The following is a 121,585-nucleotide window of genomic DNA, read 5'->3' as shown; positions in this document are numbered from 1 at the left end:
GAGTCATCCCTTTTACAGCAACAACGACTATGATGCATGGACATGTATAAGGACTCGATAATGCGACAACAATTCACAATCTCAACTCAATATATAGGACGACACCCAATTATATTGATTATCTCCACAACATTGCATTATCAAGAAAACATGCCCATACACAAATAAATCATAATATTCACCATCACCCATCAACATGATTATCAATAATCAACAATGTCATTCAACATCAACTATCACATATAGTTCACCAATTCAAGCATTCTCATATTCCAAGTAATAGGGAAAACAACATCTCATGATAAATATCATATCCAATACAATCATTCATTCATACATTCACTTAGCCATATAAGAATAGTCACCACAATTCATAAGACAATTAGTTCAAGAAACATTTCCGACCAAAGAACGTGTCAAGTGGCAAACGGCCAACATTGACAATTCCCAAGACAAAACAACATAGACAAGTTGAGAGTTCTCAAACAACCTTAACCAATCATGTATTTATGAATTTAAGTTGCCTCCTGACCATTAAACATTAATCCAAGAACAACTTAAGTTCGTATGAAAAACCCCATTTCACAACTTTTCACATTCCCACCCGAAATATCACCTTTTACATGATTATAACAAATGAACTAAAACCAAATAAATAAACTCTAGGACCTCAACCATCTATATACACAAATCACATATGAGTGCAGTAGTGTATACATCAACGTTTCATAGGCCAACTCACTTAAATTCAAGTTTTGCAAAGATTCATATCATAATGTTTCATTAAAGTCAAGAAAACAAAAGGACTCACTAAGCCCTTAATACGAAGCTATTTCTTCCATAAAAACATCCCTAGATGATTAGGATAAAGTCCCTATACATAGAAATAAGTTTGGAAACAATTGGATCAAAGAAAATTGCATTTTTAAGGTTTCTAGGCTGCCAAATCGCTTCATGACTCGTAAGATCGCTTCATGATTTTGACAGCATCAGACTGGGTAGAAAAATTTGATGTTGCTGTCAAAATCGCCTCATGATTTGCGAAATCGCTTCATGATTCGACAACATCAGGCTATGCAGAAAATTTATTGTTTCTGTCAAAATCACCTCACAATTTGTAAGATCGCTTCATGATTTTGACAGTAGCAGACTATGCAAAAATTCAACTTCTACTTTTTCGTGCATAAAAATCAAACCGTTAATCCGTTTTCGATGCCGTTTTCGCCTACATGCTCCTAACACTTGACACTATCATAATCTACAAAAATTTCATGTTTCAACCATCCCAAAAGTCATTTTCCAAAACCTCACACAATCACTTATTGGCGAAAATGCTTAAACATCAACATTTCACACGAAAAATCCGTTTTCTCCCAAACAACTCAACTAACATAACCACAACATGAAAACAGAAATTCTCCTAGGTTCAATTCATCCAACAATAACAAAATTTCAATCAACAACCATATATATCAAAAGTTCATTTTGGTCCTTCACATGAACACTTAACTCAACTTCACCAATTTCACAAAACCACCAACAACATCTTATTTCTCACAAACAATCATGATATATGAACACCCAAGCCATAAATCATAAACAACAACATGTCTCAGCAACAACAACATCAATCGAAACTTGATTCTCACCTTAATTCAACAACAACATGTCATAAGTCATCAATTAAGCATAATTTCACAACAACTCATTTTCATACATTATGAACATGTTATTTCATCACCAACAATTCATTTATCATTCAATTAACATACTCAATCTTATCACCAAAACAAGAGCACGAAAATTAGAGATTGGGTTCATATGAATTCTCACTCAATTAAGCACTTTTTCATACAAACCAAGAAAAATTGCAAACAAACAATTATGATTATGATGAAGACTAACCCCCTTACCTTAGGTTATGATCAATCCAAACTTGGGCTTCACTTTAGCTCCTAATTGCTTCAATCTTCAAGTTTCTCCCTTTCTCTAACCCTTGTTCTTCCTTCACCTCTCACTTCTCTCTCTACCTCTCTCTAACTTAGTGAAATGAAAAGGAATGAATGAATTTGCTCTCACAACCCTAATGTTATATCCCCCTAGTGGACTTAACTTAATTTTAGTGGGCTTAACCCGTTTCTATTCAAACCACAATTCTAGAAAGTTTCTATACACTCAACGGTAATTACTAACAACGGTAAAATATAACCAACGGTCACTAACGCTAAAAACTAATCACTACACTAGTAACTTAGTAAAATAAAGGTTCTCACTAACTATTAAAATAATTCTCACCAAAATTACCATTTTACCCTTACCCGCCAAATGACCAAAATACCCTTCTAATACGGTAATCCACGTAAATGCACCTGACGACAATTAATACACACAAGCATAAATAATCACACACAAACACAATTAAAAGTAATTAAAATAAATCTAGCTAAAAATCGAGCTGTTACAATAAGCTATGCCTGCCCTTTCTTCCTAAAAAATATTACATATTAGATAGCTTATTCAAGGGACTATTGACTATTCTGGTTCATGCATAAACATTCTCCCACTCTCTTTGCAAATTGCAAGTCTTGTAAAGTTTTTTTTTGTTTGGCTTTGGTAATGCCTCATTCTTCTTCACAATAAGTGATGGCTCCATCTTCACATTAGGACATGCTTGCACTTCCACTTTAGGCGATGTCACTGTTTTTACATTTGGTGATAGTAACACTTCCTCTGCTTGTAATAACTCCATTTTTGCATCAATAAATCCATGCCCAAAAGCTACAAAATTCTCCACATTGTCACCAACTCCTAAATTTGATACTACACACTTTGCCAATCTTCATCATTGAACGACCTTACGGTGTCTTGCTTGTAAATCTGGATGGTGAATTTTGTGTAATTAATGATCAAGACACTAGGGAGACATTCAATCAGTTGCCAGGTTTTCAGGTGTTGATGAATAAACAACACATAAACTTATTCCCTTCATGATACAATCACTATCCTCAGGTATAGGCTAACCAAGAAGGATAATTGCTGCCCGGAAGGAAAAAATCTCTAGAATCACGGGTTGTCAATCCCTGGATCATCAACATACGCTTATTTATTTATGCAATTCTAATTATGCTATGCAGACGCATTCTTGAGCCGTGTATAGTGAACTACGCAGAAAAATATAAACAAGGAAATTGATTCAAAGAAAACAGGTTGTGAAGTAATTGCTTTCATATAATTCCTTTTCACTTTCCTACAAAAAAAAAGAAGATATAATAATTATCTAAAAAGGGAAGTAATTTTATTTTCTCTTAATTAAAGATAAATATCAGTAAAGTTGAGATGGAAGATAGAGAAGGAACCTGTGATAAACTCTTGCCAAGAGTATCAATGACTATATATGTGGCAACTTCCCATTCCAATCATAAGAGATCTCAAGAAAAGATTCGACATTTCTGATGCATGTGATGTTCCGAATTCATTAAGATCTGCATCACATAGACCACGAAGAAACCTTCTTAATTCTTGCTTTAGTTGCATCTCTGAATGACAGTGTATCCAAATTATGCATTTAATTTGTAAATTTGGAAGAAGTGTTAGACTTCCTGCTTATGGTGTAATGGAGTTTCATGTTACATAAGTTGAATGGTGCGACGGTGTTTCATGTTACTCATGTGTCAATTATGCATTTAATTTGTAAACATGAAACACCATTGTACCATTCAACTTATGTAAACCTCCAGGTGGTTCAAACGCAAGAGTTAAATGGGTCCTCTAGGCTCTAAGCATGGAAGGAGTGTTAGACTTGACAGAGACTTGAGCCTAAATTGTGGAAAACAAAGATGTAAACAAACACAAAGGGGCGTTTGTTTCAGGGATTCATAAATTAATCCCAGGAATAATTTACCTGGGAATAAAGTAGTGGGAAGTTTATTCCTGGGTATTTTAAAAAAAAGTGTTTGGTTAGTATTTTAATTTTTCAGGAATATTTTCAAAAAATGTTTCCATAAATAGCTAATTGTTGTTTAGTTTAGAATATATATTCCTAGAAAAAACATGATACAGTTACAAAAATACCTCTACCTTGTTTCTAAATCAATTTGAATTTATTTTACTACATTTTATTTTCATTATAACTTGAAGCATTTGAAAATACACCATGAAATAAAATTATGTTTTCATATAGTTGATTGATAGAATATAGTTGATTGTTATAATAGAACAATATTGTTGAAAACTTGAATAGACACATAAATATTTTTTTGCACAAACCAAAAAGAACATAAAGAAATAATAGATGAATTACATATAATAACATGCATTATAACAATGTCTTGATGTAGAGCATGTAAAAGAAAAAAATAGAAATTAATTGGTAGTTGAAAAAACATGGTGGTAGTGGGGTTTTCATGTAGCAAGGCAAATGTCATTCCTAGGAATAAAACATTCCAACTCCTTTTTCATGGGAATAAAAATAGGGAGATCATAGGTTAAAAATTTTCCTGGGTATAATTTGTTCCCAGGTATATTTTTCTTTTACCTTCTACCAAACATGGGAAAGTGCATTCCCATCCTCATATTTCCAGGAATAAATTTTATAACCTGGAAACAAACACCCCAAAAGTAAAAATAGGTATAGTAATGGCACTAGAAAAGGTTTCCTTACATGATATACATAACTGTTCTAGAAAAATAGAAAATATAGGGAAAGTTAGGAGATCAAGGAGCAAAAACATTCCTTAATTGGTTTCTGCAAGAGCTTTTTGAGTAAGACATTTGAAGTTTTTCTACACAAAATTAGTCATCAGTGAGACCAAGTTTATTCATAGCCTTTGTAACGCATATTATCAGTTCAACAAAAAATATCGGATTCAACAACTGCAATATGATTAAACATACTTTGTCTATTTGGATCTAATGGAGTGGCAAATGTGTGAGCTAGGGTATGAACTGCTGACACTTGAATGGTGTTTAGAATGTAATAATAAAAGTCCCACATCGGAAGATTTATAGTGAATAATGTGGAGCATGAGTTATAAAATAGAAGTGTGTGACACATTGCAGCATACTTACCTGGCAGGTGTTGTGATCAAGAAGGCCCATCGTCTAGGCGTGTGACCTCCATTGCACCTTGGAGGGGTGCTAGCTTAAGGTCTGCCCAAGTGGTGGAGTTTACATCGTAATTTGTTGCAGTAGGGGCATGCTAATATATTGTGCTCATCTTCTCCTTTTGATGCAATTGTTGAAGGTTGAAATTTGCGGGCTGATTAGGTTGGGTAAATATCCGATGGAAGCTACTACTTAGGGTCTATTTGATAAGACACCACAATGAGCTTATAGCTTATAGGTTATAAGCTCGTCTGACAAAAAAAGCTCTGTTTGGTAATGCTTTTTCACCATGACCTTATAGCTTATTTCACGAGCTTATAAGCTATTTTTTAGAAGCTATTCCAAGTAGCGTTTGAGCTTATAGCTTCTCAATATTTCTTCCATTTTTACCCTTAATATTTTATCTAAAATTCATTTTTATCCTTTATAATTTAACTAATAGATAGAATTACCTTATAAATATCCATTGCCTTCCTTTGTTGTAATAATAGATATAATTAATTATGTTTTTATGCAACTGCAGTATACCTACATCATAATATATATAAAAAAATGTAGAGACGTTTAAATTCTTTTGGTTAGGCTTAACATTATTTTTATTACTTAAATTCACTAAACTCGTTATATTTTATTTCCATACTTTTTTTTTACGTCCAAATCTTTTACTCTTTATATTTTGTTTTTTCAGTAGATACTCTTTATATTTTTCTAAAGATAATGCATAAAAAATATATTAAATTAATAAATTATAAATACTTAAATATTAATGAATATAAATTTTAATATGAAATAAGAATGTCCTTTTATGTTATTTTACATTTATAAGTCAGTTGAACCGCTAATTTTACCAAACACTTCAACTAGCTGAATAAGTCATCAGCTATAAGCTATAAGCTATAAGCTAGCTTATAAGCTATCCGCTATTTTTACCAAACAGAACCTTACTAATTTGTAATATAGTGTAATAGGAAGAAGGTATTAATGTTGAATGTACGCGATATAAATTTTGGTGTCTACTACAGAAAATTAGGCTGTCAATTTCTAGAGTTTAAATAAACTCATTTTGTCTACGTGAAATCAACTTGTAAACTCGACTTATGGATTCTCACAAGTTTATTTCATATTAAAATAATATATATGAGACATACTTATATAATACAATAACTCAAAATTTCAACAAAACTAACATGAACAATATCAAGTTAATAAAGTAGTAGATAAACAGAATGTGAAATCCAAGATGAAAAAAAAAAGTAAAAAAATATTTTAAAAATTTCCTACAAGTTTATTTTAGTTTACTGAGTTCACCGTGAGTCCAACAATGTAAAGTCGGTTTCACTTTTGAGTTTACTAAAATTCGAATTAACAACTAAGTCATATTGAAAGCGATACCTAAATTGTATTGAATCTTTAACCTGTACAATTTGCTCATGTTATGCTTATTCTTTTGCTCATTATTCATTTACAACAACAATGTCTTTCTTTTGTTCTATGAAGATGATCTTCTTTTGACATGTATTCAAAGTGAATTCTTAAAGCAGTAAATGGAACAACTGTCAAATAGGTTCTCACTTAAATATCTTGGCCATCCTCATTAATTCCTGAGAATTGAACTCATTCCCACAAAGGAGGGTATCCTTTTATCTCAACATGATTATATTCAAGAATTGTTGGATAAATTTAATATGACTAATGCAAAGCCTCCTACCAGACTCCATTAAAACTGGTGTAGATTCATAACAGTTCAGAAGTCTTATTGTTTCATTACAATACATCACTTTCACTACACCATATTTATCATTTGCTATCAACAAATTAGCTCTATTTGTCTTGCACTTCAAGAAACCGCCTTGCGTCTCAACAGACTTGCTGAGCAAGAAAACCGCCTTGTATTTCCACTTTCTTGAGAAACAAGTAGCTTCAGATTAAAATGATTTTGAATCACACACAACAAGACTAGTTGCAAATACAACATCTAAGGTCATGTGTTTACTCAATCTATTAGGTGAACTGTGTATACCATTTTAAATTCCTTCCCTATTCTGTGATAACATTGGAACAACCACTCAAATCCAGTGTTCGACTCCTACAATTTCATGACTAACTTGGGGATTGCTTCAATAATAAAGTAGCATAATGGTCAATAGGTTAAAAGAGTGAATCACTTATATTCATTAAAAAATTTGAGAGCCATCAATTTAGTCTCTGAAATTCTTTGTTGTCAAAAACATAAATTAAACATAAATTCCAAAAACAAACATAACAATGCAAAAACATAAAGGAAGGAGAAGAACGAAACCAGAAACGAACCAAAAAAGAACTCGAGCAGAAATAGAAAGGATGGACAGTGCAAACTTTTGCACAGAAATAGAGCAAGGATGGAGAACAATGATGACATAACCAGGCTCTCATAAGTCATACCATATTTGTCTTATAGGACACAAGAGTGTGTATGATAGCTATTGTAGATACGCTATACAAGATTCTAGCTATGACAGTTAATTATGGATAACTAACAAGATAACTTGCTACACAAGTTATCTCTGTGAATGACACTAACTTCCTTATTTTCATGGTCAATACAAGGCAACAATGACAGAACTCAAACTCAAAGATACGGTAACAGGATTTTTGAGAATTTTTCCCTAAAATTGCAATAGCAGATATCAAATCACAACGGTACCGGGATAGCACCAGCGCCGCAATGGCGCTGCTTTTTAACCACTAATATAGGCCGCTAGTGATGATACTCTCAATGGCGCTTTTCGGGCCTATGGTGCGGAAGTGGAGGGCAGCGCTGCCAAACTACACCGCTATAGCGTGCTATTGGCAACATAGCTGAAATAAAAATTCCTGAAATTTTCAAATTGATTGCGGATTAAACAATCCCTTTGGCTCTTAAACGTTGTGGTGTTGCGACAATAGGTTTTGAATATATCAAAACTTACAGAAATATATACATCTTTCATAAGCCAGTTTGGTTGTGTCTTTTGTTAATTAGTTTGTCAATTGAATGTGTCTTCCGCTAGTCAATTTGATCACTAAAATTACTAACATAAGACACATTTAGGAAACAAAATAAGTGTTTACCCTTTGATTTCATGCTATGGGGTTGGATAGCTCCACTTATTTGAGTCAAGGTTAAGGAGTGTGAGGTCCTGGTTCAAACTCAAACAAAGGAGTATATTATATTAATTTAACAACTAAAATAGTAATCTACAAAACACTAGCACAATACGAACACTAGTAGTATTTGAAAAAAATGATATAATTAAATGTAATCACATGTGTCGATCTTGTTGGACATAAACGCACGTCAGACACTCTTAGATCATAAACAAGGTTTTAAATACGGGTCCATTACCTGTTTTCAGGATGAGAAATCACAGCAAAACATTTGTTACCATCATCACAAAACCTTGATATGGCCATAAAAACTCTGTTACGAATGTGACACACCATCATGGAAGCGAAAAACATTCATTTTCCTTCCTGCCTCTATTTTTGTGTTGTGCAATATCGTAAAGTTTTAATTATTATATTTATTTTAAACCATCTTATAGAATATAAATAAAAAATCCTTCAAAATAGTTTTATTTGTTGACAAATTGTTCAATTTAAGTTATTATACATTATATGATAGTATAAATAATTTTTATAATATTGTGCATTGTTGTGATTAATTGATACAACGATGACCGCCGCACTCTATAAAGCAGGATCCAAGTGTCAACCATCAGTCCCATGGTGAATTAATTGAACCAAATAAATATATAATAATTTCAGTTTTATCTAAAGTAAATGAAAAAACGGTTGGCCTTCTTTTATATTGACTAAACCATACAATTTCAACAATTACATAATACCAATAGAGGAGCTATTCCAAACTAGTGCTCAAAGTTAGAACTTAGAACATACGTCCTTCATTTCCACAAAATATTGTCCTCCTAACAGTTATATAGCACTATACATTGTCTAGTTAAGCAATCATGTGGCTAACAATAGCAAGACATAGAACTTGTTGAATGGGAGAAAACAAGCATTATTTGTGAAATTGTGGGTCTTAATTATACCGCAAGAGTTAGTTTTTTTTTCTTTTTTTTTTCTTCTAATCAGTGCCTTAAGGGTAATGGTTAAGAAATTCATTAGTAGAAATTATGTTTTAGAAATGCAAGTTTTTATTTTTGTCTTAGCAATAATTACACAAGTTTTAGTTACAAAATTACTTATTTTAGTACTTTAACCGATACCTCAACGACACTAGTTAGCATTTTTTTTTTTGGAACAAAATTTGAGATATTATCCCGATTTACGTGATATTGTTGGAACAAGTTATTTAGAAGAAGAAGGATCAGAGAGAAGAGAGAATTACACTCATTTAGCTTGCTTGTATAGCAAGTATATCAACTAATAAGTCTTAACCAACCTGTTACTTGAAATCCACATAACAGTTAGAAACTAACTCAACTAACTCTCCAAGTTAGTTAACTAATAAACTTTAACCAAGATTGAATTATCACATAACAAATATGATACGATATCCTATGCAATTTTATCTAGCACTAGCATTCGATCCATGATATAGCTTTCATGGAAGTTAAAATTTCATTATGTATAACGTGAAGGTAAAAAACATACTGACCTTAAAACCAGATAAGTAAATAATGTAAGACACTTGAGTTTGAATTGAATAAATTTTCTAAGGAAAAAAAGGTTTGAATTGAATAATAGAATGACATGTTTTTTCTTTTTATCTTATTATTTATTGAGTTTTTTTTCCTATTACTTGTTTTTCTCATATATATAATATAAAATTTTGGAATTCTGAAATCATCCTGTAAGTGAAAGAAAATTCATTCACTGGCAAATATCAATCCACTATGTTCACATAGTGCCAACAACTCTTTATTTTATTTTATTTTAGAATTACACATAGTGTCAACATTATCGATAGAGCTAGAACGTGTACATTTTTGACATCCAAATCACAATAATTGATATGTACATGTAGTTCTTTCTAAAAAAAATTAGTGTAAATGGAAAATAAATTTTAATCAAATTATTGCAAGTAGATCATAAATGCTCAAAAGAGTACCCACATTTGCTTGAGATTTTGGGTGTGATCAAAACCTATTCAAACAATTGTGTTGATGTGGTTAACGAGTTTTCACTAATCATTTAGAAAAACATAAATTTGATTTTTGGATATCATAATCAGCTATATTTACCTTACAATTGAACTCGAGATTATCAGAGTGTTCTTTTCCATATTACAAAGTTTGAACATACGAAATGTAGGTACTCTAAAGTTATTTATTTCACATAAAATAAAGTTTTGAAAGTGGTCTCAACAACATAACACGTTTTGTTTTGCTCAATATTTTTTTCAGAGATGATTAATGGTGAAATTTTAGATAAAATTAATAACACATGGATCTCTATGCATTTTTTTTCGGTGACAAATGTAATCTAAAGATAACTTCAACGTTACTTTCATAAGTTAATTGGTGACTCTCCTTCATTGGTATGGTTATGGACATTGGAAAATATCCATCGAATACCAAAATGTCGTAACTTTTTTTAATTTTAGTAAACTCCAAACATTTTATTTGACTACGTATATACCCTTCTTCTAGCTTCATATCCAAAACTTGTTAATAAATAAACAAACAATATTAACATTCAACAATCCTCATCCAAACAGCATATTCCTGTTAAAACATTCATCAATCTATCATCAAACTTATCCTTATCTAACATTAACTAATTAATTCATACAATTATCAACAAGCAAACCAAATTCTTTTGACTTGGGCCCTCCAAAAAATAATTATCCACAATGTAACATTCACCCATAATTAAACGACCTTCCATGATCACTAAACGGCAACCTCTATCCCCCAAAACGTCCCCACATTTTCCTTACTTTATTTGTTATGAAAATAAATTATCCAAACGCATAATTGTAAAGACTAATTTTGCACATCATCTTTTTGAAGAATCTTTTTGAAGAATTGTCGGTTTTGGATATAAATCATTCACTATTTTGTTCAAATATTGTTTATAAACTATCATCGACATTTACTCTGACATAGTAGGGTTTTTTGAGTGAAGAATAATACGACTTTTAAATGTAGCAGAACACTAATAATACGAAATAACTTAGATTCATATAAAAGGTTAATCATTTGTAATAATTAATTTTTGCCTTATGAATCAAGGATGAATTTCGAATCAAATGGTTTAGAGACTCAAACATCTGCGATTATCTTATTGGTCTCACTTCCTTACTTCCTTATCCAACTTTTCTGTCTTATTCCACACGTGCCAATTTCGTGCAAACTAACCCTTCCCTTACACACACATGTTTAAATCACACTCTCACACATGTCATAGCATAACCCAAAAAAGGAAATGAATATGCCAAAGCATCTATATAATTAGTACATGCAAATTCTATATCCCGTTTCGAACCTACCTAGCATATCCTTGTTCAACACTTTATCTTAGTCAAATTATTAAATTAGATAAGAATTGAATCAAAGTTACATCATTATTACAAGTTTAAACTCCATAATTTCCCTCGAATATTCTCTAGAAAATTCCAACTATTATCATCATCTATATAACCAAAAAAAACCACACACTTTAATTCATCAACAAAAAAAACTCACATTTTCTTCCTCAAACAAATTATCCAAATCCATAACACGAACCCGTTTTCTCTTACAGTGATGATGAATTTTGCTAGAAAGAAACGAGTCACTGATCCGTTCAACGACGAAGCCAAAGCACGACTCGTCGGAGCTGATCTCCGGCGACTAAGCGACGTCAGTAGCGGTAGCGAACATTCTGGCACCGGCGAATGCGATTCTTCACCGTCTCTCTCTGAGCTCGTGCATGGTTTTCTTGAAGAAGATGACGGAAACGTGTGTGATTCAACTGGAAACGATTTTGACTCAGAGCGAGTTGACTCGGTTTCTGATTCCATGGATTCGGTGGAGGATCTACTGAGATTAAGTGCTGAAAATGCTAATGCAGATTCTTACCTGAACATGCTTCGATTGCATGTTTCTGAAGCTGCGGTGAAATTCGATTTTCTGAAGAAACAAAGCGTTTCGGTTTATAACCGTAACGTGATGTCATTTTTGCGTGAGAAAGGACACAATGCGGCGATTTGCAAGACGCGGTGGGATTCCTCCGGTGGACTCACCGCTGGGAACCACGAGTTTATTGATGTGGTGCGAATGCGATCTGGATCGTCCACGTGGCAGAATAGGTACTTCGTGGAGCTTGATTTCGCCGTACAATTTGAAATTGCTCGGCCGACGAGCCGTTACTCGGAGATTATGAGTTACGTTCCCGGAATATTTGTCGGGAATTCGGAGGAGCTGAAACGCACCGTTTTGGCTTTGTGTGGTGCTGTGAAGCTCTGTTTGAGGAGTAGAGGGTTGAGTATTCCTCCTTGGAGGAAGAACCGGTACATGCAAAACAAGTGGTTTGGACCTTATCGTAGGACCACGAACCCGGTTCATGGAAATCCGGTTCCAGATGTTGTTTCTTCTTTCAGTGGCGTTAAATGCAGATTAGTCGGGTTCGACAACGCCATGTCCGAGATCAAACATGGCGTCGCCTTTGTCAGAATCAAATGATTGATAGTAGTATCCTCTACACACAACTGCAACAATTAATATTTCTGGCTTGTGAATTCAAAGTGGACTGCAAAGTCTCTTTTAAGGGTTTTAAGTTGTCGTATGTCCAAATTTTGGTTCGAATTCACGGCCTTAGTCAAGTTAAAATAAATAATTGTGTTCGTATCATTTCATTTCATCTGAACGTTCTCATGTTACTTATTTTGTTGAACAAGAACGTTCTCTAAGTTATTGATGATAAAGTTTGAAATTTTGTTAATATTTTTTATTTTATTTTAATTTGATTATTATAGTAGTAATTTCTGGAAAGAAATGGATTTGATTTGAGACACCGTGTAACTTTAATTATTAGATTAAAGAAAGTTGAATGAAAATGATGGAACTGGGAGAAAGATGATTTAATATGCGGCAATTGTACATCGTCTATTCTCTGCATCGAACAGGAGATTATTACATTTACAATGCAGGCTGCTGAACCATTAGAAATATGGTGGGACCTGAACATTAAATTTTGTCTGATTGAAAAATCCAAATGGTTCATTCAATTATTTGATGTAACATAAAAGTATAGGACCACTGAGGGAATTTAAATAAAAAATGTTAGAAAAGTATAGGGTGTTGCGGTCTTTTTTATTTAATTAAGTAACGTAACCAAAATAATCAATTTTTTTTTGAGAGAATAACCAAAATAATCAAGTAAATGCCATTTATATTAATAATAATAAGAATGCAGATAATGTGGTCCCCAATTATGACAACGACAATGAGATGTGTTTTCTGGTGCGACAAGTGCCAGCAACAATGAATTCTTGCTAAATTGTGAGGACAGTTGGCTTGAAAACAAAAATTGTTGGAGCATTACACAATTTGTTGTAGCCATTCAATTAAACGAGCACGAATGGACATGGGGTTTCTGTTGGTGAGGTTATCAATTTTGTTGTTTTGACAAGAGGTTACCCAGAAACTAGGATAGATCATAAAGAAGGAAGATAAAATTAAAACTCTTTCCATTTATAAATACAATTATATTCTTTGAATATCTAAATATTTAGATCTTATATATTTATCTCTATTTCTCCTATTTTATATTTTGCCAAATTCAATTTAAGTGATATCATTAATCAAATCATATAGTACTCAACACAAGGAGGGATAATTTCGAAGATTAGAGAGTATCTCAAGAAATGACCGCACTCTCCTAGTATTTATCGTTCTGAAATTGTAAGTTTCGTCAATTACTTCATCTGAAATTAACAAAATTTTAATTACCCCTTCTGAAATTGCACAACGTTAATCAATTTATTTCCTCCGTCAAATTTTTCTGTTAGTCAACATGACGTTTTGCAAATACCCCTCCATGAAGTTTTGCACTTATGTCCAAAATGCCCCCGAACTTAAAAATTTATATTTTTTTTTATATGTCATTACTTTAGCTTCTTATCTCTGTTTCAGTAATTGTTTGTTGTATGAAATGTTTCAAGAAGCTGCCATGGAGATGGAGCAGCTCGTGAAGCAGTAAGCTGCTTCTAAAAAAAAAAGTAAATATAGCTTCTTAATATACACAGCACAGATAGGTGTTTCAATGGAAAATGCATTTGGTGCAATAACGGCATGATATAACATTAATTTTGATATGCTATAAGGAAAATAAGGCATAAATAAACCAAGTTGTTTGGACTCCCGTGGCAAGGAGCTCCTTCCAAGGACGTATCTGGGGAATATCGGGTTCGATTTTTAGGAGGAACAACACTTGGCCAGTGCGCATGCGTCTACGCATGAGTCAGATTAGTCGTCCACCTTTAGTGGGTCAGAAACCGGTGCGAAAGCAAAAAAAAAACTAAAAAAATAAAATAAGGCATATATATATATATAGACAGGATCCGTTGACACCAGGCAGATTCGTTGACACCAAACTTCAACCGTTGATTTTATTTAATCAAAGGCCAATAATAATGCCACATTTCTATTTATTATGTATCATTTCTTTCAATCTTCTTCTTAATTATAGAAACAGAATCGCCGTTATTAATATCCAAAAGAACAAATCTCGATTTTTCTGTAAGCAATTCAATCTAGGTTACAGGGTTCAATTTTATCAAAACTCATAAGTTTGATATGAACATGTTTCCAATTTTCTAGAAATCACGATGCCGCTGAAAGAATAAATTCATAAATCAATCAAGATAGGGCTGATTTTGCTTTTCTAAATACATGTGCCTACCTCCGTTTCATCTTAATAATCCATTCGTATCAACACATATATATTTGTGACTAAAATTCCCCAACGTGTATTCAACTACTGAGATAATTACTCCATTAAAATTCAATATTTGGGAGCTTTTCTTGTAAGATCTATTGACCAATCAATCAATGTATATATATAAAGTTTAAAAGTTTTTTTTTTTACATCAATTTTGGATTACGGATTCACATCTATTCTGGATTTGTTGTTCACATAGAATAAACTACCAATTCAATTAACTTTTAAAGGGTTTTCATTCTATTCACAAAAAGAAGGGTGGTTTTCAATCTATCAAAACAATTAGATTGATTATATGTATCCTTATCCATATATACCTTGCACCCTTCGTCAACATTTTCAAATCATGCAATTTCAATAACGCATCAAACCGACATTTTAGAAACTCCATTTGCACTCATGAAATTCCACCGTAAAAAACAAACTCTTCCAAAATATCTCCAAATTCACTATTATACTCCTATTGCGATCAATTTAATAAATTTGACATAAATAAGAAATATCTTGGTGAGGAGCTGCGATCGAAACAAATATACTGTTGGGTTGGTGTGAAGAAGAACGTCAAATTTTGCAGAAGAAAAGAAATAGTACAATAATGCTTTGTTTTCAATTTAATTTTATTCGGTGAACCAACGATTATAGACCTTTAATTGAATAAAATGGATGGTTAAGATTTGGTGTCAACGAATTCGTTAACACCAGATGTCAACAGATCCTGACTCATATATATATATATATATATATATATATATATATATATATATATGCAAGTAATGATTCCCTAAAAAAAAAGTAATTGTGAGTAATGGCTTTTGTATGTAGCAAGTCTTTTTATATTATTCAGCCTTGGATGTCCACAGGTTATCATTTGATTATTTTTCTTTCATTTTCTTGGATATTCAACGTATATATATTTGCATCTATACAAATATGTATTTTTTATTAATTTAAGAAATGACAAGAACTATGCTACTTGGTTTCCTCTACCTGCGTCAAAACTAACGCAGATGATTTTCATTTTGGTACTCACCTGATTTTCATTTTGGTTCTCAGCAGATGATTTTTCTTGCATCATTAAGACCTTTTTGCGAATTTTAAGTGTGAATTTTGGATTGCAATATTGTAGAGTTTAAAATATTAAAGTTAACCGTTAATTGTTTGTCTTTAATATCTTTTGAGTTAAATATAAGAAAAAAAATATAAATTTTCAAGTTCGGGGAACATTTTGCACATAAGTGCAAAACTTCAGGGGGTATTTGCAAAACGTGATGTTGACTAACATAAGAATTTGAAGGAGAGGGTAAATTGATTAACGCTGTGCAATTTCAGAAGGTAATTAAAGTTTTGTTAACGTCAGGGAGTAATTGACGAAACTTACAATTTTAAAAGATAATTACATATTTACTCAATCATATTTGTTTGTCTCCTTAAAAAAAAAAACTTGACTTCAAAATTAGAATGTAAAGAAAACCAGCAACAATACTAGAAACTGAAATATTCAATTTAGAAACATTTGAGGAACAAGAAATAAGTAGACTTCTTTGGTATATAAATTGCTTGCCATATATATTGCTTTGCTGACAAGTAACTATTATTCCACAACCATTTTTTCTTACTACTTCATGGAGCTTGGATTTGCCATACACTTTTCTGGTCTCATGAAGACGTGAAATCTATCACTACACAAAATATCCCTCGTCATTCTATTGTATTCAAGCTTAACTACATAACAATCAATTTGATCTTCAACATAATTTAGCTTATCAACTCTTTCTGACTCAAAAAGAGGCACGATCTAGAATACTTCTACAATCTCTCATCAAGAAACAAATAATGAATTTTATTAGTATCACATATTCTCTCTCCATCCAACATCATATACACTTTGGTTTTGAGGAGATTACACCCATGTATCAGCCATCACTTTTATTATAATTTCATCACCAATCGTTCATCTACAACAACCATGTAAAAGCACATGTCTAGAATTCTAAATACCACACCTAGCATGACTAGGATTATATAACAAGGATTAGCTTCAAGTAAAGAGGAGCAAGGAAGCTACCTAGGTTTTAAAATTTTAGCAACTAAGAATTTTTGTTTATGCATAAAATTCCATCATTTCTTTGCAACCATGACCAAATTGAAGGCTTGAAAATTCTAGAAGACCAATCATGTGTTCAACCGAGTGGTCGTCCTCTTTGCCCTGCCTTAGATACGGCCGTGTATTTGAAACCGAACGGAGTATAATTGTTTTTCTTCCTTGAACATGAAATCCATATCTAAGTATGTGTTTGAACTTGATTTCTTGACCAAAAGCTTCTTCACAGGTCCTTAAATCCAGTAACATATTGTTCACCTTAATAACATTTGCCCTGCAAAAATAAAATATAACAATTTCACATTTTAGATTAATTTTTTAAAATCGAACCAAACCACATACATATATCTAAATATGTATTTATATTTTTATTAGTATAATACGTTATATTAATAATTAATATATTATTTCTTGATTTTTAATTTTTCAATATTTACTCTTTATTAAATTTCTAATCGTATTTTTATATCAGTTGAACTTTTTTCTTATCGAAATCGATATAAACTGCACCACAAACTAGGTCAAAGGTAAGGCAATAATTTGCATTCAGTTTATGATTTATTCACAAAACCTTTGATTAGAGAAAAGACTAGTCTCTTCGTAATAACGATTTGGGAATGTGAAATATCCCCCTTTTCCTTCCTTAGCTTATTCATTCGAACTTCGAAGAAACTTGTCTGTGTCATCAAGCTTTTTCGTTGGAATTACTGAATCTCGTTCCAAATTTTCAACTTGATTACAACATTCACTCATGCTTCGGTTTCTTTCAATTGGGTCAAAAAAAATTCACCATTTGACATTCACCACAGCAGTTATAAAAGTTTTCCCAGTTTTTACGCCTGCCACCTATTCGACGAAAGTCCCAGCTCAAAATGAGGTTGAACTGCAAAATGTTAAAGATGAATGGAAGGATGCTACTGAAGTTTTGAGTAAATGGGGATGTGGTGATGATGATTTGACGAGAATATTCACTCGTTGCCCGTCTTTGCGCAATGCAGATCCTTCTCAGGTTCAGTCGAAACTTCGCTTGCTCAGTGATTTGGGTTTAGGGTCAGCTGAGCTTGTAAAGATTATCAATTGTAGGCCTCGATTTTTCAGGACTCGGCTTAACCATAATTTCGACGAGAGGCTTGACTCTCTTATGTCAGTGTTTGACTCAAAGGCAATGCTTCATAAGGCCATTGCAAGAAACCCTTCATTGCTGTGTGAAAATAGCTATGACATTGAACGTATTGTTAAACAATATGAAGAGTTAGGTGTACCGAAAAGGGACTTGGTTCAAATGATGATTCTGCGACCGACTGTTATTTCGAGAACTTCCTTTGACGACGAGAAGATGGAATATATAAGTAGGATTGGACTTTCGAAGGATTCGAAATTGTACAAATATGTGGTGACATTAATAGGCATCTCTCGTGTGGAAACAATTCGCGAAAAGGTGTTGAATTTTACAAAGTATGGTTTTTCGGATGATGAAATATTCTGTCTTTTTGGGAAGTCTCCTAATATTTTGACATTGTCAATTGATAAGGTTCAAAGGAACATGACTTTCATTTTAGGCACAATGAAGCTTGAAGCTAACATAATCTTTACGTACCCATATCTGTTGTTTTCAAATATGGAGACTGTTTTGAAGCCAAGAGTGCTTCTAGCAATGAAGGTACAAAATATGGATTCTAATATGAAAACACCCTCAATACTTAGAGCATTGAGGATGTCCGAGGAGAGGTTTTTCAATACGTTTGTCAGATGCCATGATAAGGAAATTGCTGATGAGTTAATGGAATTTTATAAAAGGACAAAACAGGTCAAGAGATTAGCAGTTTCATCAAGGAATTGGACTACTAGAGGATTCCCTTTCTGAACTACTTTTATATGCTTTGAAATAAGTTTAGAGCTGAATTTGATTTCTATTTTGTGGTAATTATTTTTCTGACTCTTGGTGTTAGTTTCTTCTCTGCCTATCTAATTCTTAATGAAGATTTTTCTGATTAGTTTTATGTTACAGATGTGCTGCTAAGTTTTGAAGTGAGGAAATAATGTAGGATTGAGATGTTTGTTCATCGTACATAGCCCTCTCTTTACACCATTGAAGTTGTGGGATTAGTCCTTTAGGTACAGAGATGAAAATAAATTCTTAGAATAATAAAATTTTATAATTTATATTGATATCATGATATGGATGTAATGTTGGTTGGTATTACAAATGACAATGAACTAATCCTTATTTATGCTTATATCAGTCTCATTTCCCAAATTAAATTAGGAAGCAAATAGAACTATGAAATCGAATTGTGAATGTTTAGGTAACTTTTGATCATTCAATGGGGTTGGCTTAGATGAAGCATGTTAGGCATGAAAGTGAGAACAGTATGTACAAATATACTATTTGGTGATAGGTTCTTGGTTTGATCTTTTGCTAAAAATATTCTCTCAGAGCGGAGTTAACTTGTTGTTCTGTTGATCTCGATCATGATTATCTCTTGTAGGAGCATACATCATTCATGTGGATTTTATCCAAAAAAGAGATAACTTAATACTCTTACATGATTTATGACTGAATAATGATGAGCTGATATATTTTTCAGACATTGTAGCATTCACAATCAAATTAAATTTCAGTACATGGAAGCAAAATGGGTTGTTACATTATGATCAAGTCGAAAGTGATCTTCTAGAAAGGAGTGTCTTAGGGGTTGGGAAAGTACACATATGTAATAGAGAAATATATTTGTGCAACCATTTCCTAACAATTTTATCTCTCTCATACTCACATTATATTTTTACTTTCTTTTTCTATTGCTTTGGTTTTTGTGCCAATACATGATTTTCTTTGTAAAAATATGACTGTCAATGTTGTTGTCAACCAAATTGATGTTCAAATAACATTGTTCTATGTAATACTATCCATTAACTGTCCTTTTGTACTTGACAACAATGTCACAGTAAAAACATTCGTCTTTTTCCCAATTTGCTGTTATCTATGAGATTGTTTTCTCCTTTCTAAAACACATCTAGTGTTAGGAAGGTTGACTTCTGTTATTTTACTTTTTCTCTGTGTTTTATTTACCTATTTGTAATTTTCTTTTATGAACCACATTACTCTTTTTAGTAACCACAATTTTTTCGATCATTTACGTTAATTCATTTTTGATAAAATAGATTTATGATTTTATTTGGTCAAATTATCTTCGAATATGACCCTTGTTAAAAAGTAGTCACCATAGGAATTGGTTAGATGCATTCAAAGATATGTGTATGAAGGTGTTTTAGAACCATACGATTAAGGTAGAACGACTTTGATTGTAAGACAATTTTTAAACTTTATTTAATATAAAATTTAGAGGTTTTAATTTAAACTGTCTGATCTTAATTGGACGTTCTCAAATTCTAGTGGCTTAATTTGATATTTGATAAGTTAAATAACTCTAATATAAGTGTTAATTTTTAACCACATAACAATTACAAGTGAGTCCATTTATTTTCATCATCAAGTCATTTTTTTCTTAATAGTAAAAACTGATAATGGACATGACACCGACTTCACAATACTCATCAACAACTTAAGAACCAATTTGGTTAAATAGTCATTTTGGTTTTGGTTCCGAAAGTATGATGCACTGTCATTATAGTCATGTTTCAAAATTATAAACACATTTTCAAATCTCCTATTTTGTTAATGATTTTATGAACTAAATTAACCGATAAAAACAACATGGGTTGGATTAAGCAGAGTAGACTAGACTTTTAAAAATATGATGAATCAATATTCAAATTTTAACTTATAGAGGTATTCACATACAATGTCCAACACACCTCAAATATAATTATCTCAACACATTTGAACGTTACATAGGCTAAATTGACCAACTCAAAATACATTTGAAGATTACACTAACTAACTAACTCAAAGCACATTTGAGAATCAAAATGACATATTTAGATATGTGTTTATAATTTTGATTCATATTGACAATGTCTTACACTAAAATGACTGTTTACTCAACCATCAATTTTAAATGTAATAAATAAGTTGTCCCTGTGAACTTACCTCAGTTGATAAGGATAATGCATAACAATATATGCAAGGTCCGAGTTCGAACCCAAACACCTAACAAAAAATGTAACAAATGAGTGTGAGTTTATATATTTGATGCATGTTTGAATCTGCGGTATTTATCTTCTTCATAGGGTGTGAGTTTAACTTAGTTTATTTAAAACTAAAAATAAAATAAAATAAAATACAATAAAATAAAGGCTTAATTGCACTTTTGGACCCCTATCTTTCCAAAAGTTGCGGTTATGGACCCCTAACTAATTTAAATACAAAACAGCCCCTTATGTTTTGATTCTTTAGCAGTTTTGGACCCCCAAGACAAAAAATAAAAATAAAAATTGACACGTGGCACCTCACTTAGGGTGTCACGTCAGCGTTGACCGAGTCAACAATGGACTGGGGGTCCAAAACTGCCAAAGAATCAAAACATAGGGGGCTGTTTTGTATTTAAATTAGTTAGGGGTCCATAACCGCAACTTTTGGAAAGATAGGGGTTTGCAATTAAGCCTAAAATAAATTTAAAAAATACTAGTGTTTCTATAAAAAAGATTGAGAGCACTTATCTTTGTTCAATGACCCTCACCTTCTTCACACACACCACATATCTTTTTTGTTCATATATATATATATATATATATATATACATTCTTGCTTAGTCTTCTTGCAAGCGTTGACTCCATCAAAAAACTCATCCTCCATCAAAATCATAACTCAAATCACAATGTATTCATCTTCATCATCATCTTCCACAAATCCACAATATCTCCATGACGTATTCATCAACTTCAGAGGCGAAGACGTTCGTCGCACCTTCGTCTCTCATCTCTACGCAGTCCTCTCAAACGCCGGAATCAACACATTCCTTGACAACGAAAAGCTCGAAAAAGGCGAAGATATCGGACACGAACTTCTCCAAGCAATTTCAGTCTCACGCATATCCATAATCGTTTTCTCTAAAAACTACACTGAATCGAGTTGGTGTTTAAACGAATTGGAAAAGATCATGGAATGTCGTAGACTTCACGGTCATGTTGTTTTGCCAGTGTTTTATGATGTTGATCCTTCTGTTGTACGGCATCAGAAAGGTGATTTTGGTAAAGCTTTGGAAGTTGCCGCGAAAAGTAGGTATATTATTGAGGAAGTTATGGTGAAGGAATTGGGTAAATGGAGAAAAGTGTTGACGGAAGCTTCGAATTTGTCTGGTTGGGATGGAAGCGCTTTCAGGTAGCTTAATCAAAGATCTTTTGTTGAGCAAAGAGAAAAGTACTAATATGTTACTTCAAAATCTCAAATGCTTGTGTAATTAGGCTTGGTTTGGTAAAAATTAGTCGATAGCTGATAGATGATGAACTTATGAACTTATTTGTGATAAGCTAATAGATTGAACATGCAGTGTTTGGTAAAAATTAGTGGATATCTGATAGACTAGCTGATAGCCGATGAACTTATAACAGAACATATTGAATTTGTAGTGTTTGCTAAAAATTTGCGGATACTGATAGACTAGCTGATAGCGGATAACTGATAGACCAGCTGACGTGGATGAACTTATAACGGATAAACTAACAAATTGGATTTGTAATGTTCAGTAAAATTAGTTATTGAACTAGCTGATAAATATGAAATTACATTAAATGATGTTTTAATTAATATTTAGTTATTTTCAATTAATATAGTAAGGGTAAATTTGAGAGAAAATTTTGATAAATTGTAAGCCATAACCTCAAATGCTACTTAAAGTAGCTTATTAGAAAATGGTATGAGCTAGTAGGAAAAAGCTATAAGCTTGTGAGAAAAAAATGTTACCAGACAGATCTATTTTAGTTATATGAGTTTATAAGCTATCTGGTATAAGCTCGAAAGTTGGTCTTGCCAAAGTGTCTTAGTGGTATTTTAGTCATGTTGGGTAGTGTTTTGACCAACATTTGAGACCTGTAGGTGGCTTTGTTACATTGTAAAAGAGACTTGTAGTATCTAGATAAAAAATTGTACCGACTTGTAAGAATTTGTTTGGCATGTAAGAAATCTTATTATACTGTACTGGTTTTTCTGTGATCTACTTGTTGTTCGAAAATTTTGAGATGTCCATATTTTTGGAGAGGTTTTGTCGAAATTTTGGTTGAACTCTTTTAAAAATTACATAGGTTTAATAATTTAATGTTAGATTTCTTACTTGATTAATAATTGGCCTTAGCTAAGACTTCACATACGCGAGTGATTTGTGCGTCATTCACGATCCAAAGCCGGGTTGTGACAAAGTTGGCGAATTTTTCTCAAGGGCCAATTTGTTTATTTGATGTAGTTTTTATGTGTTTATTTATACTTTGAGCCTAATACTATATAGTCTTTGGTTATTTATGCTCATTATGTCTGTTTTATAATTATTATATTGTAGGAGTGACCGTGAATTAGTGAAAAAAATTGTTGAGGCCATTTTGCCAAAACTCGACAACACAACCTTGTCTATAACTGAATTTCCAGTTGGATTAGAATCCCATGTAAAGCAAGTGGTTGGGGTGATTGAGAAACATTCGGGCGATGTTTGTATGGTAGGGATCTGGGGCATGGGAGGATCAGGTAAAACAACTGTAGCCAAAGCCATCTACAATGAAATTCATCGTAGATTTGATTGTACTAGTTTCATTGAAAACATTAGAGAAGTTTGTGAAAAGGATACTAAAGGGCATATACATTTACAACAGCAACTTCTTTCAGATGTCCTCAAAACAAAGGAGAAAATACATAGTATTGCGTCGGGGACAGCTACGATCCAGAGAGAGCTTACCGGAAAGAAAGCACTCGTGATACTTGATGATGTGACTGATTTTCAGCAAATAAAAGCCCTATGCGGAAATCATAAATTTTTTGGTGCTGGAAGTGTGTTAATTGTTACAACCAGAGATGTACACATACTTAAGCTACTCAATGTTGACTCTGTCTATAAAATGGAGGAAATGCAGAAAAACGAGTCCCTTGAACTATTCTCTTGGCATGCTTTTAGAAAAGCTAGTCCTAGAGGAGGCTTTAGTGAACTCTCAAGAAATGTGGCTGCTTATTGTGGAGGGTTACCACTGGCTCTTGAAGTCCTTGGATCCTACTTATTTGAGAGGACAAAACAAGAATGGATAAGCGTACTATCAAAGTTAGAGAGAATTCCCAATGATCAAGTGCACGAGAAGCTGAGAATAAGCTATGATGGTTTAAAGGATGATATGGTAAAGGATATATTTCTTGACATTTGTTGTTTCTTTATTGGTAAGGACAGGGCCTATGTTACAGAGATACTAAATGGCTGTGGACTTTATGCTGATATTGGAATAGCGGTCCTCATAGACCGGAGCCTCCTAAAAGTTGAGAAGAATAACAAGCTTGGAATGCATGATTTAATAAGAGACATGGGAAGAGAAATTGTCCGTGAAAGTTCAGCAAGAGAACCTGGGAAGCGTAGTCGATTGTGGTTTCACGAGGATGTACATGATGTTTTGGCAAAAAATACTGTAAGAACTTTCTCCGTATTCAATTTCAAACTTTTGATTATCCTGCATAATCTTATCAACATCATAAAATTCTGTTTGTTTCTGTTTTTGTTCTTCATAATATTTTGGCTGAAAATTGTGGGATTCATATTCCTAGTGTTTTTTCCTTATGATATTCATTACAAGTGTGCTTGGGCCGTTTTATGCATCACTTTCTAGAAAGCAAACAAAAAGCATTTCCCATTACTTTCCTCAGTTTTTTTTTACTTCATATGCAGGGAACAGAAACTGTTGAGGCACTGATTTTTAACTTGCAAAGAACAGGCAGAGGTAGCTTTAGTACTAATACTTTCCAAGATATGAAGAAACTTAGACTTTTACAACTTGATCGTGTTGACCTCACTGGAGATTTTGGGTATCTTTCCAAACAATTGAGATGGGTCAATTGGCAACGATCTACCTTCAACTTTGTACCCAACGACTTTGATCAGGAAAATCTCGTTGCTTTTGAATTAAAATATAGCAATGTTAAACAAGTTTGGAAGGAAACCAAGGTATAATAGCATTTTCTTTTAAAACTTAGGTTGATCACAATAGTATATGTCGCCACCTTTTCGTTCCCCACTTTCCTCTAACTTTTCCTTTAAACAATTATTTTCTTGCAGTTGTTGCATAAGCTAAAAATTCTCAATCTCAGTCATTCCAAGCACTTGAAAAGAACCCCTGACTTTTCAAAATTACCGAATCTAGAAAAACTCATTATGAAGGATTGTCAAAGTTTATCCGACATACACCCGTCCATTGGAGATCTCAAGAATCTTCTTCTCATAAATTTGAAGGATTGTGCAAGTCTTGTTAATCTCCCAAGAGAGATCTATCGATTGAGATCAGTGAAAACTCTCATCCTTTCTGGTTGTTCAAAGATTGTCAAATTGGAAGAAGATATAGTGCAAATGAAATCCTTGACAACTCTAATTGCAGAAAATGCTGGTGTCAAACAAGTGCCTTTTTCGATTGTTAGATCAAAGAACATCACCCATATATCTCTATGTGGATATCAAGGATTATCACGTGATGTTTTTCCTTCTATCATTTGGTCTTGGATGTCACCAACAATGAACTCCTTAGCACGTATTCCCTCTTTTGGTGGAATTTCAATGTCTCTTGTTTCCTTGAATATTGATAGTGATAATCTGGGTTTGGTCTATCAATCACCGATACTTAGCAGCTGTTCAAAACTTAGATGTGTTTCGGTACAATGTCACTCAGAGATTCAACTTAAACAAGAATTGAAAGTATTTCTTAATGATCTTACAGAGTTGGAAATATCACATGCTTCACAAATCTCAGATCTTTCCTTGCAATCTCTTTTGATTGGAATGGGAAGTTACCACAAAGTCAACGAGACTCTTGGCAAGAGCTTATCGCAGGTTATTTATCCATCCTTCCACCTTTACTTCCCTTATTTTTATTAAGACATGCTGGAATGTTTTTCCATTTATATTTGTTTCCTGAAAGGTAGAAATTTATTCAAGTATATCTATAAGATAAACTAATATAAATGCTAGTATATCTATAAGATAAACTAATATAAATGCTAGGGTCCGTGTAACATAGAAGCAAAATAATTTATTGCATCCTTTTTCTTTTGTCGATTCTATTATTATATACTAAAAGTTCAAAATAATCTTGTTTCACAACCACAGCCGCGGTTCAAAATGAATTCCATTTATTTTTAAAGGACATGACAACAAACTAGGAAAATGGAAGCCCAATGCTTTTAAAAAATAATTATGAACTAGAATAGGATAAAAATTGGAAGATTGTTTGCTGATGTGGCATTGAGACTCAAAGCAGCTTGAGAATATGATACATTATTGATGAGTGAATTGGAGTGATCCAATGCAAATATGACAAATGTCTGGGGATTCAAATGCAACAAACGAATCAAATGGCAAGTAAAAGATGAGAACGAGTGTTTAATAATAAGATGAGAAAATCACCATTAGGATATTATAATTAAACATGTGCTTAACACTTCAGTTTTACAAAATAGTCTTTCAGCTGTTATAAATGCTGAAATCTGTTCTAACGTTTGACATTTGATGGGTGTGTTATAAAACTATTGCATGTTTCCTGTAAATGAGTATCCTTGAATGTTTTTTCTCTTTGCAGTGCCTTATTTTGACACTATAAGTGGTACAAAATGTCCATTTACATGCATAAATTACATAAATAATTAAGCATATGTTCTTATACAGGGATTGGCAACTAATGATTCTCGTGCTTCGTTCCTTCCGGGTAACAATATTCCTTCTTGGTTAGCCTATACATGTGAGGGACCATCAGTATGTTTTCAAGTGCCCAAGGATAGTAATTGTGGAATGAAGGGAATAACTTTATGTGTTCTTTATTCATCTACACTTAAAAACATGGCAACTGAATGTCTCACTAGTGTCTTGATCATTAATTACACAAAATTCACTATTCATATATACAAGAGAGACACAGTAATGACCTTTAACGATGAAGATTGGGAAGGTGTAGTATCAAATTTAGGAGTTGGTGACAATGTGGAGATTTTTGTAGCTTTTGGGCATGGATTGACTGCTAAGGAGACCGCTGTCTATCTAATATATGATCAGTCAACTGCAATGGAAATTGAGTCATCAATTGCTATGGAAGTTGAACCAATACCTGAAGTGCAGGTGCAATCATCACCTGATGTGGTAATGGAACTATCACCTGGAGTGGAAGCACAACCATCATCTGATGTGGAAACGGAATCACCAATAGCTGTCAAGAGCGAGCCAATACCAAAGCCAAATGATAAAATCTTTGTAAAACTTGCAAAGAGAGTGGGAGGATGTTTATGCTTGAACCAGAATTGAGATCTCAGATAGGGCACGCCTTTGTCCTAATACGGGATTCCCTTGTATGTGTTTTCTAATATTTTTCTGGGAGGGTGGACAGACAGTGCTTATGCTTTATATACACAGATGAGATCAATGTGTTGTTTGTTTCAAAACATGTACTTATTTAAATTTTGTAAGAGTTTTGTTGAAAATATGTTAGGATCTTTATATTTTTTGTTTATGGATATAATATCATGTAAATTGAAATAATATCTCATTCATTTGTATAAAAAACGTCCTCATTTATTTGTTATTTATTGTCTCGAGTCTATAAACATAATTTTGCTGAATAGTTAAAACACACAGTTTCACAATATTATGTCTCTGTTTTCTCTCATTCAACAAATTCCATTTCTCACTATTGATGCTATAAAAATGTTATGACAACATTTGGTTGAAAAAATTTGTAAATTTTTACCCGATGCTCCCCCTTTGCACTCCTTGTGCAGGGTGATAATTGTTGTTTGAGTAATATAATTCCATTTTGATTTGTTAAAAAAAAAACATTTGGTTGAAATGAAATAAATATATTCTAACTTTGAGCACTAGTTTGGAGTAGCTCCTCTTTTGGTTTTTAATAATTGTTGAAATTGTATAGTTCTGTATAAAAGAAGGACAAATGTATTTTAATTGATTTTAGATAAAACAAAATCATTTATATATTTATTTGGTCAAATTATCTTTTAGAATATGGCCCTGGTCCAAAATTAAATCACACGGGGGCTAAATGTTTGCACCTAAGGCTTTGTTTGGGAGTTTGGAGGGGAGGGGAGGGGAGGGTTTTGGAAAAAAGGAAGGAGCAAGTGGAAGAAATAGAAGACATTAGGAGGAGAAGGCTTTGGAGATTAATTTTTTACTCTTAATAAAAAATCTCCCTCATTTGGGGAACTCGAAAATTATATTGTGGGATGGTTTTGGGGGGTTATAGAGGGTTTATATGAATTTTTCAAATTCAATCTATGTTGTTATAATATTCTTAAAATTAAAAGTATATTAATCATAAGTATTAGTTTATCATTCTCTAAAAAACTGTTCTTTCAAAAAATGTGAATTTTTTTATCTATTTTTCTATATATTTCCAACCCCTCAAAGTCCTCCCCTCCCTTCCCCTCCAAACTCCCAAAAGGTTAACATTTTTTAGCATATAACGGGATGGACAATCATCTTAGTCTTCACTCGTTGGATAGACAAAGACCCCGGATCTAGGATTTTCAGTTAATGGGGAAAAAATTATATATCACAAATATTTTTGTAAAATTTGAATCAACATATGAACAATAAATTGATGACATCATTTTCATTATGGAAAGAACTAAAAATTTACCGTTGTTGTATACCTAACATATTGAACGTATCTTTGTAAAATTTGTATCAACATATGAACAATAAATTGATGACATCATTTTTATTATTGGAAAGAACTAAAAATTTACCATTGTATACCTAACATAATGAACGTATTTTCATATCTACGAAATATAATTTTTTTTTGACAAGTATCTACGAAATATAATTGTTTTGGCGTGTCTTTAATTTTATTAATGTTTAGAATTTTTTCATTTTCAAGACTGTTAAAATATTTTCCTTCAAAAAAAACACTGTTAAAATATTTCTCTTCTTTGTAATTGACAAAAAAAAATTATGAAAACAAAATTGTAAAATATTAACAACTGTCTTTACGACATTGTTTAAGCAACTATAGTAAATAAATTTTGTCTGAAAAATGATATAATTATTATTTTGAGACTACTTTGACTTGTAATTACAAGATAAAATTTATTTTTGTGAATTCCTTAAACAATGTGCTAAAGACACATAACCCATTTGAGGTTGGCCTTGGGGTTGGCCTGAGATCTTGGAGTTTGCTCATCTCAAGGTCTTATGTTCGATTCCATCTGGTGCCAATTTCGGTGGGCAAGTCCATACAAAACTTTGTTTTGGCTTTAAATGGGGCCCTCGTAAGTGGGCGGTGAGGTTGGTCCCCTCGAATTAGTCAATTCTTAGACCAGATACCGAGTTTTTAAAAAAAAAATGTGTTAAAAATACTTATTAGCATGACCAAAAAAATATTCAATAATATATCTTTCACATTATTGTATATTTCATTCTTCACAGCTTACATTATTCAATAATTTTTTTTATGGGGGCAACACTTAATTTTGCCTAAGAAAAAAATTAAATTTATTCAAAAACTCATGAAGAAATTAGAATGTTAGTGGGGTCAACTGCCCCCAATTTGCTTAACTTGGATCTGTGCCTGCAAAGACATCTTCCAACGCCCCACACCAAACTCACATGGTTTCTTTCATTCATGTTTTTAGATGGATTATTCTTCAATTTGAGAATGGTGTAGTTGAGACGATTGTGGAACTAGTATTGAGAACCCATGTATCGTATTGATCAATAATGATGTTCATGGTCGGTCCAAAGATAAAACGGTCCAAAATCTCGCTTTAGGTTTTCAAATATTGGCCTAAAATAGAGGTCTCGCCACATGTTACCCTTCCTACAGATGCAACAATTTGTGTTCAAAACTAATGCACCCCTTTTTCGCTCTAAGTAGCATTTTCGTAATCGAGTATTGCTGTTTATAGCGAACAACACTATCGCGAATTGATCACGAAATTACAACAACTGTCAGATCTTTTCTTTGGTGGAATAAATACGGGCTTAAGTTAGTTGCATAGCCATGATATCATCGTGAACTTCTTTTTCGCTCTAAGTAGCATTTTTGTTCTCTTATATGATTTTGTTGTTCACATAGCCTCTTTTTTTGGGTGCATTCCATAAGGCATTTTTATTCCTTTACAAAACTTAAAAATATCGTAATTGCTCTTAGATAATGTAATTGTGTGGCATGGTGTAAAATTTGTTTCACTTGTGCACCTTAGAATTCACCTATGAATTATGTTACTCTTGTTTCTAGTGTAGCTTGCTTAAGGGGTTATGCATAGCATAGAGACATCTCTATGCGAGGATCAATCAATGTGGGTAAGTGTGATTGTGAGATCATTCATGTAAATTCTCTACTTGAAAATTCTTGAAATTGTGGCCTAACAATGGTAGCGCAAGGGGCCAAGAGAAAACTCCATATTGATCCTCATCATATAGTAAAATTGTTACATTATAGTATTATAGAGGTGTAACGTAACTTCTCTCTCTAAAACTTTCTCTTTAACTTCTCTCTTCTAAATCCTCCAGCCGCCTTCCTCCCTACACAATCCAAACCCTCCCCGTCCAAGATGTAACCGTGATCTTGGTGGTGGGATGAGGAGCTTCTCCCTCCTTCCTTCGCATCACCGTTTCTTGCAGTCGAGGTGGGTTGTGCTACTTCCGGCGTCCGGCGCACCTCCGCGTTTTAACTTTCATCGTCGCCGTTTTGTTTGAGCTACCGTCAATTTGCAAAGGTCGTGGTTGTTTCTGTCCAAGCAGGTTGGATGTTTGCAGATCTGTCCACCTCTTGTTCTTGCAGATCCGATGGTTTCAAGGCTTGAATGGGTTACGCTGCCGTGTTTTTTATGTTGCGATGGTGATATCTTCACCCTCTTGGGGTCGCTCCTTGTGAGTTTCAACCACTAAACTACTTGACAGAAAAAAAAGAAAAAGTATAAGTTTTTGACAATCACCTTCATAAATTACAATACTAAAACTAACTACTTTTCTCATACTTTTTAGTCAAACTTGTATTTTCTACAATTTTTTGTATTAGATGAATCAAATCATGCTCATTCTTAGTGTGATTAAAATATTTTTAGATTGTTTAAAAAAAAATGTGTAATAACTCACTTAATAAGGATAATATATATATATATATATATATATATATATATATATATATATATATATATATTAGAATTCGAACCCCAAACATACCCTTTATTCACTTTGAAAGTGAATTTCTCTAACTAAATGCTAGACTATTTAAAAAAAAAAAAAAAGCAATACTATTCCTCCTTTTATTTTTATTTTTATTTTCCCCCCCTATCCTTAGCTACACAGGAGACTCCCTTTGGTCGACGTGAGGTGAGTGGTCACAAGCACAAGAAAAACATAGTATCTCATTACTATTACACTTCATTCTGCATTTGTGCTTTGTATAATCATTGACTTGGTTAAAATTGATCGAAACAATAATGTCTTCTTCCTCTAATCATCCATTGATCTATGACGTGTTCATAAGTTTCAGAGGGGAGGATACTCGAAAGACTTTCGTTTCTCATCTCTATGCTGCACTCACAAATGCAGCAATCCGCACTTTTCGTGACGACAAGGAGCTTAGAAAGGGAAATAAGCTGGAACCAGAAATAAAGAGAGCAATAGAAGGGTCTCGGATATCTATCGTTGTTCTCTCACCTTACTATGCAGGATCTAGCTGGTGTCTTAACGAACTTGTACACATCCTGCATTGCAGCCATACTTATGGGCAGGTGGTTATGCCCGTATTTTACCATGTTGACCCATCGCATGTCCGTAAGCTGGAAGGTAATTTTGGAACAATTTTTGAACTCCATGCAATTCATAGAGAGCATGAACTGTTGTCCAAGTGGAAGACCGTACTCACTGAAGTTTCAAATCTGTCTGGCTGGGATCTCAACAATATCAGGTAAGGTAATCAATACTAAAGCGTAATTTCTTTTGAGATTATGTCATGATTGATTAATGCTCATTCTTTGTCTTTGTAACTGTTATTATTACCCAAGTAATGAAGGTGAACTAGTGAAGCAAATTGTTGAGGACACTTTGGCAAAACTAGATATCTCATTGTTGTCTATTACTGAATATCCGGTTGGATTGGATTCCCGTGTGCAACAAATTACCAAGTTTATTGATCATCAATCAACAGAAGTCTGTATGATAGGGATATGGGGAATGGGTGGATCCGGGAAAACAACCACGGCCAAAGCTATCTACAATCAAATCCGTTCTAGATTTAAGGGTAGAGCAAGTTTCATCGAAAGTATTCGAGAAGTTTGTGATAATAATAATAGAGGGGTTATTCCTTTACAACAACAACTTCTTTTAGATCTCTTGAAAATAAAACAAGAGATTCATAGCATTGCCTCAGGGATAACTAAGATTGAGAAAAGACTTCGAGGACAAACAGTTTTTGTCATACTTGATGATGTGACCACATCTGAGCAATTAAAAAACCTGTGTGCAGATCCTAAGTTGTTCGGTTCGGGAAGTGTATTGATTATTACAACTAGAGATGGACGCCTTCTCAAATCACTTAGTGGTGACCATATCTTCACAATGACAGAAATGGACGAAGACCAGTCCCTTGAACTTTTCTGTTGGCATGCTTTTCAAAAACCATATCCAAGATATAGTTTTAGTGAACTCACTAAAAATGTAGTTGGTTATTGCGGAGGATTACCACTGGCTCTTGAAGTCCTTGGAAGTTACTTATCAAAGAGGACAACCCGAGAATGGAGAAGTGCACTATCAAAATTAGAGAAAATTCCCAACAATGAAGTGCAACAGATATTGAGAATCAGCTATGATGGTTTACAAGATTATACACAAAAGGACATATTTCTTGACATATGTTGTTTCTTGATTGGAAAGAACAGAGCTGATGTTACAGAGATACTTAATGCATGTGGACTTCATGCTGATATTGGAATATCTATTCTCATAGAGCGCAGCCTCCTAAAAGTCGAAAAGAATAACAAGCTTGGAATGCATGATTTGCTCAGAGACATGGGAAGAGCAATTGCTGGTGAAAGTTCAATCAAAGATATGCGATTGTGGTTTCATGACGATGTGCTGCATGTATTGTCAAAAAAAACCGTAAGAACTTTGACCATCCCCTATAATTTTTTCAAATGTATTATTTGAATTTTCATTCTCATTTTCATTATGTACGTGCTTAGCCTGCTTCTCCTCTGCCGTTATATACTAACATGGAAATGTGTATTACTTTCTAGCAATGACACACCAACACAAACACGATATTTTACAGTAAGACGTCGACAATAGTAATAATAAATTGAGAAAAAAACAAATGATTGAATAAAATCACATGTGTATGTATATTGTCTAGCACCAGCTTGTGTCGGATGCAAAACACACCCTCAATATGAAGTGTCGATGCTACCTAGCTTTCTAGCAAGCAAGGAAAATGAAGAACATTTTCTCTAACTTTTCTCAGCTTTTTTTACTTCACATGCAGGGAACATATACTATTGTGGGAATGATTTTGAAGTACCAAAGAACAGGCAGAATTATATTTGGTACTGATTCTTTGCAGGAGATGCAAAAGCTGAGACTTTTAAAACTTGATGGTGTTCACCTTATGGGAGAATATGGGTTAATTTCCAAACAACTGAGATGGGTTGATTGGCAACGATCTGCTTTCAAATTTATACCGAATGACTTTGATCTGGAAAATTTAGTTGTTTTTGAATTAAAACATAGCAATCTTAGACAAGTTTGGCAGGAGACCAAGGTATAACAACATTTTCTCTCAAAACTCAAAGGTTGATGACATTATAATCTGCTGCGACCTTCACATTTTCCATTTTCTTTTAAACAATCATTTTCTTGCAGATATTAGACAAGCTGAAAATTCTCAATGTCAGTCATAATAAGTACTTGAAAATCACCCCAGACTTTTCAAAATTACCGAATCTAGAAAAGCTCATTATGAAGGACTGTCCGAGCTTGTCTGAGGTACACCAGTCCATTGGGGACCTCAAGAGTCTCGTTCTGATAAATTTGAGGGACTGTACAAGTCTTGCCAATCTCCCAAGAGAGATCTATCAATTGAAATCAGTGAAAACTCTCATTATTTCTGGTTGTTCAAAGATTGACAAATTGGAAGAAGATATATTGCAAATGGAATCCTTGACAACTCTAATTGCAGCAAATACTGGTGTCAAACAAGTTCCTTTTTCGATTGTTAGATCAAAAAGCATTGCATATATATCTCTATGTGGATATAAAGGATTATCGTCTGATGTTTTTCCTTCTCTCATTTGGTCATGGATGTCACCAACCAGAAATTCCCTATCCCGTATTTCTCCGTTTGCAGGCAATTCATTGTCTCTAGTTTCCTTGCATGCGGAAAGTAATAATATGGACTATCAATCACCAATGCTTACCGTCCTTTCAAAGCTTCGATGTGTTTGGTTTCAATGCCAGTCAGAGAATCAACTTACTCAAGAATTAAGAAGATTTATTGATGATCTATATGATGTGAATTTTACTGAGTTGGAAACAACATCACATGGACACCAAATCACAAATCTTTCCTTGAAATCAATTGTGATTGGAATGGGAAGTTCCCAAATAGTCATGGATACTCTTGATAAGAGCTTAGCACAGGTTCCTTCTCCATTCTTTCACCTTTACTGATGTTTATTATTAATTAAGAGAACATGGAATTGTTTTCTTTGTTCTATATTTCATTAAATCGTAGTATAAAATTTTCTGAAAGCAACTAGAAATTTACTTAGGTATCGTTCAGGTAAACTAAAATCAATGCTAGGGGTCATATGTGTAACATAGTGAAATTAATTTTGAGATAATTAAATCCTTTTACCGTTTTCTACATATCTTTTTTTCTTTTATTTGTTATATTTGACACATAAAACGTCTTTTAATAGGATAATTGAATAATTGTTGAATCTATACGAGTTAATGTCCTTCAGATGTCAAAATATTAAAATTATATTATTGTTGATGTGAATTATATGTTGGATCATCATATTATAAAATACAAAAGCATTAGTTCAACAGTTATTTTTAAAATATTTGTAGCATATATGATATACCTACAATCTAACAAGAAAATAAAGCTACAGCCTTTACAAGAATCAAAGAATCAAGTAACTAGATAATTATTTTTACAGATACCGAGCTTTAAAATATTTAGTTTATGTTGTTTCTTTTCTCTCTACATTAGTAGGAATCCATAACGGTAAGCAAAATGTTTCCATAATGTAACCCTTCATTAGAAAACAAAAGCTTCAAGTTGTTGCATACGTCTATTCATAAAGAAGTGACAACAGTACTGCTAATGCATTGAAGAGAAAGTAACTGACTTGAATAAAATGTCAGGTATTTTCTAAAATGTTGTTAACAGGCCAGTAGATCAAGTTTACAAAAATCTTTTGCATAGAATGATAAGATCATAGTGCAGAGAGAGAACTTGTAGACAGACATGTATCCGTTACAGTTTTATTGCGAAAGGAACTATATTGCCTGGTTTCCTTGGATCAGTTTACTTGTATATATACATTTGTCTGTTTAGAACACTATTTCATAAATAACTTAGCATATGTTCATGATACAGGGTTTGGCAACCAATTCTAGTGATTCTTTCCTTCCGGGTGACAATTATCCTTATTGGTTAGCCTATAAATGCGAAGGACCTTCAGTACATTTCGAAGTGCCTGAGGATAGTGGTTCCTGCATGAAGGGAATAGCTTTGTGTGTTGTTTATTCGTTAACACCTCAAAACCTGCCAATTGAATGTATCACTAGTGTCTTAATCATTAATTACACAAAACTCACTATCCAAATTTACAAGCGTGACACAATAATGTCTTTTAATGATGAAGATTGGGAAGGTGTAGTGTCAAATTTAAAAGTTGATGACAATGTGGAGATTTTTGTAGCTATTGGGCATGGATTGACTGTTAAGGAGACGGCTGTCTATCTAATATATGGTCAGCCAGCTGCTATGGAAATTGAACCAATACCTGAAGTGGAGGTGCAACCATCACTCGATGTGAAAACGGAGTCATCCCCTGGAGCGGAAGCGCAATCATCACCTGATGTGAAAAGGAGACGGCTATCGATTACTGTGGAAGTTAAGCCATTGCCTAAGCCATATGAAATCTTAACAAGACTTGTAAAGAGAGTTTTGCTGAAATGTTTATGTATGGATTAGAGTAGACGTTCCAACAATTTTTTGTTGGGCGTACCTTTGTCCTTTGTGTTTTTCAATATTTTCTGTGAACTAGGAAAAATAGTGGCATGTTTTATATCATAAAAGAGTTTATATATGAATTGTGTGGTTATTGTTTGTTTCAAATTTCAATTAATGTGGCCATGAGATTTTGTTGAGTTAATTTCTCATTACTGTACCGAATATATTTGACGTATATACATACATTCTAACTCATCGCTAGCTCCTCTATTGGTTTGGTAAATATATGCCTCCACTAAGTTTTTTTTTTTATGTGAATATTAATGTATGAACTAAGATGGGTTTAGGTTTCATCTAAATTTATAATTTCACCAAGCGAATTTTTTATTAATCTCTAGCATTGTTTTCCTTCATTTAGTTCATAACACTATTTTTATTTTTTAGTTTTTGAGATAAATTTGTAAGTTTGAGATAAATTTACAAGTAAGTAACCAAATGTTTTTATTTTTTAGTTTTTGAGATAAAAACATTTATAACAACTAAAATGTAAGTTAATAGCATTATAATTATTTACTTGTGATTTTGTTGAATAAATTTGGTTGGGTTTTTTAAAGAGATTTGTGAGAGAGATTTGAATTTTTCTTTTTGGAAGATGAGATGAATAATGGATGAGAGAGTTTCTGCCATATTTGTAGCAGAAGATCCTCGGCAGTTAACTGCAATCAATTTTTAAATTCCTCGGCAGTTAACTGCTGAGGGGGCAAAAACATATTTTACTTGTGTGCCTCAACCTTATGAAATGTGTCAAGAGCAATTTTCATCAAAGTTAGCTAAATAAGTAAATTTACAAATGATATCCCCAAACTAATTTTTAATCCATTTGCAAATATGCTCATGTGGCTATATTTTATTGGTTATTAGGTAAATTACCACAATGCTTCAAATATAATTTACGAATAAAAATAAAACTTTATTTATTAATTTTTACACTCCTAACGCTCTCCAATTCCATCATCAAATGGGCTTAATAGACGAGGGTGTCGCTCTTCGCATTGGACAAGTTCAATTCACTCTGCTTCCTTGGTAGCAAGTGAGTAGCAATTATATTAGTTTTATATTATTAATAATTAATCATATTTTAATCAATTAATTAAATGAATTTGCTAGAATACACTAATTGTTTTTTAAATAAGCTAGTGTACATTATTGAATAATCCTTTAATTATTAAAATACAAAATGATTGTGTTAAACTAATTATAAAATCGGAATGTGAGTGGAGGTGAGCTGTGTTCAACCGTGTTAGCTTTGAGTTGACTGTAAATGCTTGAAATCCAGTGAGTCCGTTGTTCACATCCATCATCAGTAGTATATCCAACATGTCTTCTTCTTCTTCAAGGTCCAGACCTCAATGGATACACGACGTGTTCATCAATTTTAGAGGGAAAGATACTCGCAAGACTTTTGTTTCTCATCTCTATGCTGCTCTCACAGACGCTGGAATCAATACTTTTCTTGATGATGAGAATCTTAAAAAGGGAGAGGAGCTTGGACCAGAATTAGTTCGAGCAATACAAGGTTCTCAGATAGCCATCGTTGTTTTCTCTAAAAACTACGTTAATTCTAGTTGGTGTCTTAATGAACTCGAACAAATCATGAAATGCAAAGCAGATAACGGTCAGGTTGTTATGCCAGTATTTAACGGTATCACCCCTTCGAATATACGTCAACATTCCCCGGTAATATTAGTAGATGAGTTAGATCAAATTATATTTGGAAAAAAAAGGGCACTCCGCGATGTTTCGTATTTGACTGGTTGGGATATGAGTAATTACAGGTAAATATGTCTATTTTATTTCAGAAATGAAATTTGTACAACCATTTTTGTACAAATTTTTTTTCTCATATTCACGTTATCTTCTTATTCTTCAAAAAAAATTATCTTATTATTCTCTCTCTTTCTTTTTCTCTCTCCATTATTTTTAATCAATGAGAAGAGAGAACAATAAAGTTGTCCCAAAAGTTATATCAAAATACTTGTTCAAATATAATTATTCATTCTGTTTTGGTTTTATTTTATTTTTGCTAATTAGTGCTCATATTGCATGCTATGATTTTCTTCTTCTTGTTGTTGTGCCACTAAGGCTTTATGCTATACATATAGAGTATTTGAACTTGATTAAGGGTGCGTTTGATCTTATAAAAAAAAATAAGCGATACGACGAAGTTGTACTGTGTTTGATTGTATAACTGTTCATAATATAATTTTTTCTCAAGTACAAGTTGTCTAAATTACCAAAATAACATTTTTGTCCACCAAACATCGTATAAGACAAAATTGTTAATCATCGTAAAAGTTGTCATGTGTTGTACTGCCTTGGGTTGTGTTGTTTTGTCCAATACCTACCTCTTAGCAAATCTAGCGCACCTTTAGGCTTTGTTTGAGAGTTTGGAAGGGAAAACTTTGGAGGGTTAGTTTTACAGGAGAAAATGGTAAAATCTTGCACATTTTTTGAAAGAGTAATTTTTAAGAGAATGATAAATTAATGTTTATGATTAATATATTTTTTATTTTAAAAATATTATAACTATTTGAAGAATTGATGTAAACCTTGAAAAACTCTCCTCCAATATAATTTTTGAGTTCTCTAAATGAGGAGGATTTTGTATTATAAAGAAAAATGAATCCCCAAAGTCTTTCTCCCTCAATGTCATCTATATGTTCCCCTCCCTTTCCCTCCAAACTCGCAAGCAAAGCCTAAGGAAATTGAGTTGACTTTTTTTGGAAATTGAGTCAAATGTATATGTTTCACGTCCTTCATTTTTATTTCCATTTTTGTTTTTTGTAATATTTGTTGTTGCAGTAATCAAAGCAAAGTTGTGAAGGAAATTGTTTCTCAAGTTTTGAAAAATCTAGACAAAAAATACTTACCTCTGCCAAATTTTCAAGTTGGATTAAAACCCCGTGCGGAAAAGCCGATTCGATTTTTAAGACAAAATACAAGAAAAGTTTGTTTAGTAGGGATTTGGGGGATGGGGGGGATTGGCAAAAGCACTATTGCCAAAGTCATATACAATGATCTTTGTTATGAATTTGAAGATCAAAGCTTCGTTGCTAATATTAGAGAAGTTTGGGAGAAAGATAGGGGCAGAATCGATTTACAAGAACAACTTCTTTCAGATATCCTGAAAACAAGAAAGATAAAGGTGCTTAGTGTTGAGCAAGGAAAAGCTATGATCAAGCAACGACTTCGTTCAAAACGCATACTTGCTGTACTTGATGATGTTAGTGAGCTTGAGCAATTTAATGCACTATGTGAAGGAAATAGTGTTGGTCCGGGAAGTGTAATAATCATCACAACCAGAGATCTGCGTGTACTTAATATCCTTGAAGTTGATTTTATCTATGAAGCAGAGGGATTGAATGCTAGCGAGTCCCTTGAGCTTTTCTGTGGACATGCTTTTAGGAAGGTAATTCCAACAGAAGACTTCCTTATTCTCTCAAGATATGTAGTTGCCTATTGTGGTGGAATACCACTAGCTCTTGAAGTCCTTGGATCTTACTTATTGAAGAGGAGAAAACAAGAGTGGCAGAGTGTATTATCAAAGCTTGAAAAAATACCCAATGATCAAATACATGAGAAACTAAAAATTAGCTTTAATGGTTTAAGCGATCGTATGGAAAAGGATATATTTCTTGATGTCTGTTGTTTCTTTATCGGCAAGGATAGAGCTTATGTTACAAAGATACTAAATGGTTGTGGACTTCATGCTGATATTGGAATAACAGTGTTGATAGAGAGAAGCCTCATAAAAGTTGAAAAGAATAAAAAGCTTGGAATGCATGATTTGCTACGAGACATGGGAAGGGAAATTGTTCGTGAAAGTTCACCGGAGGAGCCTGAGAAGCGTACCCGATTGTGGTGTCATGAGGACGTAGTTAATGTACTGGAAGACCATACCGTAAGAATTTCTCTACATTGTATTTTGAATGTTTGTCATCTTTCACTATCTTTAAAGATAACAAAAACTATGTTTCAGAAATGTATTTACTTTTCCAATCTATTGGCTGAAAATTGTGGGATTCATTATCTCACATGTGTCTGTCCATACACAGGTCTTCATGTAACAAGTCGAGTTTTTGGAGAGTTAGTTCATGAGAATGATGTCATTTTATATATAATTGGGCTTAGGCTGCAATTTTTTGTGTTGCTTTTTAGTCACCAAACTACAAATTAAGATTTCCTTTTTATTTTATTTTTCTACGGTCTTTCTTTGTGTCACAGGGAACAAAAGCCATCGAGGGATTGGTTATGAAGTTGCCAAAGACCAATAGAGTTTGCTTTGATACAATTGCTTTTGAGAAAATGAAGAGATTGAGATTGTTGCAACTTGATAATGTACAAGTCATCGGAGATTACAAGTGTTTTTCAAAGCACCTGAGATGGCTTTCTTGGCAAGGATTTCCATTAAAATACACACCAGAAAACTTTTATCAGAAAAATGTAGTTGCTATGGACTTAAAACACAGTAATCTCACACAAGTTTGGAAGAAGCCTCAGGTACATATGAGATTAGATTTTCCTTTTAAAATAAATGGTTAATGGAAACAGATGTTTTGCCACGGTTTCAGTCATTTAAAACATTTATTTTCTTGTAGTTGATAGAGGGACTGAAGATCCTAAATCTCAGTCATTCTAAGTACTTGAAAAGAACCCCTGACTTTTCAAAGTTACCAAACCTAGAAAAGCTAATTATGAAGGATTGTCAAAGTCTGTTGGAGGTACACCCGTCCATTGGAGATCTCAAGAATCTTCTTCTGTTAAATTTGAAGGACTGTACGAGTCTTAGCAATCTCCCAAGAGAGATCTATCAATTGAGAACAGTGGAAACTCTCATCCTTTCTGGTTGTTCAAAGATTGACAAATTGGAAGAAGATATAGTGCAAATGGAATCCTTGACAACTCTAATGGCAGCAAATACTGGAGTCAAACAACCACCATTTTCGATAGTGAGATCAAAAAGCATTGGATATATATCTCTATGTGGATATGAAGGATTATCACATCATGTTTTTCCTTCTCTCATTAGGTCTTGGATGTCACCAACAATGAATTCTGTAGCACATATTTCCCCTTTTGGTGGCATGTCAAAGTCTCTTGCTTCCTTGGATATAGAGAGCAATAATCTGGCTTTAGTCTATCAATCACAAATACTTAGCAGCTGTTCAAAACTTAGAAGTGTTTCGGTACAATGTGACTCAGAGATTCAACTGAAACAAGAATTCAGAAGATTTCTTGATGATCTATATGATGCCGGTCTTACTGAATTGGGAATATCACATGCATCACACATTTCGGATCATTCCTTGAGATCTCTTTTGATTGGAATGGGAAATTGCCACATAGTCATCAATATTCTTGGGAAGAGCTTATCACAGGTTCCTTCTCAATCTTCTCACCTAATATTTTATCATTACTAAGAGAACATGGAATTATGTTCCATTTGCATGTTTTTCTTTAAATGGTAAAGATTCATAAATGTACATTTTTATTCAAGTATCTATCAGATACTAATATGGATACTAAGGTCAGACGTTTAAAATAGAAATGAAGTAAATATTTAGATAATTATTATATCCTTTTTTTTCTTTGTCATTGTTTTTAACTTTATCTTCATTACATTTATTTGTTAATGTCTATATTTGTTACATTTTTTTAGCTTGTTCATATTCATAACAAATGTGTAACTTTAAAAGGATAGTTGAATAACTATTGAAGTTATACACAGGTTTAGTCCTTTAGATATACAAGGAGAAAGAGGAACAGAATAATAAAATTATATTTTGTTGATATGAAGGATATATAGGATCTTCTTACTGCACAATATTAATAACTAGTTCAACAATTGTTTTTTAAGTAGTTTTAGTATATAACTACAATCTAACAAGTATTAGGTAACTAGATTTTATTTTTTTTAAAACTGAGTATTAGTATATGTTGTTTTTTGCCCTTTACATTAGTAGTAATCCATAACAATAAGTTAGATGTTGCTAGAATGATTCCCTTAAGTAGAAAAAAAAAAAAAAAAAGCTTCTAGATGTTTCATACGTTGGCTCGCAAGTCTTTTGCATTCACAAAGAAGTGATTTACTGTTTGGAACCTTTCTCCTGGCATAAGAAAGATTTCCCAAAACTGGGGATATTTGAATCAACAGAGGAATAATTATAACTAAAATAATGATTGCAAATCAATGTAGGACTTTTTTTTTTTTTTTTTATAAGCTTGAAGGAATTGATGTAGTGAGATTCAAACAGAAGATTCAAAAGGTATACAATAAAGATGATAACCTTCCTTTCACTCTATAGCATTCTCTAGTCGCTAAACTTAATTATTCATAACTGTCTTTCCCTTCTACCCTTTCAGGCTATTTAAAGACTTTCTAAGAATATCCGAAGTAACAACTCTTAACAATATTCTATATCCTAGCATTTAGTTTCTAGAATCGACTGTGTGTGAAAAGGAGCAAATTATTCTACATAATTGAAAAGAATACTATTCCTTATGTTTTGAAGAGAAAATAGCTGGAAGGCATAAAATGGTTGGATTTTCTAAGATGTTGATACTAGGCCTTGTATATTATCAGACACTCTTCAAAGGGAATGCAAGTAACAGTAATGTGCAAGTAGAGCTATTTAATGAAAAATCCTTCGTATAGATTGATAAGATTGTCGAACCCAGAGAGAATTTGTAGATAAACATATATATGTTATTACAATTTTTATTGTGAAAGACGAGTTGTAGGAAAGTGGAAAGGAGTTATATTGCGATCAGTTTCCTCATATATACTTTTGTGTAGTACACTATTTTGACACAATAAATGGCAGAAAATGTCCATTTGCATAGCATAATTTGAATAACATAAATAACTAAGCATATGTTTATGATTCAGGGATTGACAACCAATTCTCGTGATAATTTCCTTCCGGGTGATAATTATCCTTCTTGGTTAGCCTATCGAGGTGAAGGACCTTCTGTATTATTTCAAGTTCCCGACGATACCAATTACTGCATGAAGGGAATGACTTTATGTGTTCTTTATTCAACAACACCTGAAAACTTAGCAACTGAAGGTCTGACTAGTGTCTTGATTATTAATTACACAAAATTAACTATCCAAATTTACAGGCGAGACACAGTAATGTCTTTTAATGATGAAGATTGGCAAGACGTGGTATCAAAATTAGGAGTTGGTGACAATGTGGAGATTTTTGTATCTATTGGGCATGGATGGACTGTTAAGAAGATGACTGTCTATCTAATTTACGATCAGTCAAATGCTATGGAAATCGAGTCATCAAATGCTATGGAAGTTGCCCCATCCAGTGACGCAAAAATGGAGCCATTACATGAAGTGGAATTGAAACCGTCACCCAATGTAAAAATGGATCCATCAGCTGAAGAGGAAGTACAACCATCACTTGATGTGAAAATGGAACCATCAGTTGTTGTCAAGAATGAACCATTACTGAAGACAAGTAGAAAAAACTTTACGAGACTTGCAAAGAGAGTGGGAGAATGTTTATGCTTGAACCATAATTGAGATCTCAACAATTTTTGATTGAGCACGCCTATTGTCCTAATATGGAACTCCCTTGTATGTGTTTTGTAATATTTTTCTGGGAGGGAGGATTGACAATGCTTGGGCATTAATGTGATCGATTGCAGGATCCTATTTTCTTCTCTCATGTGGTCTTTGATGTCATCCACAATGAATCCCATGTCAAGGATTTGCTCGTTTTGGAGCATGTCATCATTGTATCTACCAATACTTGGCAGCCTCCAAAAGCTTCAAAGTTTTTGTGTGTAATGTGTTGTAAACAGAGCATATTTTAAAAGTTTTAAATATATTGTCTGATAATTATACGGGATAAATATGAAAAGATGTTTTTATTGGAAAAAATACGTTATTTTCTCCGTAATATTGACTTGATCTTATCCACTAACCCTCTTTTCTCTCTTTAGTTAACTACTCACTCGATAATTGAAAGAAAATAGTTTTGGATAGCGCAAATTATATGATACAAAATTTTCTGATTTGGATGCAACAACATCATATGCATTAGTGTCACACATGTTAGTGCAGTCATTGAGGTTCCATTCCAGAATTCCACGAACCTTTAGCATTCAACTTTATGCTTAAAAAACATGGAATAATCTTGTCTTAATGAAAATATAAAGAACATAAATAATCTTTAGCCTTTTGTTTAGGACCTTTTGTGGTTTCATCTTCAAATACACCATTTCAAAAAGTTATTTTGCAAATACCAATTACATGAATGTTCTTCTTTGGTGAATTGGGTCATTTGGTTCTTGATTCTAAAAGTGTACTCGTTTGTTGAGTTTACTTCATTCTGCTGGTTCTTATTTTTAATTTTTTTATTACTGGTAGCATGTGTTGGATCAAATTTAGATACTCAGTATAGTTGAAATTTCAATGGAGAGTAATTTGCACTCTTATTCTGTTACAGTTACTCATGTTAGTTCTAAACTGAGATTCCAATATTGAGCGATGAGCGTACAGTAAAACTTCAAGTAAAAACGATCAAAATATCAACTAAACTTGAGAATACCAAAATATCGATGAGGTTGACATGATCAAGTTGTGACAGACTCAGTTTCTTCATCCTCTTTAAAGAATCAGTACTGAAGAAAAGTTTACTTCTCTGCAACTTCAAAACCAAGTCATCTACAGTTTCTGTCCCCTATAAAAACAAAGAAAAGTAAGGCGAAACCATTTCCGCTTCCAATTCAAACCGATCAGAAGCTACTCAAGTTGAGAGGGAATCAATCAATCACTGCTTGATGACTTGAGACATATAGTTTTTTCAAGTAACCTTTTGAAATATCTTCCAAATCACACAAACCGTAGAGAAAAGTTAAAACGTTTATTATTCAAAATCGGAGATAGGATTGATGAACTGTCTGAGAAACAAGTCTGAGTTCGCTAAAATCTTGAATGAAGCTACAATCGTCACTGATGATAGAAGTGATAATGTTGATTCTCTTCAAGAGCTTAAATTGAACCACAAAAACACACGGTATAAAGTTGAGGCTTCCAAGGACAAAATAAAGAGATTTATTGAATCAGTTGCTGCTGTGGAGAATAAAATCAAAGATATAGATCATCAAATTGAGGATACCAAAAACAAATTCAATTACTTGAGGAGCAAGTAAATAAGCTTCTCCAAGAAAAATCTCTCTTGAAAGATACTTATTCAAAATGTCAAAAAAAAATGGTCGAAATTCTGAAAGAAATCAAAAGTCTATCTTCCGATACTTTGGAAATCCTTGAGAAAACAATTCACCTTGAAAAGAAAGAACAAAAATTCAATTTTAATTGTAAGAGACTCCAAGAGCACTATACCAAAATGAAATCAGCACCTCCTTTCTGAATTTAGATCTTTTTATCATTTGATTAACTACTTTATAATTTGCTATATGGTATATAACTATGATTACCATAATTCTTCTCTTGGTTGTATGTAATTGGGAATGATAGTTTTCTATCTCAATATTGAAGTTAAATCGGAAACTTTATGTATTGTGGTTGTATTTTTCTTCATTCATCTCTGTGAGACACTAAGAAGTTGTTTCAATATGTTTATTTAGGTTCTCCCCCAGATATATACATTGTTTTCTATTGTTTTGACTTGAAAATGAGGAGAAAGTGAACTGTCTCCAATTGATTAAAAAAACTACAGGATTGATACACTTTTACAGGCTTTATTGAATCTATTATAATTAAGGGTTAAAAATGTTTTTGGTCCCTATAAATATATCAATTTTTCGTTTTAGTTCCTTTAAAATTTTCCTTCAACTTTTAGTTCCTATAAAATTTTGAGTCACTACTTTTGGTCCCTATTTCAAAGTAAATTTTAGTATTTTTTTTTAATGAAATTGTACAGAAATGTGTAGAATATTGTAAAAACATTTCCAAAAAAAAATAGAATTTTTCAAGTAAACATAAATTATATATGAATTTTTAACCATAAATAATATAAAAATTCATATTAACTTCATGTTTTGTTAAAAAATTCTAATTTTTCTTGGGAGAGATTCTTATAATATTATGAGTTTTTCTGGAAAATTTGATTCAAAAATATGAATTCTACATATGAGTTTACTTTAAAAGAGGGACCAAAAGTGAAGATGGAAAATTTTTTGGAGACTAAAAGTTGAAGGAAAATTTTAAAGAGACTAAAATAAAAAGTTAGTATATTTATAGAGATCAATAACATATTTAACTCTATAATTAATAAGATAGAATATAATAAAATCAGAATATAAACTGTAAATATGATTGCGTGCACCATTTGAATAAATAATGAGATATAGTTGCTTCTTTTTCATTACATGGTAGGAGTACAGATAACCAATATCAGTAAGGGTTATTCACCGTTGTATTGCCATATCATTTAAATTATACATATAAATTTACTTAAAAGGAGAGATTAAATGTGAAGTTAAATTTTTTTGAAGGATTAAAAATCGAAGAAACTTTTTATAAGAACTGAAACAAATAGTTGGTATATTTGTAAAAACCACATATATATTTAACAATATATTCTAACTTTGAGCGGTACTATATGGAGTAGCCCCTCTATTGGTGTTTGGTAATTTTTGAAATTGTATGGTTTCAATGGACTTTTAATTTTACTTTAAAAACAATTATATATTTTCTTGGTCAAATTATCTTTTAGAATATGGCCAAGATTTAGAATTGGTTCACCACGAGAGTTAAATTTGGGCATCGAAGGATATTGGTTTTGAAGTTGCAAATTTAGGACCAATAGAATTTGTTTGAAGGACTGAAGATCCAAAATCTCAATGGAGTCGTTCAATTTACTTAATAAAATATCCCTTACTTATATTTATTTATAACCATAATAACATGACATCATTGCCATAATACAAAGTCAATAGAACAAATATAAAATATATCTATCATCCACAAGATATATACAGCATCCGGCAACTATTATAAGCAAAACTCTACATTTTAGATTCATTGAATTCAATTAATGATGTATATAGTCTTAATTATAGATCGTATATCATTTAATGAATAAATTTAAAATGTTGATTTTTGCTTATAATAGTCCATAAAGGTTATTTAGCTACAAATTTTTATGTTGCATATTACTCTCTTACTCACACAACATTGTTTTATTTAGATACATATAGATATATTAATATAACACACAACACAAGCCATTGAAACACAAACGATCATTGATCATGGAAGATCACTTACAACTTGAGGAGCATCTTTGCCACTGGATGCGATCTTGTTACTTCTGTAATCATTAGAAGAACAAAACTTGTCATGCAAAGTCCAAAGGTAAGGATTAACCAAACATATATTATACAAAATCGTACAATCTAGACATTGCCCAAACTTTTGAGATTTGTAAATAGCATCATCTTTCTTCAGTTGATTACCTCTTCCTCCATCCTCGGCATTATAACCATTCAGAAGTATTGCCACTACAAGGGAAACTAGAACAAGTGAAGCAATGGTTTTCCCCATAGTGTATATATAAATGCTTGTTTTTTATTTTCTTATTGATATTGTTTTGCATGGCATGAAATTGGTTTCAAACCTCTCCAATATATAGAATTGTATATTTGTCCTCGTGAGTTTGACTCAATTAATAGGGACAATGCATAATACATGCATGAGTCAGGATTCGAACCCCGGACCCACTTCTCCACATTTAAAATGTGAGTTCCAACCCCAAAGGCTAATTGACAAAAAAAATTGTTGATTTTCTTTAATATAACATTAATGGATTAAATTTGGCTTTGGTTGAAGAAAATTATTTGTGAATAGTTTTGGTACCCTGTGTACCTATGTACTCCCTCCCGTCCCAGATTAATTGTATCATTTGTTCATTTTACACATATTAAGAAAAATGTATAAATGAAGAAGAGAGAGAAAAATGGTATTAAATACTCTTGTTATGTATTGGTATATTCTTCACTATCATAAATGCAAAGTTGAATATATTGAATTGAAAGTGATGAAAGTAATATTATTAATTAAAGTTATAATTGAAAAAAGTAATTAATATTGTATTAAAAAGTGAAATATGTCTGCTATATTAGTACAATATTTTTTCACAAAAGACACCGTTATTAAGTATGGGACGGAGGAAGTCTCATTTAACTCCATCTCATTTTCTTATAACTAATTAAGTTTGTATAAATTTTTCTTATAGTGTATCGGTATCCAACAAAATTTCAATGACCAAATTATTTCCATAAAATTATTATAGTACAGTTAAGTGAAAACCATGTGACGTGGAACCATTGTGTTAAATATTAACGCATGGTTTCTTTTTGGTAATGTTAACTAATGTCCTGGGCAGAGGCGGAGCCACCTCCAGCTAGCCTGGGTTAGTGCCCAGGCTCAGCTCCAACTTTCTTTGTAGCAAGTCCTACCATTATTAGAATTTTTAGCTTTTTCTGCGGATTTACCTGCGGATTTTTGTGTAAATTCTGCAAAAAATGTATTTCATGTAGATTTTGCCAAGGATTTAGGTTCCGCAGGAAAGATATATCCGTAGGAAATGTGAATTTATCTGCAGGAAACGTGAAATTATTCGTAGGAAGGAAGTAACGTTTTGCGATAAAATTTTTGCTCATGTTCTATAAAATTTCTGGCTCCGCCACTGATCCTGGGTACTAGTTAAGTAGACTAATATAACAATTTTGCATTAAAATTGTTAAAAAATGGAATGTTCAATTTTTTAAAATTTAAAACTTTATTGTTTTCAAATAAAATTTTCTATTTTTTACTTTCTTAACTAGTGCCCCCGAAGCACTAGTTAACAATAATCTTTCTTTTTTATGATTATGGTTAATTTAAAGTTGACTAGCTAATTAATTGAACAAATCAAAGTAATAAATAGTACTCCTTCCGTCCCTTAATAGATGATATATTTGACAATATATATTATTGACTTAATATACTGTGATCATATTTTTTCACTAATTCACAAAGATAAATAATATCATGAAGATGTTGTTGGATTCATCTTGATAAATATTTTTAAAATATTAAATTTTTATAATTTTTTTAATAAAGAATTGAAGAAATTAAAGATAAAATATATGCATTAGTATGAGTTTCATAATCAACTAAATTATCTAATATGGGACGGAGGCATTAATTAACGTAAATAATGATATAGCATAAGTGGTAAACTAATAGAAATTTATGATGAGACTTTTTAAGTCATTTAATTATGCACTTGTCATATGAATAAATGTTTGCATGTCTTCAAGACACCACACCCACATGGTTTCTTTTTTATTTCATATGGTACTGTGATTGAGATGGATGTGGTACTAGTATCGAGGACTTTGTAACATGCAAAATGAATTCGTCAATTTTTGTGATAATTTGTCAAATGAACATATTCTTAAAATTGAGGAAAATGAACTGGGACTACAAAATATATATAAAAAAGGGTAAACGTAGGGCTAAAAGTAATTGTTCAAAAACATTGAGAGGCCTAAAATTACCAAATTAAAAAAGGTGGAAGACCAAATGTGCAATTAAACTATTACTCAATCCAAACTTAAAATAATTGACTTTGTTTGGTCATTGGTATTACTCACATAACATACTTTGATCATATTTTTTTATTATTATATAAAAAGATAAATGATAGCATATAAAATATTAAATTTGTCTTATTTTTTTTAAGGAATGTTAGAATCAATCTTGATGAATATTTGTAAAACGATAACTTTTATAATTTTTACTAATTAATAGAGAATTATAAAAACTTCAAATCAAAATTATACATTAACAAAACAACCAACTTTTTTTTTTTTTTTGAGACAGAATGAGTATTTGTTTATTTTTCATTTTGATTTTGACAATAACCGAAGAAGAAAGAAAAAGCTTGTGCACTGTGTCTTTAGAATTTTTGTTTTCATTTATTTCTCCTATGCCTCAAAATTTAATGTAGACAATAACCTAACAAGAAAGAAAAAGTACGGGCTAGTTGTCACGTGAATTCATTTTTATTTTTTAATTAAATGAATTAGTTTTTTTTTAAAAAAAAAAAACTTAATTAAATTAGCGTTCAGGAGTTTGAAGTGTGCTTTTACCACCTCTCAGGAGTTTGTTTCCCTCGATAATATTTTACTGTCTCTTTCACAAGCCATGAAGTTTCACATATACGATTGGGGCAATTTTAAAATCTTTTACATTTTATAGTTTATATAGAATTTTCAATCAAAACCTTCAAGATGAAGTCCCAAATATGAATATATATTCTGATCTACAACAATTTGTCTCGTTTAATTTATCCCTCTAAATATTGTGCAAGTTGCTCACAAATTAACACAATTAAGAACAACCACTAAGAAAAAGTATATATTGAAGTCAAACATAACATAATTTTTTTCACTAAATATAGGTGACAAAAATAATATTGAATGTCAAACTCATGAATGAAAGAGGGCAAGATATATGTATTGGGTTTCACCAATGAGGAATGTCATTTAAACATCTAAAAATTAATAACTATTATATAATTATATCCTTTAAGAAAGAGTTGATTTATATTTTCAACATAATATTTATTGTTATTTGAAGAAAAATATGTCAATTAAATAAGGGTATATATGTTGGTAAAGAAATGTAATTAATTTAATTGGAAATAACAAAAGGATCTTTATAAAAAGGAACAATTTTTTCGTAGAATGGTCTTATAATTAGGGACGAAGGTAACAGTTCAATTTAATTGGAAGTTTTATCATTAATTACAAGAGAAATGATATTTGTACAACCGTTTTTGATAGCTTTTGTGATAACCTTCTCTCTCATACTCACATCATGTTTTTACATTCTCTCTATTATTTTGTGTCAATACCTCGTTTCATACTCACATACTCACATTTGACAATTTTTGTGATAATTTGTTATCTCATACTCACATTATCTCTTTTTTTTACGTTCTCTCTCTCTCTCTCTCTCTATATATATATATATATATATATATATATATATATTGCTTTGGTTTTGGTGTTCATACTTCATTTTCTTTGTAAAATTTGGTTGTATCAAGAGTTGTCATATAAATGGATGTTCTAATAATATAACTCATTAATTAAATCAGAAAATTAAAACATTAACGTATCATAAACTAGTGGATTATTTTTGGAAAAAAAATATCATATGATACATTTATATTTACTCTTTCACAAAATTGGTCATTCTATATTAAAATCCATTAGTTTTGGTCCATCGCTCAAATTTTTAGATTCGAAAAATGGTACTGTGACATGTTTTAAATGATTACAATCTCATGATACAAAATGATCAACTATCAAGATATTACAAGAAACGCCCTAAAAACTTTTGATTAAATATGAAAATATTATTCATGTTTAAAACTTTTTAGATTCGAGTGATATTTATGGTTTCTCTTTTGAAAGGGCTAAAATTTATTTTAAACTAGATTTTGTCCCGCGGAATGTGCAGATATCTTGAATATTTAGTTTGTGAAAAATTTAAATAATAAATAATTACTAATTATATGAAATTGTTGATAGCAAATAAAATGGAAGATAAGTAAGAATGAAAAGTATATGTTGACATTGATTAAAATGGCTGAAATTAAGTTGTTGCAGTTGAGTATAAATTACATAGAAAAGGAAGATAGTGAGATCAGCGCCGAAGTAAAAGATGAGCTATATTATGCTGATAATAGAAGATATAAGCAACTAATGCTCTCCAAATTCTCGAAATACAAATGTATATAAATATACAAATTTATATACATGGTGTCTTCTACAAAAACAAATCATCTCATCTCATTTGATGAATTATAATAATGTATTTGCATATAAAAGATATATGAATTTGAGATAAGAATGTAAAAAGTGGTATTGATAGTGTTATGGATTCTCATCTTCTTTGCTGATTAACTTCTTGATTTGTGAAGTGTCTTGTGACATCAAAAAATTCAACAATTTAATAAAATATTTCTGGTAAAAACAAAACAAATGTTCAAAGGAGATAAGCAACCCATAGGAAAATATACAACAACATAATACAAAAAAAAAAAAAAAAAAAAAAACCGCTAAACTGTATTTTTTACCCTCTAAGTTTTAAAATGTTGCGATATTGGTCTCTATTAAAAGAAATGAAAATTTGGTCCCTTCCGTCCCAAAATTGTCGAGAAGACACCACGTGTTGCAACTTTTTGTAGAGATAAGAGGTCAAAAAACATATTTCCCTTATGCTAGAGGGACAAAAGAGCATATTTACCTAAACATGGGGGGTCACTATTTTCATTTTTTTAATAGGGAGCCAAAATCGCAACATTTTGAAACTTAAAGGGTGAAAAATGCAGTTTAGCCGAAAAAAGTGATTAGCAACCCATAGAAAAATAGCATTATAAAACAAAGATTTTGATGAATAGCGGGAGCTTGCCATGAAAGCAAACTGGGAAAGAGTATGGCAAAATATTTGTTCTTGGAAGGTAAAATTTGTGAGTTCGATGGTTGTGGCTTGTGAGCACTCTAGGGATAATAGAAGAATGAGGAATATAGAATAATAAAAAAAAGATGATGAAGTAGAATAAGAAGATTGAAACGTGTGGAATTGGTAAGTAACTTTGAAAATTAATTATTATGAAAATCAATTAGACAGTTATCAATTAAAATATCGTATTTGTCAGTGCGCACGCCTCTATGCATGAGTCGGATTAGTCGTCCACTTTTGGTGGGTCGGAAATCGGTGCGAAAAAAAAATATCGTATTGCATAAATACATAAAATGCTAGAAAGAAGGAATTGAAAACACACGACGTTGTCCCGTGAGCATAACTCAGTTGATAGGATAATGCATTGTTATATGCAGGGGCTGGGTTCGAACCCCGACACCCCACTTATTCACCTTATAAGGTGAATTCTAGCCATTAAGCTACCTGACAAAGAAAAAAACACATGACGTTACGTTACGTTACATGAATTGAGTTTTGGTTAAATGACAAAACTTCACGTAAATTAATTATGTGCATTTTGGTCTATTTTTTATTTTTAATTTCGAGAGTTTTAGAATATATACATGACTGAAAAAAAAATATTTTGTGCATTTTGGTCTATTTTTTATTTGGATTTTAGTGAAATTTTACTATTTTGTATTGCCTAGTTTACTTCATTAATTATGACAATCCTTTTCACTTGAAGCTGGTAGTTAGACTAGAGTTAGTAATCAACTATAGTTAGTTGATAGTTAAACTAGAGTTAGTAGTTTAGTTAGAAGTTAGTTAGAGTTAGTTACTCAAACTAATCTCTATATTAAGGAAAACTATTGTACTCATTCATCATTTTTTATCAATCTATTCATTCTATAATGAGTTTCTATGAGTATCTCCCACATGAGTACTTTTATACTTGCTTTCTTGCTGATCATTATGATCTTTATCCTTAAAATTCCTTTATTTCTGATACTGACAGTGAAAATTACTCTCCATGAAAATTTCAACTATACTGAAAATCCTTTTTTTTTTTTTTTGGGTGTACATACTGTCCTACAAATCTAAATTTGATTCAACATAAGCTATCAGTGGTAAAACAAATAAAAAATAAAAACCAATAGAAAGAAGGAAACACAGAGATGAAGAAATGGAATAATCTTGGATTGATGAAAATAGGTATAGAAATGTAATCCCCTGATTATTATTGATGAGAATTGTGATAGATATACAATTGTTTCTGATTCTGATATAGAAACTAATGAATGCCTAATGAATATACAATAATGCCTAATCAATATACAATAAACATAATTGATTCTAATAGTAATGCCTAATGAATATACAATAAACATAATTGATTCTAATACTCCCCCGCAGTCGAAGCGGGAGGTGGACGAATGTTGAGTCTGTCACGGAAATCTTGGAATAATATCAAGGGAAGACCTTTTGTGAAAACGTCTGCAATTTGATATCGTGATGGTACGTGCAGAACTCGGACTTGGCCACGAGACACCTTTTCGCGAACAAAATGAATATCCATCTCAATATGTTTTGTTCTTTGATGTTGGACCGGGTAACCAGAGAGATAAATTGCACTGACATTATCACAATAAACCATGGTTGCTTTGTGAATAGGACACTGTAATTCAAGGAGAAGATTGCGTAGCCAACATGATTCAGAGACCACATTGGCAACTCCACGGTATTCGGCTTCGGCACTAGATCGGGATAAGGTGGGTTGTCGTTTAGATGACCAAGATATCATGTTATCTCCAAGAAAGACACAGTAGCCAGAAGTAGACCGTCTGGTGTCGGAGCACCCACCCCAATCAGCATCTGTATATGAAATTAAGGAAGTAGTGGATGAATGATAAAGATGCAAACCATATTGGCTTGTGCCCTGAATGTAGCGCAAGATACGTCGAAGAGCATTCATGTGGTCTTCCATCGGATTATGCATAAAGAGACATATTTGTTGTACTGCATGGGAGATATCAGGACGAGTGAAGGTAAGATATTGAAGAGCTCCTGCCAGACTACGATAGAGAGATGGATCCTTACATGGATTACTAGTTGTGGCACTCATTTTCGGTTTCGTATCAACTGGGGTTAGACACAGCTTACAAGAGGACATTCCAGCACGTGCAAGAATTTCTTCAGCATACTTCTTTTGTGAGAGAAACAACCCTTGTTGGTGACGAGTGACTGCAATTCCCAAGAAGTAACTTAAGGGTCCCAAATCTTTCATAGCGAATTCAGAACTGAGTAGTGAGATGATAGATTGTCGCAAATCATCTGAGGACGTGGCGAGAATAATATCATCAACATAATTGATTCTAATAATAGGAAGAACAAAAATAATCTTTACTTTCCGTTGTTTAGAGCCTTTTGTGGCTTCATCTTCAAATACGCCAGTTTATTAACCTTTATTTGTTGTGTGTTTCGGTCCTTCTATAGATTGTTTTTTATATTATTTTGTTATTACTAGTGGCATGTGTTAGATTCTCTTATCATGTGATGTGACTCAAAGGTCACGAATTCAATTCTTGGAAATAGCCTCTTGTGTAAAAAAGCAGGATAAGGCTGCATATGACCCATTCCTGGACCTTGCGTATGCATGATCTTATTGCACCGGGCTGCCCACCGATGGCATGTGTAACAAACAATAACATAAGTTCTCTTCTTTGTATATAAAATAGTATGATTAGTCCTCACTCCCAGAAAAATATTACATAACACATTCAACAGAGGAATGTCATTTAAGGACAAAGGCATGCATACCAAATCACATTTTGTTGAAACCTCTACTTCAGTTCAAGCACAAACATTGTCTTGTTCTCTTTGCAAGTCTTGTAATGATATCTTTATTTGGCTTCCACGATGGTTTCATTTTCACATTCGGCGATAGCTGCAAGTTTGCTTCAGGCGATGACTGCAAGTTATCTTCCTGTTATGGCTCCAGTTTCATGTTAAATGATGGCTCAGTTTCCATACTAACAGCATGGTCATATATTAGATATGCAGTTGTGACCTTAACAATCAATCCACGCCCAAAAGCTACAAAAATCTCCACGCTGTCATCAGTCTCTGGATTTGATGTTAAACCCTTCCAATCTTCATCATTAAAAGACATAACTGTGTCTCGCTTGTATATCTCGATGGTGCACTTTGTGTAATTAATAATCAAGACACCGGTAAGACATTTAGCTCCCATATTTTCAGATGTTGATGAATAAACAACGCATAAGATTATTCCTTTCACGCAACCATTACTATCCTCAGGAACTTGAAAAAGTACTGAAGTTCCTTCACCTTTATAGGCTAACCAAGAAGGATAATTGTCACCTAGAATGAAAAAATCACTTGATTCATTGGTTGTTACTCCCTGTATCATGACCATATGATTAGTTAATTATGTTAATTATGTAATTAACTAATTATTATGCTATTAAACTGGACTTTTTGTGAGTGTAAATCAAAATTCTAAAAGGTAAATATGTTTAACAAATAACAGCTCGGTATAAGATAAAGATAAACTAGGAAGCTAATTGAAAAGAAAACAGCCATAGTCTGGAAAAAAGGTATGAATGAAGAAAGAAGATAGAATGTAGAAAACTGAAAAAGGAACTGATATAAGCAGTGTAGCCAGGATCGAGTGCTGGCACATAGGATCGTACGATTCTACGTCCCACAGTACCTTGACCGTGCTTCAACTTTACTCCGGTTCGTTTTTGCTCTGTTTCCTCTGTTTTTTGCCATTTATCCTCTGTTTGTTTGCCGTTTTCACTCTGTTTTTCTCTATTTTGTTACTTGGTTCCTCTGTTTTTCCTTTATTATCTCTGTTTTTATGCTTGGTTCCTCTGTTTTTCCTCTATTCTCTATCTATTTATCTCAACTCTATCAACAACCTACCGATCCTACTTACGAACCGTGTTACGTTCCTCGTGTTTACGTTCTTTCATCGGCGGACCGAACCTACGTAGGATCTTGATCCTGACTACATTGGATATAAGTATTAAAAATACCTAATCTCACTTCTATGTCACAAGTCTAAACTTATCATTTCATATAGATCATTTGATATATACTCAAATAAATCCACATCCTTAGGGATTTTTGACTTTTAAGTAAAAAATGCAAATGGAAAATTGTTCCATGTTCTCTTAATTAATAATAATAAAGTAAGGAGATAGAGAAAGAACCTGTGATATGTTCTTGACAAGAGTGTCATGACAAGTTGGAAACTCCCTATTCCAATCAAAAGTGATCTCAAAGAAAGACTTGACATTCGTGGTCTATGCGATGTTGTTTTCAACTCGGTAAAGTTTACATCATACAGATCATCAACAAATTTTCTTAATTCTTGTATTAAGATAGTTGGAAGTTATGTGGAGTTAGTTAAGGTAGTTAGACTTCTGTTAGTAATCAACTATAGTTAGTTGATAAGTAAACTAGGGTTAGTAGCTTGGTTAGAAGTTAGTTAGAGTTAGTTACTCAAACTAATCTCTATATATAGGAACTCTATTGTACCCATTCATTATCTTTTTCAATCTATTCATTTCTACAATGAGTATCTCCCACATGAGTACTCTTTTGCTTGCTATCTTACTTACATCTATGACCTTTCTCCCTATGATTCCATGATTCTTAACATCTTGAGTTAGTCGAATCTCTGAGTGGCATTGAACCCAAACACTTCTATGTTTTGAGAGACTCGTCTTGATAGCCCATAGTATTACTCTCTGCATCCAAGGACGCTAAAGACAATGACATGCCTCCAAATGGAGAAATAGGGTGCAGGGAATTTACGGTTGGTGCAGGGAATCACGTGATAATCCTTCGATAGGGATATATATATATATATATATATATATATATCCAATGCTTTTCAGTCTTAGTATTCAATAGGGAACTTCTTTTATAGATGTATTTTTGGTAATCATTGTTGTCAAGGATTCCATCTGCATTATGTCTTCTTCCAACTTGTTAATCTTTGAACAACCAGAAAGTATAAGAGTTTTCAAAAGTTTCAAATGATAGATCACCCTTGGGAGATTGGTAAGACTTGTACAGTCTTTGAAATTCAACAGAAGTAGATTCCTAAGGTCTCCAATGGACTGGTGTACCTCATACAAACATGGATAATTCTTCATAATAAGTTTTTCTAGATTCGGTAATTTTGAAAAATCAGGGATGTTTTCCAAGTATCTAGAATGACTGACATTGAGAATTTTTAGTTCATCCAACAACTGCAGGAAGATAAATGTTCAAAAGAAAAATTAGAGAGGTGGGAACAAATACTACTTCCATCAACCTTTGAGTTTGAAAAGAAAATATGAAACTGAAACCTTGTTTTCCTTCCACACTTATTGGATACTGCTGTATTTTACGACGATAACAACGAGATTTCCCTGATAAAAGTCATCGGGCATATAGTTGAAGGTAAATCATTGCCAATGAATCCATCTCAGTTCTTTGGAAAGATAGTGATAGTCTCCTGTGAGGACTGCATGATCAAGTTGTAAGAGTATCAGTTTCTTCATCTCCTTGAAAGTATCAGTACTCCAAAAAACCCTACTAGTTCTTTGCACCTTCAAAACCAATCCCTCTACAGTTTCAGTTCCTTGCATTTGAAGGGAAAAGAGAACAGAGAAGAGTATGGATAAACCTTCTTTGTTTGCTTGCAAGAAAATAATACATCAACTTGCCAGGGTACAACTTACACACACTTGTAATGAGCATGAGTCATGACTGAAATTCAACGATCAAAAGTGCAGCTGAAGTACACTTATAAGAGCAAAACAATTCAAGAAACAAACAAACAAAGATTCAACGATGAAAAGTTTGTATATTGAGAAAGCTCTTACAGTTTTATTTGTCAAAACATCATGAACATCCTCATGCACAACAACATTTCCATCGTATGAGGACGCTAAAAAACTGTTCTGTAATGTGAAAAAACCGTTTCTGTAGAATACCAGAACGGTTTTCAGGTCGTGGCAGACCGAGGCGTTGTCTTATCCTACCGAGACGGTTTTTTCCACAAACAGCAACGACATAGATAAATCCGTAGTCTTAGATACCCTTTTAAAACGGTTTTTAAATTTCACAACCTCAACAGTTTTAAGTCGTCACCAACGAAAAATCCGTTGCAATTGGTTCATATTAAGAACAGTATTTTGAGTGTTATCCAAACGGTTTTGAATTGATGTTATTCCTGAAACCGTTCTCTAAGGCCCAGTTTTAAATATCTATTGTAAGCTATCGCAACGGTTTTTCACCGTTGTGAATACATTTTTATTTTTTTAAAATATAATTTGCATTAAATCATATTATTATTACACTTACTCTATTCGTCAAAAATAAAACTTTATTATTTGACTTAGAGATCAATAACTTCAGTAACATATTATACATCCAAAATTCTAATATAATCCTAAATTCAAAATTACATACCAACTACTTGTCAATAATATATCATTCATATATGTATCAAAATAACATTGATCACAATAAAGTATTCGAATATTTAATTGGGTATTGTTAACTCAAAATGTCAATTATCATTTTCACAATCCAAATAACGTACACTTGAACATAAACATCTGTCTTCATCTCTTGTACTTCTAAATCTTGAAATTCTTCATCGATATCATCATTAGCCATTCATCTACAAAATAAAAGAAATATGTTCAATAATTAATTAAACTATATATGTCAAACACTGAGGTAGTAATTTCAAAGCCACTCCCTTCCAAAGAGACACAACAATAGAGTATACTAAACTATATATTTTAGACATTTGCTATCCTTCTTCTCATATGAGAATACTAAACTAGTAGGTTTCTCTACTCTAACACCAACACACACTAACACAAAATTCATATTGCATCACAACTTCTCCATTTCACACATTATTAAGTTTCACTCATACCATCAACATAACTATATTGCACTCCATACTATAGTGGAGATATGAGTCTTACAACCACCAATAAAAGAATCTTAAGAATTAAGAGTAAAAGATCAATTTCCTATTTCGGAACTATACTTCTGCAAACCACCTGTCAGCTACAACAAATCATAGACACTCACAGAGGAAAAAAACTTAGTCTTCTTAAATTAGAGGGTTTTTTTACATTGTTGCAATTATACAAAAGGTAGAAGCAGACCGTATAGTGTTTTTGCTCTACACCACAATATCCAAAAAAATATCAACTATAATAGTGCCAGCAGTGGAAGCATGAGCCTTATAACCCCTAATTTTATGTGATTATCTTAACTTTATAACATACATGTAACTGTTTGAATTAAAAGACATTAAATGCAACCAACAATACCAAGATCACAACATCAACAATATGTAATTCTATATCAAAGTAATTGAAAATTTACCTGGACTGGTTTTCAAAAGTTGTCTATTGTTATAAACCATAAGCCTTGCTCCAACTTACTAGTATGTAGGTCCTGATCAGATAGTAAAAGCTTTTCTTTTATTTGTTCAATAACCTTTCCTGAAATCATGAACTAGAGAAAGTCAAATACTTCTCAATCATATATCTATCAAAATAACATACTTTAAAATAAAAGACTTGTCTTTAATGTACAGTATACCCTAAGACATGATATATGGAGAAGAAATAATTAAGACATACTAAAGTACTTATAACTAAGAGTAAGCACACAAATCACAAAACACTACGTCTTCTGAAGTATGGGTACTTGTAAAATGGTGAAGTACCCGTATCGGGTACACACCCGTACCAGGTATGCGTATGGTTATCGTGGTACTCCATTTTTACTAATTATTATACTGTGAGTGTTATTTGTGCATTTGAGTTTCTTTATTGTTGTAACCAACTCTAAATTTCGAATTTTTAAACTTCTAATGTGATTTTCTTGTTATGAATTGAAGAATTTAACTCCTTCATGTTATATTCTATGACAAAACTTATGATTTTATTGACGTACCCGTCCCTTACTTTTTCTAAAATTGTCGTATTCCCGTACCAAGTATCGTACCTGCACCTATGCAACATAGACTATGTCCAATACTCCAACATCCTTCGCCAAAAACCATATATCAATCACAAGCTTGTACTTGACCCAACACAAATAAACAAAAAGAGAAGGTTAATTACATGACTCAACAACAAGTTATATGGGGAAAAAAACATATAAACCTTGTTCTTTGGCCATTGTCAATCACAAAATTGTTGATCTTTTAAAGAGCTAATAAAGTGCATCAATTCAATTGTCTCTGATTGTATACAGAAGCAAAACAAATACGTCACTAAGACACAAACATGAACAAATCTGCTCTTCAACACAATTAAACTAACTCAAGTGAATCTGTTACTATTAATGAGTATATCTAGGGCTAGGCTATTATAGTTGATTAGAGAATCAAGATTCATAAAAAATTTACACCACTTAACTGATTTTGATACTACTAACTCTCTTACAAGAGGAATTAGAAATATGGTGTGAAATATTTTATTAATCATAATTTTATTGATAAACAATGATAAACAAGGAGATAGTGCTTGAAATTAATTGGCTCTTGTCCAAACTAGCTCCTATACTCAGAAGCTGTCTTATTTTCTTGGCATTGAGGTCGTTCAACAAAATGATGGAATTTTTATTTTTCAGAAGTATGCAAGTGATATTTTGAAGAAATTCAAGATGGAGTATTCAAATCCGATTTCCATGCGGGATGAAGAAAAGTTGAAGTTGACAAGAGAAAGTGATGGTAAAAGGGTAGACTCAACTCATTATAATAGTTTGATTGGAATTTTGAGATATTTGGTTGCAACAAGGCCAGATATAATGTATGGAGTTGGTTTACTTAGCAAATACATGGGGGAACCGCGTGTTAGTCACTTGCAAGGAGGCTAAAGGATTCTTCGTTATATCAAAGGTACTTTGACCGATGGAATTTAGTAATAATAGTGATGTGGAGCTTGTTGGATATATAGACAGTGATTGAACTGGAGATAGAAACAAGAAAAAGCATGTCTGGATACGTGTTTCATCTGGGCACCATGGGCAATATCATGGTCTTCGAAGAAACAACTTGTGGTCGCTCTTTCCACAGCTTAACAAAATATAGAGCAACAACCAGTTGTGCTACTCAAACAGTGTGACTGAGAAGAATTTTAGAAGTGATGCATCAGAAGCAGAATACTCCTACAGAGATATATTGTGATAACTAGTCAGCAATTGCACTAAGCAAAAATCCAGTTTTTCATGGATAATCGATGCATATTGATATTCGATTTCACGAGATTCGAGAACTAATTGATGATAAAAATGGGGTGATCAAATATTGTCCCACTGAAGAACAAATTACTTATATTTTTACAAAGCCTCTAACGATAGAATTATTTTACAAGTTGAAGAAGATGCTTGGAATGACAAATTTGGAAGCTTGATTTAAGGGAGGTAATGTTAAACAATTAAGTCAAACTAAGAAAAAAATACATGTAATCCCCTAATGAAGATATAATAAGATTACCACTTGTGTTGCAAAGTTTGACTTGATCTCTATTACTTAGCTACTCTCTCCATTTTAAAAATACATTTTGCTTTTTTGCAATGTGGACTGTTCACATGACTTACTTTGACCATATTTTTTAATTAATATATAAATACAAATGTTAATATGTAAGATATTGTTTGATTTGTTTCGACAAATATTTTCAAAATATTAAATTTTTATAATTTTTTACTTTAGATAATTAAAGATGTGCATTGTCTGTGTAAAATATATAGTTGACATCGACATGTATTTTGAAACGAATGGAGTATTAAACATTATGCTTATGAGATAAGATTAGATTTACTTAGTTATTAAGTTACTTTGTCATTAAGTCTTTTGCCTAGTCATCTATACTATATATGAAGAAAATAACATGTTTCGGCTTTTTTGGGTTGACTTTTTCTTTTTTCAAAATTAACCCCAACTTGCAATACAAATAGCAATGTAACAAAAAGATAAGATTTATTTTTTTGAAAGACACAAATAGACAAGGTTAAATTCAAATATTAAAATAAAAGTGTAACAAAGACGATATGAAGATATATATATATATATATATATATATATATATATATATATATATATATGTATTTGTTAGAACACACATACTAGTTTTTATGTGGGAGTGTTTTAGCAAGCTACACCTTAAGGTATATTTAACTACTTTTTAGTTATAACTTGCTAAAACACACCTTTTAAAAATAAGTGGGTGTATCCTAGCAAATGCCTATAGGAGTTGCTAACATACACCCACTTATATTTTAGAATGTGTGTTTTAGCAACATTCACCTTAAGGTGTATTTAACAACTTTTTAGCTATATATTTGCTAAAACACACCTTAATAAAAACTAGTGGCTGTATCATAGCAAACCCCATATATATATATAAATATATATATATCCAACTTTTATTTCCTTTATCCTTTAAAAAGTGTAACAAACTAAATGAATATATTTATACTTACTTTTTCATTATCTCAGTTATACTATTAGACAACTTTTTCTATAATAAAGATTGTTGTTGTTGTTATTATAAAAATAAGAATTTAGATTATATTTTTGTATATTGTTGGTGTCATTGAAATAGAAAATTATTTTTTAAAGAATTGAAATAAAAAATCATGGTTAGTTTGATTTGTTATAATTTGAAAACAAATAAGCATTTATAATTTTACTTTTAATCAAACTTAAAATTTCATTAAAAAACACGATATATAATTTAAAACGTTAATCCAATAAAAAGAGGTGAAAACGTGAGTACCCATCTTTTTCCTAATTGAGAGTAAAGTAAGTCTAGTGTAACACTGCCATGCAGCACAACCATTTACTTGTTTCATAAAAAATAAAAAAAATAAAAACACCGCCATTTACTTAGCATGTAAGAATTGCCTTGCTTATGTATTAAGTTTAGAAGCCTATAAAAGGCACATGCTTGTATCAAGTTAAGTGAATGAAAATATAGTGATCAAAATAAATTCTCTTCTCATAGTTATTTTATGAGTTTGTGCGTTTATATGTGCCACTAATATCGTTAACAATCCTGCAAATACCATTCTTTCCACACAAAAAAAAAACCTACAAATACAATTGATTTTCGATGACTTTTAAAATCTAATAAATCCAATTCATTTGCTACAAAGAGTTTTCCACAACGACAGCAACTAGCTTGAGCGCGGCTTCTCTCAACTCCTTCAAGATGGAGATATCATTTGCTTCAGCGACAGTAAAGGTTAGCAATCACATATATGATGACGTTGCCTTCGTCATTCTGTCTAAATTACCTCTCAAATCTTTGTTTCGATTTCGTTGTGTGCGTAAATCATGGTCTCTCTTATTTGAAAACCCTTATTTCATGGACATGTTCCGAAGAATTTTTTTATCTAAGAATCATTCTTATTACAATGATACATCTCTCCTCTTGCATGATGAGTACATGTTGTATTCTCTTTTCGGGGAGAGGTTCGAGAATAGGGTCAAATTAGATTGGCCAAATCCGTATGGAGAGCAATTTGATTTTAATATTTATGGTTGTGCTAGTGTTAATGGTATTCTTTGTATTGAAGACGCTGGGAGAATTGAGGGCATTCATTGCATTGAAGAATTAGGGAGAGTCGTATTGTGGAATCCAACTACTGGTGAATTCAAAGTCACTCCTCCTAGTCCCTCTGCGTTTGAATCTCCATGTTGGGATCCCATGATTGATCTTCATGGATTTGGTTATGACCAAGTTAGAGATGACTATAAGGTAATTCGCATATAATGTTTTTTCCTATGACCGACGGAGATTGGGAGGAGACATGGAAAGATGGATATCACTCTTCCTTGTGGGAGATATATTCTCTAAAAAGGAATTCTTGGAGAAAAGTTGATATAGATATGCCTACACAATATAATAGTGGTGTGGGTGTTCAAGTGTACATGGATGGAGTGTGTCACTGGTGGAGTGAAAGTGATGAAGTTTATTTGGTGTCATTTGAATTGATCAATGAGGTCTTTGTGAAAACACCCATACCTTCAAATATGGATGATAATGATATTGATTCTAGAATATTGTTTAGACACTTGAATGTGTTAAATGGATCAATTGTATGGATTTCAAATTATGCAGAGACTGGTACTTTCCACATATCAATTTTAGGTGAAGTTGGGGTCAAAGAGTCATGGACCAAACTCTTTATTGTAGGTCCTATGCGTGACATTGAACATCCTATTGGTATTGGCAAGAAGGGCGATATATTCTTCAGAAAAAAAGATAATGAGCAAATTTGTTTAAATTTAAGCACCTAGAGAATTGAAGAGCTTGGTGTTAAAGGTGGCTTGTGTTGCCGGATAATGATTTATAAGGAAAGCCTTCTGCCGCTTGAAAGAAAAAACAATTAGATTTTAAATGAAAAGTATTGCTCTGCATGTATAATAATGCTATAGATACAAGTCTTGTTTTATTTTAGTTTTTACTTTGTGAGCATAATGATATGGCAATACATCATTACTGATATTGGTTATCTGCACTCCTACCATGTAATGAAAAAGAAGCAACTCTATCTCATTATTTATTCAAATGGCGCACGCACTCATTTATAGTTTATATTCTGATTTTATTCTATTCTATCTCATTAATTAGGATAGATTCAATAAAGTTTAGGAGAATGCTAATGAGTGCCCTTCTGATTTAGTATTAATTGGAGACAGTTCGCCTTACTTTTCTGTTTTTTTAGGAAACAGAAATTGTAGAGGGTTTGGTTTTGAAGTTGCAAAGAGCGGTATACTTTGCTTTTGTACTGGTTCTTTCAAAGGGATGAAGAGACTGAGACTTTTTCAATTTGATCATGTCGACCTCACTAGAGATTTTAAGTGTTTTTCTAATGACCTGAGACGAGCTCATTCGAAAGGATTTACCTTCAACAATATACCTGATGACTTTTATTAGGGAAATCTAGTTATTATTGACTTAAAACTTGGTAGTATTAAACAAGTTTGGAAGAAGACCAAGATATAACAAAGCACCGGCGCTTCATACCATTCGAAATCATTTGAAACAGAATAAGCATCTCACTCAAAATTTTGTTTTCTTTTCCTTCGATAATTTTGTTTGGATTTTAGTGAAATGTACTTTTTTTTTTAAGGGGAATGTACTATTTTTGTATTCTCCAGTTTACTTCATTAATTACGATGGTCGTTTTTACTTGAAATTTTACTATGCGCTCGAATCTCAGTTTAGGACTAACATGAGTAACAGACTAACAGTACATATTACTCTCCATGAAAATTTCAACTATAGTGAGAATCTAAATTTGATCCAACACATGCTACCAGTAGTAAAAAGAAATGAAAAATAAGAACCAATAGGTAGAAGGAAACACAACAAATGAGTCACATTTTCAGAATCAAGAACCAAATGAACCAATTGACCAAAGAATGACATTCATGTAATTGGTATTCCGTCAAAATAGTAGATGTATGCAAAAATGGTGTTTGAAGATGATACAAAGGCAAGTAATTTGGCACAATAGGCTCTAAACAAAGGCAAGTGAAGATTATTTATGTTCTCCTTCGTTAAGCATAAACATTCTGGTTCATGCATAAACATTCTCCCACTCTCTTTGCAAGTCTTGTAAAGATTTTTCTATTTGTGTTTGGTAATGGTTCATTCTTGACAACAAGTGATGGTTCCATTTTCACATTGGGTGATGGTTGTACTTCCTCTTCAGCTGATGGTTCTGTTTTCACATTAGGAGATGGTTGCACATCCTCTTCAGCTGATGGCTCTGTTTTCACATCAAGTGATGGTTGTAGTTGCTCTTCGATCGATGCCTCCAATTTCACACTAAGTGATGATTGCACTTCCACTTCATACAATGGCTCAATATTTGTGCTAGTTGATGGGTCAACTTCAATAGTACTTGAAGGCTCAACTTCCGTAGCAATAGATTGATCATATATTAGATAAACAGCAGTTTCCTTAACAGTAAATCCATGCCCAATAGCTACAAAAATCTCCAAATTGTTACCAACTCCTAAATTTGACACTATGCCTTGCCAATCTTCATCATTAAACGACATTATTGTGTCTCGTTTGTAAATCTGCATAGTGAATTTTGTGTAATTAATGATCAAGACGCTAGCGAGACTTTCAGTTGCCAAATTTTCAGGTGTTGATGAATAAAGAACGCATAAAGCTATTCCCTTCATGCAAGAATCACGATCCTCGGGCACTTGGAAAAGTACTGAAGGTCCTTCACCTTTATAGGCTAGCCAAGAAGGATAATTGTCACCCGGAAGGAAAGAATCACCAAAATTGGTTGCCAATCCCTGTATCATGAAAATATGCTTAGTCACTTATGCAATTCTAAAATAGTGTACAAAAAAATATAAACAAGGAAACTGATTGAATGGAAAATGCATTCTTTCCACTTTCCTACAACTCATCTTTCACAGTAACCATTGTAATAACATATATATGTTTGTCTACAAATTCTCTCTGGGTTCTACTAGCTTATCAATCTACAAGAAAGATTTTTCATTACCTAGTTCTACTTGCACTTCACTTTTGTATTCCCTTCTTTGAAGAGTGTCTGATGATATATAAGGCCTAGTATCAACATCTTAGAAAAACCAATCATTTTATGTCTTCAAAACATTAGGAATAGTATTGTTTTCGGTTATGTGGAGTAATTTGTCTCCTTTTCACACACAGTCGATTCTACGAAGTAAATCATCACTTCATGAATACAAAAGGCTTGTGAGCTAACATATGAAACATCTGGAAGCTTTGATTTCTAATAAAAGGTAGCATTGTAGCAACATTAGCTTACTGACTGTCATGGATTCCTACTAATGTAGAGAGCAAAAACATAACATATACTTACACTTCAAGAAATATAGGTAAAAATTTATCTGGTTATCTTATTCGTTTTAGATTGTAGTTATGTACTAAAAAAAAATTATAAAACAATTGTTGAGCTAGAGATTTGTTTTGTATGGTAAGAAGATCCAATATAACCATTCAGATCAACAAAAATATAATTTTATTATTCTGTTCCTCTTTCTCGTTCAATATGTAAACGACTATACCCGTGCATAGCTACAATAGTTATTCAAATATCCTTTCGAAGTTAAAAAAATGTAGATAAATATTAACAGTAGCAAATAAATGCAATGAAGATAAATTTAAAGAAAAATGACATGCAGAAAAAAATAGGTTTTCTCTTATGATACCTGAATAAATTTGTATATTTAAGAATCTTTTACCATTTGAAGACAAAAATGCAAATGGAAAGTAGTTCTTAAGTAATAAATTAATAATTATCAGTAAAGGTGGGAGGATAGAGAAGAAACCTGTGATAAGCTCTTGCGAAGAGTGTTGATGACAATGTGGCAACTTCCGATACCAAACAAAAGGGATCTCATGGTAAGATTCGAAATTTGTAATGCATGTGATGTTCTCATTTCAGTAAGACCTGCATCATATAGATCATCAAGAAATCTTCCGAATTCTTGCTTCAGTTGAATCTCTGAATCACATTGTACCGAAACACTTCTAAGTCTTGAACAACTGTTAAGTATTTGTGATTGAGAGACCAAAGCCAGATTATTGCTATCTATATCCAAGGAAAAAAGAGACTTTGACATGCCACCAAAAGGGGGAATGCGTGGTAAGGAATTCATTGTTGGTGATATCCAAGACCTAATGAGAGAAGGAAAAACATGATGTGATAATCCTTCATATCCACATAGAGATATATATCCAATGCTTTTTGATCTCACTATCGAAAATGGTGGTTGTTTGACTCCAGTATTTGCTGCCATTAGAGTTGTCAAGGATTCCATTTGCACTATATCTTCTTCCAATTTGTCAATCTTTGAACAACCAGAAAGGATGAGAGTTTCCACTCTTCTCAATTGATAGATCTCTCTTGGGAGATTGCCAAGACTCGTACAGTCCTTCAAATTTAACATAAGAAGATTCTTGAGATCTCCAATGGACGGGTGTACCTCCAGCAAACTTTGACAATCCTTCATAATTAGCTTTTCTAGGTTTGGTAATTTTGAAAAGTCAGGGGTTCTTTTCAAGTTCTTAGAATGACTGAGATTTAGGATCTTCAGCCCCTCTATCAACTACAAGAAAATAAATGTTTTAAACAAAAGTTAGAGAATAAAATGAAAAATGAAACCGTGGCAAAATCTGTTTCCATTAACCATTGATATTAAAATGGAAATCTATTCCCATATATGTACCTGAGGCTTCTTCCAGACTTGTGCGAGATTACTGTGTTTTAACTCCATAGCTACTAGATTTTTCTGATAAAAGTTTTCTGGGGTGTATTTTAATGGAAATCCTTGCCAAGAAAGCCATCTCAGATGCTTTGGAAAACACTTGTAATCTCCGATGACTTGTACATTATCAAGTTGCAACAATCTCAATCTAATCATTTTCTCAAAAGCAATTGTATCAAAGCAAACTCTATTGGTCTTTGGCAACTTCATAACCAATCCCTCGATGGCTTTTGTTCCCTGTGACACAAAGAAAGACCGTAGAAAAATAAAATAAAAAGGAAATCTTAATTTGTTGTTTGGTGACTAAAAAGCAACACAAAAATCTGCAGCCTAAGCCCAATTATATATAAAATGACATCATTCTCATGAACTAACTCTCCAAAAACTTGAGTTGTTACATGAAGACCTGTGTATGGACAGACACTTAGTGAAATAATGAATCCCACAATTTTCAGCCAATAGATTGGAAAATTAAAAACATTTCTGAAACATAGTTTTTGTTATCTTTAAAGATAGTGAAAAATGACAAAAGTTCAAAATGCAATGTACTGAAATTCTTACGGTATAGTCTGCCAGTACATTAACTACGTCCTCATGGCACCACAATCGGGTATGCTTTTCAGGCTCCTCCGGTGAACTTTCACGAACAATTTCCCTTCCCATGTCTCGTAGCAAAGCATGCATTCCAAGCTTTTTATTCTTTTCAACTTTTATGAGGCTTCTCTCTATCAACACTGTTATTCCAATATCAGCATTAAGTCCACAACCATTTAGTATCTTTGTAACATAAGCTCTATCCTTACCGATAAAGAAACAGCAGACATCAAGAAATATATTCTTTTCCATACGATCCTTTAAACCATCAAAGCTTATTTTTAGTATCTCGTGTATTTGATCATTGGGTATCTTTTCTAGCTTTGATAATACACTCCGCCACTCTTGTTTTTTCCTCTTGAACAAGTAAGATCCAAGGACTTCAAGAGCTAGTGGTATTCCACCACAATAGGCAACTACATCTCTTGAGAGAATAAGGAAGTCTTGTGTTGGAATCGCCTTCCGAAAAGCATGTTTACAGAAAAGCTCAAGGGACTCACTAGCATTCAATTCCTCTGCTTCATAGATAAAATCAACTTCAAGGATATTAAGTACACGCAGATCTCTGGTTGTGATGATTATTATACTTCCTGGACCAACACTATTTCGTTGGCAGAGTGCATCAAATTGTTCAAGCTCACTAACATCATCAAGTACAGCAAGTATGCGTTTTGCGCGAAGTTGTTGCTTGATCATAGTTTTTCCTTGCTCAACACTAAGCACCTTTATCTTTCTTGTTTTGAGGATATCTGAAAGAAATTGTTCTTGTAAATCGATTCTGCCCCTATCTTTCTCCCAAACTTCTCTAATATTAGCAAGGAAGCTTTGATTTTCAAATTCATAACAAAGATCATTGTAGATGACTTTGGCAATAGTGCTTTTGCCAATCCCCCCCATCCCCCAAATCCCTACTAAACAAACTCCTCTTGTATTTTGTCTTAAAAATCGAATCGACTTTTCCGCACGGGGTTCTAATCCAACTTGAAAATCTGGCAGAGGTAAGTATTTATTGTCTAGATTTTTCAAAACTTGGGAAACAATTTCCTTCACAACTTTGCTTTCATTACTGCAACAATAAATATTACAAAAAACAAAAACGGTCATAAAAATGAAGGATTAGAAGCGTAAAACATATACATTTGACTCAATTTCCAAAAAAGTCAACTTAATTTCAAAAAAAGTCAACTCAATTTCATAAGGGTGTGCTATATCTGCTAAAAGGTAGGTATTGGACAAAACAACACTAAACATCACAACCCAAAGCAAAACAACATAGGACAACTTTTACGATATCGAACAATTTTGTCTTATACGATGTTGGGTGGACAAAATGTTATTTTGGTAGATTAGACAACTTGTACTTGAGAGAAAAAGTTGTATTGTGAACAGTTTTACAATCAAACACATTACAGCATAAGTTGTGTGTCATGTCCCTTATTTTTTTATCAGATCAAACACACACACTTAATCAAGTTCAAATACTCTATATGTATAGCATAAAGCCTTAGACAGTGGTATAAAGTCCCTTGTACTTCACTAAATCTTTTAGCTGCACAACAACAACAAAATCGTAAATTGCAATATGAGTACTAATTAGCAAAAATGAAAATAAAACCAAAACAGAATAGACAGACATTTACCTGTAATTACTCAAATCCCAACCAGACAAATACGAAGCATCCTGGAGTGTATTCATAAATGGAACTAACTCATCAAAGAACAGTGTTGTCTCAGAAAATCTTGTGACAGCATATTGACGTATATTCGAAGGGGTAATACAATAAAATACTGGCATAACAACCTGACCATCATTTGCTTTGCATTCCATGATTTGTTTGAGTTCACTGAGACACCATCTAGAATGAACGTAGTTTTTGGAGAAAACAACGATGGCTATCTGAGAACCTTGTATTGCTCGAATTAATTCTGGTCCCAGCTCCTTTCCCTTTTGAAGATTTTCATTATCAAGAAAAGTATTGATTCCAGCATTTGTGAGAGCAGTATAGAGATGAGAAATGAACGTCTTACGAGTGTCTGCCCCCCTGAAATTGATGAACACATCGTATGTCCATTTGCTTTGGGGTTTCGATCGAGGATTTCGCATATCCATTGCTAAGAAAATGGGTGACCAGCACTTGCACTGACTGACTGACTGACTCTCTATGGATATAGAAACAAGCACTTGTGGTGAGTTGAATGGAGCGCGCTATTTCCACAAAAGACTACCTACCAACCATGCATTACAGATAACATTATCTAATCCTTCCCTAAAAAACTAAAAAATAAAATAAAATGCTAATCCTATTATACTTTTACTTTTTATTAAATATAAGGATCGATCATTCTTATTTTATGTTTGAGTAATCAAAAGGGTAATTTGTTAACCAAATATTGCCGCCTAAATCCATTTTATCCCGCCTAAATGTTATTCATAAACCTTCATCTTCTAAATTCCCACGGAATAGTACAATCTAAGTAGTAAGTAGTAAATTTAATCTGTCAAAACAAAAAGTAGTCAATTTCAATATTCCTCTAAGTAATGTAAATTTCAATTTTCTAACTTTCAACTTATTTTGGAGGGGAATGTTCTTACTTTCAATTTTGTTCAAAAGCGAAGTTAATAACAATTTATTTTTTAAACTATCACTCTCTTTTTTAATGACAAAAAAAGTTAGTCTTTAATTATATAAATAAATATATACTCCATTCGTCCTAAATTATACGATGTTTTGACCATTTCATACGCATTAAGAAATATAATCAACTTTGTATAGGAAAAAATATTATAATTTGTTTTACAAAATTGTCTTTAACTAATGATATGAAAAAGATAATTAAAATAAAAGAGAGTAACAAAGAGTTAAGGATATAATAACAAAAGTAATATTAATGTTTCATTAATATTGTAAAAGGACATATAATTTTGTACAAATTTTATTTCCAAGGTGTAATATAATTTGGGATCGTGGGAGTAATAAAGAGCCATAAAAATGTGTAAAACTTGTCAATGTATTTTCTAAGCATCTATAATGGAGACTCTCAATTTGGAGCTCTTAAACGGTTCTCATGTGTACATATTGAAGGTGAAAAACACAAGAAGGGGGGGTTGAATTGTGTTTTCTTTTTCTCTTAAAAAAAAACTTCTTCTGATAAAACTTCAGAAGCAGTTTGATTGCTTCTGATGAAATGATCAGAGTCAGATTGCAGCGGAAAAGAACAGAGCAGAGAAAAGAAAGACAAAGACACAAGCAGTTATCCTGGTTCCTTCCACAACACGGAAGTAGTCCAGTCCCCCTTGCACTTCCAAGGAGATTTCACTATAATCACAAGATTACAACTGCTCAATACTTTCAAAGTATGAGACTTCACAAAACAATGCTCAAGCACACACGCAAGAGTCTTCCAATGCTCAAGCACTAAGCAAGAGACTTCTAATGCTCAAGCACGCAGGCAAGAGACTTCTAATCAAACAAAAATACAGAGAATTGAGTTTGAATTGAACACTTGATATACAATCAGTGGTGTTCACAATACAATACAGAAAAGACTCTAGACTTTGAATTTCTAAGATGTATCAAATCAGTGCAGAAATTCAGTGTGCTTTGTAGAATCAAATTGACAGAGTTTTGGCGCTTTTGAACTTATGTATCTCTGTCTAAAATCTTCAAGTCTTCATTCCTTTATATAGAGGTGTGAAAGAGACGTTGAGATAATCAGCACGTCTAAAGAGTCGTTTGAAATCCTTTGATTATCCACCAGTGATCCTTTGCCTGATTTGGGTGTAGTCCTTTGAAGAATAAACTTCAAATTCATTCCCATCTTGAGTGTACAAATTCTGCAGGCATGGCTGTTGTTTTGTCTTGTAGCGTAGACAGAAAACAGAGTAGTGGAGGTAGTGGTTGTACACTTGTACTTTGTCAACTCTATTAACGAGAGACAAGAGCTCAGTGCTATCCATATATCCGTTGATACCTCCCTTTCAATTCTTTGTTCTTCTTTGATAAGACTGAATTGAGAATCAGCAACTTTGAATCTTCAGATTGATTAAAGGATCAAAAGTAGCTTCTGGTGAAGATATTGCTTCTGATGAAAACTTTTGCTTCTGATGACTTTCTGCTTCTGATGACTTTCTGCTTCTGATGACGTCATCTCTTCAGGAGCAGTTTAGCTTCAGGAGCAGTTTTCTTCAGATGCTCAGAATTTCTTTTTTTTTTTCTTTCCATTGTTCTTCCAAGACCTATTGAAATAACTTGAGTAGCCTTTGGTCCTGTACACTTGAACAATTATTAGTAATAACCAATTGACAATTTTTAATACCTTGTTATCATCAAAACTTAATAAGGTTCATTGTGAAACACATTTTGTTCCAACAATCTCCCCCTTTTTGATGATGACAAACAATAGTATTTAAAATGTTCAATTGTTGTTGATCTAATTAATAAGTTGACTACTGGGACAGAGGTTTGTAAGCTCCCCCTGAGTCTAATAGTTCTTTAAGGTGAGGTTTGTAAGCTCCCCCTAAGTTCTATTCTTATTAATTAAATTTCAATAAAATACTTATAAAATCAAATCAGAAGTATTTAAAAGAAATTTAGAAGTGGTTATAGTAGGGCTCAGTGCCTTAACAAATACTATACATTTACTCCCCCTTTTGTCATCAACAAAAAGAATAGAAACAAAAGAAAGAGTATCAGAGCAAGCAGCATTAAACAGTAAATATCATCAGAGTTAAAGCTTGTAAAACATATTGAAGGTGAAAAAGCACAAGATCCAGAAACAATGATAATATATATAAAGAAGATTAAGATACAAGGACACAGATACGAAGAACAAAAGTAAAAAACAAGCTAGAGTTGGGTGTGCAACTAAGGTTGGGCTTGCTTATACAACTGTTCTAAGAGATACTTGATCTGATCATCCTTCTTCTGAAGTAGCTCATCCTTTTCCCTCATTCTTCGTTTAAATCCAGCCTGAATTCTAGCAGCCCTAGTGATGTACTCTTCTTCTGGATAGAAAGGAGTGATGTCCAGCAGAGGCACAAAATTCAGCTCTTTCTCCTTAGCTGCTTCATGCATATCATCCAAAAGCTTTTTCAGCAAAGCAGAGTGAGATGACACACATTTAGTTCTAAGCTGATCCAGCAGCTCATCAAAGCTCTTCTGTAGATCCATCCACTGATCATAATAGTGAATAGGAGGTGCAGGAACTGTTCTGCGAAGAATCAGTGCCTGAATCTCATCACTAAGTCTAATCAGCTGTTCCTCTATATACTCAGACTCCAGGATATGGTCAGGGATGGGTGAAGGTTCAGTTTGAGTTGTATTTGATGTGGAAGGTTGGTCAGAGGTTAAGTCTATTATAGTGGGTGAGTCTGGTTGTTGTTGTTGTTCTGTTGTTTGGTCAGAAGTTGTTTGGTCAGAAGTTGTTTGGTCAGGAGCAACTTGTTCAGAAGCAGTTTGCTCCTGAACAGTTTGCTCAGGGATGGTTTGGGTTTCTGTTTGGGTTTCCAAGACAGTTTTTTTAGAAACTGTCTTCGAGGCCTTAGTGGGTGTTGGTTGCATTTCACCACCTAGATGTTTTTCTAAGTTGTGAAGGGTTGAGGATTCTTGGTGTTGGGGGGTTTCTGAAGTAGTTGCATCTGAAGCTACTTCAGAGGCTTTTTGTGGAGATTGGTTATTTGGTGAGTTTGTTTGGGTAGGTTCAGGTTGTTGTATACTAACAGGTTCTGGAGTATCTGGATATAGTGGATGAGTAGTAGGCAAATTGAATTTCTCACAAAGTTTTATCCTATTTTTTGAAAATTCTATTTGAGTACTCTCATAGTCAAGTGTTCCATACTCTGTTAGTTTGGTAGGTTTGGTTTTTAGAAGCTTGTTTATATGTTGGCTAAGGGGTTGGTCATCTGATTCTGTGGATGATGAAGAGGGTGAAGAGGGTAGAGATAGAGACTGAGTATTAGTTGGAGCTTTAGATGGATTACCTGAGGACTGAGCTTCTGGATGAATTGCTTCTGGAGCTGTTGAAACTGGATCTGATGAAGTTGCTCCTGAAGCTTGCTTATTCTTCAAGGCTTGAGAAAGCAGAGTTGCTCCATACTGAACTGTTTCTAACTCAGACGCTAAAGCAGCAATGTCAGGAGTAGGCACATACCCTGCAGCCTTGAGACGCTCATCCCTTTCTTTCTCAAACACTTCCTTCAACCTTTTCTTTTCTGCTATCTTGGATGCAGAAACCTCTCTAGCGTACTGCCTCATTTCTTCAGTCATTTCAAAACTGGGCATGACTATGGGCTCAGAAGTTGCAGTCCTTTTTGCCTTCTTGGGGCTAGAGTCTTCATCCCAGTTCTCTTCCAGTTCTTTCAACATTTCTTCCCTTCTTCCTTCAGCTGTCTTCAGATTTCTTGTTAAATTAGACCTCTTCCTTTTGATGGTCTGAAGAGCAGCTTCTCTTTTATTTTTGGGACTTGAAGGCTTTTCAGAAGCAGCTTGATCAGAAGCAGCTTGTTCAGAACCAGCTTGTTCAGAAGCAGGCTGTTCTGCTGTTTCTTGAGTACTCCTTGTCCTTTTTCTGATAAGAGGGACATCATCCAAATCCTCCACTTCCTCAAGAATGGTGGACATATCAGATTTTTCCTTCTTAGCTTTCTTATGCTTCTGAGCACCCATCTCAGTAGCATCTTCAGCAAGGTATTCTTCCTTGGTGATCTGCTTCTTTTTAGATTTTCTGCCTTTGGCCACAGGCAGATCACCACCATACATTTCTTCTGGGATATCTTTCAGGCTGATTTTCTTGTTGTAGCTCTTGTAGTAGTCCAAGATGTAGGCCCTCTGCACATCCAGGGGATCTTTCTTGCAGATAGGGATGTGATGAGTGACTAGATCAGATATGACATCAGATTCATGCATATCTGTATCTAGTTTCTTGCAAGTTGAAATCAGCCTCATCTTGACTAGAGTTGCCCCATTGATTATTTTTCCTGTGACTGCTCCCAGCTTCTGATTATCATAAATACCCACGTCTTTCAGGGCACTTAGGAGTCCTCCTTCTTGAAAGATTATGGAGAGCAGCCTTCCATAGGGAACAAACTTCCTGTTCTCCATCTGGCTCTTCTTGAGTTCCTTGATCATGTATTTAAACATATACTTGGGAACGTTCATTGTTGTTTCCTGAGAGATGGTGTGATGCAGAAAGACTTTGTGACCAAGTGAAGGTTGATCATTTCCTCCACCTTTGGGAAAAATGTTTTCATTTTGGATCTTCAGCAGCATTTTCTTTTCCATGCTTAAGGTGCTGTAAGGCTTAGCATCCTTTGATCCGTAGATAGTGTTGTTTACTATCTCCTTCCATGGGCTTGTTCTGGGGTTAGGAATCTCTTCTCCATCGTATGTCCCAGAAGCATCCCTTCTCATGGCTTGAGCAATCACATGCTCATTGATTGTTACAGGAATCCCCATGACGTTTGATCTAATCTCAGTCCCAGTGAAGGCGAGTAGACCCATTTCTTCTCTGGTTTTTCCCTCCAAAGTAGGATCAACCAGAATCATCTGAGCTTCTTCCTGTTTAGCAGCAACTTTGTCAAACACTGAAGCTCTTACCCAGAATTGTCTGACAAGCACTTCATAAGTAGGACCGTTGAGAAGACTGAAGTAACTCATTAGCTTCTGCTTTTTGTAGAATCTTACCAAGTCGCATCCATGATGAGTTAGAGAAGTGAAATCCACTGGATTTTCCGCTTGAATGATTAGATCCCATTCCTCAATCGACATAGTTCTTCCTTTGATTTCATAAGCAGGAGTATCTATATCCATATTCGATGAAAAACCACCGGCAGAACTTGAAGATGCCATGATTTTAAGTAGAATTAGGGTTCTAAGGTGTTTTGAGAGGTTGAGAGAATGTGCTTACTTACACAGATGGTTGAGAAGAAATTAGAAAGTGTTTGTTGTGGAGTGAGAAGTGTGTGAAATGACTTAGTGTTTTTTATTAAAACGTTTGTAATTCAGAAGGGACAAACAAACACAGCATTAATGACAAATTAGGGGCGCGTGTAAGTATGTTAAAAAGCGAATAAAACATCATTGCCCTTTTTGTTATACTCCAATACAAATAGACCACGTCAGAGACTCTTCAGAAAACTATTTTTTGGGTAATGGGACAGCTGTTTACATAAAGTAACTACCAACGTTCCCACTAACCAAGCTATTCAGAAGCAAAGAATAACACTTCTGAAGTTTTAGTGCTGACGTCATCTTCAGAAGCACATTTTCCTCAGAACCTCAGTTAAGAGCTTCTGATGAACCAAAATGCTCCTGAATAAACTTCAGAACCAAACTTCTTATTCAGAGGCAAGCAATTTTTCAATCAGACACAAAATGCATGTTCAAATTTTTCTTAATAAAATCAAATCTTTCAACAGACAAAGGTTTTGTAAATATATCAGCCCATTGATGTTCAGTATCAATGAATTGTATATCTAAAATTCCTTTTTGAACATAGTCTCTGATAAAATGGTGTTTGATTTCAATATGCTTGGCTCTTGAATGTAGAATTGGATTCTTTGACAAACAAATAGCAGCAGTATTATCACAATAAATGGGAATACTGTTAGCATTGATCTGATAGTCTTCCAACTGATGTTTCATCCAAAGTAGTTGTGTGCAACAACTTGCAGCTGAAATGTACTCTGCTTCTGCTGTAGACATAGCAATAGTTGCTTGTCTTTTGCTTGCCCAGGATATCAGATTCTCTCCCAGGAATTGACAATTTCCACTGGTTGATTTTCTTTCAATCCTATCACCAGCATAATCAGCATCACAGAATCCAATCAACTTATAATCTAGGGATTTCCTATACAGGAGTCCAAGATTAGTTGTTCCTTTCAGATACCTGAAGATTCTCTTAACTGCAGTTAAATGAGATTCTCTAGGATCTGATTGAAATCTTGCACACAAGCATACACTGAATAAAATATCAGGTCTAGATGCAGTGAGGTATAACAGAGAACCAATCATACCTCTGTATAGCTTCTGGTCTACTACTGTTCCAGTATCTTCTTTGCTTAAGGTGCAGGTTGGATGCATTGGAGTGTTCATCACTTTACAATCTTCTAGCTTGAACTTCTTCAGAAGCTCCTTTGTATATTTTGTTTGATGAACATATACTCCTTCTTTACTTTGGTTGATTTGAATTCCCAGAAAGAATTTCAATTCTCCCATCATACTCATTTCAAATTCATCCTGCATTAACTTAGAAAATTCTTTGCAAAGAGATGCATTAGTAGAACCAAATATTATATCATCAACATATATTTGCACAATCAAAATATCTTTCTTAAGAGTCCTTCTGAAGAGTGTTGTGTCAACTTGTCCTCTTTCAAAATCATTTTTAATTAAGAAATTACTTAGTCTATCATACCAAGCTCTGGGAGCTTGTTTCAAGCCATATAGTGATTTCTTAAGTTTATAAACATGGTCAGGATGCTTAAGATCCTCAAACCCAGGAGGTTGTTTAACATACACTTCTTCTTCAATGACACCATTAAGAAAATCACTTTTGACATCCATTTGATATAATATTATGCCATGATTAATTGCGTAGGATAGAAGTAACCTGATTGCTTCCAATCTTGCAACTGGAGCAAATGTTTCAGTGTAATCAATGCCTTCTTGTTGACTGTAGCCTTGAGCAACAAGTCTGGCTTTGTTTCTGGTTACTTCTCCTTGTTCATTCAGCTTGTTTCTGAATACCCATTTTGTTCCAATAATGTTCTTCTGAGAAGGTTTGGGTACCAGATCCCACACATCATTCCTTTGGAATTGATTTAGCTCTTCTTGCATAGCTAATATCCATCCATCATCTGAGAGAGCTTCTTCAACAGTTTTAGGCTCAATTATTGAAAGCAGTCCTATTAAAGACTCTTCTTGTCTAAAATGTGATCTTGTTCTTCTAGGACTATCTTTGCTTCCAATGATTAGCTCCTCAGGATGTGAAGATTTGTGCTTGAATTTAGGTTGAATAACCTGCTGAGTGTTATCTTGAAAGTCCTCAGAAGCACTTTCATTCTGTACTTTTGGGCTAGGTTCTGCTTCTGAATTAGACTCAGCTTCTGGAGTGATTTCAGCTTCTGGACAAGATTCAACTTCTGTATACTTTTCAGAATCAGAAGGTTGATCAGATTCTGATGCATCTTCAGAATCAGTTGTACCTGCATTACTTTCACTTTGCTCTGAAGTTTTACTTCCAGGCTCTCTATCATCAAATTTTACATGCATAGATTCTTCAACACATTGTGTTTCTGAATTATACACTCTGTATGCCTTTGACCTTTCAGAGTAACCTAAAAAGATTCCTCTTTGAGCCTTGGCATCAAATTTCTTCAGATAGTCTTTAGTGTTTAAGATGTAACAAGTACATCCAAACTGATGAAAGTAAGAGATATTGGGTCTTCTTCCTTTAAAGAGTTCATATGCTGTTTTCTCCAACATAGGTCTGATATAGATCCTATTTTGAATATAACATGAAGTATTGACTGCTTCTGCCCAAAAATGTTTAGCTAAGTTGTTTTCATGGATCATGGTTCTGGCCATTTCTTGTAAGGTTCTGTTCTTTCTTTCTACAACCCCATTTTGTTGTGGAGTTCTAGGAGAAGAAAACTCATGGAGAATCCCATGTTTTTCACAAAAAAGTTCAAATGGCTCATTTTCAAATTCTCCACCATGATCACTTCTGACTTTCAAAATTTTCAATTCTTTTTCAGATTGTATTTGAGTGCAGAAGCTGCTAAACACTTCACATGCATAGTCTTTACTTTTAATGAATTTTACCCAAGTCCATCTGCTGTAATCATCAACAATGACTAATCCATATTTACTTCCATATAAGGATGCAGTGTTAACTGGACCAAAAAGATCAATATGGAGTAATTCTAAGGGTCTGGAGGTTGATACAATGTCTTTAGATTTGAAAGAACTTTTCACAATTTTCCCTTTCTGACATGCACCACAAAGTGCATCTGAATGATAATCAATGTTAGGCAATCCTTTGACCAGTTGTAACTTGCTAATTTTAGAAATTAATCTCCAATTAGCATGTCCCAACCTTTTATGCCATACCCATTTTTTATCATTCATTGACAGAAGGCAAACTACCTTCTGATCAGCCAGATCAGAGAAATTTATTTTATAGACATTCTCAACTCTCTTTCCCTTGAATGTAATGGATTTGTCATCCTTGTTGACTAGTGTGCAGTTGGTCTTACTGAGCGTTACATCATACCCATTGTCACAAAATTGACTAATGCTCAATAGGTTATGCTTCAGACCATCTACTAGCCACACATTATTAATTGAGATGGAGGAATTACCAATAGTACCTGTACCAATGATCTTTCCAGTTTGGTTGCCACCAAACTTCACTTCTCCTCCATCTTTCATTGTAAGGGTAAGGAACAAAGCTTTCTCTCCAGTCATGTGCCTTGAACATCCGCTGTCTAGGTACCATGACCTTTGTTTCTCTCTTGCCCTTAAGCACACCTGCATTTTTGGCCAATTCAGATTTAGGTACCCATATCTTCATGGGTCCTTTTGGGTTAGTTTTGGAGGTTTTACTTTTCCTCCCTTGTACCTTAGGGTGAATGCTGAGTGGCTTCTGATCATTCAATACTTTAGGTTTGACACCTTTTGGTATTGTTTTCTCAGAAGCAGTAGCTGCTTTGTTCTTCTGATCCTTTTGTTTTGGAATTTTAGATTCTGGTTTAATCAGATTCTGATGAACAGGTTCTGATCTTTTCAGAATTTTAATCTTTTGACTCTTAGGATCAGATTTTGTCATTACCTTGATCTTAAGATTCTCTGGCTTTGATGTGATCTTAGCCTGTGAACCTGAAGCTTCAGGTTTTGACTGAACAGCAGTTATAGCATTTGTACCTTCAGGCACAAAGGTGGATTTCAATCCATCCTTGATACAATCACAGTAGCTCTTGAGACTGTATTCTTTGGATTTCTCCTCAGAATATCCAATCCCTTTGCCTTTGTTCTTGTATGTGCTGTAGATCATAGAAGCAACTTTGCTTCTGTCTATTCCAGCCATAATAAAATCATCCAAGGCAATCTCATGTTTATTGCCTGAACCTTTATCACATTTTTCTTGTAGCTTCTGACAAAGACTCTTGAGTCTATCTTCATATGTTGTTGATATGAGGTTAAACCCTTTGAGTTCTTCTTCAGAAGCTTTCAGTTCCAATAGAGTTGATTTTTGTTGTTTCATCAAATCAACATATTTTTCTTTTAAATCTGTCAACTCATTGGTTCTGTGTTCAAACAGTGATAAAAGTTCTTTTAGAGAATCAACAAGTTCTTGTCTAGGGGTTTTGGAATATACCTCATTTTCATCTTCTGAATCTGATTCAGCTTCTGATACTGCTTCTGATGATACTGTTGCCACTAACCCAACGGCTGCCTTAGCATCATCATCAGCTTCTTCTTTATCAGAACCAGATTCACTATCCAAATCTTCCCAGGTCGCCATCAAGCTCTTTTTGATTTGCTTTCTGAATTTACTGGAGTTGAAGCTTGATTTCTTGGATTTGCCTTTAAACTTCTCCTTCTGAAGATCAGGGCAATCAGCAATGAAATGACCAGGCTTCTTACAATTGAAGCATCCCTTCTGATCTTCTTTCTTGAAGTTCTTGTAGCTACCTCTCTTGCTCAAAAATTTCTTCTGCTTCCTTGCCAGATACTCAAGCTTGTTGGACAGCATAGCCATCTTTACAGATTGATCTTCATCAGAATCTCCATCAGGTGATTCTTCTTCAGATTCACTGGCTTTGTAGGCTTTGGAAGACTTTGAGGTCTTTCCTTTAGATGGTAAAGCAATGGATTTACTCTTCTTAGAGGTTTCATGCTCATTTAAACTCATTTCATGCACTTTGAGTGAGCTAACAAGATCTTCAACACTTAAAGTATTTAGATCCTTAGCTTCCTCAATAGCAGTTACTTTGGGTCTCCATCTTGAAGGTAAGCTTCTCAAAATCTTACTAACATGATCAGAGGCAACATAGCTTTTCTTCAGTATTTGCAATCCAGAAACTAAAGTTTGAAATCTTGAGTACATTTCTTCTATACTCTCATCATCCTTCATTCTGAAAAGTTCATACTGATGAACTAGCATCAAAGCTTTAGCCTCTTTTACTTTCTTGCTGCCTTCAAAGTTTGCACATAGAGAAGCAAACATGGCCTTCGCAGTAGATTTGTCACTCATTTTCATGTATTCGGTGCGAGGTATAGAAGCCACAATGATTCCTCTTATCTTGTGATGTTTCTTATAAAGCTTCTTCTGAGCAGGAGTATGTATTCTTCTGTCTATAGCAGCTCCTTCTTCATCCAAATCCAGATCATCAACTCCATCTTCCAGTATATCCCATAGCTCTTCATCCAATCCCATGATAAAGCTGTACATATTAGTTTTCCACCATGAAAACTCTTCTGGATCTCCATTAAACTTTGGAGCTTTTCCAGAGTCTGTTTTCTTGTCAGCAGTATCATAGTCATGCTTGACACTTGTGTATTTTGGAGTAACTGATTCCTCATCTCCAGACATGTTTTTCTAATAGATCTTGAACTGTAACACGGTTAAGTGCTGTGATAACAGAGCAAGCTCTGATACCAATTGAAGGTGAAAAACACAAGAAGGGGGGGGGGGGGGGGTTGAATTGTGTTTTCTTTTTCTCTTAAAAAAAAACTTCTTCTGATAAAACTTCAGAAGCAGTTTGATTGCTTCTGATGAAATGATCAGAGTCAGATTGCAGCGGAAAAGAACAGAGCAGAGAAAAGAAAGACAAAGACACAAGCAGTTATCCTGGTTCCTTCCACAACACGGAAGTAGTCCAGTCCCCCTTGCACTTCCAAGGAGATTTCACTATAATCACAAGATTACAACTGCTCAATACTTTCAAAGTATGAGACTTCACAAAACAATGCTCAAGCACACACGCAAGAGTCTTCCAATGCTCAAGCACTAAGCAAGAGACTTCTAATGCTCAAGCACGCAGGCAAGAGACTTCTAATCAAACAAAAATACAGAGAATTGAGTTTGAATTGAACACTTGATATACAATCAGTGGTGTTCACAATACAATACAGAAAAGACTCTAGACTTTGAATTTCTAAGATGTATCAAATCAGTGCAGAAATTCAGTGTGCTTTGTAGAATCAAATTGACAGAGTTTTGGCGCTTTTGAACTTATGTATCTCTGTCTAAAATCTTCAAGTCTTCATTCCTTTATATAGAGGTGTGAAAGAGACGTTGAGATAATCAGCACGTCTAAAGAGTCGTTTGAAATCCTTTGATTATCCACCAGTGATCCTTTGCCTGATTTGGGTGTAGTCCTTTGAAGAATAAACTTCAAATTCATTCCCATCTTGAGTGTACAAATTCTGCAGGCATGGCTGTTGTTTTGTCTTGTAGCGTAGACAGAAAACAGAGTAGTGGAGGTAGTGGTTGTACACTTGTACTTTGTCAACTCTATTAACGAGAGACAAGAGCTCAGTGCTATCCATATATCCGTTGATACCTCCCTTTCAATTCTTTGTTCTTCTTTGATAAGACTGAATTGAGAATCAGCAACTTTGAATCTTCAGATTGATTAAAGGATCAAAAGTAGCTTCTGGTGAAGATATTGCTTCTGATGAAAACTTTTGCTTCTGATGACTTTCTGCTTCTGATGACTTTCTGCTTCTGATGACGTCATCTCTTCAGGAGCAGTTTAGCTTCAGGAGCAGTTTTCTTCAGATGCTCAGAATTTCTTTTTTTTTTCTTTCCATTGTTCTTCCAAGACCTATTGAAATAACTTGAGTAGCCTTTGGTCCTGTACACTTGAACAATTATTAGTAATAACCAATTGACAATTTTTAATACCTTGTTATCATCAAAACTTAATAAGGTTCATTGTGAAACACATTTTGTTCCAACACATATCACTAACTCGACAAAATGTTTAAATCGATCCCACTGCTAACTCTTCAACATTTACATTCCAACAATACAATGATTATTTTAATAAAAAGTAGCGTGGAATCCACTTAATGATGGTCTTAAGTGAGACCCTAGATTTTAGAAGACCAAAAAAAATTTTCCCAATAGGGTACCTATTAGGTACGGGATCTTAAATAGTGAAGACATCACCTTTAGGATAGTTTATAAAATTTTGTAAATAAATTTATGATGTCTTTATTCCAAAAACAAAAAAGTCTCTAATGTTTTAATTGTAAACACTAAATTAACAAATTTTATACTCCATACTTTAGTATTTAAAAAAAAAAGATTATATACTTTAGAGAATTTAAAGGATGTTCATTTTATATCTTTTAATTTTTTTAAGGAACATTTATATCTTTTATATTCATAAGGCAAAAGTTTCTTAATTTTAATTTTAGATAAAGATTTGGAGATCGGGTTGAGAGGAAATATAAGACTATTTATTTTTGGAGAATGCTAACTAGTGCCTTAAGGGCAATGATTAAGTATCTAAAATATACTTGTAAAAAAAAAAAAATTATCTAAAATATGTAAATTTTTATGAAAAGTTGTGTAATTATTACTTTATTAAAAGTAACATCTTATATTTTCAAGACAAAATTTTTATTTGTAGATTTCTTAACCATTGTCATGAGGGTACTTGTTAGCAAGACTTTTTTTTCTTTCATCCTATACGTACGCAACCTATTTTTTTCTCTAAATTACTGTTGGTTCGGATTATATGAAACAAACTAAGTTTAAGGAACTTTTAAATTATATAATCTGAATTATTATATTAGCACAGAAAGGAAGGTGGCAGCAGAAGCTTGAATTACATGATGAGGAAAATAGTGGAGATATCTAAGTGCATATGGTTTTATGAGGATATCATCCTTGAAAAGAGGCAAGTTCAATAACTTTATTACATAGATGATAGATGATGTGTTCAAAGATTGACAAATTAGAAAGTAAAGTGCAAATGGAACCCCCGCCAACTCTATTTGAATCAAATACTGGTGACAAAATAAATGCCTTTTGCCATAGTTGGATCAAATAGGGTTTGGGGTTTAAGGTCTTGGAGGTTATTGACCTTTTCCTCAAGATTAACAAGCTTTAAAAAGTATCTCAAACATGCACATTAAACTCTTTTATAAATGTTGAATATGTATAAATTCTTAGCGTTGATTTTAATTTTGACAGGAATCTATAAACAACATTAACTAATGAATATTTAGACCATCCACAATGGTAAGTGCTTCATTTATTTAGTACCACATTAAACATGCATCTTCATTATAGAGTATAATATATGGGTGCTTATGGACAAAGGTGGCTAAGGAAGCATCATCTCTCTCTTCATTTTTCGCATGTCCCATTTAACAAATTTTGTTGAAATGTAATGATTTAGAATTATTTGTCGAACCTATTTAATAATTTCTTTTGAGGTGTTGGGTTGAAGAAAACTGGTGTTTATTAAGTAGTACCGTATAATGAGTGATGTGAACACAGATGACCCATTTAAGCATCCAATTTGAGGTGATATGCTATGAATGGTCTTAGTATGAGATTGTCGAACAATAAAAAAGTAAGCTCCCATACATTTAATACATATGCAACATTTTAATGAAGCGAGTTTGACATTTAAGGAAGGTTCAGTATGATAGGATTAAAAAATAATTAATTTATCTTTTTCTATTAGTGCACCAAACAATGAATTTAATTAGGATAGGATAATTTTATCATATTTTATCTTGTTATCCTGCACACTAAAGAGACTCTTAGGGTATATTTTATAAGATAATTATTTGTATATTTTCTAGCAGTGGCTGTCATTTTTTTCCTGAGCTTATAACTTAGTTTTATGAGCTTGTAGTATTTTTCGATAAGCTAATTCAAATTGTTTGTAGCTTATCACTTTTTATCTCAATTTTACATTTGCAATCTTAATTGAAAAAATATTAATTAAATATATTTATTTTAGATCATTTCATATTTATAAGTTATTCCAACCGTTAATTTTATCATACATTACAAATTCAATCAACTAGCTTATTCCTATCATCTAGAAGCTAGTTTCTAAGTCATCTGCCATAAATTCATCTGCTATAAGCCGGTTTACCAGTTATCCGCTAGTTTTTTCAAAAATCAGAAAAATAAGCTAAAAAGTTAATTGTGATAATTTTTTATTTTTAAGCGTTATCTTTTTAAAATTTAGAAATAAAATGATAAAAAAATTTGTATTTAAAAATTAAGAAGAATGACTAAAATTAAGAAGAAAACGAAATGGAGTGAGGACATAAACCAAACATAAGCACACATTAGCTCGTGAACCTCAGGTTTGGATATTTGGATGTTAGAATTTTTCATCCAATGCCATTCTTTGATTGGATCCAAAGCTCCAGGTTGACAAGTTGACTTACTCCTTTCTTTCAAAAAAAAAAAGTTAGCTTACCCTTGCTTTATTTTAGGTTTAATTGCACTTTTGGACCCCTAACTTTCCAAAAGTTGCGGTTACAGACCCTTAACTAAAATAAATACAAAACAAACCCTTATGTTTACATTTTGTGGCAGTTTTGAACCCCCAGTGGATTGTTGACCTGGTCGTTGCTGACGTGGCACTCACATCCCATTAGTGAGGTGCCACGTGTATTTTTTTTTTTTTACTTTTTAAAATTCATCCGGTTATTTTTAAATTGGACAAAATTAAAAAATTAAAAAAAAAAAGGAAAATAGAAAGTCAGGTCACGTGACCTGCTTCCACAAAATTGAAAACTTAGAAAGTTAGGTTTTGTTAATTTCAGACCCCTTTGTTTCATCTTCTCACCATTCTTCTCCATCCTACCGAAAACGATCGATTGTCCCCTTTGTTTCTCTGTTTCCAGAACGATCGATTCTTCTTCGGTTGTATCAATTCGAGTTAAGTTTTGGTTCCATCCTAATTTCGGTTAAGTTTGTGTAAGCAATTCGAGTTCCAGTTCTAGGGTTTGTGTTACTATTTTTGGAGAAGATGAAGTGGGTCGATAAAGGCTTGGTGAAAGCTGGTGAAAGCTCTGGTCCTCGACAAGAGAAGAAGATTCCTGAGAAGAATGCCTTAAAGTAAGATTCGTTTTTGTCTTTACTTGAATATAGGGTTCTCTTTTTGGTTGTTGTGTGATGTCTGCTGCATATAATATTGTAATTGGGGTGTCTTTTTTGTTTGTTGTGTTATGTGATAAATGTTGCTTGAATTTAGGGTAGAAATACTGTATAAATACTTTATACATATGCTTTATATGAATACTCTTGTACTGTAGAATTACTTTGTACTTGATACTGTATTAATACTCTTGTTATGTAGAAATACTTTATACTTTGTACACATACTTTGTAGAAATACTCTTGTACTACTGATTGCACATACTTTGTACACATACTTTATACTTTTTAGAAATACTCTTGTACTACTGATTGCACATATTATGTAGACATACTTTATACTTTGTAGAAATACTTTGTACAATAATAATGTCATTTAAGGGCTTTTTTTAACTTAGCTAATATTATATTCCTTGCAGGGCTACTGAGGACCACCCACTGAAGTCACTGAAGATAAGGTTTAGATACAATGGTTACTTTAGTGGGGATCCTGAGTTGGAATACAAAAGGGGTGATACCTATGAGTATGGGGGCACGTGGGCCTTAGGTGAAGTTAACCTAATTAACTTGGACAAGCTGGTGAGAGAGTTAGGTGTAAAGGGGAACTATACTGTCTGGTATGTTGTGGTTGGTGGACAGCTTAAAGATGGTCTTAAAGCAATTAAAACCCTTAGGGATGTGGTAAGGTTCATAAGTGAGTATAAAGATGAGAAGAGTGTGACTTTTTACTTGGAACATCTTGATGTAACTGAGCTTGATGCAAGATATGAGGATGAGGAGCATTCATATTCCCCTTTTGAATCTGATAGTGGAACAGATCCTGAGTTTGTAGCAGCTGAAGGTGATGAACCTGAAAGTGATAGTGTTGATGGGGTGTCTCTGAATGATAGTGACTATGATGAGGGCTTTGACTGGACAGATGTGTTGCCTGACCAACTAATAAATCCTGCACCTGTGGTTACTTCATATGTTCCATCTTTGGGGGCTTCTGAAAGATCAAAGAATTCTGATGCAACAAGACTTGAAGATTTTTATGATGAGAATGGAGATTCATCTGATTTAGATAGCATCTGCTCTTCTGATGAGGATACTGGATCTGGTAAGCCAAAATTACATAAGTTCAAGTTGTCTGATGAAATTAAATTTTTGAAAGGGCAAGTATTCTCATCTTCTGAACTAATTAGGACATCTGTTAGAGAATTTGCTTTGCAACAAAGGAAAAATATTTATGTTCAGAAAAGTGAGAGGAACAGAGTTGTGGTTAAGTGTGATGAGGGTTGTCCATTTTACATGAGGTTTAGCAAGGCTCCACCTAAAACATACTTTATTTTAATTACTTATAACCCTGATCATAAGTGTCATTACGGTGGGAGAACTAGATTGATTGGGACCACTTTGTTGGCTAAGAAGTTGATACCACTCCTGAAACTCACACCTCATATGAGGATAAAGAAATTGAAGGACGCTTGTAAAGAAAGGTGGGGGGTGATGTTAAGTAGTTATCAGTTATATAGGGCTAAGAAGAAGGCTTTAGAACTTATCCATGGTGCCATAGATGAGCAATATTCGCATCTGAGAAACTATGCTGAGGAATTGTTGAGGAGCAATCCTGGAAGCAGTGTTTTGATTAAGTGTAAAGATAGTGATGCTGGGCCTGTTTTTGAGAGAATATATGTTTGTTTTTATGCTTGCAAGAGGGCATTTGCAACTACTTGTAGACCATTAATTGGTCTAGATGGGTGTTTTTTGAAAGGAAGAGATGGAGGACACTTATTAGCAGCAATTGGGAAAGATGGCAACAATCAAATGTTACCAATTGCATTTGCAGTAGTGGAAGCTGAGACAAAGGATTCATGGGACTAGTTTCTTGAACTGTTATTAGGTGATTTGAATGGCATTTCTGATAAAAAATGGTCTTTCATATCAGACCAGCAAAAGGTATGCAATTGTTGTTTATTTAACAAATTTAATATTAAGTTAACTATAATTGTCTTCTAATTTATTTATGTCTTAATTTGAAGGGACTTGTGAACACAATTGCATCAATTCCTGATGCTCATGAGCACATATTGTGTGTTAAGCATCTGTATGGGAACTTTAAGAAGAGACATCCAGGTGAGCATTTGAAGGAGACAATGTGGAAAGCTGCTAGGTGTACTACAATGATTGAATTTAACAAGGCAATGGAGAATTTGAAGAACATTAATGAAGCTGCTTGGAAGGAGATGAGTGAGCATTCTGTAGGTAGTTGGTCAAGGGCTGGGTTTAGTACTTATACTTGTTGTGATCTACAAGTAAAAAATATGTGCGGGGCATTTAATAGTGCAATAGTTGATATAAGAGAGTATGTTGTTATATCTCTTGTTGATGGGCTGAAAATGTATATCACAGATAGGATAGTAAAACTTAGAGATTATATGTTGAGGTATGATGGTGAAATTTGTCCAATGATTAACAAGCTGTTGGATAATTGTAAGAAGGAAGCTAAGGGCTGGTCTCCAAATTGGTGTGGAGATAGGGACTATGCTAGATTTACTGTTTATAATGGCACTGACTCATATGCTGTGAATCTTGGAGAAAATACATGTGCCTGCAGGAAATGGGATCTGTCTGGCATACCTTGTCCACATGCAATTGCTTGCATATGGTATAATAAGAAAAATCCAGATGACTATGTGGCTCATTGGTACAGGTTAGTACAAGATACTATAGCTTTTACTTTGTTTTACTTTATAAACACTTGAGAAAAGGCTTACAATTTAACTTGTAAACACTTTATAATGGCACTGACTTATAAACACTTTTACTTTATATAGGAAATCTACTTTTTTGGATACTTACAACAACCTCATACTGCCTTCTAATGGACCAAAATTATGGCCACAAGTTGACCTTCCACCCATCTTGCCTCCATATGTTAGAAGGGCACCAAGTAGGCCCAAAAAACAAAGGAAAAAAGGTAATGATGAGAAGGTGAAACATTCTCAATCTGGTGCTGGTAGTAGTAGCAATAGTAAATCTGTGCCCAAAAGAAACCAACATAGTCTCAAGTGTGGAAGGTGTGGTGAGCTTGGTCATAATGTTAGGACATGCTATGGTAAACAACTTGGTGATAGGATGCTTGCACCAGGGGAGAATCAGGTACAAACTGTAATGTGTTTTACTGTAATGTGTTAAATATGCAACTGTCATATGTATTTAACTTGTATTATGCATATTCCAAACCAATCCAACTGTTCGGCAACCTCAAGCACCACCTGCACCCAAGAAGAAAGGGCCAGCTAACAAGAAAGGACCAAGCAAAAAGGCTGGGAAATCATATGGAACCACACCCATAACTGCACCAACAGCTTCAACCACAACAGAAGCATCACCTGGAAACACAACTGCACCACCAGCTGCAAGCACCACTTTACCACCACCTAGCACCACTGTACCACCACCTGCTGCAACCAACATTGTGCCACTTGCAAGCAACAATGTGCCAACTGCAAGCAACACTGTGCCACTTGCAAGCAACTCTGTGCCAATTGTGAAGCCACAAATAGTGGGGGAAAACATACTCATGGTGCCTAAGAAGTGCAGGAAGATTGGTATGAAGAGAAAGTCTGATGAAATGGAGCTAATTGGAACACAGCAGTCAGTAAACAATAAGTAATGCCACCTATTTGTAATGCAATTTAAGTACTCTTTTGTTGGAATTATATTTTCGGTTGTAATAGTTAAGTATTGAAACTTGATGCCATGTGTTATTTTGGAACAAATTAGTTTAAGTTGTGTTACTTTGCAACCTATTTAGTATTCAAACATGGTTGGTTGTAACTTAAGTCTACTTTTGGATATGCTATTTGGCAACATAATATCAGACTTTTTTTATGTGTTCTACTCTGTCCTCCATATCATATTTTCACAACATTATCTTACATATGTTCAAAGTTCAATGGTTACAAACATTTTGATTAACTTGCCAAAATCAATGGTTACAAACATTCTTCTGCCACATGCTACAAACATTTTCATAACCACAAACATTTTCAATGGTTACAAACATTCAACATCATTCAGCTTCTTACAATAATCAACCTTGTTTCATAGCTAACCCTAGAGCTAAAAGGCCAGACATGAACAACATCATTCCTAACACAACTATGACAATTACAAAACTTCTTTCTTTCTTCTTCAATTCATCATTCTTCCTCAACAGTGCTCGAATTATTTTCTTCTGCCTATCAGGTACCTCAGGATCATACCACCTAAAAAAATTGCATTTTCTTCCCACAAAATACCTCCCACAGCCGTGAAACCTCCTCCCTGGATTCTCATCAGTCCAAGAAGTCACCAATGGTGAATCAACACCACAATAACAAACCAACTTGGTTATGTGATTCAATGTTGACCCACTAACCGATGAAGATGAATATTCAACCATTTTTTGTTTCCAGCAAAAACTGAGTGACGGGAGAAACAAGGACAGAACAAAAGAAACAGAACGATTTCGAAATCGAATTGAGAAGAAAGAAAGGACAACGATTTGAGAAGAAGGAGGATTTTGAGGAGGAAATCGAATGAGAAGGATGAACAAGGACGGCGATTGGAGAAGAAGCTGTTTTAAATCGATTTGCAGATTTGGGAAATTGGGGGTTTTTAAACCCTAATTTCTTTCCAACAAACAGCACGTGACTCTACTTTCTATTTTCCTTTTTTTTTTAATTTTTTAATTTTGTCCAATTTAAAAATAACCGGATGAATTTTAAAAAGTAAAAAAAAAAAAATACACGTGGCACCTCACTAATGGGATGTGAGTGCCACGTCAGCAACGACCAGGTCAACAATCCACTGGGGGTTCAAAACTGCCACAAAATGTAAACATAAGGGTTTGTTTTGTATTTATTTTAGTTAAGGGTCTGTAACCGCAACTTTTGGAAAGTTAGGGGTCCAAAAGTGCAATTCTTTGGATATTTGGATGTTAGAATTTTTCATCCAATGCCATTCTTTGATTGGATCCAAAGCTCCAGGTTGACAAGTTGACTTACTCCTTTCTTTCAAAAAAAAAAAGTTAGCTTACCCTTGCTTTATTTTACTATGAGTTTTTTATTAATTTCACATTGCAACAACTTCTAAATAATAAATATTCTAGTAAATAAATAAAACTTTGATTTAAGAGTATGATTCTCTCAAGTCTCATGTTAGATTCTTACTGTTATACCCTGTTTTTGGACCTAAAAATACTGGGCCCAATTTCATTTCAAACTTTGTCAACTATCAAATTTCAACTGTACAGTTCAAATTGTCTCTGCCTCGCAGTATTTTCAATCGCATTTTTGCTTATGTTTTTCTTGCATAAAACTTTTCAAAATGTCTTTACTTGTCTTGTAAGTCATTTCAAAAGTGTCTCTGAATCATTACATTGCTTTTTCTACAGTTTATTTCAAAATTTGCAAAAAGTCATACAGAAGGGTATTTTGGTCATTTCCTGTAGTGGGACCCATTTTCATCCTTGTGACTGTCTCTGAGTCTTTTCAGATTGTTTTTTTTACATTTCATCAGTAAACCTTGTTAAATTCATTTCAAACTTGCATCTGAGTCAGTGTCGAGTTAATTTGATTCTGTTTAGGTCATTTTAGCCCTAGGGGCATTTTGGTCATTTCACATAAAATTTTGGCATGGGGAGGTTACTTTGAAGTACCTCATTTAGGCCATTGGTTCGTTTTAGTCCGTTTTGTCAATTTTATTTTTGTTTCGCTTTACGTTTGGTCAAATTACGTTTTTTATTCAATTTTATTTTTAAATTGCATTTTGGTCCCTCAATTGAGGTCCCAAAATTGCATGTTTTGTCCAAAAAGTTTTTAATTGCATTTTAGTCCTTACTTTCATTTTTCAGTCCAGTCCATATATTTTTCAAATTTGCAAGCAGGTCCTTCAAGTTAAAATTACAGGGCAGCGTTTTTTTTTAGTCCAATGCCACGTGTCAGTTTCCTATTGGTTCCAATGCACACATGTCAAGCTATAAAAGGTGTACAGTGCCACGCAGAGCCACAATTACACGCCAACTCATAAACACAAACTGAATTTTCTCTTTCTCAGCAATTGGATCAAAACAAAAAGTCTCTCAGAATCTCCCAAGAACACCAAGAACATTCAAACCCTAACCGTTTTCCAGAAATCAAAATTCATCAGAATCAACAGTTTTTTGGATCAATTCTCAAAGATTCTGTGGAATCTTCATCATTGAATTGACCGTTCTCTGCAATTCCAAACGCAAGCTCGCATTGAAGCAAGCTCAAGCGTTGATCACAGAGCGTGAAAAGAAGAAGGAAAGAAGCAGAATCTGCAGAATCTGGACCGGTGAAGCAAGCAGAAGAATCAAGAATCATCAGGAACAGAATCAAATTTTCCAAAGATTTTCCTCCATAAAAAGTTTCAACCAAAACTTCAGGTAAAACTCATTTTCCTCTTTTAAAAAAAAAAAGTTCAGTGTTAATCATAGTTTAAACCTGTAAAAAATCACGCAAGCAAAGCATATCAAGAAATTTCCAGAATTCAAAGAAAACCGTAACCGTAAGCACGAAACCTAGATCCATAAGGATCTAAGTTTTGAAAGCAAGAACGAGTACCAGAAGTGTAATCAAACAACGAAACGATGTAGATCTTTAAAGATCTAAACGTTTTTGTTCAAAAATCAAAAATCATTTCAAAACCGTATAAAGTTTTTCCAAGATCTACGTCGTTTCAAGCCGTATTTGAAAAAATAATTGCTGGATTCGTGTTTAGGGTTAAAGGACGAATCAAAAGAAGTAAGAATCTTTGAAATCTGGAAATTTAGGTCACCGGAAACTGCATGAACTCGCCGGAGAAGATGAAGTTTCCGGCGGACCTTCAAGGTCTCCGCCGTAGCTTCATCCTCGCCGGCGGCGAGGTTAGAGAGAGGTGGGAGATGAGAGAAGAGAGAAGAACTTAGAGAGAGAAAGGAAAGTGGAAAATGATTTAAACCGGTCCCCCTTCACTTTTATAGCCAGTGAACCGGACCGGTCCAAAACCGGTCCATTCCCCTTTGATCCCTGGCCGTTTGATCTAGGGTTTTAGGATCCTGGATCAATCGTGTGGCTCCTGTGCATCCGGACCTTGTAGTTTTGGGCTTTGGTTTGGGCCTAGGTTTCTTGTGCATTTCTGCCTCTTGTCTTGCTATTTGCACTGTTTTTCTTTGCTATTTGAACCAATGTTTTGATTAAAAATCTTGATAAATTTCCTAGAAAATCCATGCTTACTTCTTGATATTTTCTTGATGTTTTATGGTATTTTTGCATATTGGAATTGGCAAAATTCTTGTATGATTAATCCATGGCATTTTAATTCTTTCTTGGATTATTTCTTATGATTGTTTTTTGTCAATTTTATCATTGATTTGTGAATATGTGATAAAGGCCATTTGATATGTTAATGTGAGGTGCTCATGCCTACAATCCTATGTTGATTTTGCTGTTTTAGATTGATTCATGAAACCTTGATTGTATGAGCAATGTATGCATATTCTAGAAAATAATAAAATGCTAATTCTATCTCAAAATTGGTATGAAACTAAGCTTGCTTGTTTCTAATGATCCTATGATTATAGCTTGAGATAAAAAGAAACTATTTCAAACTTGCTATAGCATGAGAATTAGAAGCTACAAATGCCTTAGGTTTCATATCAAAATTTTAGGTTTTATTACCATTTTATTACTATCTTTGTGGCATTTTATGCGTTTTTGCCTCTTGCTACTCTTTATGCTTTATTTCACTAACAAGTTTATTTCCATGTTTCATGCATCTCATTTAGTATTCCCTCCACTTTCTTTAGCCTAGCATTTATTTTTGCAAGTGTTAATTCATTTGATGATGTAATTTGTTATCATTGGTTTGTAGCTTGGCAAAGGGGCCATAGAATGTATTTAGGCAATTCTTGTAATATGGACTATGGACACTATGACGCACCGACACGCACACACTCACCCTAGATATATGTTTAGGATTGTATGTGTTATACCCTGTTTTTGGACCTAAAAATACTGGGCCCAATTTCATTTCAAACTTTGTCAATTATCAAATTTCAACTGCACAGTTCAAATTGTCTCTGCCTCGCAGTATTTTCAATCACAATTTTACCTATGTTTTTCTTGCATAAAACCTTTCGAAATGTCTTTACTTGTCTTGTAAGTCATTCAAAAGTGTCTCTGAATCATTACATTGCTTTTCCTACAGTTTATTTCAAAATTTGCAAAAAAGTCATACAGAAGGGTATTTTGGTCATTTCCTGCAGTGGGACCCATTTTCATCCTTGTGACTGTCTCTGAGTCTTTTCAAATTCATTTTTAACTTTCCATCAGTAAACCTTGCTAATTTCACTTCAAACTTGCATCTGAGTCAGTGTCGAGTCATTTTGGCTCTGTTTAGGTCATTTTTAGCCCTAGGGGCATTTTGGTCATTTCACATAAAATTTTGGCATGGGGAGGTTACTTTGAAGTACCTCATTTAGGCCATTGGTTCGTTTTAGTCCGTTTTGTCAATTTTATTTTAGTTTCACTTTACGTTTTGTCAGATTGCCAATTTTATTCCAATTTTATTTTTATTTTTATTTTACATTTTGGTCCCCAAGAGGTCCAAAATTGCGTGTCAGTCCAGATTTTTCTTTTTTTTACATTTCAGTCCTTTTTGTCAATTGCAGTTTAGTCCCTTAATTTTTCAATTTTGCAGAAAGGTCCCAAATTAATTCTAAGTCCAAGGCCGTGCCATTTCCATACAAATCCAGGTGTCACATTTTCATTGGCTCAAGTGTACACATGTCAACTATATAAACAGTGAGTCAGAATCAGAAGCATTAACTAGACGCCAACTCAACAAACACATTTTCAGATTCTCTCTCCAATCAGTTAGATCAAAACAGAAAATTTCTCAGATTCATCAAGAACACGAAGAACACAAAACCCTAACCGTTTCCATAAAGTCACAAATTCATCAAGTTTCAGTGTTTTTCGCATCAATTCTCAGAGATTCGTATGAATCTTCATCACTGAATTGATTGATTCCCTGCAATTCCAAACGCGAGCTCGCATCAAAGCAAGCTCAAGCGTTGATCACAGGGAGCCTCTCGCAAAGAAATCAAAGAAGCAAGTTCAAACGTATAATCAGAGAAAGAATCGGAGAAGATGAAGAAACCAAGCCAGTAAACCGATTTATTTTCGGTTCAGAGAAAATCAAAGAACGTTCAAGTTTTCCGAAGATTTTCTCCTTCAAGAATCTCAACCAAAATTCAGGTAAAACTCAGTTTTCTCTCTTTAAAAAGCATAATCACTGTTAAACCTGCAAACAAGATCCAAAAAAATTTCCAGAATCATAAAAAAAAATCATAACCGTAAGCAAAAACATAGATCCATAGAAATCCAGAAGTTGTAAGCAAGGACGAGTGCCAGAGAGATAGCCAACACGGAATCAATGTAGATCTTGAGGTGTTACAAGCTTCTTTTAAAAATTCTTTGAAAACCTAAAATTTTTTTCTCAAAACCGTGACACAAAAACGTAGATCTACGTTGATTCACGCCTTGCATGAAGAATCCAGTGTCATATTCGTGTTTAGGATGGAAAAGGATATCTGAAAATGTAAGTTTTTTTGAAAACGGTGAAGTTTGTTCAACTCCGGCGGCGGCGCCACCACCCTTGGGGCGGCCGGCCACCACGCCGGAGGAGCAAAACTCACCGGGGAAGATGAAGATCTTCCGTGTTTTTCCAGAATCCGGTGAGGGTTTAGAGAGAGATGAGAGATGAGAGAAGAGGGGAGAACTTAGAGAGAGAAAGGGAAGTAGAGAAATGAAAAAACCGGTGCTCTCTTGTTTATATAAGCCAGCGAACCGGACCGGTTCAATCCGGTCCATTCCCCTTTGATTCCTGGCCGCTTGATCTAGGGTTTCAGAATCCTGGATCAATCGTGTGGTCACTGTGCATCCGGATCTTTTAAGGATTGGGCTTTGGTTTGGGCTTAGTTTTTTTTACGTTTTTTGTTATTTTCTTGCTATTTGCACTGCCTGTCTTTGCTATCTGCACCTGTTGCTTGCCTACCTTTTTATAGAAAATTCCTAAAAAAATCCTAGTTGTTTCTCAATGTATTTTTGGCATTTTTATGGTGTTTTCTTGCATGAAAAAGTATTAAAACGGCATGAACTAATTTCCATGAGTTTCTACACTTTTGGTATGCATTTTGCTATGTTTTGTTCTTGGCATTTTGATATTATGACATGGATGAATGATGCCTAATATGGTGATGAACATGCCTCTGGAAATGTGTTTATTTTTGTTGTGTTTGGATATGATTTTATGGATTACTTGTTTTACAAGAAATAATGGTTTATTTTTTAGAATAAAGTGGCAAATTTCTCTATGAACTTGGTATGATATTTTGCATGCATATGCCTCCATTAATTGCATGTCATGGCTTGAAACAAAATTTCTTTCTAAATTGCCATGATGTGATGATTATGGGTCACTAGCATTTTTAAGTATCATATCAAATGTCTTCTAGGTTTATTACCACTTTATTGCTTTCTCTTGGCCATCTTTATGCATTTCCTCTTAATTACTTCCTACTATTGTGTGCTTTATGATTACTAACCATTTCATCTCATGTGCCATACATTTCATAGCATTCCACCACTCTCTCCACTTTCTTTAGCTTAGCATTTATTTTTTGCAAATCTTAATTCATTTGGTGATGTAATTTGTTATCATTGGTTTGTAGCTTGGCAAAGGGGCCATAGAATGTATTTAGGCAATTTTTGTAATATGGACTATGGACACTATGACGCACCGACACGCACACACTCACCTTAGATGTATGCATAGGATTGTATGGTTAAATAAGCGTTTAGGTTTTAAACACTTAGGGAAAATCCATCTTTTTTTTCAAAAAAATAATTGAACTTCACTTCAAAAACTTTCATAATAAGCATGAAGTCAACACTTCATTTTTCCTTTCTTTTTTCTTAAGAAAAAATTCAATTCATCTTAATCATTTAGACTTTCTTTCTAATCACTAATCAAACCTCACTTTTTTGCTAAGTCTAATGCTCATGAAGCCTCCCAATCTCCTTCTTCAAAACTTTTTTTTCAAAACTTAAAATCAAACAATTAAAACCAAAAAAAGTTTTTTAGCAAGAACTACGCCGGTTTTGATCCCGTAAAAACGGTACGTAGGCAATGAGTCAAAACTCATCCAAGCCGAAATAAAATCAAAAGTCTTACAACTTCTCTTCCCCCATTCTTAAATAAATAAACCTCCCATTTTCAAAAGTAAGTAAAAATAAGCGTGAATATAGACTTAGGAAAACGGCTCCTATAGAAGACTATAGTTACTCCGGGTGCCTAACACCTTCCCGTAGTAAAACCGACCCCCGAACTTAGAATCTAAGGGTTTTTTCTCAATTTTGCCCTTCCCAAGAAAAAATAGAGATATCAACGGTCGAAAGGTTCAAGTCCGATTAATGGCTTGGCACCCAAAAACCATGATAACAGAAATGGCGACTTCACTGGGGAAAATTTTTTAGCGGGTCGCGCCTAGTTTTCCTTAGTTTATATTTACGCTTTGTTTTATTGCTTACATATGAATACTTGTTTATTTTCATTTGACGTGTGGGGTGAGAATATCAAAAGTCCTATACCCGGGCTGAGTGAACTTATGTTTAGGTAGAGATATAATCGACAATTCGATCCGGGGGTTGCCTCGTGTATTGGATTATGCGATCAATCTCACATAGCTGAGGCATTTTGAAGGTGATATTGTCGGCGTGTGTTGTCATGCTTAGGCACTTCACTTTCAATTGTTCGACGAAGCTATGAACCGTAGTTACCAAACCCATCCTAGCCTTTTTAGGACGTAGTGCGGTGGCTAAATTGAGTGTTGTCTCAAACTTTAGTCGTCACGCGATACTACACTCAAGCTAGACCTTCTCACAAATAAACATGGAACGGGTGTCGTCCTGTACTACCATGATATATGTGAGAGAGGTTGCAGTTTGGGAACTGTGTTAGAACCGTGGTTACTACTATCCAAAGCCTTAGTTCACCGGACGCCGTGTCCATCCGTGGCCTTGTCACTTTGAATCTCAACCCACATTGTAACTAAAACAACACAATCATGCATACATGCATTCATGCATAAACATTTTTCATGCATTCATCGAAGGATTTAAACAAATGAGAATTTTTGTAAATAATCACAGGTATGAAGAAGACTAAGTGCTACAAGTTCAAGGAAGTAGATTTGGTCAGTTTGAGAGAGTTGGCACTCAAGGTCAAGAGTCAAACAGGGTTCCGACTCCGGTATGGGGGATTCCTTACTTTGCTCCGAACCGATGTGGACGAGAAGCTAGTGCACACTCTAGTGCAATTTTATGATCCGAGCTTCCGTTGCTTCACTTTCCCGGACTTCCAGTTGGTTCCTACTCTCGAGGCTTACTCCAATCTAGTGGGTTTACCTATAGCCGAGAAGACGCCTTTCACCGGTCCCGGGACTTCTCTTCCTCCTCTGGTTATTGCTAAGGATCTCTACCTCAAGACTTCCGACGTCTCCAACCATCTTATTACCAAGTCTCACATCCGGGGGTTCACTTCCAAGTATCTTCTTGATCAGGCTAATCTCAGTACTACTCGTCAGGATACACTCGAGGCTATTCTTGCTTTGCTTATCTACGGGCTCATTCTCTTTCCGAACCTCGACAGCTTCGTGGACATGAATGCCATTGAGATCTTTCATTCCAAGAACCCGGTTCCTACTTTGCTAGCGGATACCTACCACGCCATTCATGACAGGACTCTCAAGGGCCGTGGGTATATTCTTTGCTGCATATCTCTTTTGTATAGGTGGTTTATTTCGCACCTTCCGAGTTCCTTCCATGATAACTCGGAGAACTGGTCCTACTCGCAGCGGATTATGGCCCTCACTCCTAATGAGGTCGTCTGGCTCACTCCTGCCGCTCAAGTGAAGGAAATCATTATGGGTTGTGGAGACTTTCTCAATGTACCTCTTCTTGGTACCCGTGGAGGAATCAACTACAACCCCGAGCTTGCTATGAGACAGTTTGGTTTTCCTATGAAGTCGAAGCCCATCAATCTTGCTACATCTCCAGAGTTCTTCTTCTATGCGAATGCTCCTACCGGACAAAAGAAAGCTTTCATAGATGCTTGGTCCAAGGTTCGAAGGAAGAATGTGAAGCATCTAGGTGTGAGATCCGGTGTTGCTCATGAGGCCTATACTCAGTGGGTGATAGATCGAGCTGAGGAGATCGGTATGCCTTATCCAGCTATGAGATACGTGTCTTCGTCTACTCCATCTATGCCTCTACCTCTACTTCCCGCGACTCAGGATATGTATCAGGAGCATCTAGCTATGGAGAGTCGTGAGAAGCAAGTGTGGAAAGCTCGGTACAATCAAGCCGAGAATCTAATCATGACTTTGGATGGTAGAGATGAGCAGAAGACTCATGAGAATCTGATGTTGAAGAAAGAGCTAGCTAAGGCCCGGAGGGAATTGGAAGAGAAAGATGAGCTGCTTATGAGGGACTCCAAGAGAGCTCGAGGACGACGAGACTTCTTTGATAGATACTGTGATTCAGATTCCGAGTCCGATGATCTTCCGACTACTTCCTATGCTTGAGGGCTTCATATGTTTATTTCAAAGTCTTTCTGTTGAGAATACTATGTAGTTTTGTTTATTTGCAAAATTTCTAATTTGTTTAAAAATCCTTCGATGAAAAAAATAAGTCTTTTGCATTTGCATTTGCACATCATGCATCATATGCATCATGCATTGGTCACAAAGGCTTCCAAGTGCTCACTATCCCCTGGTTCCTCTGCCGCAGTGTGAAAAGTGGCTCGTGCTCAGAGAGTTTACGAACCTGATAGAACTGATCGAACCAGAGAATACAGAAGAAAGAAAAGGGCTATGGAGGAAGAGAACACGCAGCTCCGTACCGAATTGGCATCTCTAAGGGAGGAATTGGCCAAAGCTCATGATGCTATGACTGCTCTGTTGGCTGCTCAGGAACAACCAGTTCCTGTAGTTTCTACAGCTGCAAATGTGACTCCTACCGTAACAACTGATCCCCGCTCTATCATGCCATCCGGGTATCCTTACGGGCTTCCGCTGTACTATACTGCTAATACAGGGGCAGGGACCTCTGGTACTACCAACAATGGCCCAATCCCAGGGGCAAACTTAACTCCTGTTAGTACTGCCTTGACTCAAGCTGCAACAACTGTTACCGAGCCCATTGTGAATGCGGTGCCTCTATTTGTCCATGCTAATGCGCACCACGGGAGTATTGCCACAACCGGAACTATGGAAGAGAGAATGGAAGAACTTGCCAAAGAGCTCCGACGGGAAATTAAGGCCAACAGGGGAAATGGAGACTCCATTAAAACCCAGGATCTCTGCTTAGTATCGAAGGTAGATGTTCCTAAAAAGTTCAAAGTCCCGGAGTTCGACAAGTATAACGGGCTGACTTGTCCTCAAAATCATATTGTCAAATATGTCCGGAAGATGGGCAACTACAAGGACAATGATTCCCTTATGATCCATTACTTCCAAGACAGTCTGATGGAAGATGCTGCGGAGTGGTATACTAGTCTGAGCAAAGATGATGTCCATACTTTTGATGAGCTAGCCACTGCTTTCAAGAGCCACTACGGGTTTAACACTCGTTTGAAGCCGAATAGGGAGTTCCTCAGGTCCCTATCTCAGAAAAAGGAGGAGAGTTTCCGTGAATATGCGCAAAGGTGGAGAGGGGCAGCTGCCCGTATCACTCCTGCTTTAGATGAAGAAGAAATGACCCAGACATTCTTAAAGACCTTGAAGAAAGATTATGTTGAGAGGATGATCATCGCCGCCCCGAACAACTTTTCGGAGATGGTCACTATGGGAACTCGTCTTGAGGAAGCCGTCAGGGATGGAATCATTGTGTTTGAGAAAGCTGAATCCTCTGTGAATGCGTCGAAGAGATATGGTAATGGACACCACAAGAAGAAAGAAACGGAAGTGGGGATGGTGTCAGCTGGAGCCGGTCAATCCATGGCTATCGTTGCTCCTATCAATGCAGCTCAAATGCCTCCGTCATACCCATATATGCCGTATTCTCAGCATCCATTCTTCCCACCGTTTTATCATCAGTACCCTTTGCCACCGGGCCAGCCTCAAGTGCCCGTCAATGCAATTGCCCAACAGATGAAACAACAGTTGCCGGTTCAACAACAACAACAACAACAACAGCAGCAGCAGTATACTAGACCAACTTTTCCTCCTATACCAATGTTGTATGCTGAGTTGCTTCCAACTTTACTCCAGAGAGGACACTGCACGACTAGACAGGGTAAGCCCCCACCTGATCCGTTGCCTCCAAGGTTCAGGTCTGATCTCAAATGTGACTTTCATCAAGGTGCTTTAGGTCATGATGTCGAGGGGTGTTATGCTTTGAAGTATATCGTGAAGAAGCTCGTTGATCAAGGGAAGCTGACTTTTGAGAACAATGTTCCACATGTCCTTGACAATCCTCTTCCAAATCATGCCACTGTGAATATGATCGAAGTGTGTGAGGAAGCTCCTAGACTTGATGTCCGCAATGTTGCCACTCCTCTGGTGCCTCTACACATCAAGCTGTGCAAAGCTTCTCTGTTCAGCCATGATCATGCCAAGTGTCTAGGATGCCTCCGTGATCCTTTGGGTTGCCATACTGTTCAAGACGACATCCAAAGCTTGATGAATGATAACTTCCTGACTGTCAGTGATGTTTGTGTGATTGTGCCAGTTTTTCACGATCCGCCTGTCAAGAGTGTACCTCTAAAGAAGAATGCTGAGCCTTTGGTGATAAGGTTGCCGGGACCAATTCCTTATGTTTCGGACAAGGCAGTGCCATACAAATACAATGCTACTATGATAGAAAATGGAGTAGAGGTGCCTCTAGCCTCCTTTGCCACAGTAAGCAATATTGCCGAAGGGACTTCTGCAGCGCTAAGAAGCGGGAAGGTTCGTCCGCCATTATTTCAGAAGAAGGTAGCTACGCCAATCACTCCACCAGTTGAAGAAGCAACTCCAACCGTTGTTTCACCCATTGCTACAGATGTGAATCAGCCAGGCAAATCTATAAAGGATTCGAATTTAGATGAGATTCTGAGAATAATAAAGAGGAGCGACTACAAGATCGTTGATCAGTTGCTGCAGACTCCTTTAAAGATATCTGTCTTGTCATTACTCTTGAGCTCCGAGGCTCACAGGAATACCTTGTTGAAAGTGCTGGAGCAGGCTTATGTTGACCACGAAGTTACGGTAGACCGTTTCAGCGGCATAGTGGGAAATATTACTGCTTGTAACAACCTCTGGTTTAGTGAAGAAGAGTTGCCGGAAGTGGGAAAGGGTCACAATCTGGCTTTGCACATCTCGGTGAATTGTAAATCAGACATGATATCAAATGTGTTGGTGGATACCGGTTCCTCTCTCAATGTAATGCCCAACACAACTCTAGATCAGTTGAGCTACCGTGGGACCCCATTGAGGAGAAGTACTTTCTTGGTCAAAGCTTTTGACGGATCTCGAAAGAATGTGCTGGGGGAGATAGACTTGCCGATAACCATTGGCCCTGAGAATTTCTTGGTTACCTTCCAAGTGATGGACATTAATGCATCCTACAGTTGCCTGCTGGGAAGACCGTGGATACACGATGCAGGTGCGGTTACTTCCACCTTACATCAGAAGTTGAAATTTGTGAAGAATGGAAAACTCGTTACAATCCATGGTGAAGAAGCATACTTAGTCAGCCAGTTGTCTTCTTTTTCTTGTGTTGAAGCAGGGTCTGCTGAAGGGACTGCTTTCCAAGGTTTGACCATTGAAGGTGCAGAGCCTAAGGAAGCTGGGGCTGCTATGGCTTCATTGAAAGATGCTCAGAGAGCCATCCAAGAAGGTCAGACTGCCGGCTGGGGCAAGATGATACAACTCTGTGAGAACAAGCGTAAAGAAGGTCTCGGGTTCTCCCCGTCATCAAGGGTTTCCTCGGGAGTCTTCCACAGTGCAGGGTTTGTTAATGCTATCTCTGAAGAAGCCACTGGATCTGGTCTCAGGCCTGTATTTGTTACACCAGGAGGCATTGCGACGAATTGGGATGCCATTGACATTCCTTCAATCATGCATGTTTCTGAGTAATGTGTCCTGTTGCTTTAGTGCTTTGTTTTCAAAAATAACAATCCTCTCGCTCTGCCCAAAGCGAGGGTGATTTTTTCTGTAAGGGCATGTTTGTTTCGGCATTGCCGTTGATTAATAAAATTTTGTCGTTTCTTCCACGACTACTTTTTTTTAGTGCTTTTTCCCTTGGAAACAATGGTAATGCCAGAAAAAACCAAAACGTCTGTATTTTCTTATTAATTTCAAAAATCTGCATGAAAAAAAAAACTCTTTCTAAAAATCATCCAATCATTATATGCAGGTTGAACCATAATAAACCCGTTGAACACAGTAATCCTACGGTTCCTCCAAGTTTTGATTTCCCTGTATATGAAGCCGAAGATGAGGAAGGTGATGACATACCGTATGAGATCACTCGGTTACTTGAGCAAGAAAAGAAAGCCATTCAGCCTCACCAAGAAGAGATTGAGCTTATCAACATAGGTACCGAGGAAAACAAGCGAGAAATCAAGATTGGTGCTACTCTAGAGGAAGGGGTTAAACAGAAGATCATCCAACTCCTCCGGGAATATCCGGATATTTTTGCATGGTCCTATGAAGATATGCCAGGTCTAGACCCTATGATCGTGGAGCATCGGATCCCCACCAAGCCTGATTGTCCTCCCGTCAGACAGAAATTGAGAAGGACTCATCCAGACATGGCTCTCAAGATTAAGAGCGAGGTTCAAAAGCAAATTGATGCGGGTTTCCTCATGACAGTTGAGTACCCTGAATGGGTTGCTAATATTGTGCCTGTGCCGAAGAAGGATGGTAAAGTCCGGATGTGTGTTGACTTCAGGGACTTGAACAAAGCCAGTCCAAAAGACAACTTTCCGTTACCTCATATTGATGTGCTTGTTGATAATACTGCTCAATCTAAGGTGTTCTCCTTCATGGACGGTTTTTCCGGTTATAATCAAATCAAAATGTCTCCTGAAGATAGAGAAAAGACATCTTTTATCACTCCATGGGGTACTTTCTGCTACAAAGTGATGCCGTTCGGCCTAATCAATGCTGGTGCTACCTACCAAAGGGGAATGACCACTCTGTTTCATGACATGATTCACAAAGAAGTTGAGGTATATGTGGATGACATGATTGTGAAGTCAGCAGATGAGGAGCAGCATGTTGAATATTTAACAAGGATGTTTGAAAGGTTGAGAAAATACAAGCTGCGTTTGAATCCCAACAAATGTACATTTGGTGTCAGGTCCGGAAAGTTATTAGGCTTCATTGTCAGCCAAAAGGGCATTGAAGTCGATCCTGATAAGGTCCGGGCCATCCGAGAAATGCCAGCTCCACAGACAGAGAAGCAAGTCAGAGGCTTCCTCGGACGTTTGAATTACATCTCTCGATTCATATCTCACATGACTGCAACCTGTGGGCCGATCTTCAAGCTACTTAGAAAGAACCAGCCTGTTGTATGGAATGATGAATGCCAAGAAGCTTTTGATAGCATCAAGAATTACCTGCTGGAACCACCTATCCTTGTCCCACCCGTGGAAGGAAGGCCTTTGATTATGTATTTGGCAGTATTTGATGAATCCATGGGATGTGTACTTGGTCAACAAGATGAAACCGGAAAGAAAGAACATGCTATCTACTATCTAAGCAAGAAATTCACCGATTGTGAAACTCGGTATACAATGCTTGAGAAGACTTGTTGTGCTTTAGCCTGGGCTGCCAAACGCCTGCGTCATTATTTGGTGAATCATACAACTTGGTTGATATCCAGAATGGATCCGATAAAGTATATCTTTGAGAAAGCGGCCGTTACTGGGAAGATCGCACGCTGGCAGATGCTTTTGTCTGAATATGATATTGTGTTCAAAACTCAAAAGGCAATCAAAGGCAGCATTCTTGCCGATCACCTTGCTTATCAACCTCTTGATGATTACCAACCAATTGAATTCGATTTCCCTGATGAAGAGATCATGTATTTGAAATCCAAAGACTGCGACGAACCGTTGATTAATGAAGGTCCAGATCCCAATAGCAAGTGGGGTTTAGTCTTTGATGGTGCTGTCAATGCTTATGGCAAAGGAATCGGGGCAGTCATTGTATCCCCGCAAGGGCATCACATTCCCTTTACCGCCCGAATTCTGTTCGAATGTACCAACAACATGGCTGAGTATGAAGCATGTATCTTCGGGATCGAGGAAGCAATTGACATGAGAATCAAACACCTCGACATCTATGGAGATTCTGCGCTCGTCATCAATCAGATAAAGGGTGAATGGGAGACCCACCATGCTAAGTTGATTCCTTATCGTGATTATGCGAGACGTCTTCTGACATATTTTACAAAGGTTGAGCTGCATCATATTCCTCGTGATGAGAACCAAATGGCTGATGCTCTTGCTACTCTATCCTCCATGTTTCGAGTAAACCATTGGAATGATGTGCCAATAATCAAAGTGCAACGCCTTGAAAGACCTTCACATGTGTTTGCTATTGGGGATGTGATCGATCAGGCTGGTGCAAATGTGGTTGACTATAGACCCTGGTACTATGACATCAAGCAGTTCTTGCTGAGCCGTGAGTATCCGCCGGGTGCTTCCAAACAAGACAAGAAAACCTTGAGAAGATTGGCCGGTAGATTCCTGTTAGATGGAGATATTCTGTACAAGAGGAACTATGACACGGTACTATTGAGGTGTGTTGATGAACATGAAGCAGAGCAGTTAATGCATGATGTACATGACGGTACCTTCGGGACCCATGCTACAGGGCATACTATGTCAAGAAAGTTGCTACGGGCAGGTTACTACTGGATGACTATGGAGCATGATTGCTACCAGTACGCCAGAAAATGTCACAAATGTCAAATCTATGCTGATAAGATTCATGTGCCTCCGCACGCCCTCAATGTTATGTCATCCCCATGGCCGTTCTCAATGTGGGGCATCGACATGATTGGAAAAATTGAACCAAAGGCTTCAAATGGTCATCGTTTTATCTTAGTGGCAATTGACTACTTCACCAAGTGGGTTGAAGCAGCATCTTATACCAATGTGACCAAGCAAGTGGTAGCTAAGTTCATCAAGAACAACATCATCTGTCGATATGGTGTTCCCAGCAAGATCATTACCGACAATGGTACCAACCTGAACAACAATGTGGTGCAAGCTCTTTGTGAAGAATTCAAAATTGAGCATCATAACTCTTCTCCTTATAGACCTCAGATGAATGGTGCAGTTGAGGCCGCCAACAAGAATATCAAGAGAATTGTCCAAAAGATGGTGACCACTTACAAGGACTGGCATGAGATGTTACCCTATGCTCTGCATGGCTACCGTACTACAGTGCGCAGTTCAACCGGGGCAACCCCTTTCTCTCTTGTATATGGTATGGAAGCAGTTCTTCCTTTGGAAGTGGAGATCCCGTCTCTCCGTGTGATCATGGAAGCAAAGTTATCTGAGGGTGAATGGTGCCAGGGCCGGTATGATCAGTTGAATTTGATTGAGGAAAAACGTATGGATGCCATGGCTCGTGGACAGTCATATCAAGCAAGAATGAAGACTGCTTTTGACAAGAAAGTCCATCCTCGAGAATTCAAGGTAGGGGAACTTGTATTGAAAAGGAGGATAAGCCAGCAACCCGACCCAAGGGGCAAGTGGACGCCTAACTATGAAGGTCCTTATGTTGTCAAGAAGGCCTTCTCCGGTGGTGCTTTAATCCTTACACACATGGATGGTGTAGAATTTCCAAATCCAGTGAATGCCGATATAGTCAAGAAATACTTTGCCTAGAAATATGAAAAGAACAGCGTGGTAGGTCGAAAACCCGAAAGGGCGGCCTAGGCAAAAATGCGCTTCCCGGTGGATCGAAAACCCGAAAGGGCGGTCCAGGCAAAAATAAGGGACAAAAAAAAACAAATATGAAAAGCTCGCTGAGATTGTACACAACTCAGGCAAGAATGAGCGTCTCGATGAGCCGAAAACCCGGAAGGGCGGTTCATGCAAAAATGAGATTGAAACAAAAGGCAAGTAACTATATCTGGCCAACCACCGTCCCCCTTGGGGCATCTGCAGCTGTTAACGCCTATCTTCATCAAAAGCTCTTATGCTTGCGAATTCAAAGTTTCTGGGAAATGTCATGATTACTGTGTTCAATGTACCACCAACCAATAAAATTACCATTTTCCAAGCTTTGTGAATCCGTGGAGTCATGCCTTCGGCTGATCACCACTCTTATACATCAATTTGAGCTTGTGCTTTTGTTTGAAACTCTATTTTTCTTCTACTTTCAAAGCTATATACAAAACATTTTCTTTCTATTTTGATAATGACAATGCTTGAAACAAACATTTTGAAAATTGAAAACTTTTTGTCTGTTTTGAAAAGCAAACCTGAGCAACAGGGTACATTCAAATGAAACATGCATGAGCGAGAGTATGTTGATGTCTATTTCAATATATGTTACAAGCAGGTTCTCCTCCAAGATAATCTGTGGTCAATGGCAAAAATGAAAAAAACAGAATGAAGATGCATGAAAATGAAAAGGCTCGCTAAGTTGAAAACCCGGAAGGGCGGCTTAGGCAAAAATGAGCACCCCGCTGGATTGACAACCCGAAAGGGCAGTTCAGGCAAAAATGGGGCATTGAAAAGAATTTATTTCCCCGGTGGATCGAAAACCCGAAAGGGCGATCCAGGCAAAAATGGGATGCAAAAAATGAAAATTGAGAATATAACATGCAAAAAGCATTGACCACAGATGCGATGTCCACAACATGCCCAGCACAACGGCATTATCCCCAGTAAAGTCTCTCGAGATTCTATCCCCAGCAAGTTGCATAGCTGCCTGCCCTCAGCCATGGTTCCGATACGTCTCCCAACGACGTCATCTCCAAAGAGGATTTCCAAGAATGTGTAATATAGCACGAGCCACTACGTGCCCAATACTCTGATGTCTTGTCTTCCCCGTGAAGTCGTGCCTACAAAATGCCAACAGTCATGCATTACAAGCATTCATACATGCATAATCATGCATACTACGTACCCATGCATTTAATGAATCTGTTATATCATCCATGCATATTGCATTTCCAATGTCAACATCAGTCTCAATTCAATACTCATGTCAGGTTCTCTGTCAAAGCCTTGTGAGCCAATAATATCAATCAATTTCTACCTTTCAAACCAAATCGACGCCAAGTCAATCTCAATCTATATTTCGTCAAACAAAACTCAATCCCCAGTGAATATGTTTCTGTTTGGTCAAGTGGCTAGTTCAAGTCCAAGAACAGCTTGTACCTATCAATTTGCTTGTGTTATCGGTCGAGTGCCCAGCTCAATCCAAGAGCAGCTCGTACCTGTCAATATGTTTCCGTTTGGTCAAGTGGCTAGCTCAATCCAAGAGCAGCTTGTACCTGTCTATCTGTTTCTGTCCGGTGGAGTAACCAGTTCGCATCCAAGAACAAGCTCACACCTGTTTATTTGCCTTTGCTTTCGGTCGAGTGACCAGTTCGAATCCATAAGAACAACTCGTACTTGTCAATTTTCTCTTTTTCCCAGTCGGGTCACCAGTTCGAATCCATAAGAACAACTCGCACTTTCCAATATCCCCAAGTGAGTTACCAGTTCGAATCCATAAGAACAACTCATGTTTGTCCAGTAACCTCTATCCCCTGTGAAGTGACCAGTTCGAATCCATAAGAACAACTCGCAGTTGTCTGTTTGTTTCATCCCCGATCAAGTGGCTAGTTTGAATCCAAGAACAGCTTGTACCTGTCCAACTTGTTTCTAGTTTCCCGTTACTCTGCTATTCACTATCTTTGTCAATGTCTACCAATCCCGCAATGGATACGACATATTTTGTTAATTCCAATCCCCATGAGGTCTTGCATTCATAATCCAAATGATGCATGGCATGCATATTATTTGAAAATGGGTAGGCGTATTTTTACGTCCAAACACAGTGCAAATGCTAATATTTAAGTATCTTCGTCCTGTCAAGCCAAAGACTCCGTCTCTTGACTCTCCAGACAAAGAAACTTAAATAGGGGCAGCTGTTATACCCTGTTTTTGGACCTAAAAATACTGGGCCCAATTTCATTTCAAACTTTGTCAATTATCAAATTTCAACTGCACAGTTCAAATTGTCTCTGCCTCGCAGTATTTTCAATCACAATTTTACCTATGTTTTTCTTGCATAAAACCTTTCGAAATGTCTTTACTTGTCTTGTAAGTCATTCAAAAGTGTCTCTGAATCATTACATTGCTTTTTCTACAGTTTATTTCAAAATTTGCAAAAAAGTCATACAGAAGGGTATTTTGGTCATTTCCTGCAGTGGGACCCATTTTCATCCTTGTGACTGGCTCTGAGTCTTTTCAAATTCATTTTTAACTTTCCATCAGTAAACCTTGCTAATTTCACTTCAAACTTGCATCTGAGTCAGTGTCGAGTCATTTTGGCTCTGTTTAGGTCATTTTTAGCCCTAGGGGCATTTTGGTCATTTCACATAAAATTTTGGCATGGGGAGGTTACTTTGAAGTACCTCATTTAGGCCATTGGTTTGTTTTAGTCCGTTTTGTCAATTTTATTTTAGTTTCACTTTACGTTTTGTCAGATTGCCAATTTTATTCCAATTTTATTTTTATTTTTATTTTACATTTTGGTCCCCAAGAGGTCCAAAATTGCGTGTCAGTCCAGATTTTTCTTTTTTTTACATTTCAGTCCTTTTTGTCAATTGCAGTTTAGTCCCTTAATTTTTCAATTTTGCAGAAAGGTCCCAAATTAATTCTAAGTCCAAGGCCGTGCCATTTCCATACAAATCCAGGTGTCACATTTTCATTGGCTCAAGTGTACACATGTCAACTATATAAACAGTGAGTCAGAATCAGAAGCATTAACTAGACGCCAACTCAACAAACACATTTTCAGATTCTCTCTCCAATCAGTTAGATCAAAACAGAAAATTTCTCAGATTCATCAAGAACACGAAGAACACAAAACCCTAACCGTTTCCAGAAAGTCACAAATTCATCAAGTTTCAGTGTTTTTCGCATCAATTCTCAGAGATTCGTATGAATCTTCATCACTGAATTGATTGATTCCCTGCAATTCCAAACGCGAGCTCGCATCAAAGCAAGCTCAAGCGTTGATCACAGGGAGCCTCTCGCAAAGAAATCAAAGAAGCAAGTTCAAACGTATAATCAGAGAAAGAATCGGAGAAGATGAAGAAACCAAGCCAGTAAACCGATTTATTTTCGGTTCAGAGAAAATCAAAGAACGTTCAAGTTTTCCGAAGATTTTCTCCTTCAAGAATCTCAACCAAAATTCAGGTAAAACTCAGTTTTCTCTCTTTAAAAAGCATAATCACTGTTAAACCTGCAAACAAGATCCAAAAAAATTTCCAGAATCATAAAAAAAAATCATAACCGTAAGCAAAAACATAGATCCATAGAAATCCAGAAGTTGTAAGCAAGGACGAGTGCCAGAGAGATAGCCAACACGGAATCAATGTAGATCTTGAGGTGTTACAAGCTTCTTTTAAAAATTCTTTGAAAACCTAAAATTTTTTTCTCAAAACCGTGACACAAAAACGTAGATCTACGTTGATTCACGCCTTGCATGAAGAATCCAGTGTCATATTCGTGTTTAGGATGGAAAAGGATATCTGAAAATGTAAGTTTTTTTGAAAACGGTGAAGTTTGTTCAACTCCGGCGGCGGCGCCACCACCCTTGGGGCGGCCGGCCACCACGCCGGAGGAGCAAAACTCACCGGGGAAGATGAAGATCTTCCGTGTTTTTCCAGAATCCGGTGAGGGTTTAGAGAGAGATGAGAGATGAGAGAAGAGGGGAGAACTTAGAGAGAGAAAGGGAAGTAGAGAAATGAAAAAACCGGTGCTCTCTTGTTTATATAAGCCAGCGAACCGGACCGGTTCAATCCGGTCCATTCCCCTTTGATTCCTGGCCGCTTGATCTAGGGTTTCAGAATCCTGGATCAATCGTGTGGTCACTGTGCATCCGGATCTTTTAAGGATTGGGCTTTGGTTTGGGCTTAGTTTTTTTTACGTTTTTTGTTATTTTCTTGCTATTTGCACTGCCTGTCTTTGCTATCTGCACCTGTTGCTTGCCTACCTTTTTATAGAAAATTCCTAAAAAAATCCTAGTTGTTTCTCAATGTATTTTTGGCATTTTTATGGTGTTTTCTTGCATGAAAAAGTATTAAAACGGCATGAACTAATTTCCATGAGTTTCTACACTTTTGGTATGCATTTTGCTATGTTTTGTTCTTGGCATTTTGATATTATGACATGGATGAATGATGCCTAATATGGTGATGAACATGCCTCTGGAAATGTGTTTATTTTTGTTGTGTTTGGATATGATTTTATGGATTACTTGTTTTACAAGAAATAATGGTTTATTTTTTAGAATAAAGTGGCAAATTTCTCTATGAACTTGGTATGATATTTTGCATGCATATGCCTCCATTAATTGCATGTCATGGCTTGAAACAAAATTTCTTTCTAAATTGCCATGATGTGATGATTATGGGTCACTAGCATTTTTAAGTATCATATCAAATGTCTTCTAGGTTTATTACCACTTTATTGCTTTCTCTTGGCCATCTTTATGCATTTCCTCTTAATTACTTCCTACTATTGTGTGCTTTATGATTACTAACCATTTCATCTCATGTGCCATACATTTCATAGCATTCCACCACTCTCTCCACTTTCTTTAGCTTAGCATTTATTTTTTGCAAATCTTAATTCATTTGGTGATGTAATTTGTTATCATTGGTTTGTAGCTTGGCAAAGGGGCCATAGAATGTATTTAGGCAATTTTTGTAATATGGACTATGGACACTATGACGCACCGACACGCACACACTCACCTTAGATGTATGCATAGGATTGTATGGTTAAATAAGCGTTTAGGTTTTAAACACTTAGGGAAAATCCATCTTTTTTTTCAAAAAAATAATTGAACTTCACTTCAAAAACTTTCATAATAAGCATGAAGTCAACACTTCATTTTTCCTTTCTTTTTTCTTAAGAAAAAATTCAATTCATCTTAATCATTTAGACTTTCTTTCTAATCACTAATCAAACCTCACTTTTTTGCTAAGTCTAATGCTCATGAAGCCTCCCAATCTCCTTCTTCAAAACTTTTTTTTCAAAACTTAAAATCAAACAATTAAAACCAAAAAAAGTTTTTTAGCAAGAACTACGCCGGTTTTGATCCCGTAAAAACGGTACGTAGGCAATGAGTCAAAACTCATCCAAGCCGAAATAAAATCAAAAGTCTTACAACTTCTCTTCCCCCATTCTTAAATAAATAAACCTCCCATTTTCAAAAGTAAGTAAAAATAAGCGTGAATATAGACTTAGGAAAACGGCTCCTATAGAAGACTATAGTTACTCCGGGTGCCTAACACCTTCCCGTAGTAAAACCGACCCCCGAACTTAGAATCTAAGGGTTTTTTCTCAATTTTGCCCTTCCCAAGAAAAAATAGAGATATCAACGGTCGAAAGGTTCAAGTCCGATTAATGGCTTGGCACCCAAAAACCATGATAACAGTATGCATAGATGTATGGCTAGGATTGCATGATTAGACGAACGTTTAGTTTTGAACATTTAGAGAAAATCCAATTTTTTTTCCAAAATATGCAAATAACCTCACTTGAAAACATTTTTTGCAAAAATAAAATAGGAGTCAAAACTCCTTATTTCCCTTTTATTTTCTTAAGTAAAATTTCTAATAAATCTTAACTATACTTGGACTTCATTTTGAAAAAGCTAATTCCACCTCACTTTTTTTTTCCAAATCTCATGCCCTTGAGGCCTCTCATCTCTATTCTTCAAAATCTCTTTTCAAACTTAAAATCAACCAACAAAAACAAAACCTTTTTGAGAATGAACTACGATCGGTTTTGATCCCTTAAAAGGGTACGTAGGCAATGAGTCAAAACTCATCCAAGCCGAAATAAAAATCAAATTCTACTTCTTCTCACCCCCCATTCTTCACTAATCATACCTTCTTTTTTACAAATAAGCAATAAAACTAAAGCGTAGAAATAAACTTAGGAGAGCGGTTCTTATGGAATACCATAATCGCTCCGGGTGCCTAACACCTTCCCGTAGCGAAAACGACCCCCGAATCTAGAACTTTTCAAGGGTTTTTCTCCTTTTACCCTTCCCAAGAAAAAAGAGAGATATCAATGGTCAAAAGGTTCAAGTCCAATTAATGGCTTGGCACCCAAAAACCATGATAACAGAAATGGCGACTTCACTGGGGACGATTTTTAGCGGGTCGCGCCTAGTTTTCCTTAGTTTATATTTACGCTTTGTTTTATTGCATTTGTAAATACTTGTTTACTTTCATTTAACGTGTGGGGTGAGAATATCAAAAGTCCTAACCCGGGCTGAGTGAACTTATGTTTAGGTAGAGATATAATCGACAATTCGATCCGGGGGTTGCCTCGTGTATTGGATTATGCGATCAATCTCACATAGCTGAGGCATTTTGAAGGTGATATTGTCGGCGTGTGTTGTCATGCTTAGGCACTTCACATTCAATTGTTCGACGAAGCTATGAACCGTAGTTACCAAACCCATCCTAGCCTTTTTAGGACGTAGTGCGGTGGCTAAATTGAGTGTTGTCTCAAACTTTAGTCGTCACGCGATACTACACTCAAACTAGACCTTCTCACAAATAATCATGGAACGGGTGTCGTCCTGTACTACCATGATATATGTGAGAGAGGTTGCAGTTTGGGAACTGTGTTAGAACCTTGGTTACTACTATCCAAAGCCTTAGTTCACCGGACGCCGTGTCCATCCGTGGCCCTGTTACTTTGAAACTCAACCCACTTTGTTCTTTAACAACACAATCATGCATACATGCATTCATGCATAAACATTTTTTCATGCATTCATCGAAGGGCTTAAACAAATGGAAATTTTTGTAAATAACCACAGGTATGAAGAAGACTAAGTGCTACAAGTTCAAGGAAGTGGATTTGGTTAGTTTGAGAGAGTTAGCACTCAAGGTCAAGAGTCAAACAGGTTTCCGACTCCGGTATGGGGGATTGCTTACTTTGCTCCGAACCGATGTGGACGAGAAGCTAGTGCACACTCTAGTGCAATTCTATGATCCGAGCTTCCGTTGCTTCACTTTCCCAGACTTCCAGTTGGTTCCTACTCTCGAGGCTTACTCCAATCTAGTGGGTTTACCTATAGCCGAGAAGACGCCTTTCGCCGGTCCCGGGACTTCTCTTACTCCTCTGGTTATTGCTAAGGATCTCTACCTCAAGACTTCCGACGTCTCCAACCATCTTATTACCAAGTCTCACATCCGGGGGTTCACTTCGAAGTATCTTCTTGATCAAGCTAATCTCAGTACTACTCGTCAGGATACACTCGAGGCTATTCTTGCTTTGCTTATCTACGGGCTCATTCTCTTTCCGAACCTCGACAACTTCGTGGACATGAATGCTATCGAGATCTTTCATTCCAAGAACCCGGTTCCTACTTTGCTAGCAGACACCTACCACGCCATTCATGACAGGACTCTCAAGGGCCGTGGGTATATTCTTTGCTGCATATCTCTTTTGTATAGGTGGTTTATTTCGCACCTTCCGAGTTCCTTCCATGACAACTCGGAGAATTGGTCCTACTCACAGCGGGTTATGGCCCTCACTCCTAATGAGGTCGTCTGGTTCACTCCTGCCGCTCAAGTGAAGGAAATCATTATGGGTTGTGGAGACTTTCTCAATGTACCTCTTCTTGGTACTCGTGGAGGAATTAACTACAACCCCGAGCTTGCTATGAGACAGTTTGGTTTCCCTATGAAGTCGAAGCCCATCAATCTTGCTACATCTCCAGAGTTCTTCTTCTACACGAATGCTCCTACCGGACAAAGGAAGGCTTTCACGGATGCTTGGTCCAAGGTTCGAAGGAAGAATGTGAAGCATCTAGGTGTGAGATCCGGGGTTGCTCATGAGGCCTACACCCAGTGGGTAATAGATCGAGCTGAGGAGATTGGTATGCCTTATCCAGCTATAAGATACGTGTCTTCATCCACTCCATCTATGCCTCTACCTCTACTCCCCGCGACTCAGGATATGTATCAGGAGCATCTAGCTATGGAGAGTCGTGAGAAGCAAGTGTGGAAAGCTCGGTACAATCAAGCTGAGAATCTAATCATGACTTTGGATGGTAGAGATGAGCAGAAGACTCATGAGAACCTGATGCTGAAGAAGGAGCTAGCTAAGGCCCGGAGGGAATTGGAAGAGAAAGACGAGCTGCTTATGAGGGATTCCAAGAGAGCCAGAGGACGACGAGACTTCTTTGCCAGATACTGTGATTCAGATTCCGAGTCCGATGATCTTCCGACTACTTCCTATGCTTGAGAGCTTCATTTGTTTATCTTGTTGAAATTTCAAAGTCTTCCTTTTGAAAATGCTATGTAGTTTTGATTATTTGCAAGATTTCTAATTTGTTTAAAAATCCTTCGATGAAAAAATAAGTCTTTCGCATTTGCATTTGCATATCATGCATCATATGCATCATGCATTGGTCACAAAGGCTTCCAAGTGCTCACTATCTCCTGGTTCCTCTGCCGCAGTGTGAAAAGTGGCTCGTGCTCAGAGGGTCTACGAACCTGATAGAACCGATCGAACTAGATAATACAGAAGAAAGAAAAGGGCTATGGAAGAAGAGAACACGCAGCTTCGTACCGAATTGGCATCTTTAAGGGAGGAATTGGCCAAAGCTCATGATGCTATGACTGCTCTGTTGGCTGCTCAGGAACAACCAGTTCCCGTAGTTTCTACAGCTGCAAATGTGACTCCTACCGTAACAACTGATCCCCGCTCTATCATGCCATCCGGGTATCCTTACGGACTTCCGCTGTACTATACTGCTAATACAGGGGCAGGGGCCTCTGGTACTACCAACAATGGCCCAATCCCAGGGGCAAACTTAACTCCTGTTAGTACCGCCTTGACTCAAGCTGCAACAACTGTTACCGAGCCCATTGTGAATGCGGTGCCTCTATTTGTCCATGCTAATGCGCACCGCGGGAGTATTGCCACTACCAGAACTATGGAAGAGAGAATGGCAGAACTTGCCGAAGAGCTCCGACGGGAAATTAAGGCCAACAGGGGAAGCGGAGACTCCGTTAAAACCCAGGACCTCTGCTTAGTATCGAAGGTAGATGTTCCTAAAAAGTTCAAAGTCCCGGAGTTCGACAAGTATAACGGGCTGACTTGTCCTCAAAATCATATTGTCAAATATGTCCGGAAGATGGGCAACTACAAGGACAATGATTCCCTTATGATCCATTACTTCCAAGACAGTCTGATGGAGGATGCTGCAGAGTGGTATACTAGTCTGAGCAAAGACGATGTCCATACTTTTGATGAACTAGCCGCTGCTTTCAAGAGTCATTACGGGTTTAACACTCGATTGAAGCCGAATAGGGAGTTTCTCAGGTCCCTATCTCAGAAAAAGGAGGAAAGTTTCCGTGAATATGCGCAAAGGTGGAGAGGGGCAGCTGCCCGTATCACCCCTGCTTTAGATGAAGAAGAAATGACCCAGACGTTCTTAAAGACCTTGAAGAAAGATTATGTTGAGAGAATGATCATCGCTGCCCCGAACAACTTTTCGGAGATGGTCACCATGGGAACCCGTCTTGAGGAAGCCGTCAGGGATGGAATCATTGTGTTTGAGAAAGCTGAATCCTCTGTGAATGCATCGAAGAGGTATGGTAATGGACACCACAAGAAGAAAAAAACGGAAGTGGGGATGGTGTCAGCTGGAGCCGGTCAATCAATGGCTACCGTTGCTCCTATCAATGCAGCTCAAATGCCTCCGTCATACCCATATATGCCGTACTCTCAGCATCCGTTCTTCCCACCGTTTTATCATCAGTACCCTTTGCCACCGGGCCAACCTCAGGTTCCTGTCAATGCCATCGCTCAACAGGTACAACATCAACCGCCAGTCCAACAGCAGCAGCAACAGCAATATACTAGACCAACTTTTCCTCCTATACCAATGTTGTATGCAGAACTTCTTCCAACTCTACTCCAGAGAGGGCATTGTACGACTAGACAGGGCAAGCCACCACCTGATCCGTTGCCTCCAAGGTTCAGGTCTGATCTCAAATGTGATTTTCATCAAGGTGCCTTAGGTCATGATGTCGAGGGGTGTTATGCTTTGAAGTATATCGTGAAGAAGCTCATTGATCAAGGGAAGCTGACTTTTGAGAATAATGTCCCACACGTCCTCGACAATCCTCTTCCAAATCATGCCGCTGTGAATATGATCGAAGTGTGTGAGGAAGCTCCTAGACTTGATGTCCGCAACGTCGCAACTCCTCTGGTGCCTCTACACATCAAGCTGTGCAAAGCTTCTCTGTTCAGCCATGATCATGCCAAGTGTCTAGGATGCCTCCGTGATCCTTTGGGTTGCCATACTGTTCAAGACGACATCCAAAGCTTGATGAATGATAATTTTTTGACTGTCAGTGATGTTTGCGTGATTGTGCCAGTTTTTCACGATCCGCCTGTCAAGAGTGTACCTTTGAAGAAGAATGCTGAGCCTTTGGTGATAAGGTTGCCAGGACCAATTCCTTATGTTTCGGACAAGGCAGTGCCATATAAATACAATGCTACTATGATAGAAAATGGAGTAGAGGTACCTCTAGCCTCCTTTGCCACAGTAAGCAATATTGCCGAAGGGACTTCTGCAGCGCTAAGAAGCGGGAAAGTCCGTCCGCCGTTATTTCAGAAGAAGGTAGCTACGCCGACCATTCCACCAGTTGAAGAAGCAACTCCAACCGTTGTTTCACCCATTGCTACAGATGTGAACCAGCCAGGCAAATCTATAGAGGATTCGAATTTAGATGAGATTCTGAGGATAATAAAGAGGAGCGACTACAAGATCGTTGATCAATTGCTGCAGACTCCTTCAAAGATATCTGTCTTGTCATTACTCTTGAGCTCCGAGGCTCACAGGAATACCTTGTTGAAAGTGTTGAAGCAGGCTTATGTTGACCACGAAGTCACGGTAGATCGTTTCAGTGGCATAGTGGGAAATATTACTGCTTGTGATAACCTCTGGTTCAGTGAAGAAGAGTTGCCGGAAGCGGGAAAGAGTCACAATCTGGCTTTGCACATCTCGGTGAATTGTAAATCAGACATGATATCAAATGTGTTGGTGGATACGGGTTCCTCCCTCAATGTAATGCCCAAGACAACTCTAGATCAGTTGAGCTACCGAGGGACCCCTTTGAGGAGGAGTACTTTCTTGGTCAAAGCTTTTGATGGATCTCGAAAGAATGTGCTGGGAGAGATAGACTTGCCGATAACCATTGGCCCTGAGAATTTCTTGGTTACCTTCCAAGTGATGGACATTAATGCATCCTACAGTTGTCTGCTGGGAAGACCGTGGATACACGATGCGGGTGCGGTTACCTCCACCTTACATCAGAAGTTGAAGTTTGTGAAGAATGGAAAACTTGTCACAATCCATGGTGAAGAAGCATACTTAGTCAGCCAGCTGTCTTCCTTTTCTTGTATTGAAGCAGGGTCTGCTGAAGGGACCGCTTTCCAGGGTTTGACCATTGAAGGTGCAGAGCCTAAGAAAGCTGGAGCTGCTATGGCTTCTTTGAAAGATGCACAGAGAGCCGTCCAAGAGGGTCAAGCTGCCGGTTGGGGCGAGGTGATACAGCTCTGTGAGAACAAGCGTAAAGAAGGCCTCGGGTTCTCCCCGTCATCAAGGGTTTCCTCGGGAGTCTTCCACAGTGCAGGGTTTGTTAATGCTATCTCTGAAGAAGCCACTGGATCTGGTCTCAGGCCTGTATTTGTTACACCAGGAGGCATTGCGACAGATTGGGATGCCATTGACATTCCTTCAATCATGCATGTTTCTGAGTAATGTGTCTTGTTGCTTTAATGCTTTGTTTTCAAAATAACAATCCTCTCGCTCTGCCCAAAGCGAGAGTGATATTTTCTGTAAGGGCATGTTTGTTTCGGCATTGCCGTTGATTAATAAAATTTTGTCGTTTCTTCCACGACTACTTTTTTTAGTGCTTTTTTCCCTTGGAAACAATGGTAATGCCAGAAAAAACCAAAACGTCTGTATTTTCTTATTAATTTCAAAAATCTGCATGAAAAAAAAACTCTTTCTAAAATCATCCAATCATTATATGCAGGTTGAACCATAATAAACCCGTTGAACACAGTAATCCTACGGTTCCTCCAAATTTTGAATCCCCTGTGTATGAAGCCGAAGATGAGGAAGGTGATGACATACCATATGAGATCACTC

At 35.2% G+C, this 121,585-nt stretch overlaps 11 protein-coding genes, 3 long non-coding RNA genes and 1 other non-coding gene across 19 annotated transcripts; 10 read left to right on the top strand and 5 right to left on the bottom strand.

Annotated features, from left to right (window-relative positions):
- Nucleotides 1–2,469: 2,469 nt before the first annotated feature.
- Nucleotides 2,470–5,126, bottom strand: LOC120577703 (uncharacterized). The gene is made up of 3 exons (XR_005643666.1): nt 5,068–5,126; nt 3,357–3,482; nt 2,470–3,247 (listed from the first exon to the last, which is right to left on the bottom strand). It is a non-coding gene; the product is annotated as an uncharacterized lncRNA (long non-coding RNA).
- Nucleotides 5,060–5,225, top strand: LOC112417619 (U1 spliceosomal RNA). Its single transcript, XR_003008220.1, has one exon. It is a non-coding gene; the product is annotated as a U1 spliceosomal RNA (small nuclear RNA).
- A 1,197-nt stretch (nt 5,226–6,422) lies between these two features.
- LOC120577679 (uncharacterized) lies at nt 6,423–9,863 on the bottom strand. Its single transcript, XR_005643646.1, has 3 exons — nt 9,746–9,863; nt 8,468–8,601; nt 6,423–8,261 (listed from the first exon to the last, which is right to left on the bottom strand). It is a non-coding gene; the product is annotated as an uncharacterized lncRNA (long non-coding RNA).
- Nucleotides 9,864–11,505: 1,642 nt separating this feature from the next.
- On the top strand, nt 11,506–13,016 carry LOC11429433 (uncharacterized). Its single transcript, XM_003626886.4, has one exon. The coding sequence runs from the start codon at nt 11,838–11,840 to the stop codon at nt 12,753–12,755; it is 918 nt and encodes a 305-aa protein (XP_003626934.1). The 5' UTR covers nt 11,506–11,837; the 3' UTR covers nt 12,756–13,016.
- Nucleotides 13,017–17,593: 4,577 nt separating this feature from the next.
- LOC11419889 (transcription termination factor MTERF2, chloroplastic) lies at nt 17,594–19,587 on the top strand. Its single transcript, XM_003626883.4, has 2 exons — nt 17,594–19,036; nt 19,125–19,587. Exon 1 carries the CDS (start codon nt 17,868–17,870, stop codon nt 18,978–18,980), a length of 1,113 nt encoding a protein of 370 aa, XP_003626931.1. The 5' UTR covers nt 17,594–17,867; the 3' UTR covers nt 18,981–19,036; nt 19,125–19,587.
- Nucleotides 19,588–21,761: 2,174 nt separating this feature from the next.
- LOC11424317 (disease resistance protein RUN1) lies at nt 21,762–27,817 on the top strand. Its single transcript, XM_003626882.3, has 5 exons — nt 21,762–22,397; nt 23,569–24,670; nt 24,928–25,203; nt 25,315–26,079; nt 26,911–27,817. The coding sequence occupies exons 1-5, from the start codon at nt 21,895–21,897 to the stop codon at nt 27,538–27,540; spliced, it is 3,276 nt and encodes a 1,091-aa protein (XP_003626930.1). The 5' UTR covers nt 21,762–21,894; the 3' UTR covers nt 27,541–27,817.
- Nucleotides 27,818–30,631: 2,814 nt separating this feature from the next.
- Nucleotides 30,632–36,639, top strand: LOC11422000 (disease resistance protein RUN1). 3 transcript variants are annotated; one of them, XM_024773187.2, is made up of 6 exons: nt 30,632–31,125; nt 31,745–32,167; nt 32,265–33,357; nt 33,740–34,015; nt 34,117–34,893; nt 35,864–36,639. In XM_024773187.2, exons 1-6 carry the CDS (start codon nt 31,091–31,093, stop codon nt 36,461–36,463), a joined length of 3,204 nt encoding a protein of 1,067 aa, XP_024628955.1. In that variant the 5' UTR covers nt 30,632–31,090; the 3' UTR covers nt 36,464–36,639. The 3 variants fall into 3 exon arrangements, with proteins under 3 accessions (XP_024628955.1, XP_003626929.2, XP_013444085.1); XM_003626881.4 differs by having other exon boundaries at nt 30,633–31,125; nt 31,751–32,167; XM_013588631.3 differs by lacking the exon at nt 30,632–31,125 and having other exon boundaries at nt 31,421–32,167.
- A 1,076-nt stretch (nt 36,640–37,715) lies between these two features.
- LOC11423959 (disease resistance protein RUN1) lies at nt 37,716–44,374 on the top strand. Its single transcript, XM_003626880.4, has 5 exons — nt 37,716–38,277; nt 39,305–40,403; nt 40,727–41,002; nt 41,101–41,880; nt 43,392–44,374. The coding sequence occupies exons 1-5, from the start codon at nt 37,820–37,822 to the stop codon at nt 44,040–44,042; spliced, it is 3,264 nt and encodes a 1,087-aa protein (XP_003626928.1). The 5' UTR covers nt 37,716–37,819; the 3' UTR covers nt 44,043–44,374.
- A 9,992-nt stretch (nt 44,375–54,366) lies between these two features.
- LOC112417195 (uncharacterized mitochondrial protein AtMg00810-like) lies at nt 54,367–55,254 on the bottom strand. Its single transcript, XM_024772405.1, has one exon. It carries the CDS (start codon nt 55,252–55,254, stop codon nt 54,367–54,369), a length of 888 nt encoding a protein of 295 aa, XP_024628173.1.
- A 4,259-nt stretch (nt 55,255–59,513) lies between these two features.
- Nucleotides 59,514–61,122, bottom strand: LOC120577645 (uncharacterized). Of its 2 annotated transcripts, XR_005643622.1 has the most exons (3): nt 61,035–61,122; nt 60,402–60,520; nt 59,514–59,676 (listed from the first exon to the last, which is right to left on the bottom strand). It is a non-coding gene; the product is annotated as an uncharacterized lncRNA (long non-coding RNA). The 2 variants fall into 2 exon arrangements; XR_005643621.1 differs by lacking the exon at nt 61,035–61,122 and having other exon boundaries at nt 60,402–60,686.
- A 3,121-nt stretch (nt 61,123–64,243) lies between these two features.
- LOC112417194 (putative F-box protein At3g16210) lies at nt 64,244–64,807 on the top strand. The gene has a single exon (XM_024772403.1). It carries the CDS (start codon nt 64,244–64,246, stop codon nt 64,805–64,807), a length of 564 nt encoding a protein of 187 aa, XP_024628171.1.
- Nucleotides 64,808–64,818: 11 nt separating this feature from the next.
- On the top strand, nt 64,819–65,334 carry LOC11419888 (F-box/kelch-repeat protein At3g06240). The gene has a single exon (XM_024772402.1). It carries the CDS (start codon nt 64,819–64,821, stop codon nt 65,332–65,334), a length of 516 nt encoding a protein of 171 aa, XP_024628170.1.
- Nucleotides 65,335–66,394: 1,060 nt separating this feature from the next.
- Nucleotides 66,395–72,119, bottom strand: LOC11434027 (disease resistance protein RUN1). 2 transcript variants are annotated; one of them, XM_024771967.2, is made up of 6 exons: nt 71,556–72,119; nt 70,125–70,981; nt 69,883–70,055; nt 69,283–69,558; nt 68,383–69,162; nt 66,395–67,356 (listed from the first exon to the last, which is right to left on the bottom strand). In XM_024771967.2, the coding sequence occupies exons 1-6, from the start codon at nt 72,023–72,025 to the stop codon at nt 66,601–66,603; spliced, it is 3,312 nt and encodes a 1,103-aa protein (XP_024627735.1). In that variant the 5' UTR covers nt 72,026–72,119; the 3' UTR covers nt 66,395–66,600. The 2 variants fall into 2 exon arrangements, with proteins under 2 accessions (XP_024627735.1, XP_003626921.2); XM_003626873.4 differs by having other exon boundaries at nt 69,883–70,981.
- Nucleotides 72,120–87,424: 15,305 nt separating this feature from the next.
- On the top strand, nt 87,425–91,847 carry LOC112417232 (uncharacterized). Its single transcript, XM_024772537.2, has 5 exons — nt 87,425–88,023; nt 88,482–90,000; nt 90,084–90,754; nt 90,879–91,203; nt 91,314–91,847. The coding sequence occupies exons 1-2, from the start codon at nt 87,935–87,937 to the stop codon at nt 89,923–89,925; spliced, it is 1,533 nt and encodes a 510-aa protein (XP_024628305.1). The 5' UTR covers nt 87,425–87,934; the 3' UTR covers nt 89,926–90,000; nt 90,084–90,754; nt 90,879–91,203; nt 91,314–91,847.
- LOC112417192 (uncharacterized) lies at nt 90,198–91,239 on the top strand. The gene is made up of 2 exons (XM_024772400.1): nt 90,198–90,754; nt 90,879–91,239. Exons 1-2 carry the CDS (start codon nt 90,198–90,200, stop codon nt 91,237–91,239), a joined length of 918 nt encoding a protein of 305 aa, XP_024628168.1.
- Nucleotides 91,848–121,585: the final 29,738 nt, after the last annotated feature.

The sequence above is a fragment of the Medicago truncatula genome, chromosome 8, assembly GCF_003473485.1.
Source record: "Medicago truncatula cultivar Jemalong A17 chromosome 8, MtrunA17r5.0-ANR, whole genome shotgun sequence".
NCBI classification, from domain to species: domain Eukaryota; kingdom Viridiplantae; phylum Streptophyta; class Magnoliopsida; order Fabales; family Fabaceae; genus Medicago; species Medicago truncatula.
Note: the sequence above shows the minus strand (reverse complement) of the source record. Positions and strands in the feature narration are given on the sequence as shown.

Coding starts and splice junctions, on each gene's coding strand:
- LOC11422000 (XM_013588631.3), top strand. CDS start 31,698: ATGTCTTCTTCCTCTAATCATCCATTGATCTATGACGTGTTCATAAGT. Junction 33,358..33,739: donor ATGTATTGTCAAAAAAAACC/GTAAGAACTTTG, acceptor CTTCACATGCAG/GGAACATATACTATTGTGGG. Junction 34,894..35,863: donor TTGATAAGAGCTTAGCACAG/GTTCCTTCTCCA, acceptor TTCATGATACAG/GGTTTGGCAACCAATTCTAG.
- LOC112417195 (XM_024772405.1), bottom strand. CDS start 55,254: ATGAAAGATTTGGGACCCTTAAGTTACTTCTTGGGAATTGCAGTCACT.
- LOC112417232 (XM_024772537.2), top strand. CDS start 87,935: ATGAAGTGGGTCGATAAAGGCTTGGTGAAAGCTGGTGAAAGCTCTGGT. Junction 88,024..88,481: donor CCTGAGAAGAATGCCTTAAA/GTAAGATTCGTT, acceptor TATTCCTTGCAG/GGCTACTGAGGACCACCCAC.
- LOC112417192 (XM_024772400.1), top strand. CDS start 90,198: ATGTGGAAAGCTGCTAGGTGTACTACAATGATTGAATTTAACAAGGCA. Junction 90,755..90,878: donor TATGTGGCTCATTGGTACAG/GTTAGTACAAGA, acceptor TACTTTATATAG/GAAATCTACTTTTTTGGATA.
- LOC11424317 (XM_003626882.3), top strand. CDS start 21,895: ATGTATTCATCTTCATCATCATCTTCCACAAATCCACAATATCTCCAT. Junction 22,398..23,568: donor TGGGATGGAAGCGCTTTCAG/GTAGCTTAATCA, acceptor ATTATATTGTAG/GAGTGACCGTGAATTAGTGA. Junction 26,080..26,910: donor TTGGCAAGAGCTTATCGCAG/GTTATTTATCCA, acceptor GTTCTTATACAG/GGATTGGCAACTAATGATTC.
- LOC112417194 (XM_024772403.1), top strand. CDS start 64,244: ATGGAGATATCATTTGCTTCAGCGACAGTAAAGGTTAGCAATCACATA.
- LOC11419888 (XM_024772402.1), top strand. CDS start 64,819: ATGACCGACGGAGATTGGGAGGAGACATGGAAAGATGGATATCACTCT.
- LOC11429433 (XM_003626886.4), top strand. CDS start 11,838: ATGATGAATTTTGCTAGAAAGAAACGAGTCACTGATCCGTTCAACGAC.
- LOC11434027 (XM_003626873.4), bottom strand. CDS start 72,025: ATGGATATGCGAAATCCTCGATCGAAACCCCAAAGCAAATGGACATAC. Junction 70,982..71,555: donor TGGGATTTGAGTAATTACAG/GTAAATGTCTGT, acceptor TTATTGTTGCAG/TAATGAAAGCAAAGTTGTGA. Junction 69,559..69,882: donor ATGTACTGGCAGACTATACC/GTAAGAATTTCA, acceptor TTTGTGTCACAG/GGAACAAAAGCCATCGAGGG.
- LOC11423959 (XM_003626880.4), top strand. CDS start 37,820: ATGTCTTCTTCTTCTTCAAGGTCCAGACCTCAATGGATACACGACGTG. Junction 38,278..39,304: donor TGGGATATGAGTAATTACAG/GTAAATATGTCT, acceptor TTGTTGTTGCAG/TAATCAAAGCAAAGTTGTGA. Junction 40,404..40,726: donor ATGTACTGGAAGACCATACC/GTAAGAATTTCT, acceptor TTTGTGTCACAG/GGAACAAAAGCCATCGAGGG.
- LOC11419889 (XM_003626883.4), top strand. CDS start 17,868: ATGCTTCGGTTTCTTTCAATTGGGTCAAAAAAAATTCACCATTTGACA.